At 41.4% G+C, this 144,179-nt stretch overlaps 2 protein-coding genes across 2 annotated transcripts in view; both read right to left on the bottom strand.

The window, feature by feature from the left end:
- Positions 1-59,719: 59,719 nt before the first annotated feature.
- On the bottom strand, positions 59,720-125,725 carry LOC108704922 (programmed cell death protein 6). The gene is made up of 6 exons (XM_018241649.2): positions 124,965-125,725; positions 111,674-111,735; positions 102,087-102,131; positions 63,207-63,365; positions 62,706-62,815; positions 59,720-61,651 (listed from the first exon to the last, which is right to left on the bottom strand). Exons 1-6 carry the CDS (start codon positions 125,048-125,050, stop codon positions 61,553-61,555), a joined length of 561 nt encoding a protein of 186 aa, XP_018097138.1. The 5' UTR covers positions 125,051-125,725; the 3' UTR covers positions 59,720-61,552.
- Positions 125,726-141,255: 15,530 nt separating this feature from the next.
- Positions 141,256-144,179, bottom strand: part of LOC121395070 — an 8,072-nt gene continuing 5,148 nt past the window's right edge. The window contains exon 2 of the mRNA XM_041567611.1: positions 141,256-144,179. This exon is cut by the window's right edge and continues 999 nt beyond it. Coding sequence (XP_041423545.1) covers positions 143,323-144,179 — 857 coding nt within the window. The 3' untranslated portion in view covers positions 141,256-143,322.

The following is a 144,179-nucleotide window of genomic DNA, read 5'->3' as shown; positions in this document are numbered from 1 at the left end:
GTATTCCCTGTACTAAGCACAATTCAGCAGGAACAGTCCCCTAAGTTTGCTCATAGTCTGTACAGAGAGATCCCATAAAACTATGGCAGCATAGGTATTCCCTGTACTAAGCACAATTCAGCAGGAACAGTCCCCTAAGTTTGCTCATAGTCTGTACAGAGAGATCCCATAAAACTATGGCAGCATAGGTATTCCCTGTACTAAGCACAATTCAGCAGGAACAGTCCCCTAAGTTTGCTCATAGTCTGTACAGAGAGATCCCATAAAACTATGGCAGCATAGGTATTCCCTGTACTAAGCACAATTCAGCAGGAACAGTCCCTAAGTTTGCTCATAGTCTGTACAGAGAGATCCCATAAAACTATGGCAGCATAGGTATTCCCTGTACTAAGCACAATTCAGCAGGAACAGTCCCCTAAGTTTGCTCATAGTCTGTACAGAGAGATCCCATAAAACTATGGCAGCATAGGTATTCCCTGTACTAAGCACAATTCAGCAGGAACAGTCCCCTAAGTTTGCTCATAGTCTGTACAGAGAGATCCCATAAAACTATGGCAGCATAGGTATTCCCTGTACTAAGCACAATTCAGCAGGAACAGTCCCCTAAGTTTGCTCATAGTCTGTACAGAGAGATCCCATAAAACTATGGCAGCATAGGTATTCCCTGTACTAAGCACAATTCAGCAGGAACAGTCCCCTAAGTTTGCTCATAGTCTGTACAGAGAGATCCCATAAAACTATGGCAGCATAGGTATTCCCTGTACTAAGCACAATTCAGCAGGAACAGTCCCCTAAGTTTGCTCATAGTCTGTACAGAGAGATCCCATAAAACTATGGCAGCATAGGTATTCCCTGTACTAAGCACAATTCAGCAGGAACAGTCCCTAAGTTTGCTCATAGTCTGTACAGAGAGATCCCATAAAACTATGGCAGCATAGGTATTCCCTGTACTAAGCACAATTCAGCAGGAACAGTCCCCTAAGTTTGCTCATAGTCTGTACAGAGAGATCCCATAAAACTATGGCAGCATAGGTATTCCCTGTACTAAGCACAATTCAGCAGGAACAGTCCCCTAAGTTTGCTCATAGTCTGTACAGAGAGATCCCATAAAACTATGGCAGCATAGGTATTCCCTGTACTAAGCACAATTCAGCAGGAACAGTCCCCTAAGTTTGCTCATAGTCTGTACAGAGAGATCCCATAAAACTATGGCAGCATAGGTATTCCCTGTACTAAGCACAATTCAGCAGGAACAGTCCCCTAAGTTTGCTCATAGTCTGTACAGAGAGATCCCATAAAACTATGGCAGCATAGGTATTCCCTGTACTAAGCACAATTCAGCAGGAACAGTCCCCTAAGTTTGCTCATAGTCTGTACAGAGAGATCCCATAAAACTATGGCAGCATAGGTATTCCCTGTACTAAGCACAATTCAGCAGGAACAGTCCCCTAAGTTTGCTCATAGTCTGTACAGAGAGATCCCATAAAACTATGGCAGCATAGGTATTCCCTGTACTAAGCACAATTCAGCAGGAACAGTCCCCTAAGTTTGCTCATAGTCTGTACAGAGAGATCCCATAAAACTATGGCAGCATAGGTATTCCCTGTACTAAGCACAATTCAGCAGGAACAGTCCCCTAAGTTTGCTCATAGTCTGTACAGAGAGATCCCATAAAACTATGGCAGCATAGGTATTCCCTGTACTAAGCACAATTCAGCAGGAACAGTCCCCTAAGTTTGCTCATAGTCTGTACAGAGAGATCCCATAAAACTATGGCAGCATAGGTATTCCCTGTACTAAGCACAATTCAGCAGGAACAGTCCCCTAAGTTTGCTCATAGTCTGTACAGAGAGATCCCATAAAACTATGGCAGCATAGGTATTCCCTGTACTAAGCACAATTCAGCAGGAACAGTCCCCTAAGTTTGCTCATAGTCTGTACAGAGAGATCCCATAAAACTATGGCAGCATAGGTATTCCCTGTACTAAGCACAATTCAGCAGGAACAGTCCCCTAAGTTTGCTCATAGTCTGTACAGAGAGATCCCATAAAACTATGGCAGCATAGGTATTCCCTGTACTAAGCACAATTCAGCAGGAACAGTCCCCTAAGTTTGCTCATAGTCTGTACAGAGAGATCCCATAAAACTATGGCAGCATAGGTATTCCCTGTACTAAGCACAATTCAGCAGGAACAGTCCCCTAAGTTTGCTCATAGTCTGTACAGAGAGATCCCATAAAACTATGGCAGCATAGGTATTCCCTGTACTAAGCACAATTCAGCAGGAACAGTCCCCTAAGTTTGCTCATAGTCTGTACAGAGAGATCCCATAAAACTATGGCAGCATAGGTATTCCCTGTACTAAGCACAATTCAGCAGGAACAGTCCCCTAAGTTTGCTCATAGTCTGTACAGAGAGATCCCATAAAACTATGGCAGCATAGGTATTCCCTGTACTAAGCACAATTCAGCAGGAACAGTCCCTAAGTTTGCTCATAGTCTGTACAGAGAGATCCCATAAAACTATGGCAGCATAGGTATTCCCTGTACTAAGCACAATTCAGCAGGAACAGTCCCCTAAGTTTGCTCATAGTCTGTACAGAGAGATCCCATAAAACTATGGCAGCATAGGTATTCCCTGTACTAAGCACAATTCAGCAGGAACAGTCCCCTAAGTTTGCTCATAGTCTGTACAGAGAGATCCCATAAAACTATGGCAGCATCAATATTCCCAGTACTAAGCACAATTAAGCAGGAACAGTCCCCTACGTTTGCTCATAGTCTGTACAGAGAGATCCCATAAAACTATGGCAGCATAGGTATTCCCTGTACTAAGCACAATTCAGCAGGAACAGTCCCCTAAGTTTGCTCATAGTCTGTACAGAGAGATCCCATAAAACTATGGCAGCATAGGTATTCCCTGTACTAAGCACAATTCAGCAGGAACAGTCCCTAAGTTTGCTCATAGTCTGTACAGAGAGATCCCATAAAACTATGGCAGCATAGGTATTCCCTGTACTAAGCACAATTCAGCAGGAACAGTCCCTAAGTTTGCTCATAGTCTGTACAGAGAGATCCCATAAAACTATGGCAGCATAGGTATTCCCTGTACTAAGCACAATTCAGCAGGAACAGTCCCCTAAGTTTGCTCATAGTCTGTACAGAGAGATCCCATAAAACTATGGCAGCATAGGTATTCCCTGTACTAAGCACAATTCAGCAGGAACAGTCCCCTAAGTTTGCTCATAGTCTGTACAGAGAGATCCCATAAAACTATGGCAGCATAGGTATTCCCTGTACTAAGCACAATTCAGCAGGAACAGTCCCCTAAGTTTGCTCATAGTCTGTACAGAGAGATCCCATAAAACTATGGCAGCATAGGTATTCCCTGTACTAAGCACAATTCAGCAGGAACAGTCCCCTAAGTTTGCTCATAGTCTGTACAGAGAGATCCCATAAAACTATGGCAGCATAGGTATTCCCTGTACTAAGCACAATTCAGCAGGAACAGTCCCCTAAGTTTGCTCATAGTCTGTACAGAGAGATCCCATAAAACTATGGCAGCATAGGTATTCCCTGTACTAAGCACAATTCAGCAGGAACAGTCCCCTAAGTTTGCTCATAGTCTGTACAGAGAGATCCCATAAAACTATGGCAGCATAGGTATTCCCTGTACTAAGCACAATTCAGCAGGAACAGTCCCCTAAGTTTGCTCATAGTCTGTACAGAGAGATCCCATAAAACTATGGCAGCATAGGTATTCCCTGTACTAAGCACAATTCAGCAGGAACAGTCCCCTAAGTTTGCTCATAGTCTGTACAGAGAGATCCCATAAAACTATGGCAGCATCAATATTCCCAGTACTAAGCACAATTCAGCAGGAACAGTCCCCTACGTTTGCTCATAGTCTGTACAGAGAGATCCCATAAAACTATGGCAGCATCAATATTCCCAGTACTAAGCACAATTAAGCAGGAACAGTCCCCTACGTTTGCTCATAGTCTGTACAAAGAGATCCCATAAAACTATGGCAGCATAGGTATTCCCTGTACTAAGCACAATTCAGCAGGAACAGTCCCCTAAGTTTGCTCATACTCTGTACAGAGAGATCCCATAAAACTATGGCAGCATAGGTATTCCCTGTACTAAGCACAATTCAGCAGGAACAGTCCCTAAGTTTGCTCATAGTCTGTACAGAGAGATCCCATAAAACTATGGCAGCATAGGTATTCCCTGTACTAAGCACAATTCAGCAGGAACAGTCCCCTAAGTTTGCTCATAGTCTGTACAGAGAGATCCCATAAAACTATGGCAGCATAGGTATTCCCTGTACTAAGCACAATTCAGCAGGAACAGTCCCTAAGTTTGCTCATAGTCTGTACAGAGAGATCCCATAAAACTATGGCAGCATAGGTATTCCCTGTACTAAGCACAATTCAGCAGGAACAGTCCCCTAAGTTTGCTCATAGTCTGTACAGAGAGATCCCATAAAACTATGGCAGCATAGGTATTCCCTGTACTAAGCACAATTCAGCAGGAACAGTCCCCTAAGTTTGCTCATAGTCTGTACAGAGAGATCCCATAAAACTATGGCAGCATAGGTATTCCCTGTACTAAGCACAATTCAGCAGGAACAGTCCCCTAAGTTTGCTCATAGTCTGTACAGAGAGATCCCATAAAACTATGGCAGCATCAGTATTCCCTGTACTAAGCACAATTCAGCAGGAACAGTCCCCTAAGTTTGCTCATAGTCTGTACAGAGAGATCCCATAAAACTATGGCAGCATCAATATTCCCAGTACTAAGCACAATTAAGCAGGAACAGTCCCCTACGTTTGCTCATAGTCTGTACAGAGAGATCCCATAAAACTATGGCAGCATAGGTATTCCCTGTACTAAGCACAATTCAGCAGGAACAGTCCCCTAAGTTTGCTCATAGTCTGTACAGAGAGATCCCATAAAACTATGGCAGCATAGGTATTCCCTGTACTAAGCACAATTCAGCAGGAACAGTCCCTAAGTTTGCTCATAGTCTGTACAGAGAGATCCCATAAAACTATGGCAGCATAGGTATTCCCCTGTACTAAGCACAATTCAGCAGGAACAGTCCCTAAGTTTGCTCATAGTCTGTACAGAGAGATCCCATAAAACTATGGCAGCATAGGTATTCCCTGTACTAAGCACAATTCAGCAGGAACAGTCCCCTAAGTTTGCTCATAGTCTGTACAGAGAGATCCCATAAAACTATGGCAGCATAGGTATTCCCTGTACTAAGCACAATTCAGCAGGAACAGTCCCCTAAGTTTGCTCATAGTCTGTACAGAGAGATCCCATAAAACTATGGCAGCATCAATATTCCCAGTACTAAGCACAATTCAGCAGGAACAGTCCCCTACGTTTGCTCATAGTCTGTACAGAGAGATCCCATAAAACTATGGCAGCATAGGTATTCCCTGTACTAAGCACAATTCAGCAGGAACAGTCCCCTAAGTTTGCTCATAGTCTGTACAGAGAGATCCCATAAAACTATGGCAGCATAGGTATTCCCTGTACTAAGCACAATTCAGCAGGAACAGTCCCTAAGTTTGCTCATAGTCTGTACAGAGAGATCCCATAAAACTATGGCAGCATAGGTATTCCCTGTACTAAGCACAATTCAGCAGGAACAGTCCCCTAAGTTTGCTCATAGTCTGTACAGAGAGATCCCATAAAACTATGGCAGCATAGGTATTCCCTGTACTAAGCACAATTCAGCAGGAACAGTCCCCTAAGTTTGCTCATAGTCTGTACAGAGAGATCCCATAAAACTATGGCAGCATAGGTATTCCCTGTACTAAGCACAATTCAGCAGGAACAGTCCCCTAAGTTTGCTCATAGTCTGTACAGAGAGATCCCATAAAACTATGGCAGCATAGTATTCCCTGTACTAAGCACAATTCAGCAGGAACAGTCCCCTAAGTTTGCTCATAGTCTGTACAGAGAGATCCCATAAAACTATGGCAGCATAGGTATTCCCTGTACTAAGCACAATTCAGCAGGAACAGTCCCTAAGTTTGCTCATAGTCTGTACAGAGAGATCCCATAAAACTATGGCAGCATAGGTATTCCCTGTACTAAGCACAATTCAGCAGGAACAGTCCCCTAAGTTTGCTCATAGTCTGTACAGAGAGATCCCATAAAACTATGGCAGCATAGGTATTCCCTGTACTAAGCACAATTCAGCAGGAACAGTCCCCTAAGTTTGCTCATAGTCTGTACAGAGAGATCCCATAAAACTATGGCAGCATAGGTATTCCCTGTACTAAGCACAATTCAGCAGGAACAGTCCCCTAAGTTTGCTCATAGTCTGTACAGAGAGATCCCATAAAACTATGGCAGCATAGGTATTCCCTGTACTAAGCACAATTCAGCAGGAACAGTCCCCTAAGTTTGCTCATAGTCTGTACAGAGAGATCCCATAAAACTATGGCAGCATAGGTATTCCCTGTACTAAGCACAATTCAGCAGGAACAGTCCCCTAAGTTTGCTCATAGTCTGTACAGAGAGATCCCATAAAACTATGGCAGCATAGGTATTCCCTGTACTAAGCACAATTCAGCAGGAACAGTCCCCTAAGTTTGCTCATAGTCTGTACAGAGAGATCCCATAAAACTATGGCAGCATAGGTATTCCCTGTACTAAGCACAATTCAGCAGGAACAGTCCCTAAGTTTGCTCATAGTCTGTACAGAGAGATCCCATAAAACTATGGCAGCATAGGTATTCCCTGTACTAAGCACAATTCAGCAGGAACAGTCCCCTAAGTTTGCTCATAGTCTGTACAGAGAGATCCCATAAAACTATGGCAGCATAGGTATTCCCTGTACTAAGCACAATTCAGCAGGAACAGTCCCCTACGTTTGCTCATAGTCTGTACAGAGAGATCCCATAAAACTATGGCAGCATAGGTATTCCCTGTACTAAGCACAATTCAGCAGGAACAGTCCCCTAAGTTTGCTCATAGTCTGTACAGAGAGATCCCATAAAACTATGGCAGCATAGGTATTCCCTGTACTAAGCACAATTCAGCAGGAACAGTCCCCTAAGTTTGCTCATAGTCTGTACAGAGAGATCCCATAAAACTATGGCAGCATAGGTATTCCCTGTACTAAGCACAATTCAGCAGGAACAGTCCCTAAGTTTGCTCATAGTCTGTACAGAGAGATCCCATAAAACTATGGCAGCATAGGTATTCCCTGTACTAAGCACAATTCAGCAGGAACAGTCCCCTAAGTTTGCTCATAGTCTGTACAGAGAGATCCCATAAAACTATGGCAGCATCAATATTCCCAGTACTAAGCACAATTAAGCAGGAACAGTCCCCTACGTTTGCTCATAGTCTGTACAGAGAGATCCCATAAAACTATGGCAGCATCAATATTCCCAGTACTAAGCACAATTAAGCAGGAACAGTCCCCTACGTTTGCTCATAGTCTGTACAAAGAGATCCCATAAAACTATGGCAGCATAGGTATTCCTCTGTACTAAGCACAAGTGGTTAGCCACTACACACCAATGTATTAGAACAATAAAATGTGTCTCAATATCCAGTGTCACCTGTTATAATGTAGTTGTCAGTGTATCTTGATTTTAGTTCAACAATTACTATTTAACTTTCAGAAAGGTCTTGCCAAAATGTGACTCTGACACAGGCCATTTAGGGTGAAATATGGGGTGAATGCTCATCCGTCACCCTAAATACTCTTAGAAGTATACAATGGGGACTGTACCGTATATATATGGGATGGCTTGCCAAAGTACAGGTTGCTCACAATTACCATGTACCATGATTTCTGATGGCAACACGTAATACAAAAAACAGTAAGCAACACTGAATTACATATAATAAATAAGGTTAAAAAGATACAGGTCCATCAAATTCTAACCTTTTGTCTAAGGTAAACAGTCTAACCATTAGTTGATTCAAAGGAAGGTGAAAAACCCAAGGGAGAGAAAATTCCTTCTCACTCCAAGAGGGAATTTGGACCAATTTCTAGAACAACTATGTACCAATAGTTAAAGGAGAAGGAATGTTATTAACAAAAAGTTAGGCAGTCCCAAATTATTGTATTTACTTATCAGCAAAAACCTGCACCAGCCAGGGGTTCTGCCAGCGAGCACCACAGAGCGATCCTCTTCTACACTTCTTCTCTTTTAAAATTTCCCGGGGAAGACACATGCACAGTAGAAGTAGCTTTTGCGCTAAAGTTCGGCCTTCTGCGCTACTGCGCATGTTCAGCCACAAGAAGACAGAAGACGATTGCTCCATGTTGCTCTGTGGAAGAATCCCGTGCCGGTGCAGGTTTCTGCTGACAGGAGCACCGGGTAGGTAATTATAGTCACTTAGGGGTGCCTAACTTTTGCCACCCCCAAGTGTAACAGCACTTTCCTTCTACTGTCCTTCTAGTCCAGAAACATGATCTGCCAATACAAAAGAATTCCACAACTCAATGTAAAAACACCTTTTTACATTTTAAGATGGAACCTTTTTTGTCATGCGTGCTGGAAGGCTCTACTAGTTTAAAGATGTATTTTCTATCCCAAGTGCATAATCTTTCATTATAATCTTTCTTTCAATCAGCATTGAATCTCATCTGCCACATAGTCACCCAGATTGCCAATGTGTCAAGATTATGCTGCAATGATGTCATATCCTGGATGTAATTAATTGCAAAGTTTTTATGTCATCTGAAAATACAGATACATTACTTACAATGCGCTCCCTTTAGTCACGAGTGAAACACTGCGTAATATTAACTTGTGTATTTTATATAATCTTGTTTCAGGAACAACTTGCATTAGCTTTGTATATATGTTACAGGAGATAAGCAGAAGTTGGTAGTGGTGGACTCTGGACTTTTCAATTATGAATCATACCTCATGCATTTTTTTTAACAGAATAGTTTTATATGTACATATCAGGCAGTCAGACCGTAGAACACTGAGGTAAAAGAAATCATATTATTGTAAGTAGCTATAAACATAGTAAACATAGTAAACTATATTTTAATTCCAGATAAATGAGTATTTATAACAAAACAGAGACAACAGTTGTAGGGACCCATAAGTGTAATGGACCTTATGGCTGCATTCCCTTGCCAGTGCCTCCTTTGCACTGTTGCTGGGTGAAACCTCATGTAACATATTATACATTATTTGCATACCTATGCCATTGATTCTAGGTTGTAACCACTTCCTGTAGTGCTCTAACAAAGTGCTTTGCAAGGTGGGGCACTTCCTCTTTGGCCTGCAGCAGTCGACCTGGGCAGTTGTTCCACTGAGCCTGGAGTCAACAAGACCCCAGAAGTGTCGGGGTACAGGGACCCCGTGAACGAGGTGAGCTAGTGTGTAGTGTAACTCCTGTTAAAGCACTTTATAGAGAGACAGGCAGTGAGGCTAGTGAGAAAGAGCAGCTCAAGCTCCAACTAGGAGAATAGAAGGGAGTAGCTCTCCCCCAGGCTTTGCTTTGCCTGTAGTGAAGGGACCGCAGTAGTGATGAGGGAATTAGGCTATGGTGTAACCCTGTTCCAAGTCTGCTGTGGGGGTCCAAACCACATGAGTTACTGAAATCCTGGAAGGTGATCTCTCAATGCCGTTGGGCTATGCCTAGTGTGGTGGGTCTATATGCGGTGTCTGCTACACCTGTGAATGTACTTGGAGATGTACTGTGGTTACCTCTTGTGTGAGTATCACAATCCCTGTGGCGCTTTGTTTTAAATAAAACCTGTTCTACTGTTTTGCAAAGAACACCTGGCATCCAACTGTATTTTGGCAGTAGTGAGTTGTAATTCAACAACATCAGCACGTTTGTTTCCATTTTTGCGAAAGCCCATCTTGGTAAAAGAGGGTCGTGTGTAGCCCATGCTCACACTAGTTGTAAATCAGCAAAATAGGTGCTACAGAAATGTAACAAACAAATACAGTTTTAAATAACACTGTATTTGTAAAAAATGTTATTCTATTTATAACAGAGGGTGTGACAGTATGTGTATCTTTTGTAAGACTGGGAGGGAAGAAATATGTCTGTACAATCAAAAATTAATAGGGTTGCTCACACATTGGAATGTATTATACAAACCATTCATTTAAACTGTATCTTAATGAATATATAAATAAATTTGGGTAGAGGGACAATTTTAAACAATTCTAAACAGAGTGATATGGGAAAGTATCTGATGTGCAAAGAACGGGGTTGTGAGAGCACTCCAATGATTAATAAAATATATAAATACAATGGAAGTGCTACTGATCTGGTCACATTAATTACAACATACCTCCCAACTGTCCCATTTTTAGAGGGGCAGGCCCTATTTTGACAGCTCAACCTGCAGTCCCTCATTTGTCCTGTTTTTCTCCGCACTGAACAGCCAGAAAAAGAAACAAAGTTTCTAACTTAATTGCTTTTGGCAGAGAGCCCAGAACATCCACAGCAGAAGATGATACTTTTGTAACAAATTCAAGATAAGGAAATAAGTAATTGTAACAATATAAGATAACAGGTTCCTTGGGGAAAGACACGGCTTAAAGGGCAATTCACCTTCATTAGCAAAACTGTAATAACTGAAAAAACACAGAAATATGATCAAACTTTCATAACCTGTCAAATTTTGTAAAATGATCACGGTAATTAGGGGTGTGGCCACAAAAATGGACATGGTCAAAACATTTGCCGTGCTATGCTGCACTATGGGATTGATCAATGCACATTCTCTGGTCCCCTGATGTCACTGCACTCCTTACATTCCTACTCCCGTCTCTTACAGTAGAATTTTGTAGGGCGCCGCGCATGGGCATTAGATCCCCCATCCTGCTGCATGCACAACACCACTTGCATTAATTAACAGTGTCTTAAATATGCCGCCTGCCTGCATGCTGTTATTGTGAATTCCAAGACTGAAGGAAGCAAACTTTAAATAATATATATATATTGCAAGTTTATTTTGCTCAACTAACATTACTGAAATGGATTTTGAATTATTTCTTAGGGTGACAGAAATATATAATGTGCAAAATAATCTTGGGTCAGTACCCTATCAGTCTTTGAAATAGTAAAACATGTAAGTAGGATCTGGTATGAAATTAGCTATTTGATGGAACTCGTTCAAACACCAACATTTCTCAGACAATATTAGTTATGCACAGTGCCACAAAAGATTACTTTGTTTAAATTTACTTTGGCAGGCTACATTTAGCAGAATGTAATGACTGTACCATGCAAACACAAAATTTACATGAAAAATACTGTTCACTAGGATTACAAACTACCAGCTATCCTGATGTTGCCTGTAGTTACCCCAATCACCCTTACCCTGCAGAGTGCCAAGGTACTAACATCCTAAACAGAGCATTGTTGAATTGCTCGTAGTTTTTACTACTACTTGTTTGTTTTGTTCTCAGTACTTTCATCTATGCATGGATGAATGATATAATAATTTCATTGTGTTGCACAACTATGCTATGAATATGAAAATAGGTCAAATATATGTGCCAATATATGTTCAGGGGATTTTGCCAACATTTTGAAAATAGTGTAGATGTAGTGCATTAAAGGGGTGGTTCACCTTTAAGTTTACTTTAGAATTGCCAATTCTGAGCAACTTTTCAATTGGTCTGCATTACTTATTTTGTATAGTTTTTGAACTATTTGCCTTCTTCTTCTGACTTTTTACAGCTTTCAAATGGGGGTCACTGACCCTGTCTAAAAGCAAATGCTCTGTAAGGCTACAAATGTATTTTTATTGCTAATTTGTATTACTCATCTTTCTATTCAGGCCTCTCCTATTAATATTCCATATTCACATTCAAATCAATGCATGGTTGCTAAGGTAATTTGGACCCTAGCAACCAGTTTGCTTACAACTGCTGAATAAAAAGTGAAATAACTCAAAAAACACAAATAATAAAAAATTAAAACTAATTGCACATTGTCTCAGAATATTGTTTTCTACATCATACTAAAAGTTAACTCAAAGGTGAACAACCCCTTTAAACACTCTATTTACCACAACCAGATTGCGCTTTGCACTCACTATTGGACCTGTAATCCAGAATACCCAGGACCTGGGGGTTTTCCGGATAATTGACCTTTCTGTAATTTTAAGAATGCTAGTCTGTATGAGCACAAATATCATGCACCATATACATTTTGCAGTCAGTTGTGCAGTTTAAATAACCGAAAATGCAAATTTTGCATGTGGAGAAAGTAAGCACTCCTCTACAGTCACCACAGGCTTAAATACCTAAAATTAAAATTGACACTTAAAGGGTTGTGTTATAAAAGACAATAATGCATCCAAAGCAAACATATTGGTTGCTATGGGTTACTGTCGCATACTAAATATGGGGATGTGTCTGCTTTGCTCTTTGTTTTTGAAGCGTGTGGTATCACCATGCTTACAATGAAAGAGCTCTCTGAGGCCTTTGACAGAAGGTAATAGATGCTTACGGGTCTGATAAAGTAGCAAAATGCTATATTCCTTGCTATGGGGTAGAATAAAACCACAACACAGGTGTAGTGAAAGAAGGTTGCAACAAAGCTGTATATCCCATATAAAAGAATTATCTGTGCCACAACACAGATACAGATACTGTCATTGAAAATGTTTACTTATTGAATACAGAGTTGACCTTCAGTAAGTTTTTAGGAGTTGAGGGGGTTTGATCAACGTGGAAAGGTAAAATGTTGTTCTTATAATCACTTACCAAATACCTTGGGCTTGTGCTTCAGTGAGCAGAAAACGGCACCAGCCCAGGATACTTTTCAGCAAGCACCATGGACTGAACCTCTTCCTGCTTCATCCTCCTTCTTGCGGGTGTGCATGCGTAGTAGAAAAGCCGAATATTAAAAATGAAGCCGGCTTTTTTTTACTCTACTGTGCATGCATCAGCCCACAGGTTTTGAAGAAAAGAAAAGCAGAAAAAGAGAATCATTCCATGGTGCTGAAAAATACTCCAAGCGGTCCAGTTCTCTAACATGAGCAGTGGCCTGGGGTATCAGGTAAGTGATTACAATCATTGGGGATTGCCGAACATTTAGACCCCCCCCAGTGATTTAGACCTTCCTTCTTCTATTCCTCCTAGTCTTAGAAATATCTACTGGGAAGGCAAAACATAATTTGTACATGTTCCCTTTATAAAGCATAAAGGAATAATATATAACATTTATAAAAATGTTAACTTACATTGGATTCCATCTCTCTTCAAGCCTACGGTGAAGGGAGATTTTATCACTGAGGTAGATATTGATCTGATGTTTATTTATGCTTTCTGTCTCCAATTCTTTCTCCTTCCCGTTCAGGTTGAGTCTCACAGCCCGCCCAAACTCTCCAAGAGCATTGGGGTCCAATGGGGGCTTCTCATATACAGGCTTCCTTAGCTGTTCATAATCATGTGCATCCTCCTCTGGGTCATCTTGTTCTCTGGGTTCAAGATGCTCAACTGCTTCACCATCATCTGCTGAGTTTTTGCCATTTTCTTGTTCACCTCCTCCAATAAACGAGAAACCAAGGAACACCAAGCCTACCACCCCCAATGTTAAATAAAGCCCCTTCTTCCGCCTCCATGTTCCTATAAATAAGCGGCCCCTTTTGCTCATGATATCAAACACTCACCACACACAAACACAGACTGAAGTAGTGCTGCGGCTGCGAGTAAAATGCAAAAACAATTTGTTTCAGGAGTACACTGCTATCCTTGTTGGGTAATGCTTGTTTTCTAGGGTTCCAAAATTAAATGGTTAAATAAACACCTAGCCTTTTCTAGTATACTATAGAAGCAACCTATTTTGAGCAGCTACTAAATACTGGGCATAACAATAATTTAGGTATTCATAGTATGTTACTTCAGGTTTTCAATATCATATACTTCATGTATCAGCATTTACCTACAATGATATTAGTAGCCGTTATTTTTATGTGTATGTCTAGTTTTTAAATCTTTCGAACTTGTGATTATAGGTGAAGGTAAAATTGTAGTTTAAACTTGAAAACACACCTGTAACCGAATGGATATGTTGTATGGTATGTTACTGCGTTATAACAAAGACTAAGGCAGGTGCTCAGCAAACTACTACTTGCTTATAAGTACTTGTTGCTCTTTTTAATTAGAGTGCAAGCGGCCAGCTGTCCAAACAAGATAAAAATGAAATATACAAAATGTTCAAGTGTTCAAGTGCCAGCACTCAAATAATAATCGCTAGTAAACTAATGCAAAGTCAGTCAAATTTGTGCAACACGAAATTCTGCCATTCAAGCATTTTCGTTTCAACTCCAGAATCGCTCACACACACACAATATAGCTACCGTTCATTCAAATTGCATAAAAACAGAAATCGCTTGCTATTTGTCTTCCTTCAGACTCACAGACCTCACATTCACTGCTTCAGCCCGGGTAATGGTTCAAGGGCTCCGCACTTACTGCCTAACTGAACTCCTGTCTCTTCTCTCCTTTTTGCGGCTCCCGTCCCTCTACTCCTGGATTCTATGACCTACTAAATTCCATGAGCTGGAAACAGCCAGTCACGCTTTCCCCTTTAGCTTTGTATATATGTTACAGGAGATAAGCAGAAGTTGGTAGTGGTGGACTCTGGACTTTTCAATTATGAATCATACCTCATGCATTTTTTTTAACAGAATAGTTTTATATGTACATATCAGGCAGTCAGACCGAAGAACACTGAGGTAAAAGAAATCATATTATTGTAAGTAGCTATAAACATAGTAAACTATATTTTAATTCCAGATAAATGAGTATTTATAACAGATACAACAGTTCTGTTTTGTGTGAAATTTTCACAAATGAAATATAGGGACCCATAAGTGTAATGGCCCTTATGGCTTCATTCCCGTGCCAGTGCCTCCTTTGCACTGTTGCTGGGTGAAACCTCATGTTACATATAATACATTATTTGCATACCTATGCCATTGGTTCTAGGTTGTAACCACTTCCTGTAGTGCTATAACAAAGTGCTTTGCAAGGTGGCGCACTTCCTCTTTGGCCTGCAGCAGTCGACCTGGGCAGTTGTTCCACTGAGCCTGGCAGGCCCGGATTTGCGGCAAGGCCGCATAGGCCCGGGCCTAGGGCGGCAAAGAAATAGGGACGGCATGCCCCCCAGCCGCCGTTCAACTGCACCAGCTGCGCCGGCGTTTTTTCGCCGGTGCGCTGGGAAGGCGGGCGCTAGGACCGCACGGCCGCCTGGTCGGACCGCGCGGCCGCCTGGTCGGACCGCGCGGCCTAGGGGCACCCAAAAGTGAAATCCGGCGCTGGAGCCTGGAGTCAACAAGACCCCAGAAGTGTCGGGGTACAGGGACCCCGTGAACGAGGTGAGCTAGTGTGTAGTGTAGCTCCTGTTAAAGCACTTTATAGAGAGAGTGAGGCTAGTGAGATAGAGCAGCTCAAGCTCCAACTAGGAGAATAGAAGGGAGTAGCTCTCCCCCAGGCTTTGCTTTGCCTGTAGTGAAGGGACCGCAGTAGTGATGAGGGAATTAGGCTATGGTGTAACCCTGTTCCAAGTCTGCTGTGGGGGTCCAAGCCACATGAGTTACTGAAACCCTGGAAGGTGATCTCTCAATGACTTTGGGCTATGCCTAGTGTGGTGGGTCTATATGCAGTGTCTGCTACACTTGTGAATGTACTTGGAGATGTACAGTGGCTACCTCTTGTGTGAGTATCACAATCCCTGTGGCGCTTTGTTTTAAATATAACCTGTTCTACTGTTTTGCAAAGAACACCTGGCGTCCAACTGTATTTTTGTGTATTTTAGTGAGTTGTAATTCAACAACATCAGCACGTGTGTTTCCATTATTGCGAAAGCCCATCTTGGTGAAAGAGGGTTGTGTGTAGCCCATGCTCACACTAGTTGTAAATCAGCCAAATAGGTGCTACAGAAATGTAACAAACAAATAAAGTTTTAAATAACACTGTATTTGTGAGAAATGGTATTCTATTTATTAACAGAGGGTGCGACAGTGTGTATCTTTTGTTAGACTGGGAGGGAAGAAATATGTCTGTACAATCAAAAGTTAAAAGGGTTGCTCACACATTGGAAGGTATTATACAAACCATTAATTTAAATCGTATCTTAATGAATATATAAATAAATTTGGGTAGAGGATGCCCATTATTATGAAGCATAATTATTAATGTATATTAATCCCCAAATACAGGTATGGGACCTGTTATCCAGAATTCTAGGGACCTGGAGTTTTCTGGATAACGGATCTCCGTAATTTGGATAGTCATATCTTAAATCTACTAGAAAATCATGTGAACGTTAAATAAACTCAAGCAGTGGTTTTGCTTAAGAATTAACTATATCTTAATTTGGATCAAGTACAAGGTACTGTTTTATTATTATAGAGAAAAAGGAAATACTTTTTAAAAATCTTATGGGAGATGGCCTTACCAAATTCTGAGCTTTCTGGGTAATGGGTTTCCAGATAACGGATCCCATACCTGTACTTGAAAGTTGCTGTCCATTTTATATCCAGGTAGAGGCGAAAGTCAGTTCTGTGACAGCAAGGAGACAAAAAGGAACACCAAGAGCCCCAATAGTGTAATATGTTTTTACAAGGAGTACTGGTAGAGTAAACAAGTTAAAGGAAAACTATACCCCCAAAATGAACACTTAAGCAACAGATAGTTCATATCATATTAAGTGACATATTAAAGAATCTTACCAAACTGGAATATATATTTAAGTAAATATTGCCCTTTTACATCTCTTGCCTTGAGCCACCATTTCGTGATGGTCTCTGTGCTGTCTCAGAGATCACCTGACCAGAAATACTTCAACTCTAACTGTAACAGGAAGAAGTGTGGAAGCAAAAGACACAACTCTGTCTGTTAATTGGCTCATGTGACCTAACATGTAGGGTTTGTTGGTATGTTTGTGAGTACAGTGAATCCTACGATCTCAAGGGGCGGCCCTTATTTTTTAAAATGGCAATTTTCTATTTATGATTACCCAATGGCACATACTACTAGAAAAGTATATTATTATGAAAATGGTTTATTTACATGAAGCAGGGTTTTACACATGAGCTGTTTTATGCAATATCTTTTTATAGAGACCTACATTGTTTGGGGGGTATAGTTTTCCTTTAATACTCACAAACCAGGGTTACCGATAGGCAACCACTGTATAGGCAGGTGGGGAGATTATCCTGACCCCACTCAGGAATAAGACGTCGCTCTCTGTAGAAGAAGAAAACGGGGATGATACCCCTCCACTCGGGGTGGACTCGATATGGTAGTAAGACAAAACAGAGACGCCAAAAGGATAAAAATAGCTAAAAGCACTTAAAAACCCAATGGGTAATTCAGAGGAGGTAGTAATGAACTTCTATACAAAGACACTGTTGTTTTTGTTCCCGTTCCATATTGCCTGATGAAGCAGGAAATGCCTGCGAAACGCGTTGCAATACTGTTTTGTGAATAAACTATTATTGAAAATTACCACTTTCGTTGGTGTCTGCTTGGAGGAGGTAAGTTCATTACTACTTCCTCTGAATTACCCATTGGGTTTTTAAGTGCTTTCAGCTATTTTTATCCTTTTGGCGCCTCTGTTTTGTCTTACTACCAGTTCTGTGACATCGCAGTTGCAAAGAGGAATGATGTCTTCTAGTTAATTTTTAGGCCCAAGAATATTGTGTATTTGTTGGATATGGATGGGGCTGCTTTCAGTTCTGCATTGGGATTGACCATGTCCCATTTTTAGAGGGACAGACCCTCTTTTGACAGCTCAACCTGCAGCCCTCATTTGTCCTGTTTTTCTCTGCACTGAACAGCCAGAAAAAGAAACAAAGTTTCTAACTTAATTGCTTTTGGCAAAGAGCCCAGAACAGCCACAGCAGAAGATAAGATACTTTTGTAACAAATTCAAAATAAATAAGTAATTGTAACAATATAAGATAACAGGTTCCTTGGGAAAGACACAGCTTAAAGGGCAATTCACCTTCATTAGCAAAACTGTAATAACTGAATAAAAAACACAGAAATATGATCCAACTGTGGTCAAAACATTTGCCGTGCTATGCTGCACTATGGGATTGATCAATGCACATTCTCTGGTCCCCTGATGTCACTGCACTCCTTACATTCCCACTCCCGTCTCTTACAGTAGAATTTTGTAGGGTGCCACGCATGGGCATTAGGTCCCCCATCCTGGTGCATGCACAACACCACTTGCATTAATAACAGTGTCTTAAATATGCCGCCTGCCTGCATGCTGTTATTGTGAATTCCAAGACTGAAGGAAGCAAACTTTAAATAATATATATATATATATATATATATATATATATATATATATATATATATATATATATATATATATATACATATACATATACATATACATATATATATATATATATATATATACATATATTGCAAGTTTATTTTGCTCAACTAACATTACTGAAATGGATTTTGAATTATTTCTTAGGGTGACAGAAATATATAATGTGCAAAATAATCTTGGGTCAGTACCCTATCAGTCTTTGAAATAGTAAAACATGTAAGTAGGATCTGGTATGAAATTAGCTATTTGATGAAACTCAAACACCAACATTTCTCAGACAATATTTGTTATGCACAGTGCCACAAAAGATTACTTTGTTTAAATTTACTTTGGCAGGCTACATTTAGCAGAATGTAATGACTGTACCATGCAAACACAAAATTTACATGAAAAATACTGTTTACTAGGATTACAAACTACCAGCTATTCTGATGTTGCCTGTAGTTACCCCAATCACCCTTACCCTGCAGAGTGCCAAAGTACTAACATCCTAAACAGAGCATTGTTGAATTGCTCGTAGAGCACTGGACAATAGTTTTTACTACTACTTGTGTGTTTTGTTCTCAGTACTTTCATCTATGCATGGATGAATGATATAATAATTTCATTATATAGCACAACTGTGCTATGAATATGGAAATAGGTCAAATATATGTGCCAATATATGTTCAGGGGATTTTGCCAACATTTTGAAAATAGTGTAGATTGTAGGGGAAAAGTCTTGCAGGCCTTGCTTGGCCCCCCTTAATGGAGTGAACAGTTTCTAGGTGCCCATGAGGCCCTTCTAGAAACTGTTCAAGGTTATGTGTAACATCTGTGAGAAGGTTCGTATTACTGTTATGTTTTTGTTCTCAGTAACAAGGTGCAATATCTTTGAAGCTTGCACATAGTGGTACTCCCTTTATTTTCACATAACTAGCTAATCACACTGACTTGTACTCCTCCTCACTCCCTATACTCCCTTCCGTACTCCTTTCACATACCATTCCCATGAAGTTCCCCACCAGAGGGTATATAATGTGTGGTCAATCTTTTGTTTCTCAGTTCTGACCTACTTGTGTATCAGAACCCACGGAGCTCGTGTATGTTTATTATATAAATAATAAACTTGGATTATTCCTTTTACCTCGGTGATCTCCGGTCTTTGGATTATTCCCTTTCAAAATGGTGGAGAATGCGGGCAGGCTCGAGACGCTGACTTCACCCATCCACAGTGAGGACCCGGAGAACTAACGGGACAGGAGTGGCCACACAGGGTAAGCATACCTTGTTCTGTCTCCTTTCTTCTCCGGTTCCAAACGGACAGGGTGTTGCTGTGCAAGCAGCCTGACCCAAGGTGATCACTCGAGGTATCTATGTTTGTCTTGACCATGTGTCCTGTATGAATGTGCATGTGATTGGGGACAAATTGCAAAGTGAAAAGAAAAAAAAAAGAGTTCTAACTTTTCTATACTCTTGCTGCTTATAAGAATTGTACTAACTTACCTGGTTAGACCCCAGTATACCCCAAGATAGTATGCGTACTTGAGGGAAGAGGGCATTTTTTTAGTTGAGATGAAATAGGCTCACTAAGGCATTTGGCCAGAATGAGTGTAAGACTCCGTTAGGAGCATCTCTCCCTAGTGGGGAGGATTGTGAACAGAGGCTGATCACCTCTGCGCGTTCACCAAGGAGAGTGAGCGCAAGACAGTCGCTAGGCCGAGTGACTGTAGAGCATTCACCAGGTAGTGTGATTGCTGTTAAATATGGCAAAGATGTAGTGGCTTACTTGCCTAAGTGGAGTACACTTACAGAGAGTAAGTCATTTGCCATTCCTCCCAATGATACATGGGATCACCAGACAAGAGTACAAGCATTTAAATACATACGCAGCACAGCAGTGATATATCAGAAGCTTTAGCCCCACAGACTTGAGTGGTTGTAACTCATAAGGCATACATAGAGCCGTCAGCCTCCCCACTCTATGATGGGTTGTTTTCCCGTAATAGCTAAGAGCAAGAAAGCGGCAGCAAAAGAGGTAAATGGTCAAGTATGTGCCCTAGAAAGTCAGGAAAGTGCCTAAGAATCAAAGGAAGCTAGAAAGCAAAGAGAGGAACAAGAAAAGTTGATAGCAGAAGGGTTAAGTTAGATAATAGAGAACAGTGAAAAAAAAATTGACACCAAAAAGACAAACAGCTCAGAGATAAGTTCTCTGAAAGTTATAGCTCAGATACAGACGAGCAGGCTGTCCCCAGCCCCACAGCTAAGCTCTACCCCGCCCGTACAATACAAAGTAGAGAAAAAGGGGGGCGACGGGGGACGCTGCAGAAGTGCGTCTAACTAAAAACACACAGATCTTAGAAGGATTTTTCAAGATGTTCCACAGCCCCATACTAATCCACACAAATTTGCACAGGAACTCTTGTGTGTCAATGGTGCTCATAAGCCTAATTAGACCAATATATTATTTGTACTCAAAGTGTGTGGTCCAGGGGATTACCAAATGTTAGACAAAATGTATTGAGATACTAACCCTGTTGACCCAGCCCAAGTCGGAGTCTGTTAACATGCTCTGAAAAGTACAGTAAGCACCATTTTTTTTTCTTTCAGAAGCTTCTTGGGAAATAGTTTTCAAATTTAACCAAGATGCCCAAGAGTCTGCTGTCCAGTATGCTATTACCTTTGTGGTAGGACTACTAAATGATCCTCAAAGTAACCTCAGCATACATAGTCTTGCCTGGAAGCATAAGAAGTTAGAAAAGATAATTGCCGTTGCCACAAGTTGAGAACTCCTGTCTTAAGCCCCAGCAGGTGTTACTCGTTCAGCAACAGTCTAACAACTTCCAGGATAATTCCCAAAACTCCATAAACAATAACTAACAGACAGCAGAACAGGTCAGATAACCGTGATAAAAAGACAGTTGTTTGTGTTAATTGTAATAATCAAGGGCATTATGCATAAAAGTGCATATCCCCAAAGAAAGCCCTTTCCCTGCAGGAGATGCAGCCCCTTCACATTCCAATGCATCCTTCACATTCCAATGCATCCCTCATAAATCCTGCTTGAAGGTGCGACGCAGCCCCGGTACCAGTATTTCCAAACACTTGTAATCACCATCCAGACCTCCTAATTGAAGTGTTTATTAATTAAAAGACCCTAACTTTGTTTACTGAATACTGGTGCTGCCCGCTCAGTTTTAAAGACTCACTCAAACCTGCCATTATCTGGTAATGTAGTCACGGCAGTGTGAGTTGGAGGAAATCCTATCCCTATGGCAGAAACAAGCCCATCGGAAGTGTCCATTGGTCCTGTATCCACAAAAGCTGCCTTTCTTTTAAGCGCCTCCATCCCTAACAGTTTCATAGGTAGGGACATCCTTTCTAAACCAGTGTGCACCATATACTGTAATCCGGATGCAGTATTTGTGCCTGTCCTGCCTCCATAAGTGTCTGAGATGACCAATGCACTAGATACTGATAATCTTCTGTCACTAAAGGAAATTTCTGAGGAGGAAGATTCTGTACCTCCTAAATTACAATGTGTTTCAAGTGATTTGTGGGCTTTCTCACCAACAGATGTTGGGTTCATGTCATCCATCCCACCAGTGTCCATACAAGTAGACCCAAGGGCCCCCCCCGCCCAAAATCTCACTCTACCCACTGTCCAGGGCAAAGGTATAGGGGATTTGCCCAGTAATTCAAGGGTTACTTGATAAGGGAGTGTTAAACCATAGGATTAGCCCTGTCAATATGCCCATCTTGCCAATTAAAAAGCCCGGCAAGCATGAGTGGCGTTTTGTTCAGGATCTCAGAGCAGTTAACAAAGTTGTTATTGCAGCCCATCCGGTAGTGCCACATCCGACTACCGAAACAGGTTGCAGTCATTAAGTACTAAGCCCACACTGGGTCCTCTGACCCTGTAGCACAAGATAATGCCTATGCTGATGTAGCTGCAAAGCAAGCAGCATTGTGTTATAAAATGTTTAAAGCATGTGTTGTAAAAGAACCACCTCTACCTGTTCCCTCTAGTGCTGTTTTTATCAGCCCTTCAGGACCAAATGGAACCTGAGGAGAAGGAACATTGGCTTAAAGCCAGATGTACACATACTCCGAATGTTGATGTTTTTTTTTTTTGTTTTTTTTTTTGGCATTTAGGTGATTGCCCTGTTGCACCCCGTGCTCAGTTACCATATTTGGTTGCTGCCTCACATGATCTCACCCACACTTTTTAAGGGGGGATATGTGATGTAGTATTAAAACACCTTTCAAACACTGACCTAAACCAATGTAACAATTTCAGATATTGCAGATAGATTTCCTACAGTTACCTAAATGTTGTACCTATGAATATGTAATTGTTTGTGTTGACCAATTCCCTGGGTCCATTGTAAAAGCTTCAGATGAAGCTATAGCTAAAGAGTTACTTGCAGAGATTGTCTGCAGTTATGGACTGCCTGAGGTATTATCCTCTGATCAAGGTACACGTTTCACGGGACAGGTAATGTAATTAATCTGCACAAAGACATTGAGATTCATCAAATGTTACACACCATATCATCCCCAAGCTAGTGGGAAAGTCTAACGGGTGTTATTAAAAGCAGGCTAAGTAAAGTATGTGCAGAGACTAAACTTGTGTGGCCAGATGCCCTTGATATAGTGCTTATGTCTGTCATGCACACTCCCCAAAGGCTAAGTAAACTCTCCCCATATGAAATATTGTTTGGGAGACAAGCACGCATGGCTCAGTACTTTCCTTCTACTCATCTTCTTTGCATGAACTATGGAAGAATGACAGAATATGTTTCTCAGTTACATAAGGAACTGACCAAATTGTGTTCTCGAGTTTATTCTTCATTACCAGATCCAGCGGATGTTCTGGAACCACATGCTCTCATTCCAGGAGATTGGATCCTCATAAGGAGACACAGTGCCAAAGATCTTCAACCTCGCTGAAAATGACCATTCCAGGTACTCCTAGTCACAGAAACAGCTGTAAAGGTTGAAGGGAAACCGAAATCTCAACTTCCACCTGCGGTGTAAGTGGGGGGGAATTGTAGGACATAATAACGCCTCTTTCCCTCCACCACCTAAGTCCCAGGGACCCTAACGTGCAGTGCAAAAGACGTAGGTCCCCATCGGGTGAAGATCCTCAGCAGCACCATTATGTCTCTGTGTGCGCCAGATGCTTTGGCCCAAAGCCAGATAAAAGACTTATCATCTGTGTCTCCGTACTGCACATCATTATCTTCGTTGCTGTGCTGACGATAGCACTCATAAAGCCTGCAGGCCACGACAACTCACAAGTAAACAAACAGCAGCCTCACCAACTTCGGAGGCTAATATGTCGTCAACCGATCAGGTTAAGGTTGTCAAAAGAGCCTTATATGCATAACTGTTTGAGCCTAATGATAATGCTTTTGTTAAAATGTATGTTATAACAGCATCCACACTACTACTGATTGATGGATATGTACACATTATCCTTTGTCAGCTCGCAGTATGACATACGTAGCAGAATCTCTATCCTGTGAGGATATAGTTAACAGGCCTTGAGGTAATTTGACACTTCTCCAGTTTCATAAAACGGTGTCGCCCAAGGATATTGGTAAGTTGGTACACTTATGTTCTGATGGCCTTTGTATCAACAGTTCCGCTAATCATCTATACCTCCTTACACTTTACCTTCACCTTATTACTTTGTTTGTGGTGAATGTGCCTATCCGTGGCTACCAAAAGGCTCCCATGGTGTATGTATGATTGCTAAATTGCTTCATCCCACCGGGTATATGGAAGCTAAAGATATTAAGATAGCTCAGATTCCAGCACACTTCCTAATGAAGCGTGCATCTTTAAAGGTAAGGCAAGAGCTCTCTTTAACTTCCCCTGAGGTAAATAGATGTTGCATTAAGAAAGCCTTTAGCCTTATGTCTAGTATGTTGTTGCTTGATAACATTACTAATGACTATGACAACAGTTTGAAGATAGTAAGTCATGAACTCCAACAATTGAAGAAGGAAGTTCTGCCGCATTGTTTAGTGTTAGATTATCTTCCAGCTAGTCAAGGAGGGTTAGGTACAGTTGTAATTACATTGATGACAAGCACCTGGTAAAGGTTTAGCAGAGGAAGGACACCTTTTTAACCAATCACAAGGAACAATCCATCTTCCCCTGGTTGGACCCATCCACATGGTTCCAAGATATCAGTGCTAAGATTTTCCATACCATTCTGTATGTCCTCGTTTGTGTTGGTGTCATCCTTCTAGTCATCTATTGTCTACCTAACATCATTTGTTGCTGTTGTTCTTGCTGTACCTCCTTATTGTCTTACTCTTTTATAAAGGCAAGTTCTTCTAAACCTGTTCTGTTCTATCCTAAGAACACTAAAAGGCTAAAATTGACTTCAATGAACCACCACAGTGTATGAACATTATATACCAGATGTATCCTCATATAGGTTGTATGCATAGCATTTATAAGGTATGCTATGTTTAATTGTTTGTTTTCTATTATTGTTGTCAGAAATACTGACAAAAGGGAGGTGTTGTAGGGGAAAAGTCTTGCAGGCCTTGCTTGGCCCCCCTTAATGGAGTGAACAGTTTCTAGGTGCCCATGAGGCCCTTCTAGAAACTGTTCAAGGTTATGTGTAACATCTGTGAGAAGGTTCGTATTACTGTTATGTTTTTGTTCTCAGTAACAAGGTGCAATATCTTTGAAGCTCGCACATAGTGGTACTCCCTTTATTTTCACATAACTAGCTAATCACACTGACTTGTACTCCTCCTCACTCCCTATACTCCCTTCCGTACTCCTTTCACATACCATTCCCATGAAGTTCCCCACCAGAGGGTATATAATGTGTGGTCAATCTTTTGTTTCTCAGTTCTGACCTACTTGTGTATCAGAACTAGCGATGTCGCGGACTGTTCGCCGGCGAACTTGTTCGCGCGAACATCGACTGTTCGCGCTCGCCGAATGTTCGCGAACGTCGCGCGACGTTCGCCATTTTGGGTTCGCCTTACCTGGCGCTTTTTTTTGCCCTCTCACCCCAGACCAGCAGATACATGGCAGCCAATCAGGAAGCTCTCCCTCCTGGACCACCCCCACACCCCCTGGACCACTCCCCTTCCATATATAAACTGAAGCCCTGCAGCGTTTTTTCATTCTGCCTGTGTGTGCTTGGAAGAGCTAGTGTAGGGAGAGAGCTGTTAGTGATTTCACTGATTTGAGGGACAGTTGATAGTAAGTTTGCTGGCTAGTAATCTACTTGATACTGCTCTGTATTGGAGGGACAGAAGTCTGCAGGGATTTGAGGGACATTTTAGGTTAGGTAGCTTTGCTGGCTAGTAATCTACCTTCTACTGCAGTGCTCTGTATGTAGCTGCCTGCTGTGGGCACTGATCTCTTCTGATCTCATCTGCTGACTGCTGTAATAACCCAATAGTCCTTGTAAGGACTGCTTTTATTTTCTTTTTTGTTTTTTTACTTTGCTAGTTGCTACTATAAGAGCCCAGTGCTATTAGTCTAGCAGTGTTGGGGAGTGGGACTGGTGTGCTACTGTGCTGCTCCTAGTAGTTCAGCAGCACCAACCCGATAATTTTTTTTTTATTTTACTTATCTTACTGTTCTTTAACGTGTACAGTGCTGTTTGCTGTTCTTCATAGTAGTGCACCAATAGTAGTGCACTTGTAGGCATTATTTGCCCAGTGTGTTCTTCATTTTCAAACAACTGCCATCTAGCTGTGTAAGCTTGTTCACATTCTGTCTAAATATCAATAATACACAACAGAGATGGACATAATGAGTGATGAGGAGGTCCCCGCTGCTGCTTCCTTCTGTGAGCTGTCAGAAGAAATTGATGCATCTGAGGAGAATGATGATGAGGAGATTGATGTTTTGTGGGTGCCCAGTAGAAGAGAGCAAGAGGAGGATAGTTCAGATGGAGAGACAGAGAGTCAGAGAGGCAGGAGGAGAATACGACTTGGAAGAAGCAGGGAGGACAGCTCGCAGGGAACAGTAGGGCAACAACATGTATCGGCACCTGTGGTCAGCCGGCCAACGCACCCGCCATTGCCGCCAACGCCGCCAACTTCTACTGTTACCGCCAGATTGCCAGCTTCAAAAAGGTCAGCAGTGTGGGATTTTTTTAATGTGTGTGCCTCTGACAAAAGCGTTGTAATTTGCAATGAGTGCAGTCAGAAACTGAGTCTTGGGAAGCCCAACAGCCACATAGGTACAACTTCTATGCGAAGGCACATGAACGGCAAGCACAAAGCACTTTGGGAGCAACACCTCAAAGGCAACAGGCAAACTAAAAGCCACCCTCCTTCTGGTCCAGCATCTTACTGCTCTACCTCTGCTGTCCTTGACCCGTCTGAACCACCCTCCACTCCGCCTTCCACCTTGACCACCAGTTCCCATTCCCAGTCATCTGCCCCCAGCCAAGTTTCTGTGAGGGCCATGTTTGAGCGTAAGAAGCCAATGTCTGCGAGTCACCCCCTTGCCCGGCGTCTGACAGCTGGCTTGTCTGCACTCTTAGCCCGCCAGCTTTTACCATACCAGCTGGTGGACTCTGAGGCCTTCCGCAAATTTGTAGCAATTGGGACACCGCAGTGGAAGGTACCCAGCCGCAATTTTTTTTCAAAAAAGGGAATACCACACCTGTACCACCATGTGCAGAGCCAAGTCACCGCATCTCTGTCACTTAGTGTTGGGCCAAAGGTCCATATGACTACTGACGCATGGTCCTCCAAGCATGGTCAGGGCAGGTATGTCACCTACACTGCCCACTGGGTGAACTTGGTAATGGCTGGGAAGCAGGGAATGTGTGGCTCAACAACGACAGTGGAGTTGGTGTCACCGCCACGGATTGCACGCGGTTCTGCCACCACCTCTACTCCTCCTTCGCTCTCTACCTCGTCTTCTTCCTCTTCTTCCTCCTCTGCTGCTGGGTCCTCCTCCTCCACACCTGTGCACCCCCAGCTCCCCCTAGGCTATGCGACGTGCCAGGTACGCCGTTGTCATGCTGTCTTGGGGATGACGTGCCTGGAAAGCAGAAACCATACCGGATCTGTACTCCTGTCATCTCTGCAGTCACAGGCCGATCAGTGGCTGACCCCACACCAACTGAAGATCGGAAAAGTGGTGTGTGACAATGGAAACAATCTGTTGGCAGCACTGAGACTGGGCAATTTAACACATGTGCCCTGCATGGCACATGTTCTGAATTTAATAGTCCAACGTTTTGTCTCAAAGTACCCAGGATTCCAGGACGTTCTCAGGCAGTCCAGGAAGGTGTCGGCCCATTTCAGACGTTCCTATACAGCCATGGCACGCCTTGCTGACATTCAGCAGCGGTACAACATGCCAGTCAGGCGTTTGATTTGCGACAGCCAGACTCGCTGGAATTCAACGCTCCTCATGTTGGAACGTCTGCTGCAACAACAAAGAGCCGTCAACGAATACCTGTTTGAACTGGGTGGTAGGACTGGATCTGCAGAGCTGGGGATTTTTTTCCCCCGTTACTGGGTGCTTATGCGCGATGCCTGCAGGCTCATGCGCCCTTTTGAAGAGGTTACAAACATGGTCAGTCGCACCGAAGGCACCATCAGCGACCTAATACCCTTTGCTTTCTTCCTGGAGCGTGCCGTGCGACGAGTGACAGATGAGGCTGTAGACCAGCGTGACGAGGAGCAGGAAGCGCACGATTTCTGGTCGGAATCACCAGAACGAACCCAGGCACCTGCTGCAACGCAGGGAGAGGTGTCAGAAGTGGAGTCAGAGGAGGAAGGTGGCTTTGTGGAGGAGGAGGACCAACAGGAGCAGGCTTCACAGGGGGCTAGTGGTGACCTTTTGGGGACCCCTGGTCTTGTACGTGGCTGGGGGGAGGAGACCGTGGATGATGCAGTCCTTGATAACGAGGAAGCGGAGATGGATACCTCTGCATCCAACCTTGCGAGAATGGGGTCTTTCATGCTGTCATGCCTGTTGAAGGACCCCCGTATCAAGAGGCTTAAGGAGAAGGACCTGTAATGGGTCGCGACTCTACTAGACCCTCGGTACAAGCATAAAGTGGCAGAAATGTTACCAACATACCACAAGTCTGAAAGGATGCTGCATTTACAAACCAGCCTGCAAAACATGTTGTACAATGCTTTTAAGGGTGATGTCACTTCAGGAACTCATCAACATTCCAGGGGCAGAGGTGCCAGTAATCCTGCCACGAGCGCACCTGCAAGGACAAAGCACTTTGGCCACTCTGTAACGTCAGACATGCAAATGTTTTTTTGTCCAAGGCAGCGCCAGAACCCTTCTGGATCCACCCTCAAAGAACTACCTGGCATTAACTGCAGATATCGACACTCTGAGGAGCGATGAACCCCTGGACTACTGGGTGCGCAGGCTTGATCTGTGGCCAGAGCTGTCACAATTTGCCATGAACCTCTTGTCTTGCCCCGCCTCAAGTGTCCTCTCAGAAAGGACCTTCAGTGCAGCAGGAGGGATTGTAACTGAGAAGAGAACTCGCCTAGGTCACAAAAGTGTGGATTACCTGACCTTTATTAAAATGAATGAGGGGTGGATCTCGGAGGGTTACTGCACGCCAGAAGACTTGTTCTGAGTTTCTGACTCCCCATGCAGCTGTCCTTCTCTGCACGCCTCATGACTCCACACACAGCTGTCCTTTAGCGTCCTCCTCCCTCCACCACCGTTACAAACTAGGGTGCAAACCCTACTGGTTTAATTTGAATCCAGGTAAATCCTGAGTTTTTCTGGCCTATGTGCTTCAGTGGCTGTGACAAAAAAAATGAATATTTACAGCATTTATATGGCATATTGTTTCTGGCCTCTGTGCTTCAGTGGCTGCGACAAAAATAAATGAATATTTTCATCATTTGTATGGCATATTTTTTCTGGCCTCTGTGCTGCAGTGGCTGTGACAAAAAAAAAATGAATATTTTCAGCATTTATATGGCATATTGTTTCTGGCCTCTGTGCTTCAGTGGCTGCGACAAAAATAAATGAATATTTTCAGCATTTATATGGCATATTGTTTCTGGCCTCTGTGCTTCAGTGGCTGCGACAAAAATAAATGAATATTTTCAGCATTTATATGGCATATTTTTCCTGGCCTCTGTGCTGCAGTGGCTGCGACAAAAATAAATGAATATTTTCAGCATTTATATGGCATATTTTTTCTGGCCTCTGTGCTGCAGTGGCTGCAACAAAAAAAATTAATATTGTTTGCATTTATATGGCATATTTTTCCTGGCCTCTGTGCTGCAGTGGCTGCGACAAAAAAAAAATTAATATTGTTTGCATTTATATGGCATATTTTTTCTGGCCTCTGTGCTGCAGTGGCTGCGACAAAAAAAAATGAATATTTTCAGCATTTATATGGCATATTGTTTCTGGCCTTCTGGTTCAGTGGCTGCGACAAAAAAAACATAATTTTTCAGGAAAGTACACATGCCTAATTTTTCAGGGTTCTGCAACAGTGGCAAAATCGCATCTTTTATGGTCACCGCAGGTGATCAATAAAGTAGACCAAAACTGGGCCCACACTGCAGAATCAGTGTTTTTTGGTTCACTTCACTGTACATTGAATTACCTCTGCCTGACCGTGCACGTGCGCACAAGCACGGTGACTGCTAAACACACCACTACAGAAATATTGCCACCAACAGGACGAACATCCTGGAGGTGACAAGCTCAACTAGTAATTAACAACTATCATTTGCTCACTTGACGGTATCATTCATTAAAGCTCTTTGCGTTTTTTTGCGTTGCAGTAAGCGCCGCGTTTCGTCTTTGCGTGTGAACAGGCTGTAACCTTTACATGTAGACGCCGGACGTTTTAAAGCATTTTATTACACAGGTTTAGAAATGTAGTGTGATTTCTGCCCTTTACAGCACAAAACGCAGCGCTGTGTCAACAATGTATTTTTCCGATACATTTTTGCCCTTGATCCCCCTCTGGCATGCCACTGTCCAGGTCGTTGCACCCTTTAAACAACTTTAAAATCATTTTTCTGGCCAGAAATGTCTTTTCTAGCTTTTAAAATTCGCCTTCCCATTGAAGTCTATGGGGTTCGCGACGTTCACGAACCGTTCGCATTTTTGACGCAAGTTCGCGAATATGTTCGCGAACTTTTCTTCCGACGTTCGCTACATCCCTAATCAGAACCCACGGAGCTCGTGTATGTTTATTATATAAATAATAAACTTGGATTATTCCTTTTACCTCGGTGATCTCCGGTCTTTGGATTATTCCCTATCAAGATGTAGTGCATTAAAGGGGTGGATCACCTTTAGAATTGCCAATTCTGAGCAACTTTTCAATTGGTCTGCATTACTTATTTTGTATAGTTTTTGAACTATTTGCCTTCTTCTTCTGACTTTTTCCAGCTTTCAAATGGGGGTCACTGACCCCGTCTAAAAGCAAATGCTCTGTAAGGCTACAAATGTATTGTTATTGCTAATTTGTATTACTCATCTTTATATTCAGGCCTCTCCTATTAATATTCCATATTCACATTCAAATCAATGCATGGTTGCTAAGGTAATTTGGACCCTAGCAATCAGTTTGCTTACAACTGCTGAATAAAAAGTGAAATAACTCAAAAAACACAAATAATAAAAAATTAAAACTAATTGCACATTGTCTCAGAATATTGTTTTCTACATCATACTAAAAGTTAACTCAAAGGTGAACAACCCCTTTAAACACTCTATTTACCACAACCAGATTGCGCTTTGCACTCACTATTGGACCTGTAATCTAGAATACCCAGGAACTGGGGGTTTCCGGATAATTGACCTTTCTGTAATTTTAAGAATGCTAGTCTGTATGAGCACAAATATCATGCACCATATACATTTTGCAGTGGTTGTGCAGTTTAAATAACCGAAAATGCAAATTTTGCATGTGGAGAAAGTAAGCACTCCTCTACAGCCACCACAGGCTTAAATACCTAAAATTAAAATTGACACTTAAAAGGTTGTGTTATAAAAGACAATAATGCACCCATGGCAAGCATATTGGTTGCTATGGGTTACTGTCGCATACTAAATATGGGGATGTGTCTGCTTTGCTCTTTGTTTTTGAAGCGTGTGGTATCACCATGCTTACAATGAAAGAGCTCTCTGAGGCCTTTGACAGAAGGTTATAGATGCTTACGGGTCTGATAAAGTAGCAAAATGTTATATTCCTTGCTATGGGGTAGAATAAAACCACAACACAGGTGTAGTGAAAGAAGGTTGCAACAAAGCTATATATCCCATATCAAATAATTATCTGTGCCACAACACAGATACTGTCATTGAAAATGTTTACTTATTGAATACAGAGTTGACCTTCAGTAAGTTTTTAGGAGTTGAGGGGGTTTGATCAACGTGGAGAGGTAAAATAATTATTTAGGTATTCATAGTATGTTACTTCAGGTTTTCAATATCATATACTTCATGTATCAGCATTTACCTACAATGATATTAGTAGCCGTTATTTTTATGTGTATGTCTAGTTTTTAAATCTTTCGAACTTATTATAGGTGAAGGTAAAATTGTAGTTTAAACTTGAAAACACACCTGTAACCGAATGGATATGTTGTATGGTATGTTACTGCCTTATAACAAAGACTAAGGCAGGTGCTCAGCAAACTACTAATTGCTTATAAGTACTTGTTGCTCTTTTTAATTAGAGTGCAAGCGGCCAGCTGTCCAAACAAGATAAAAATGAAATATACAAAATGTTCAAGTGTTCAAGTGCCAGCACTCAAATAATAATCGCTAGTAAACTAATGCAAAGTCAATCAAATTTGTGCAACACGAAATTCTGCCATTCAAGCATTTTCGTTTCAACTCCAGAATCGCTCACACACACACACACACACAGTATAGCTACCGTTCAGTGACCCCATTGAAGTCTATGGGGTTCGCGACGTTCGCGAACCGTTCGCATTTTTGACGCAAGTTCGCGAATATGTTCGCGAACTTTTTTTCCGACGTTCGCTACAGAACCCACAGAGCTCGTGTATGTTTATTATATAAATAATAAACTTGGATTATTCCTTTTACCTCGGTGATCTCCGGTCTTTGGATTATTCCCTATCAAGATGTAGTGCATTAAAGGGGTGGATCACCTTTAGAATTGCCAATTCTGAGCAACTTTTCAATTGGTCTGCATTACTTATTTTGTATAGTTTTTGAACTATTTGCCTTCTTCTTCTGACTTTTTCCAGCTTTCAAATGGGGGTCACTGACCCCGTCTAAAAGCAAATGCTCTGTAAGGCTACAAATGTATTGTTATTGCTAATTTGTATTACTCATCTTTATATTCAGGCCTCTCCTATTAATATTCCATATTCACATTCAAATCAATGCATGGTTGCTAAGGTAATTTGGACCCTAGCAATCAGTTTGCTTACAACTGCTGAATAAAAAGTGAAATAACTCAAAAAACACAAATAATAAAAAATTAAAACTAATTGCACATTGTCTCAGAATATTGTTTTCTACATCATACTAAAAGTTAACTCAAAGGTGAACAACCCCTTTAAACACTCTATTTACCACAACCAGATTGCGCTTTGCACTCACTATTGGACCTGTAATCTAGAATACCCAGGAACTGGGGGTTTCCGGATAATTGACCTTTCTGTAATTTTAAGAATGCTAGTCTGTATGAGCACAAATATCATGCACCATATACATTTTGCAGTGGTTGTGCAGTTTAAATAACCGAAAATGCAAATTTTGCATGTGGAGAAAGTAAGCACTCCTCTACAGCCACCACAGGCTTAAATACCTAAAATTAAAATTGACACTTAAAAGGTTGTGTTATAAAAGACAATAATGCACCCATGGCAAGCATATTGGTTGCTATGGGTTACTGTCGCATACTAAATATGGGGATGTGTCTGCTTTGCTCTTTGTTTTTGAAGCGTGTGGTATCACCATGCTTACAATGAAAGAGCTCTCTGAGGCCTTTGACAGAAGGTTATAGATGCTTACGGGTCTGATAAAGTAGCAAAATGTTATATTCCTTGCTATGGGGTAGAATAAAACCACAACACAGGTGTAGTGAAAGAAGGTTGCAACAAAGCTATATATCCCATATCAAATAATTATCTGTGCCACAACACAGATACTGTCATTGAAAATGTTTACTTATTGAATACAGAGTTGACCTTCAGTAAGTTTTTAGGAGTTGAGGGGGTTTGATCAACGTGGAGAGGTAAAATAATTATTTAGGTATTCATAGTATGTTACTTCAGGTTTTCAATATCATATACTTCATGTATCAGCATTTACCTACAATGATATTAGTAGCCGTTATTTTTATGTGTATGTCTAGTTTTTAAATCTTTCGAACTTATTATAGGTGAAGGTAAAATTGTAGTTTAAACTTGAAAACACACCTGTAACCGAATGGATATGTTGTATGGTATGTTACTGCCTTATAACAAAGACTAAGGCAGGTGCTCAGCAAACTACTACTTGCTTATAAGTACTTGTTGCTCTTTTTAATTAGAGTGCAAGCGGCCAGCTGTCCAAACAAGATAAAAATGAAATATACAAAATGTTCAAGTGTTCAAGTGCCAGCACTCAAATAATAATCGCTAGTAAACTAATGCAAAGTCAATCAAATTTGTGCAACACGAAATTCTGCCATTCAAGCATTTTCGTTTCAACTCCAGAATCGCTCACACACACACACACACACAGTATAGCTACCGTTCAGTGACCCCATTGAAGTCTATGGGGTTCGCGACGTTCGCGAACCGTTCGCATTTTTGACGCAAGTTCGCGAATATGTTCGCGAACTTTTTTTCCGACGTTCGCTACAGAACCCACAGAGCTCGTGTATGTTTATTATATAAATAATAAACTTGGATTATTCCTTTTACCTCGGTGATCTCCGGTCTTTGGATTATTCCCTATCAAGATGTAGTGCATTAAAGGGGTGGATCACCTTTAGAATTGCCAATTCTGAGCAACTTTTCAATTGGTCTGCATTACTTATTTTGTATAGTTTTTGAACTATTTGCCTTCTTCTTCTGACTTTTTCCAGCTTTCAAATGGGGGTCACTGACCCCGTCTAAAAGCAAATGCTCTGTAAGGCTACAAATGTATTGTTATTGCTAATTTGTATTACTCATCTTTATATTCAGGCCTCTCCTATTAATATTCCATATTCACATTCAAATCAATGCATGGTTGCTAAGGTAATTTGGACCCTAGCAATCAGTTTGCTTACAACTGCTGAATAAAAAGTGAAATAACTCAAAAAACACAAATAATAAAAAATTAAAACTAATTGCACATTGTCTCAGAATATTGTTTTCTACATCATACTAAAAGTTAACTCAAAGGTGAACAACCCCTTTAAACACTCTATTTACCACAACCAGATTGCGCTTTGCACTCACTATTGGACCTGTAATCTAGAATACCCAGGAACTGGGGGTTTCCGGATAATTGACCTTTCTGTAATTTTAAGAATGCTAGTCTGTATGAGCACAAATATCATGCACCATATACATTTTGCAGTGGTTGTGCAGTTTAAATAACCGAAAATGCAAATTTTGCATGTGGAGAAAGTAAGCACTCCTCTACAGCCACCACAGGCTTAAATACCTAAAATTAAAATTGACACTTAAAAGGTTGTGTTATAAAAGACAATAATGCACCCATGGCAAGCATATTGGTTGCTATGGGTTACTGTCGCATACTAAATATGGGGATGTGTCTGCTTTGCTCTTTGTTTTTGAAGCGTGTGGTATCACCATGCTTACAATGAAAGAGCTCTCTGAGGCCTTTGACAGAAGGTTATAGATGCTTACGGCTTCTGATAAAGTAGCAAAATGTTATATTCCTTGCTATGGGGTAGAATAAAACCACAACACAGGTGTAGTGAAAGAAGGTTGCAACAAAGCTATATATCCCATATCAAATAATTATCTGTGCCACAACACAGATACTGTCATTGAAAATGTTTACTTATTGAATACAGAGTTGACCTTCAGTAAGTTTTTAGGAGTTGAGGGGGTTTGATCAACGTGGAGAGGTAAAATAATTATTTAGGTATTCATAGTATGTTACTTCAGGTTTTCAATATCATATACTTCATGTATCAGCATTTACCTACAATGATATTAGTAGCCGTTATTTTTATGTGTATGTCTAGTTTTTAAATCTTTCGAACTTATTATAGGTGAAGGTAAAATTGTAGTTTAAACTTGAAAACACACCTGTAACCGAATGGATATGTTGTATGGTATGTTACTGCCTTATAACAAAGACTAAGGCAGGTGCTCAGCAAACTACTACTTGCTTATAAGTACTTGTTGCTCTTTTTAATTAGAGTGCAAGCGGCCAGCTGTCCAAACAAGATAAAAATGAAATATACAAAATGTTCAAGTGTTCAAGTGCCAGCACTCAAATAATAATCGCTAGTAAACTAATGCAAAGTCAATCAAATTTGTGCAACACGAAATTCTGCCATTCAAGCATTTTCGTTTCAACTCCAGAATCGCTCACACACACACACACACACAGTATAGCTACCGTTCAGTGACCCCATTGAAGTCTATGGGGTTCGCGACGTTCGCGAACCGTTCGCATTTTTGACGCAAGTTCGCGAATATGTTCGCGAACTTTTTTTCCGACGTTCGCTACAGAACCCACAGAGCTCGTGTATGTTTATTATATAAATAATAAACTTGGATTATTCCTTTTACCTCGGTGATCTCCGGTCTTTGGATTATTCCCTATCAAGATGTAGTGCATTAAAGGGGTGGATCACCTTTAGAATTGCCAATTCTGAGCAACTTTTCAATTGGTCTGCATTACTTATTTTGTATAGTTTTTGAACTATTTGCCTTCTTCTTCTGACTTTTTCCAGCTTTCAAATGGGGGTCACTGACCCCGTCTAAAAGCAAATGCTCTGTAAGGCTACAAATGTATTGTTATTGCTAATTTGTATTACTCATCTTTATATTCAGGCCTCTCCTATTAATATTCCATATTCACATTCAAATCAATGCATGGTTGCTAAGGTAATTTGGACCCTAGCAATCAGTTTGCTTACAACTGCTGAATAAAAAGTGAAATAACTCAAAAAACACAAATAATAAAAAATTAAAACTAATTGCACATTGTCTCAGAATATTGTTTTCTACATCATACTAAAAGTTAACTCAAAGGTGAACAACCCCTTTAAACACTCTATTTACCACAACCAGATTGCGCTTTGCACTCACTATTGGACCTGTAATCTAGAATACCCAGGAACTGGGGGTTTCCGGATAATTGACCTTTCTGTAATTTTAAGAATGCTAGTCTGTATGAGCACAAATATCATGCACCATATACATTTTGCAGTGGTTGTGCAGTTTAAATAACCGAAAATGCAAATTTTGCATGTGGAGAAAGTAAGCACTCCTCTACAGCCACCACAGGCTTAAATACCTAAAATTAAAATTGACACTTAAAAGGTTGTGTTATAAAAGACAATAATGCACCCATGGCAAGCATATTGGTTGCTATGGGTTACTGTCGCATACTAAATATGGGGATGTGTCTGCTTTGCTCTTTGTTTTTGAAGCGTGTGGTATCACCATGCTTACAATGAAAGAGCTCTCTGAGGCCTTTGACAGAAGGTTATAGATGCTTACGGCTTCTGATAAAGTAGCAAAATGTTATATTCCTTGCTATGGGGTAGAATAAAACCACAACACAGGTGTAGTGAAAGAAGGTTGCAACAAAGCTATATATCCCATATCAAATAATTATCTGTGCCACAACACAGATACTGTCATTGAAAATGTTTACTTATTGAATACAGAGTTGACCTTCAGTAAGTTTTTAGGAGTTGAGGGGGTTTGATCAACGTGGAGAGGTAAAATAATTATTTAGGTATTCATAGTATGTTACTTCAGGTTTTCAATATCATATACTTCATGTATCAGCATTTACCTACAATGATATTAGTAGCCGTTATTTTTATGTGTATGTCTAGTTTTTAAATCTTTCGAACTTATTATAGGTGAAGGTAAAATTGTAGTTTAAACTTGAAAACACACCTGTAACCGAATGGATATGTTGTATGGTATGTTACTGCCTTATAACAAAGACTAAGGCAGGTGCTCAGCAAACTACTACTTGCTTATAAGTACTTGTTGCTCTTTTTAATTAGAGTGCAAGCGGCCAGCTGTCCAAACAAGATAAAAATGAAATATACAAAATGTTCAAGTGTTCAAGTGCCAGCACTCAAATAATAATCGCTAGTAAACTAATGCAAAGTCAATCAAATTTGTGCAACACGAAATTCTGCCATTCAAGCATTTTCGTTTCAACTCCAGAATCGCTCACACACACACACACACAGTATAGCTACCGTTCATTCTAATTGCATAAAAACAGAAATCGCTTGCTATTTGTCTTCCTTCAGACTCACAGACCTCACATTCACTGCTTCAGCCCGGGTAATGGTTCAAGGGCTCCGCACTTACTGCCTAACTGAACTCCTGTCTCTTGTTCTCCTTGTTACGGCTCCCGTCCCTCTACTCCCGGATTCTATGTCCTACTAAATTCCATGAGCTGGAACCAGCCAGTCACACTTTCCCCTCTTTTGCCCTCCAATACTTTCTGCCCCTTTGCACACCTCCACTTCCTACTCTTCCTACTGTCACCTAAGCACTTTCCGAGAGGACCCACCCCTCTCTAAATTGTCCATCCCCATGAACACGCCGCTTTGTTCTACTGCTGGCCTTTGTGCGTCGGTTTGGGTGTGAATGACACGTCTGCTTCTAACAAACTGCTAAATGTTTGTCAGACCTGTTGGTATGGCCCACTAAGCTGTTGTACCCAATATAAAGTCACATATATTAAAGTTAAAAAATTTTTTATTTCCTGCAGTCAGGAAACTGGAAACAGAACAAGATTCCCAATATGGCAATCAGATTGTTAGCCTCTATAGGGGTGATTCACTAAGCAGCGAAAATGCGCCAGCGACGCCTTTGCCGCACTTCGCCAGGTGTATTTTCGCCAGCACTACGCAAATTCACTAAAATCCGAAGTTGCGCTCAGGGGTAGCGAAAGCTTGCGAAGTTGCGCTAGCGTTAAATGGCGAAGTTACGCTAGCGATGGTTAATTTGCATACGCCACCAAATTCAAATAATAAAGGAGGTATATGTAGAATCACTACACAAGCCTGGGAAACCTTAAAAACAGCAAATAACATTTTTATTTTGCCCTACACATGTCCCCACTGTATAGTTAAGTTGCCATGAGTTAGGAAATGTACGGGGGAAGGAGGTTTTTTTCAGCCTATCACTATGCCAGCGTTTTTTGGGACTTAGAAAAATTTTTAACTTTTTTTGAAGCAATCCCTATCTACTCTATTGCACTTCGCCTGGTCTGAGGTGGCGAAGGCAAGTCTGGCGTAAGAGGTAACGTTCAGTAAAATGCGCAAGTTAGTGAATTAGTGTAGTTACGTCCCATTCGGCAGGCGCAACTTCGCCTGGCGTAAGCGTGCAAATTAGCGCTAGAGTAAGTTTAGCAAATTTACGCCAGCGGCTGGTAGCAAATTTGCGCCAGCTTCTCCCTTTAGTGAATCTGACCTAGCTTTTCCATGCTAAATATATGCTGCACAAGTGAATGTGGTTATCTCATTAGAACATTTAATTGGTCTTTAGAAAGTGTATTTTTTCAAACTCTTTTCTATGTAGTTGCTACAATACATGTGCCATAGCAACCAAACTATTTGGCAAGTGATTTTTTTTATGTAGTTGATACAATACATGTGCCATAGCAACCGATTTGGCAAGTGATTCTTTTTGATGTAGTTGCTACAATACATGTGCCATAGCAACCGAACTATTTGCAAAGTTATTTTGATCTAGTTGCTACAATACATGTGCCATAGCAACCTAACTATTTGCCAAGGGTTTTTTTATATTATATATATATATATATATATATAATTTTTTTATTTTTTTTAAACATTGCTCTTATCACTTTTTCATTTAAACTATTGTATAGGGCTTTATAATGTACCATAACATATTTGTGTAACTGTTTCTCACTGTTGCAGCTCCTAAAAGCATAATTTATTTATGGTATTTATAGTTTAACAAACCATGCTTTTGACAGTTATGTAGTTGCTACAGTATGTGTGCCATAGCAACAAGTGTTTGTTATGTAGTTGCTACAGTATGTGTGCCATAGCAACAAGTGTTTGTTATGTAGTTGCTACAGTACATGTGCCATATGTAAACAAGTGTCCCTTTCAAATGTTTTTTTTCCCCTTCACTATAAAAATGGCAGTATATTCACAAATGTTGGTATGTTGAATAAAATGAAAACATATATGCATCTCCTAAGAGCTGTTACATGTGTAAATTTAAACACAAACTTATGTTTTTTCAGACAAGTGAAAAAGAAACTTGCCGACCATAAAAGGCATATGATGGGTACTGGAGGAGGACCACCTTCACAACTTGATTTAAGGGATTATGAAGCTGACATTGCAAAATATATAGGTCCAGATACCATAAGTGGTATGGAAGGATCTTTTGACACAGATGCAACAGGTAAAACTAATGTATGCTAATTGTATGGATCTTGCTTCTCTTGTCTCCCCTTTAAATGTGCCACTTAAAGGCAAACACACTACAATGGAGTCTTGTATGTTAAATATTTTTCAAGTGTTTGGATCAAAAATATTAAACTACAACTTTCAGATATTTTAATAAAGGTGTTTATAGCACTACTAATAGTGACTTTTGTTTACTTTACCCTGTTTTTTTTAACAGTTGCGGATGAGTCATTCTGCCTGGAAGACCTTGAAACACAGCCAGCTGAGCCACATGAAACCCACTGAAGGTGAAGTAGATGAGCCCCAGGAGGAGGATGAACTTATCCCCAATGAGGAAGATCTATTTAACCAATCTATTCAACAGCTGACTGTGAGGCTTTCCTCAAGTAGTGTTGAAAATCAAAAAAGGCAGAAACAGCTAAAAAGAACATTAAATATGATAGAAGATAAATAATAACTTGCAGCAGACGGCAGATGCTTCATTGAGTTTAAAAAGACAACACATAGATCTCATACTAAATCAAAATCAGCTAATGAAGCAACAAAATCAACTCTTGATGGAACAGAACCAGCTACTCAAGCAACAGGTAATTGAGCAACGAAAACAGCGGTTACCCTCTACACAAACTATGGAGTGTACTGAAGATCAACCTGCCACTGCTTCAATCAGTGGTGCCTCAGCGCCTTCTCAAAGGGTTTGCCGTCCAGTTAGGTCTAAGGCCACAAGGGGTTGCAAAAAATAATAGTGTTTAGATTGGTGGCAGCTAGATGCAATCTCAATTAAATTATTGTATCATTTTTTTTTCTTTAGCAAAGGGCTAGCAAAATTGAGTGCAATGTCTAAAAGCTGTGGATATGTTTAAATAAAAACTTATCTAATGTTTGTATGGTTGTATTGTTTTGATGTTGTACAAAGCACCACATTCTACTTAGTAATATAAACTCTTATGATCAGCTCAAACTTATGGGAATAGTCTGTGGAAAAAATAGTTATTGCTTACATGGCCTAACAAATGTTATAGCTAGAGCATTTGTTAGGCCATATAAGTTATTGAACTGCCACATGTTTTACTTAAAATCTAAATTTAAGGGAAAATATAATTATCTGAAAGTTATTAATCAAGAGAGTTTAATCTCAATTTTTTTTTTGAAGTTGTAACATTAATCAAACTCCATATTTATATACTGTTAAAGGGGTTGTCCACCTGATGGTATTTCTGATGGTGATTGATTTATATTTTTTATAGATTTTACATTATGGGCAGGACTTGGAATCTAGACTCTATTCAGTTCTAATATTAGCACATGACAAAGTTCTATTATTATGGGGTTTATCATTTTGTTTATGTCAGTGCCGTTTACACACAACCAGCTACATATAGAGCTGAGGACCTGGGGCAATAATACAATTAAGTAATTACAGGAAACTTTCCTTCTAAAACCTTTTTAAACAGATACAATTTTACCTTTGTTGTTTTCATAACTAATTTAAAACTAAACATATAGAGAAAATGTTACATTATCACATTCCCATTGTTCTTATAAATTGCACACAATTTAACTATATCACATTCAATACTGTATGAATCTAAAACTTAAAATTAACCCGTTTCAATATCAGTCCATCAGTTCATTATAGGGAAAGTCCAATCAAAGAGACATCATGGCTGTGGATAGATATATGAAGAAATATTCAACAGTCACTTGTATTCAGTCAATGCAGCAGTCTCTGTACAGTTCTTAAGAGTTCATAATCAGTCCATAGATCCGATATTAGGATAGGCAAAAATGTAAAGGCATCACAGATATGAATGGCAAACTTTGAAATGGCTCTTTGTATGCATGTAGAGTTTCTTTCAATGAGTGGTGTGATCAATGATAGCTGTTCTATTTGGAATGGATTGGAATATAGTGAATAATCTCAACAGCTACTGATGGAATTTTGCTCAGATCACCAACCTGGAAACAAAGAGACAATGTGACAATATCTGGTGTTCTGGTAATACTGACTTATCTAATGTACTAGCTAAAGAACTCTAATGAAACTGTATGAACTGTTTATGAAAAGTGGTTGTACATTTATGATATGAGTGAAGTACTTTTGTTTTCTTGTTGTTAATTCAAATGAAGAAAGTCCACAACGCCTGATAGGATTGTTGCGGAGAATTAACAGGACAGCTGGGAATAAATCCAACCAAATGCTGCCAGTAATTGTGTTGTTGGAAGTGGGATGGTACAAAGACACAACTCCACTTAATATCAGTGTAATTTGCACATTTGTAACAGAATTGAAAATGTAATTGTGTAAACTATCAAATACAACCTTTACTGTTTCCTTCTTATAACAAAATAATATTGATTAATCATAACCAGGAAAAACATTTAACAAGTTCTCTCTTGTAACTATATATATATTTATATTTTTAGTCTAAATGAGAATGACATAGACCCATTTTAGTAGCATCATTTATTTCTACAAATTTGGTAGTGAAATTACTGGTTATCAGATAAAATCAACAATAAATCGAAGTCACTTCTGCATTCTCTTACACTTGCAGACATGTGAAACAAGATACACAAGTGCAAAGATTACGGGAGAATTTTTTATATAGCAGCGGCACAAGCACATAAGCTGCATTTTTATGAACTGAAGCTTATTTAATTAGAAAAAAATAGTAACATCAACAGAACCCACAATATAATACTCCCCTCTTGTTGTACTGCAAATGCAGTACAATAATATGAAATAATAGATTCACATATGTCTAGAGAATAATAAAAAGAGTTTAACCTGTACCAATGAGTGAATCGGGTATGGGTCCAAACTGCATCAAGTTCACCTTCATGTTGGTGAAAAAGATCCAGACGCAGGAGATACAGAAAAAAATGCAGATGAGTATGAAATGGTAAAGTTAAAAATATGTGCTGTGGTTAAAAGTTCCTGAGCCAGCGGGCTGACAAAAGAGGAAGTTACAAAACAGTGAGAGAAGTTAAGCATCTGAAATATTGTGCAACGGAGGATTCTGAGAAGTGTAGTTTTTATGACAGTACCAGCAAATAGAATCCTTCTTGTTATTAATTGGACTATGAACTAGATTTCCGCTAAAGAGTGCTGTAAATCTAATGCATTGTTAAGTACTTCAGTGTGAGTGTGCCCTGGCTTTGAAACAAATGACCTTGATTTATTTGGTCACCAGGAAGTTTGTCTTCAGAATATGCAGGGGAAGTACTACTGTTAATAAGCTTAAAACATTCTGAACCATTAGCTCAATAAGAATCTTCATTACTGGGGGCTGCACCGTCTGTGGAACCAAAAGTTCTGAGATTGTGTAACCCGGTGTCACTCTAAGGTTGCCAATAGGCATATTTAAATGGCATTTAATTGCTCCTGAGTATCCATATTAAGGACTGGATCTAAGTTTGATGAGCAAGGAGCAGAGAATAGGTGTAATGTCTTTGTAGAAGCATATGTGAGAAATATAATTTTCCATTGGTTGGCATAAGCCTGCTAGATCTAATGGCATGCAATGTGTATAGTAAAATATTTACTCTTACACGTATCCTTTATCTGTCTCAGTAGAATTTCAAGTTGTGAGGGAAGAATACTATCGCCTTCTGGCCAGGAATACGCAGTCTTGTCCCCTCCACTGTGACACTTAACAAAGGCTTTGAAACTTAAAATGTTTTGGGCACTCAACTAGCATATCTAGGAGGATTGTTAGATACTCTAAACGTATGGAACATGTTTTTTCTCAGATCACAAGTCAAGCATAATACACTTAGAAAAAGAGTTATCAATCTGACCCAGAAAGACAAAAAATAGAAGTAAAGTTAGTTTGAGACAAAAAACTATAACAGAGAACATTTAAAGAGACAACACTAATATGTCTGTTAACACTATAAAGACAAGTGGAGTGTATTAACCTTATTCACGAGTAACCCATTCAAACAGAAATACACAAGAGAACTAATGTTACTATGAGAATAATAACAAAGAAGACAATGTTAGGATAAGATAAGAATAGTGACATGATAGTCAAAGACAAAATGACAATATTTAGTGACAGACACATAGAACAAATTTTACATTACAAGAGGTACCTATGAAAACATATAAACATTAAAGAGAACCAAAAACAGTAAGGCAAACATATGCATTACCGACACATCAAAGTCATATAACCGTCAAGTCAAGTCAAGTCCTTTTCTTTCTAACATACACACAAGCATTACATTCAAAATATGCTCTAACAGACCTGTAGGATGCAAAAAAGCTTAGCAGCGAGCTATTAACATTGGTTTATAAAACAAACAGGAAAAACAAACATACATATAAACTGGAGTGAACTGCAGGAAAAAATTATGTTATACTTTTCTCTGTAATTTAGAACAGGCTTACAATTGAGTGGAAAGGGAGAAAATAGGTTTGAAGTTGCAGATGGACAACACTTAGATGTTTGTATGGCTCTCGTTTTTCATCTGACAATTCAAACGGACAGGAATGTGATTCACACTTCACACTCTAAAGAATTTCCTTCAGAAAACCTAGTTTTCCGTATTTCTGGCCTGCTAGGTCGCCCCATAAACAGGAAATGCAGAAAAACTCCTAAACAGCAAGCAGACTCTGAGATAGAGCCACAAATTCTCTCATGTACACCATCACACAGATGACAGTTACACTAAAGTTATTCACGCACTCGGCTAGGCAAACCTTCAACATTCATGGATCCTTTTGCAACCATCAAACAACATACACGTGTAATTTCTATTTCAAGATGTTTTAGACTACACTTCATGATAAGGAATAAGAGACGTACAAAATACAAAAACAGGAAGGAAACTAAGGATTCCTATCATGAATGGCAGATAATATCAGCTGATTAACACAACAATTAACAAAACAATAGGCAAAAAGAAGAAGTTAGAAAAAACATATATGCCCACCCCAGGGGGCACTTACGCGCATGTATCAACCATCCGGGAGTAAAGCTCCCAGGAAAACCTTCCGGGAGCAGAGAGCTCCACGGGTACACTCCAGTTGCACACAGCCTGGAGCCCTCCATTGCCTGAAGAAATGACTGGAAAAAAACTGGATCACGTCGGGGTCACCATATGATGGTATTTCTAGTAGTACCATTTTGACCTCGTGTAAGACAAAACTCAGTAAAGGAAAACCTTTAGTAATAGTCAGGCAATTTATTCATACATAATACAACATAACAGTTTTGTCTGGGTAAGCTGTTGGAGTAACACACAGAATGTCACCCAAGGACTTACCAAAGACACACCTCTAGGTCCAAGTGTTATATAGCTTTCAGAAGGCATTTACAGTAATTGTGACAAGGGGTACAAGGAAATACCATACATGGTCTGTCGAGGAGACTTACTGGCATATACATTTATAGATTCCTGCAAGATGTGCAGTTTTGCAACATAAGAGATTTCTGGTTCCAACTGTCCACAGCCTCGTAGACGTCTGTTGGCTAAACATAGCCATTGTGGTACAGACAGCTATTGAGCAACACTTCTGCAAAAGGGCAAACGAGACATGCTGACACTATGCTGACACTCTTCTAAGTAACAGAGTGGAGATCATTTATTTGTATATTTGTATTTGCCTAGTATAAGTTATATGAGTGACCATTGTCCACAGTTGACCATTAGCCCTTATAGTCCATCCTGCCTTGGGCCCTATAGCATTATGGCGTCATAGAGGGCGGGGGTAACAAATATCGACCCTCTGACACTAGCCATTCGTCCGTTTTAGGAATTAGACCGTTCCAGATATATTTTATATAAACACACCTTTCCTCACTGCTACACATAAATCATAGATTATGTTCCCCTGAATATGATAATGTGTGTTATACATAGCCTGTGTACCTATGTTGGTGAGTTTGCTGTTTCAAACTTACTGGAAAGCTGCAATTCACACAGAGGCATCAGAAAGTTTTCAGGGGAAGAGCATTTCTTCTCTCTGGTGACATCAGCAGGCCTTTTCTCTTACTACTCACAGATTGGCTAGCAGCAGAAGCATTTTCATTGGTTGTGTTTCTCTTAGGCCACCATAGTAAATGATCTGTACAGCTGCCATCTTCACAGTGTACAGAGCTAGTACATTACAATCCGCAGTAATCCTTCCACATCCAGCCTCATGGTAGCATCATTGGTAGGTATTACGTGTTCCCCAAAGCCTGATGATAAAGGCAGACTGTTATTTGCATGTTTGGTACGTTTAGGGTTGCCACCTTTCAATACAATAATTACGGGGGGTGGGAGCAAATGGGTGGGCCTTGATGTAAAAGTAGGTGGGGTGTGCTGTAAAGGGGGCATGTCATGACATAAAGGGGTGGGGCCTACGCACTCGATGGGCCTGGAGAGAGCAAAAAAAAGGGTAACTTTTGAGCGGGTTTGGATGGCTGAGGGCTTTTGTTAGGAGTATTACAAATTTACCGGCTGCTACATTGCCGGTATATTTGTAAGACCGGTCCCGGCCTTGCCAGGTGTCTTACTGGCCGGGTGGCAATCCTAGGTACGTTAGATGCCAGTTGACAGTTTATACATACAGCTACCTTCATGGCCCTGCTATACTGCATGTACTCTCCCCGGTTTCTAGGTCCTGTCCTGTTATATGCAGATGCCTCTCACCCCTCAGTTTGATATGCATTTATACAGTGTTTGTTTTTATACATTTTGCTATATTTCCTACTTTTACACCTTGCCCTTAAAGGTAAGCTCAATACCCTTTGTCAGTGGCTTAATGAAGCAAGGAGTTTAGCTGCATGTGGTGAGGACACAACACTGGAGAGGGTCCAAGAAGAGCAGTATCTCCTTCTCCTCTAGTGCCCCTTCATAGGGCTCTTGCTTTTTTATTTGCAGAGAACACCGTATTGGTGAATCATGTAGTGGGCCACCGGGCCAAGTTGTTTGCCAAAGACTGTCAGCGCACCTCCATGGCTCCAAAATATGTCCCATGGACACAAATTGTCTATGCAGTGAATGCCATGGGGTGCCACAATCAAAGCAGCAAGAATTGCCCAAAGTGTTTGGCTGTATTAGATATGTTTTTGTCATATTTAAAAAAGAACGCATAACAATTGTTAGAATTGCTAGCAGGGCCGTCATCAGGGGGTACTCCTGTAACGGGCCCAGGCCTTAAGGGGGCCCGGCTATGCACCCAGGCCCGCCAGAGCCGTGTTAACATATCGCAGGTGGCTGGCCAATGAGAGGGGAGGAGCGGGTTGTGATGTCCCAGAGCTGGGAGAGAGAGGTGGAGCCAATGGCAGAGGGAGGGGCAGCAAACAAGCAGGGAGAGAGCCACACACACAGCTCCTACAATAACCTAACTCCAGTCCTTCCCCCGCTGCCTGGACTACAGTGGAGGTAACCGGAGCCGAAATGAAATTCAATAGGAAAAGGGGCAGTGCGATGCGAGTCTGTGTTGTACTGAATTTGCAGTGTTGCCAACTTAAAAGTGGAGGGGGCTGGCCCAGGGGTATCAAGGTCAGGGGGCTGGCCCAGGGGTATCAAGGTCAGGGGGCAGTGTGTGTGATGTACCTGGGAAAGCCTGTGCCAGTACTGGGAAACCAATGGGCCCCAAGACTCAGGGCTGAGCCTCGTGGTGCCAGTGGGGTTACCTGGAAGCATGGAGCTGGACAGGTACCTCTAATATGTGTATACCCTGTGTATGGAAATGGCAGCTTCCCAGGGGGCAGTGAGTTTGTCTTGGGCCCCTCAGCCTTCCATTAAATACATCAATGATATCTAGCTGGGTGGACTACAACTCCCAGCATCCCCTGAAACACTTCTGTCCCATCTCCAGCAATTCAGCAGCAGTTCTTAATAGTTTTCCTACAACCAGGCAGTGTGTGTGTATACGGGGGTGTCTGTATGGGGGGGGTGTGTATAGTGGTGTGTATGTGTAGTTGAGTTGTTCCGAAGTAGGAGCCGAGTTGGGCTGAAGTTAGAGGCAAGCCATGCCAAACACAATTTTTTTGTCCTAATTGGTTGGGCCCTGGCCACAAATATATATATTTTTTTAACTTGGGGTGGGGGCTGGCCACCAAGGTATTTTTTTGACTTGTGTTGGTCCCTGGCTAGTTTTTTAACCTGTAGGGGGCCCACACCACCGTTATTGTTTTTTTTGTAGGGGGTCCCAGAAAATGTTGTTGTATGGGGCCCTGCGAATTCTGATAGTGGCCCTGATTGCTAGGGCCACATATAAGTGGTCCTAGCAATCAGCTTTGACACTGATGCAACAGCTAAAAACAATATATGTTAATTGTATGGATCTTGCAGCTTTTGTCTCCCATTTACCTAAAAGTGCAACTTTAATTAAGGAAAAAACACTTCAATGGAGTATTTTTGATTTTATAAAAAATGTAAGCGCTTGGATCAAATGTTGAACTGCTACATTCAAATATTTTAATCAAGCCATTTCTAGACCTACTTTTTTGCCTTTACCTTGCTCCTATGTGTCATATTTGCTCATGGTTAAAATATCACTTGTGTTATTAGGAGCAGATAACACACTGTACTCCAACCAGCAACAACGAACGAACGAACGAACGAATGGAGGATGAAGAATCACACCAAACATTACAAAGTGAATATTTTTGATAAAAAATTTAATGGCAAAGATACAAACTGACATTTCAAGTTTAAATTAGAGAGTCAGCATTTTCTTTAATAAAAAAGAAATGTGCAGAAAGAGCAAGCTGTGCATGCTGGATATAAGCCTTATTATCTTTTTTGAGTAATAACAATTGTATTTTTTTTTTCACAGTTGTCGATGATGATGGTGATGGTCACATTCTGCCTGGAACCCATTACTTCACAACCAGCTAAACAAACTGCAACCCTGGAAGCGTTGAAGTGAAGTAGCTAAACCATACGACCAGGAACAAAATATCCACTCTGAGGATGAAGAAAAACAATCCGTTAAACAGCTGACTGCAACTCTGTTGTCAAGTAGCGATGAAACCCAAAAAAAACCACCACAATATTTAGAGTATTACAGCTGATTCATGAGTACTTTGTGGTTAAATGAGCATTTTCAGATGACTGCAGATACATCTTTGCGGTTGAAATTACTATATGTATATGTGATACTACATCAGAATAGGCCTATTAAAGAGCCAAATCAATTGTTGTTGACTCAAAACCAGTTCATAAAGCGGTAGCTAAAAACAGCAGTCAAATGTGGAGACTACTGGAGGTGAAGTTGACACTGGTTCAAACACAACTCCTGGTGGCTCAGATACTTCTAAAAGGGGTGGCCATCAAGTTAGGGGCAAGGCTGCAAGGGGGAGAAACAACTAACTTTGTATGTATTTCTGCAAAGGGGCAACCAAACACAAATTTTGCACCTTTGTTTGCCAAATGCCATAGAAATGTAATGATGAATGTCATGTTTTGTTTTGTTTTTTTTACTTGATATGTAATGTTTTTATTTTTAATTGGATGAAGACATTTCTTTGGTAAATGTAAAAACCACCACATGATGCTTAGTCATATGAACTCAATTATCAGGTCTTGTTAATTAGTAAAAATATTTTATCTTAATAGTGTGTATGTATATGTGGAAATATAGATGGATAGATATTTTTTTTGTAGATGGCTTCAGCCCATACAAGTAATTGAATTGCCACATATTTTACTTACAATCTAATATCATTGTTAGTAAAAAAAAATATGAAAATGTTTTATTATGGAACAAATGAAAGTTTACTTTCCTAAAAACAAAACAAAATACTTTTAACATTGATTCAAATGATTATATCCTGTTTAAAGTGCAGTTAATGAATAGCTTACTAGTAAAAACTGTGGCAATGAGTTGTGCTCGAACTCGCCTTCCAGCCTCTATGGCTATGGTTTGGTTGGGAAACTCAGGCATTAGATCATCCGCAACCTCCATTGCCATTCGATGTTTCAGTGCCATGTTGTGCAGGATGCAACACACTATAATCATGTTGGCTACTTTTTTGGGGTTGTATAGTAGCCACCCCCAGACTTGTCCAGGCAGCGGAATCTGGACTTGAGCATGCCAAATGTCCGTTCAATAACACAACCTCTTTTTACGGTGTGCAGTGTTGTAGAGCATCTCGGCCTGGGTTTCTGGATTTAACAAAGGGGTCAGCATCCATGGCTGACACCCATATCCTGAATCCCCTAAAACACACACAAGGTAAATGTCCTGTTTAGTGCAAACAGAAAAGGATAAGTGACATACAAATGTTATTATTTCCTAACTTGTTCATTTAAAATATCAACTACTTTTTACACCCAAAACTATATTTTTTAAACATTTTTTCATTTGTGTACATTAAGCATTAAAGGTCTGCTTGACCTTTAAATTAACTATTTATGTCATTGAATGTTCAATATGAACTAAATTTGCAGCTTTTTTATATATATTTTTTTTTTTAACCCTACAGCTTTGAAATGTGCATCAGTGAGGTAAATAAAAATCAAATGTTCGGTAAGGCTTTTTTTTTATAACGGCTTTCTATTGAGGGTTATTATATGTATTGATATTCCAGTATCTTGATCAAATCACTGCATGCATGGTTGATAGATTAACTTGGACCCTAGCAACATGCTGAAAACATAAGCTGCAAAGCTAAAGACCAAAAAAAGCATGAACCAAAAAACACAAATCTAATGAAAGGCAATTGCACATTGTCTGTGAAAATCAATATGTATTTCATACCGAATTAACTGAAAGCACAACAAGCCCTTTCGGGTACCTGTTTCACATATTTACAAACTTGATTGTTGTTCAAAATGTAATAGAAGTACTTACCCAAAAGCCATCCATCTGGCATGTTTCCCGAAAAATTTTTTCCCTTAGGGCAGATTGCTGTAATATGAAGGAATTGTGGCAGCTACATGGAAAGCCTGAGCAGACACTCAGCATTTGCATTTTGGAGTCGCACACGACTTGAACATTTAAGGAATGTGTATTTTTCTTTAAAACTTTTTTATTTGACAACATTACAGCATTCATTTTCGTCATAGCTGTTTTTTGTACATTTTTACTTTCAGATAATGGATACTCTCCTACGCAGAGGAGAACATTCCCAGCAGATTCAAATACCCTGAGGGTGAAGAAAGAAAAAACTTTTCCCCATCATTTGTCACAGTTATACAGCATAAATCAGAACATTCTAGTATTGGAAATTGCTTATTAACAAAAATTAAACCAATGAACTTAAACAACCGTTTCCGTGTCCATGTTTAATATGAAGTTACAGTATTGCTCCTAATGCAGTATATAAAACCACGCAAAGTATCATCCCATAGGTGTCAACTCCATCCAATCAGGAATGTGTATTTTTACGATTCTCGAAACTGTTCCTCGGTTGCCCTGGGTGGTACAATCATGACATGTGTGCAATCTATTGCCCCCAGCACATTGGGCATTCCCCCAAACTGATAAAAGCCTACCTTAAGTGCTTGCCACGCTTCATTATTAGATGGAAAATATATATAATTGTGTGTTAACTTAAAGGGAATCTGTCCTTTTAAACTTTTTTTTTTTTTGCATTTTTATAAAAAACACACATCCATAAACACTGTCTGGCAAATAAAATGTTAATCCACAAATCCATGCATAAGTTATTGTAGTTTGTATTTTGTCATGGGGGCTTACATTTCTGCTCATTACACATTCATCCTGTGCTGCTCTAACAGCTGGCACAGTATCACCTGTGTGCTTGCACTACGACATGAAAATCTAGCTGTACACTCCCCCTCCCCTCTCTGCCCATGCGTGTGATGTTTGGAGGAGAGAGGTCACATGGTTTGCAGGGAAGCAAATTACTTTCACTTTCCTACGTTCTGCCTGCTCTACAGCGTGTACTAGCAGCCCCTCCTCCCACAGACACTATCAAAGCTCCTGCTGTTCTGTAAGTTTGTTCTCTGCATTCCTTTGGAGGGGGGAGCTTTCTCTCCTTGCTGCCTTCCTAGTTTGTTTTACTGGTTACTAGATGAGGTAAAGGAGCTGTGAGTTCTCTCTGCTATCCACCTCACACAGACCTTGCTCCTTTCCTGCCTGCAATACTTCTATTTTCATTAACTACTTACTGCCTCCTTTCTCCTGAGCTATTTTAACCCTTCCTAGACTTCCTCTTAAGTTTCCCTGGTTTTCAAGTATGTCCTCCTTATTTTATCCTTTTTTTCTATTCCCTGTCATCAGTCCTGGGACTAGTTTATCATTGTGTGTAATTAAACATTTACATATGTTTAGATTTGCCCAGCCAATGCCTTCACAACTGGACCACCAGTTTTTGTAAAGTGTTGTACTGTTGTATTTCAGCTATAACAATCATGTTGGTTTTCACCTTCCCACGTTTTGCTTTTTCATATAGGTGAAAAGGCAAGATTGTTCTATATGTATGCTGTTTATGTTTATCAATGTTTAAGGCCTATGCATTCCAACAATATCCAATGATGGACATTTTTTACTACATATATTTAGAATCAACACACATTTTCACAATCAAGAACAGGCCATTTTGAATTTGTACAAATTCTTTTAATAAGAAATTTGGGTAAAATTTGTTTTAAATATAAAAAATAATCAAATCAGGCGTCAGCCTGAGCAGCCTGTTCCAGGAGGTCCATCCTTGTCTCAAGGGTGTTGAGCCTTTTCTCGATGGCGTCCATGCGCTGCAACACCCCTGAAAGCAGGATGGCCTCCTGGCTGGGTCCCTGTGTGCTCCCCTCTTCTGCCTCTTCCTGTGATGGGCCTGGTTGTGGCTCAGGTGTGTGGATTTGGCAGGAAAAAAAAAATTTATTGTTCCCTTCATTTCATTGCTTCGCATTTTTTACAGGCTTTAACATCATTAACACGTGAAGAGAGTGATTCAAAAACAAGCATCAAGGAACACATTCATAATAGAAATTACCTTCAGTTGGGGGGGATCCAACCACAAATCTACAATAAAAATATAGAAAAATGGTATGTAGACAAATCAAATTAAGCAATGTTAAGAAATATACAGAAATACTAGGGCATCACACATGTTCTGATTTTTGCACAACATAACTTAATATGGACTCTCAATGTAGGCCATTTCTCATTACAATATAGGTACAGGGATAGTCATATTCATTCATGTTGTTGAAAATGTACCTTCTTCCACTAACTCCTCCTCCTCCACAATTTGAGGCTCCTCTGCCTCCTCCTCCCTCTGTTCCTCCTGTGGAGGTAAATGTTAGGGGTGTTGGCCCTCCTCCGGTTCCGCCTCCTGCTGCGCTGCCTGTGCAAGCCCTCTTCCTGAAGTCAAAAAATTAATTATTAGAGTCAATTCCTTACATTAAAGGGGGACATTCGCCTTCAGGTTCAGTTACTATGTAATAGAATAGGCAATTCTAAGCAAGTTTTCAATTGGTCTTCATTATTTGTTTTTTCAGAATTATTTCCATTATTCTCCTGAGTCTTTCTGTCTTTCAAAAGGGGAGCACTGACCCTGTGTTAAAAGAAATGCTCAGTAAAGCAAAGCATTTATTGTTTTTGTCACTTTTTACTACTCATCTTTCTGTTGTGACTGAGGCATGGTTGCTAGGGTAATTTTGGCACTAGCAACCCAAATCATTAACTTGCAAAATGGATAGCTGCAGAATTAGCAAATAAAGAACTGCAAAAACACAAAACAATGACAACCAATAGCAAATTGCCTCAGAATAGCACTCTCCATTATACTAACTTCACTCAAAGGTGACCAACTACTTTAAAGCATTAACCCTTTCTGAATAAACATGTAACTACTTACTCGGTAGGTGGTGAAGCGCCACTTGAGCGACGAACTCCGGCTCCCTGCGCTTGATATCACTCCACATCCTTTGCAGGATGTGGAGCTCAAAAGACAGGCCACAGAGGCGCCGGAGTCGCTGCTGCAGCCTCACCATAATGTGCCTTTTGTGGGCCCTTTTATGGGGGACCCATAAAGGCACGTTATCATACGAGTTGGTCAGCAAATAGCTGACCAACTCATATGCATCCTCTTCTGTCAGTGCTCCTAGGCCTGGCATGTTTCTTCACTTGTAAAAGTAAGACAAACAATAACTTTCAGAGATTGACATGTGACCAGTGAAGGGAGTTTCCCAATGTGACATGAAAGAAAGGAGTATATTTTTAATTTATTTAGATGTTTATTATGTTCAATCTTGAAAATCTAAGGGAAGATTTCTTTTAATAAGAAATTTGGGTAAAATTTGTTTTAAATATAAAAAATAATCCAATCAGGCGTCAGCCTGAGCAGCCTGTTCCAGGAGGTCCATCCTTGTCTCAAGGGTGTTGAGCCTTTTCTCGATGGCATCCATGCGCTGCAACACCCCTGAAAGCAGGATGGCCTCCTGGCTGGGTCCCGGTGTGCTCCCCTCTTCTGCCTCTTCCTGCGATGGGCCTGGTTGTGGCTCAGGTGTGTGGATTTGGCCGGAAAAAAAAAATTATTGTTCCCTTCATTTCATTGCTTCGCATTTTTTACAGGCTTTAACATCATTAACACGTGAAGAGAGTGATTCAAAAACAAGCATCAAGGAACACATTCATAATAGAAATTACCTTCAGTTGGGGGGGATCCAACCACAAATCTACAATAAAAATATAGAAAAATGGTATGTAGACAAATCAAATTAAGCAATGTTAAGAAATATACAGAAATACTAGGGCATCACACATGTTCTGATTTTTGCACAACATAACTTAATATGGACTCTCAATGTAGGCCATTTCTCATTACAATATAGGTACAGGGATAGTCATATACATTCATGTTGTTGAAAATGTACCTTCTTCCACTAACTCCTCCTCCTCCACAATTTGAGGCTCCTCTGCCTCCTCCTCCCTCTGTTCCTCCTGTGGAGGTAAATGTTAGGGGTGTTGGCCCTCCTCCGGTTCCGCCTCCTGCTGCGCTGCCTGTGCAAGCCCTCTTCCTGAAGTCAAAAAATGAATTGTTAGAGTCAATTCCTTACATTAAAGGGGGACGTTCACCTTCAGGTTCAGTTACTATGTAATAGAATAGGCAATTCTAAGCAAGTTTTCAATTGGTCTTCATTATTTGTTTTTTCAGAATTATTTCCATTATTCTCCTGAGTCTTTCTGTCTTTCAAAAGGGGAGCACTGACCCTGTGTTAAAAGAAATGCTCAGTAAAGCAAAGCATTTATTGTTTTTGTCACTTTTTACTACTCATCTTTCTGTTGTGACTGAGGCATGGTTGCTAGGGTAATTTTGGCACTAGCAACCCAAATCATTAACTTTCAAAATGGATAGCTGCAGAATTAGCAAATAAAGAACTGCAAAAACAGCAAATTGCCTCAGAATAGCACTCTCCATCATACTAACTTCACTCAAAGGTGACCAACTACTTTAAAGCATTAACCCTTTCTGAATAAACATGTAACTACTTACTCGGTAGGTGGTGAAGCGGCACTTGAGCGACGAACTCCGGCTCCCTGCGCTTGATATCACTCCACATCCTTTGCAGGATGTGGAGCTCAAAAGACAGGCCACAGAGGCGCCGGAGTCGCTGCTGCAGCCTCACCATAATGTGCCTTTTGTGGGCCCTTTTATGGGGGACCCATAAAGGCACGTTATCATACGAGTTGGTCAGCAAATAGCTGACCAACTCATATGCATCCTCTTCTGTCAGTGCTCCTAGGCCTGGCATGTTTCTTCACTTGTAAAAGTAAGACAAACAATAACTTTCAGAGATTGACATGTGACCAGTGAAGGGAGTTTCCCAATGTGACATGAAAGAAAGGAGTATATTTTTAATTTATTTAGATGTTTATTATGTTCAATCTTGAAAATCTAATGTTAATGTAGAATGATAGCATGAAATATTGCCTATCTGTGTAGTGATGTTTTTATCTGGCGTAATTGCGCAGGCGCATTATGTTACGCGCAGGCGCACAATGTTACGCGCAGGTGCACAATGTAACGCGCTGGCGAAAATTTGATGCGCCGGCGCGTGACTTCAGACGCCTGCGTCCAAGCATTTGAAAAGGCTGCCAAAGTTCCTTTTTGCTGGGTTAGTGGATTTGGTCAAAAGATGAATGCATTTCAGGAGGAGATTTTGGTTGCTGCTCTTGGAATTATAATTTTGAGAAGGAGGCATCGTGTGGGGCAAAGGAGAAATGTCAGATTGGCACCTATTGAGCCCATCAGAAGGCCAAGAATGTTTCGTGAAAGACTGGCAAAACTTGATCATTTTTCTGATGCTAAAATTGTCTCAATGTACCGCTTAAAACGTGAGGCAATTCTGAAGCTATATGCTCAGATAAGTGAAGACATTGAACCTTTGATGGGTAGAAGTCATGCAGTGCCAGGGATGTGTAAAGTTCTCACAGTATTGTATTTCAGTGCTGTCCAAGTTCTGTGGTACCGAGGGCCAAAATTTTACTGGCCTATGTGGAGGAGGGCCGATAATGGAAGTCAGTGTTGGCCACTCCCCCTTTTAAATCACACCCACTGTAAACCACACCCATATTACCACAAGAACTATATCCACATTAACAGTGGTAGCACACCAAAAAAACAAATGGTTGGTGCTCACTGCAGGGAAATCCCTCATCACTCATATGTTAAAAATTGAAGTCATGTTAAAAACATACCCTTAAATCCATATGCCTCATCATAATACAATGATACAACAACCCCCCCAACACATGATTAAACACCTTAGGGGCCCTTAACAACAATTTCCAAATGCTAACAAACCCTTAACAGGCTTACACCCCACAGGTAGGGTAGGGCAAGCAGCACTGGGCAAGCAGAGAATGGCACACACAGGGAGGCAGGACCAAGGTTTTTGCACCCTAGGCAAAGGCTTCAATCAGTGCCCCCCACCCAGTCCTGCATTACCATTTCCCACCTTACCAGTCATATTGCCCCCTGTACCTGTGCCAGCACCTATCATATTGCATCCATTTGTACCTATACCAATGGCAGTCAATCCCTCTCAGATTGCCCCCAGGCCCCAATCTGTACCTGTGCCAGCATAAGCCAAAACATCCATTATATTTTTACCCCCAATCTGTACCTATGCCAGCGGCAACCAAAAGAATCCATCATATTGCCCCAATTTGTATCTGTTCCAGCAGTAGCCAAAAATCCATAATATTGCCCTCAAACATCTGTGTACCTGTGCCAGTAGCCACCATATTGCCCCATGTATCTGAGCCAGCAGCAGCCAATCCCTTATATTGCCCCCAATCTGTACCTGTGCCAGCATCAGCCAAAAAATACACACTATTGCCTCCATATATGTACTTGTGCCAGCAGCCAAATATCCATCAGGACCAAATATCCATCATATCATCTGTTTACCTGTGCAAGCAGCAGCCAAGATATTGCCCACAAATATGTACCTGTGCCAGCAGCTGCCAAAAGGGAGCTGGGGAGTGATTCTGTCTGGAACAGGGGGTTTATAAAGTTGAGAAACGATTAAAGGCCAAGCAAATCAGGGTTTAAATAAAGAAAGAAAGGAAATTCCCCTTAAAAGTGTGCCCTGCCCATGATTGCGCCCTAGGCGGGTGCCTACTCTGCCTGCCCCTAGTTCCAGCCCTGCAGGGATGGAAGACAGAACAGAGCAGGAGACAAGTAAAGCTATGAGTCTAATATGTACTACATACAGTGACACAGTGCTGGTGCCCCATTAGCATTTTGAATAAAGTGTGAACAGGTGAACAATGTGGGCAGTTTCAGTCTGGGTCTCAGGTGTGAACAGTACAGGCCTTTAGGATGTAAACAATAGAGGTGTCACAAGTGTGAACAATACAGGGGGATCACATGTGTGATACAGGGGATTAGAGTCTGAATTTGAGGTTTAAACAATGCAGGGTGCAGTTTATCGCTACATGATACCTTTTAAAGTTTACATATGGTAAACAGACATAGCATCTGGGGGGCCAAAGAAGGGGGGGTCGAGGGCCGCATGCGGCCCGTGGGCCGCCAGTTGGACAGCCCTGTTGTATTTGGTTGCTAATGGCAGCTTCCAGCATGTGATTATATATAGACTATATTGAGAACCCATAGCATTTATCATATGGAGTATCAGACTATATTTAGAGCCCACTGCATTTATATTTTTGATGTCTCTACCCAAGATCACGTGACTAAAAACATAGGGTACATTGCTTTTGAGTGTTGATTTTTGGTAATTTTGTAGAAGTTGTTAAAAATATATGGTTTTATGGGGATAAGCTACTATTAGGGGTTTTGAAAGCAGATAAAATGTAGAGTTATCCATAAAACATTTTACTGCAATTCATATTTACATTCCATGTTCTTAATGCCTATTGCGTATCAAATTATTAGATTTGTGGCATTAATATTTTACTGGTACCCAAGAAGATATAGGGCATAACCTACAAGCCTTTAATTGATTTTTTTGTTAATCATGTAAAAATAAAACCTAACTAAAATTTTCATTTTGGTACTTTAGAGTAGACTGACATATTTCCCCATTTCAATTCAGCTTAATGTGTAATTTACAAAAGTATATCCTTTTCTGCCATAAAAAGAAAGCTACTGTTTAGTTTTCTCCCCACCCCAGGAAATGTCCCCAAAATGAAAAAAGTATAAAATGTTAAAAATAAGTTTGCATTCAAGACACTATGGGAACTGGCATTGTATTTTGGAGCTTTTTGAATAACGTGTTTTTGGAGAATACATTCCATACCTGTCCATGAAGATGGGGGCCTTTCTCCACTGAGTACATGAACATTAACAAGTCTTTCACCACAAACGAAGCACAGAGACTTTTTTTTTTTTTTTTTTTTTTTTTTTACAAATATTTATTAAGCTTTATGGTAATGTAAAATGTAATAGTTGGTTCTAAAATATCACAGTTTAACATTGTTATAAGACATTATACATGCTGATAGCAGATATCCATGCTGCTTAGGGCTGTGAATGATTATTTAAATTAACTTTTTTTTAGGACAAAGGATGTTGTTTCTGCAGCAAGTGCAGATGTGCATAAAAAATTATGTATCTAACAAACAGTAGCCAAGTCAGTTTAGCTACCTAATGTGATTCTACCCCCACAAAATATTAACATTGGCACTAATGTAACTGAGCAGTATAGTATCAGGTCAAGGTTATATTGGCAACAGTCACATGATACAGGCAGCAGGTGCATTGTACTTATACTGTGACCTGCAAAATGCAATACTTTCCTGGAGCAGGATCAGAAACATGCTGTAGAGGTTTCTAATGGTGAGGTATCCCAAATTGCCTGGCTAGAAGTAATGTATTTTTGTGTGATAAGGACAATTATCAGCACAGCTTATCAAACTTTCCTTTTATCCCACCACTTCAAGGAAATCTGTTGCTAACCCCAAGCAGTAAAACCCAGCACATGCTTTACAAAAAATAAGGGTAACAGAAGAGGAGTTATGTCATCAACACCCAAGAGTTGTTCAAGTCATTATATACAGTGTAATAAGTCTAATTACATTCCATTTATTTGCCATGGATGCTAATTTCATTATGATCCATTCTTATAGAGTCAAATGCCTGTGTAAAACAGCCCTAAAGCAGGAGTTGTTAACCTTTGGGTTTACCTTTTGGCCACCCTTTAAAAAAAATATGTAAGCATTTAGGTTAGGTCATCACTACAATATATAGTAAACGTAGATCTAATCCAGAAATTGGTATTAAAAGTAAACACCTAGACATTTGGGCCTAACCCTAAAAGGTATACAAAAGGAGTAAGTGTACCTGGCAGAAAATACCAGTAAAAATTGGGTAGTACTTATAAGAGACTTACAAGACATTTTAAATTACGTGTGCTTTATTAGATGAAGTATAAAAACATGAAAATTTATTTTTTATACATTGGATTATAAAAAGAGAGCCCTCTGGAACCCTATTTATTTTTTCGACTTGTACCTATGGAGAATTAGTTTTACCTTAAGCATCACAAAAAGCAAACAAGTTGGCTTTGTTTCATATACAGCTGCATTTAACATATACTACTGTTTCTATTCCACCCAGTAGTTTATTTACACCAAATACGTGATCCCAATTCTCTGGTTCTGCACATGTTGATAAGAAAACTCTGCACTACATTAAAGAGGGCAAAACCAGTTTGTAACTGGGATCTCATTAGCTACTAATATAAATATAATATAATATAAAACCAATTGGAGAGCTTCAGCCCTTAGAATATTTCATGAACATTTCCTAGTTTCTGTCCCACGATTCCTTCTGTAGTTTGAGTTGGGATCATTCTAATACTGTCCCTGAAGGTTGATTGTTCGATTGCTGAAGATAAACAAACAGTGCAAAGTAGGTGCCCAGATTCCAGTTGAAACATACAAGAAACATATGGGGCATGTGAGATACTGAGGCAGATTTAGCAATGTATAACATTAGAGCTCACCACAGTAAAAATCCACCACTTGGCTCATTCCTATGGGATTTTAGAGGCATATTTATTGAATTCCATGGGAATGAATCAAGTGAGTGATAAATCTGCCCCTAAATGTCCTTTCAAGTCATTTTTCCTGGTTAGCCAATTTCAGTCATAGTTTAGGCACTACAAATTAACTTGTTAACAAGGCCATGTTAGGAACCTGTTATTGGAAAACACTATATTTAGGCTACCGGTTTATACTGTATATTGATGTAAAAACAATAAAGGTGTATTTCTTGTAAGGGATTGGGGAGGTAGCAGCTCTTTTGTGTGTATGAACAAAACATTTATTATAAAGAGGAGCTACTATGAAAGAATGTGCAATACAGGGTTTCATTGTTTATCAGTATGCATCATGCTGGATGGAATTTAACAGGTTTACTAGCATATCTGGTCTGTTGGAAAGTTCCTTCTCAAAATCACAGCAGTCAGTGGCTCCTGGCTGATAAAAATGGTGTCTCACAAACAAAGTTACTTAATGTCGGAAGACTTTTTTCCACACGATACGAAAAGCCCATGATGTCGGTCTGGTCCCCTGCATCAGGGGGTATGTGACATTCCACTTGTTTACAAAGATAATATGTTCCTGTTTAAAACCTAAACACTAAGCCATATTGAGAGATAAGTAAAACAACTTATATCATGAGATGCAATTCCTGCAATACCTTCAGCTTTCCCAGGTAAGCCTTTGTCAGGACATATCTGCTTTAGCTTGTTTGGAAGACCTACCATATCCTAAAAATTAAAAAAGAAAATCCTCAAAACAAATTAAATTGTTTTGGAAGTGGAAACTGTTTTATTTTATAGCTGCTGTTAAACAGTATACAGTACATTTTAGGGTAGCTTGTATGAAGTTACTGTGCAAATTTAGGTACGTGTGATCATATCCAGCCTAGCTGAGATTAAGTACAAGGATTTACTGTATGGCATTTAATTCAGTTTAAAAAGCTAAATAAAACTATTAGAACGAAAAGTATATTGCGTCTCCTGGCACATTGAGAAAACTTGCTATAATAAGGAGTTTCCTGTAAATAATATGTCAATGTTAATATTCTATTTATACAATGTTAAGTTATCCCTATATACAGTTTTTAATTTATCCAAAAATGGAGAGGGGGGATGGTAATAGCAGATGATTCCAGAAAGGTGCTGTAATCTGATAAAAATTGGAAAGCCCAGTCTCTTTACTGGCAAGGGTCAGTGTTATGGCATCATACAACACTAAAGATCATTGTAAGATATTGCTCATAAGATACTTGTATCCAGCCATCTTGATCACTGTCATAACGCCTGAAAACATCAGTCAGTCTCTATACAGAGAAGAAATATCAGAATGAAAATTATTACAGAACAAATGATTATGAAACTCTTATTACATAGAAGTGTGGTTTTATTAATTTATAATTTACATATACTAATCTGTTACAGAAAAGAGGCATAGCTTACTACCACTAAATTTGCAAATGTCTTATCCATAGCCAGGAATCCTGGCAGATCAACTGTGATCCCATGGGATAGTTTGTTGGAACAGCCCAAAAAGTGCCTGTCCCAGAGAGCTTCTTCTACTGATTAGCTCAATGAGTCTATAAGTCACAGCTTGCTGGTGTGCCATGCTCTGTCCGTAATCCGTTCAAACCTGTGACAGCATGAACAGGACAGCAACACTATTGGGCAGATTTATCAAGGGTTATATTAAAAAATCTAATTTGGAATTTGACTTTTCGAGTTTTTTTATGGCCAAAACTGTCAAATTCGACTAGGGAATTGTTAAAATTCAATTTGAGTTTTTTAATGCATTAAACTTTGGCCCTTTAAGAACTCGAATTCAACTATACGTCACCTAAAACCCACCAAATTTATGTTTTAGTCAATGGGAGAAGTCCTGGGATCAATTTGGAGTTGTTTGTTACCATCCCGACATTCGAGATTTTTCAGAGAAATAACTCCAATTCAATTTGAATTTGGTCAGAATTTCTGGGTCAATCCTATTCACCCAAGTTTTGAAAATTCGATTTTTTAAAGATATTTCAATTGGTCGAATTTCGAGTTCATGGGAGTTTTAAAAAAATCCCTTCAATGCGAAATTTGACCCTTGATAAATCTGCCCTTATGTGACCCGCAATGTGGTGATGATAATTGGGCCCGAACTGGGTTTCAAAATAGACCTTGGCATTTGAAGTACACAGAGGACCAAACAGCCCCAAGGGCCCAATAAATACAACAGTTCCTCTGGCATTTGCCAGTCCAGGACTGGATATATTGCTAATCAAACATACAGCAGGAAACTTTGATGTACTGAATGGTTTCCTCAAGCCTGTGAGATTTGATGGATAACATGGTATAAAACAACATGGAAATATTTACCTGCAGGACAATGCAGCACTGAATGAAGTCATCAAAGGCTACTTGCCCTCTCCTTTGCCTGTCAAATTTTCTAATGAGGACATCATTAAACTGATCTGAAAGACGATAACCTGTACAAACACAAAGGAAGGTGTTATACCCAATTCCAGTTTCGGGGACATACACCAAGTCAGAAAAGAAGCAGAAATTACATATTCAAGGACCCAGATTTGTGTTAACAAGCCAGAAAAGAAGCAGAAATTACATATACAAGGACCCAGTTAACAAGCCATTAATAAACCATATACTAAGTCAGTAGCATCCAGGTTTTAAAGATTATGCACAGAAGGAATCTGCCATCTACAGAGGCTAAATGTTCAGCAGACTGGTAGGCCACATTTTATGTAGTAACAGTAGTTGTATGTAAATATATTTTTTAAACCCACTTAGCCTTGACAGTTCAGAAAGATAATGTGATAGAACATGCAAATAGTGATTTCAAAGTAGAAAGACAAAAATTACCAAAACCTGACAGAGCTTGCTTTAGTTCACTTTTATCAATCAGCCCGGAATTGTCTCGGTCATATGTTCGGAATATGTTCTGCCAGTCTGTAACATATTTCCAGACGCCTGAAAATTCATTAAAGTTCACACCGTCCTTGTGGTCCCTGTCAAACATGGCTGGAAAGGAAAACACAACATTAAAATAACCAGTGGATTTACAGTCAGATAATTATTTGTCCTTAAGCTGTTAAATTGCTCTGGAAATACAGTTGTGTTCAGAATAATAGCAGTATGTTGAAAAAAAGTGAATAAAGCTCAGAATCCTTATATTTACTTTTATTTCCATACACACAAATGCATTGGGAACACTGCACATTATATTCCAAATCACAATATGAAGAAAAATGTATCAGATTCATGTTATTCCTTTACAGAAAGTGAAGAAGAGAATATTAGGCTGTATACATTCACTGTATAAACTAAAACATTTTTCAAGGTTTTACTTTCCTTTGTATCACTGAATTAATATCACTGAATTAATATTTAATTGTATAACCACTGTTTCTGAGAACTGCTGCACATCTGTGGAGTCGACCAACTTCTGGCACCTGTTACATTCCACAATTCTTCTGCATTTCTTGATTTTGCCTCAGAAACATTTTTGATGTTACCCCACAAGTTTTCTATCGTATTAAAGGTCAGGGGATTGGGCTGGCCACTCCATAATGTCAATCTTGTTAGTCTGGAACCAAGATGTTGTTCATTTACTGGTGTGTTTGGGATCATTGCCTTGTTGAAACACCCATTTCAAGAGCATTTCCTATTCAGTATAAGGCAACATGACCTCCAAGTAATTTAATGTATAGAAAGTATTCCATGATCTCTGGTATGCATTAAATACGCCCAACTCCATATTACAGGTATGTGATCTCTTATCTGGAAACTTCTGAATTACGGAAAGGGCATATCCCATAGACTTCATTCTATCCAAATAATCCAAATTTTCAAAAATGATTACCTTTTTCTCTGCAACAATTAAATGGTAAATTGTACTTAATCCAAACTAAAATAGAATTAATTAGGGATGCACCGTATCCAGGATTCGGTTCGGGATTCGGCCTTTTTCAGCAGGATTCGGATTTGGCCGAATCCTTCTGCCCAGCCGAACCAAATACGAAACCTAATTTGCATATGCAAATTAGGGGCGGGAGGGAAATCACGTGACTTTTTGTCACAAAATAAGGAAGTAAAAAATGTTTTCCCCCTTCCCACCCCTAATTAGCATATGCAAATTAGGGTTTGGATTCGGTTCGGTATTCAGCCGAATCTTTCACAAAGGATTCGTGGGTTCGGGCGAATCCAAAATAGTGGATTTGGTGCATCCCTAGAATTAATCCTTGTTGGAAACAGAACCAGCCTATTGGGTTTTACATTATCTTTCCAAATTATGTAAAGGTCTAAGCAGTCTGGATAACAGGTCCCATACCTGTATGAGAAACATCCCTATATCATTATGCATGCGCCACCATGCTTCACAGTGTACTGTGGCTTGAATTTAGTATTTGGGGGGGGGGGAGCATATGACAAACTGTCTGGGGCCCCTAGACCCAAAAAGAACAATCTTGCTTTCATCAGTCCACAAAATGTTGCACCATTTGGCAAATTGTAACCTCTTCAGCATGCCTTTTTTTTTCTTGCTGATAGCGTCTTCTAATGTTAACAGTACTCACAGGTAACTTTAGACCTTCTTTGAGTTTCCTGGAGCTGATCATTGGCAGAGTCTTTGCCATTTTGGTTATTCTTTTATCCATTTAAATGGTAGCTTTCTGTTTTATTCCACGTTTTTAAGGTTGTGGTTGCCATTTGAAAGCATTTGAGATCATTTTACCTGAGCAGCCTATCCTTTTTATGCACTTCTTTATATATTTTCCCCTCGCCAATCAACTTTTTAATCTAATTATGCTGTTCTGAACAATGTCTGCAACAACCCATTTATACCGATTTTCAGAGAGAAATGCACTATGACCAGTGTAGGGACCCAGAGGGTTAATGTGCCCCTATGGCTTTAAATCCCTACACTTCCAGGTCTCCCTAGTTGCCCATATAGCTACTTGTAATTTACATATCCCAGTTAATTGGCCAAGACGTTGCTGATCCAGCTGTATTTTTCCAGGGAGCCTAGGTACACCAAGTCCCAGTAAAGCCAGTTTGCCCTGGAGGGACCTGAACCTCTAGTGTTTAAAGGAACAGTTTAGTCGAAAATAAAAACTGTGTAAATAGATAGGCTGAGATAAATAAAACATGTTTCTAATATAGTTAGTAAGGCAAAAATGTAATGTATAAAGACTGGAATGACTGGATGTGTAACATAATAGCCAGAACACTACTTCCTGCTTTTCAGCTCTCTAACTCTGAGCTACAGATGGAGCCAGAATGGATGGTACATCTGGTGCGCTGTAATGTTAGATAAGCAGCAGCAAGTGCGTTGTGCTGCATTTCCACATCGCATTCATTGCGTTTACCAGCATGTAATACAAGTTATGTGGCCACTAGATGTCGCCAAGCACTAGCTAATGCAATCCATACCTGTACACAGTATATGTGGTGACTTAGTGGATTAAGTCCCTGCCTTTGACCAGTGGGTTTAGTGTTCAATCCCCAAAGTATGTTTTTTTTTTTGTTCCCTCTAATTTATGTTCAAAAGTAAAATTTTCAATGTAACAGAACCTTAACTGAATCCTATTAAAACACACAAGGATTGATAAGACATAGTGGCACCCTCAATTTACACTATCAGGGTATAGATGGAGCCAGAATGGATTGTCCGTCTGGCGCGCTGTAACAGATCAAGCTAAATTCTCTCATCACGTTGAGTGCAGGGAACCGCAATGTCCCTATGTTAAGAAAAGCTAGAATCTAAATAACTAATAAATGAATGGGCATTGTGGTCATTGTTCTAGGCTTTGGTAATCTGCAAAGTACTGCATTAAAATACTTGGTTGAGTACTTTCCCCCCAATAAAAACAAATAAATAATTATAAAGAAAAAAAAAAATGCATACATCTATTTAAGTTTGTATAGAACCCCTGGCAATATCCTGAACACAGCAGTGATTTTTTTTTTTTACTTATTACAACTATGTATATTCCCCTTAAATAAATATTTTCAGCACTTCTAACAGGTAAGAGGTTTCATAGCCTTGTGGTTAAGTGAATGAACTTTGAAGCTGAAGGTCATGGGTTCAAATCCTGTATTTTCTTTCCCCCTTATAAATCACAATCATGATTTTTTTTGGGTGGGACACTGCCAAATAAATTGACATAAATAAATGGGCATTGTGATCATAATTCTGGGCTTTAGTAATCTGTAAAGTATTGCATTAAAATACTTGGTTGAGTACTTTCCCCCCATAAAAACAAATAAATAATTATTTTAAAAAAATGCATACATCTATGTAAGGTTTTATAGAACTCCTGGCATCAGCCTAAATATAGCAATGATTTTTTATTTTATTTTACTATTAGCCTTACAGAAAAGTTTTCAGCAGGTCCCAACACCAAAAGGCTTCATATCATTGTGGTTAGGTGAATGACCTATGAAGGACAAGGTCATGGGTTCAAGTTCTGAATTTTTTTTTTTTATAATTTTTAAACTTCATACTGTTAAACGTTGCACAGTGTTTGCATGAAAGATTCTAACGGTTGATTTATTCATATTAAAAATAATAGTATTTAGTCGGATCGCGGCCGCATCTGTTCGTTGATGCGGTTCCGCGATCCGACCCGCATTCCCATTTGTTAGGATCCGATCGTGGGCCACCTCAGGGTGGGCATATCGGGGAGAGATCCGCTCGTTTGGCGACATCGCCAAACGAGCAGATCTCTCTGTGTATGGCCACCTTAACATGTGCCTGACTGAAAGCACTCAGACCAAAGCTGCTGGGGCCACCTATTGTTGGACTCAGTACACCCTGGTTGATAAATATCCTGACACCTGGGTCTGTGTTAAGAGGGGGGTTTCTCTGCAGCTCTACATAAGCCCCTGACTGCTGGTTTATGTTTTTGATATTTTCACCGCCTTTGCCAATCACCAGATTGCATTTGCCGGCCGGCACAGTGTATGTAATCTCTTGCTTCCCGGTGTACTGTTTTATTATTACACAGAAAAAGGAAATCATTCATTAAAAATTTGGATTATTTGGAGTCTATGGGAGACAGGTTTTCTGTAATTCAGAGCTCCATTGCTGAGACTCCTCACATGCTTGTCTGAAGCTGTAACTTGAGATCACCTTGCTCTAAACCATCCCCCACTCCTCTCCGCTCTGAATTACAGAAAACATGTCTCCCATAGACTCCAAATAATCCAAATTTTTAATGAATGATTTCCTTTTTCTGTGTAATAATAAAACAGTAGCTTGTACTTCATCCCAACTAAGATATAAAGAATCCTTGGGGTAGGGGCACACGGCAGATTCAGGGAAATTTAGTCGCCATTTGAATTTGTAAGTTCGAGTGCATAGGATAGACTTGCAAATTTTAATCGAATTCAAATTGAATATGATTCAAATCTTTCACAAAAAAATGAAATCCTTTTTTTTTTTTTTTTAATTAAATTTTTTTTTTCAAAAGTCCACCAAACTACTCCAAATTGATTGTAGGAGGTCACCCATAGGCTAGAACACAAATTTGTCAGGGCAGGACTGCTGCTTACAATGGGGATCAGATAGGATTTTTTTTTATTTACATAGATTATAAAAACCCTTTTACAAAATAATGCACACCTTCAAATTACTAGCATGATGCAAACTCTAATTAATGAGAGTCCATTTGTGGCAGTTCATGTAGTATGTGACACCAAACCACCCAATCCACCCTCCAGAGGATAGTCAGAATCCATTGTCCAAACTCTGTCCATACTGACATCCTCCCCTCCCTATAATAAAGGACATTCATATTCAAGTCCAGAGTCTGCTTGAAATGTCCTCGTAACACACTCCCTCCACCCTAACCCCGTCCCCCACCCAAAACAAAGGACCCCCAAGGACAAAACAAAGCAGACAGTAATTCTCCTCCAAGGTGTACATAATAAAATAATAAACATTGAACAAAACGGCAGGTTTAAACTAAACATTAGAATATGAAATCCCTCCATGAAGAAATATTGGATGAGGATTTCGATCTTTCCATCTGTCTTATAAAACATAACTCTCTGAGTATAAAGGACACTATCCTCTCTGCACTCATATCCATCCCAAAAGTGTATTTGCAACGACCCTGCCAAAGGTGATATTTGTAGGCAGTAATGATGAGGTACACTGTCTCCCTTTGATATGAAAGGTCTCTTGCCAAAACACCATATGCAAGTTCAGCATAGTTAAGGGAACTTAAAGATGGGGCAGATATGGCCTGGGAAACTTGATGAAGGACGTTGCTTGCCATGGGACACTGCAAAAGAAAATGCTCCTGGGTCTCCTCCACACCACACCCCCAGGGACAATTTTTATCTACTGCAGACAGGTATTTCACATTCCCCCTAACAAAGAGCCTTCCCTGAAGAGAGAGCCATGCCAGATCAAAAAACTTTGGGGGTAATCTCTTACTGTTTAGGTAACGCAGGCTCTCCACAAGAGTTCCCCCTACACAGTCCTTTAAGGCCATTGGAACAGCAAAATAGACACTCAACACCCTCTTATAAAGATCATGTCTGGAGGCTGTGCCAAGTTCGCCTATCCTAATGTCCCAAACTCTTAAAAGCTTCAGTGCGGCAACAAAGTGCAGTGGGAGTTGACCATGTCGCACCCGCACCAACTTCACCCTATCGCCTTGTAACCATTGCCCTATAAAAGGGGATGCCCAGGCCCTGACACTGTTTTCCCACGGAACATCAGTTCTTTGGCCCAGATTCCCAAAATTTAATTTCAAGAAAATTGTGCCAAAGAAGGCCACAGGACATAACATGCCCAGCCCACCCTCTTTAGTCCGCAGGTAAGTGATCCCTCTTTTGACATGATTCAGCTTGTTCCCCCAAAGGAGCTGAAAGAACAAGCTGTGGATCCTTACATAGAAAGCTTTTGGCAAGGGGTAAACATAAGACACATACAGGAGGATAGGAACCAGGTAAGCTTTGATGAGCTTCACTCTTTCTCTATAGGACAGCTTCCAGTTTTTCCATCGCTGTATCCTTAAGTCGACAGCATCCAGTTTTGACTCCCAATTTAACCTGGCATTATCACCCCTCCCGAATTTGACCCCTAGAATCTTTATTTCACCGGAGGCATGCTGGAAATCAGGGAGCGGAAAATCCGGCTCACCATCCAAGGTCCAGAAAGCTTCCGACTTATCAGCGTTGACCAGAGAGCCTGAGGCCTCTGAGTAACTTTCGATAACCCCGGCCAACAACCCAACTTCTTCAGGACGAGAGATGACAACCGAGACATCGTCCGCGTAGGCTACCGACTTCAGGGGCAGGTAACAGGGGACCTGGAAGCCCTCCAAATCCAAAGCCTGAACTCCACGAAGAAATGGGTCAATCGCAAAGACATATAGCAGTGGACTAAGAGGGCAACCCTGGCGTACCCCAGCCTCAACCCCGAAGGTTTCACCACACCACCCATTGACAAGTGGGAAGCTTTCCCCCTCCTTATACAAAACAGAAAGCCAATCAACAAATTGGTCCGGGGTGCCATACTTACGCAAGGTCGCCCACAGATAATCATGATCCACCCTATCAAAAGCCTTAGCTTGGTCAAGACCTACCACATACTTCCCCTTATTTTGGGCTTTACATGTTTCGAGCACTTCTCGTACAGACAAGACTGCCCCAAAGATGCTCCGCCCTTTCACCGTGCAGAACTGCTCACGGGACAATAAGGTGCCTGAAAATAAAACAAGCCTAGAAAAAAAAACCTTTGCCAAAAGCTTCCTATCGGTGTTCAAGAGGGCAATTGGCCTCCAGTTCTTGACATCTGTAGGATCCCTGCCCTTGGATAATAACACCAAAGAGGAGATTCTCATGGAGGGAGGCAAAATGCCTCTTCCCAGGCAGTCTTTAAAGACCTCCACAAGAATCGGGGTCAAAAGGTTCTTAAAAGTTCTATAGAATTCAGCTGTTAGGCCATCTGGACCTGGGGCTTTCTTTAATTTTAGCTGCTCAATTGCCTTTTTGACCTCTTCCTCTGTGATGTCCTCAATCAAGGGTGAAAAATCCAAATTTTTCAGGTCTGGACCTGGGGTTCCCTCCAGAAAAGCTTTCATCCTTCCCCTATCCAAAACCTTACTTCCGAACAAACTAGCATAGTAGGTTTGAACAACTCGCAGGATCCCACCCTTAGATTTCTGAACTATACCCTGAGAGTCCTTCAAACCAACAATCAACTTCCTCGTCACAGCTTCCCTGCAATTCCGAAAGGGATCTGGGCAATGAAATCCCCCATAATCCCTCTCCAGAACCAAGGACCTGTAACGACTATACTGATGCCGTTTGATCTGAAACTTTAGTCTGGAAACTTTCTCCCCAACCACCCTGTCCGAAATTAAGGATTCAAGCTTTCTTCGTAGGGCAAGGTACTTTTTATACTTGTTTCCCTCCCTTATAACAGATAGTCTGCGGAAGAAGGTGCGGAATGACTTCTTGGCCTCCTCCCACCACTGCGACATTGAGTCGAAAAACACAATCTTTGTTAACTCACACTGAAGGAGTGCCTCAAAGGAGTGCTGCACTGACTCGCTCTCCAGGTTATCTGAACTCAATCTCCATAACCCCCTACCTTTGGTTGGAACTGAGGAGACACCCAGCAAAAAAGATAAGGCAAGGTGGTCAGAGTAATCAACCAAGATTTCCTCAGTCTGTGTAAAGATCTCCTCCTTTCGAACAAAAGCCATGTCAATCCTGCTGCTTCGACCTGCACAATGGTAAGTATGCTTTGACATCCGACCACCATGGGTAAAGACATCAACCAAGTCTGCTTGCTCAAGTATGTTTTTAAGAAAATTACTTTCATATTTGTCAAAGGAAAGCCTTGATCTATCTTCTGCTCTAAGGACCTGGTTGAAGTCACCAGCCATGATGACTGAAGTGGAGGTATGGAGATATGGCTGAATTTCCCTCAAAAGGTTTTTTCTCCCATGCCCAGACTGAGGCCCATAAACATTAATAAGTCTCAGTCTGCGTCCTGCAACAGAGACGTCTAATAGAAGACACCTGCCTACTTCCACCTCTATAAGGCGGTGCACAAATATTCCAGAAAAGCCTTTAAACAAAATACCAACACCACCCCCAGGTTCTGCAGCAATTGAAAAAAAAAGCTGGACCCCAAAGCCAATCTTTTGATGCTTTCTTGATATCTGCAGTGGTGGTCAGTCTGGTCTCTTGCAAGAAGATGATGTCCGCTGAGGTGTGGCTTAAGGCTTCAAAGGCTTGATATCTTGTACTGGCCACTTTAATGCTTGCAACATTTGTTGAAATAAACCTGAGGGGGCAAGAAGCCATAGTTAAGTGTTATAAATTTTTTTGTGCCTCCTCCTCCTTCTACTCCTTCTCTCATCCTGACTATCATCTTGATCACCAAATCTTTTAATCTGTGTACCAGATGGGATTGGATCATCATCTCCTAACGATATCATCTCACTTGCATCATCAGATAAAGCCTTATCACCTTCCCTGAACTCAACCGAGACAATTTTCCTGCGGACTTGCAATTTGTTACATTCCATTTCAGACCCTGAAACAACTTCCTCCTTTCCCTTACTGTCAGTATCGCCTTCAGCACCACTATCTGTACCCACATCAGCCTGACCAGGACACTGTTTCACACTTTGTTTGTCTTCCATATCTATCCTTTCCAGTTCATCTTGCTCTTCCATAGCATCTGCCCAAGATTTTTTCTCTGCCAAAAGTTCAAATTTGTTTTCTAGGCTGATTTGCATAGGTGGAATGTATTTTGGAGGGGACTGCTTTCCTGAAAGGTCTTTGTTCTTTATTACTGTCCAATCTTGTGAGAAAGGGGACTTACTTAGTCTTACTGGTGGAATTGCCTTATCTGCTGGTTCACTATTTCCCTTTCCAGACTGTGCAAGAGGTTTCTGTCTCTGGGGAAGAGGCTGTATTCCCAAAGGCTGAATGATGGGGGCCTCTGTTATAGAAACTGGCAACTCATTTTTTGCTCCCTGAGACAAAAAGGAAACAGTCAGGGGAACAGAATCTCCTGCATCTCTTGCCACAGCTGACTGATCTTTTACCGTATCATGAGGCTGAGAAGGGGGAATGACCGATGGTTGTGAATCAGACTGGAAATAATCCATCTCATCCCTTATCTCTTCCAACAAATCCTTTGCCATCTCTTCCTCTAACTGAGGGCAACTCTCCATTATGTTATGAAGAGCCTCTGGACAAGCCCTATGTGAGTGGCCATAGCTTCCACACAAGTTACATTTCACATCATTGCAATCTTTCCCGGTGTGTCCTACATCACCACATAGTGAACACTTGACCACTGCACAGGCACTTGCCCGATGTCGGTAAGAACCACATTTGAAACAGGCCCTTGGCTGACCCGGATAAAAAACCACCCCTCGCTCACTACCAATGAAGACAGAGTTTGGAAGATGCTGCGGCACATTATACCTCATGTACAATTCCACATTAGTACACCACCCACCTGACCAATATCCATTATTATCAATGTCTTTCTTCAAAGGGGTAAGCACCTTACAATGACGTCTAAGCCATATTAGAATATCCTCGGGTGGGACACAATCATTCTTAAACAAAATGGTGACTTTCTTTGTCTCAGGTTTAGTGATTGAGATGACTCTAAAGCTTTCCCACAGGCCTGAATGTTTAAAGCTGTCATAATCCTGCCAAAAAAATTCCAGGGCTTGTGATGTTTTGAACACAATGTCATATTCGGTGTCAGAAAACTTTATATAAACCCTGACGCCTGCAGGTGTTAAAGTACTTTGCTTAAGCAGCATCTCCTTGGCTATCACATCCCTAGAAGGCATTTGTTCCTTATCACCCTGCCACCTGAGTCTAATCACATTCTTCTGCTTGAAAACCGGCCCAGTGATATTGTTTTGCACCCCAGGCACCCTCACCCTATTCAGTGGCCTATTCCAAGCATTTGGTGGAGGTGGTGGGGGCACATTTCTGCTGCCTGCACTTTCTGAAGGAATTGACTGCTGACCATTTGGTCTTCTTACAGAGGAAGAAACAGGTGCAGAGACAGAACTTGGCTGTGCGGAGGGCACTGTAGGCAGAGGATTCTGAGAAACAGCTGGAGTAGTTAAAGGGGAAGTTGTTATTGGAGAAACTGTAAGGGCTGGGGAAAAGGTTGAGGCTATAGAAGAAGTGGTGAGTACAGCAGAAGAAGATGGAATAGAAATTAAAGCGGCAGTACTTAAAGGGGTCGTACAAGGAACAGGTTGTATCACATCGCCCAATGAATTAGCATCTTTGTTTACTTCATTAACATCACTCAGCACAGATTCCACACACTGCCTTGCAACACTTTCACTGATGTCTCCACCTCCACACTCCATAACATCACTTGCATTCACAATATGGCTGCTGGAGTTTGTTCCCACTGCCTCCCCTGACTCCACACCAGCTCCAGACACCACCCGCACCCCTGCACATGAGGCAGTTTTTGTTACCAGAGCATGGGGTGCTTGATGCCTTTCAGGGGAAGTTTTAGAAGCAGCCATTCCTCCCCCACAATCAGCCACTGGAGACTGCATGTCGGCCGCATGGTGCAAAGCAGCTGCTGCATATTCAGCCCCTGATTGTTTGCTGGGTTTGCTCTGTGCTGCCTCTCCACCCGCAAACTCACAGTCTTCCCCTGACACAGATTTCATAGAGGCAAAGAGATCAGGAGAAATAAAAAGCTGACTGTTTTCCATTTTATGTTTAACAACACATGTCTCAGAGCTTTTACTCTGCACACAAACCTCCATATTTGCAACATATACAATATCTGCTTTACTTTCCACTTGTCTTTCTTTTCTAACAATCTCCTTCCTTCCCTCCCTCTCACTCATCACACACTTTACTTCCCTGTCAGGTGTTTTCACAGCACTGGCAGCTGCCTTTCCCAAATCCTCCATGTCTGTGGAAGAAATCCTTCCCAAGGAAACCGATCTCGACCTTCTTGTTGCTCCTTTCCTTTCACTCCCTGCTGCTTTACTCCTTGTCTGCACCGTCCTGGTGGATCTCACACCTTCCAGTGTAGGCCCCAAGGCCTGGGCCTCACGCTGGGGGTTTGCCCGCCCAGGCCTTGCATGGCCTGGGCTGACACTCTCCATTCCTCTGGTTCTCTGAGAGCTCTCTGATGCACGACTGCTTTCACTGGGGATCAGATAGGATCTGTGCAGCCACTGGGACAGAATGCTCTGTTATACAGATAGCTAGAATCTCAGCTGCCATAAAGCAGGGCAGGACTGCTGCTTACAATGGGGATCAGATAGGATCTGTGCAGCCACTGGGACAGAATGTTCTGTTATACAGATAGCTAGAACTTGCTTGTCTATATGAGCCCTTAGTGATCTTAGATGAATCTCTGCTCAAAGAATTGAAGGCCTTGTAAATTAATTTGAATGGTCTGACACTTCCGTACTTAGCACATGGTATAGTATAGCACACACAACCCCCACTCCTTCCTTGTTGTTTGGACCCTATTGTGCATTCCTGTGTCTAGGAGTTTGGTACTAATCCACTTTTGCTCTTTCAAGTAGTACTTAAATGTCACCAAAATCACAAAATTTAGGAAAGGCTTGTGACTTGGTGCTTTGGAGTACAAAGACATGTGTTTTTTTGGGGTGAACTCACTTTTTTCTACTTTTGCCCCCCCAGTGATGTAAATGTTTTGATTTTGCAGTACTTGAAAAGACCAACCATATGGGGGGTCTTCATTTTGGGGTCTGTATATGCCACGTGCTTGAGTTACACTTATATGTATTGGGCATCCCACAAATCCAAACCTATGTGCTGCTGCCCTTAGTGCCTACTATTGACACAAAACAGAACAGCAGGAATTGGGCTGTTGATGTTACCTGCCCACCCCCTCTCCACCATGTCTCAGTGTCCTGCTGGGAAGTGTAAACTGTAATTAGCATATGTTAAGAAGGAAACAAATAGTAGCAGCTAGCTTTCTGATTGTTGGGATTGGTTGCCCTTTAAAAAGTGGGATGTCAGATATTGGGCTTAGTTCCCCTACAAAAAATTGTGATTTTGTATATTGGGCTTAGTTGCCCTTTAAAATGTGGGATGTCAGATATTGGGTTTAGTTGCCCTTTAAAAAGTGGGATTTCATATATTGGGCTTAGTTCCCCTTTAAAAAGTGTGATCTTGTATATTGGGCTTAGTTGCCCTTTAAAATGTGGGATGTCAGATATTGGGTTTAGTTGCCCTTTAAAAAGTGGAATTTCATATATTGGGTTTAGTTCCCCTTTAAAAAGTGGGATGTCATATATTAGGCTTAGTTGCCCTTTAAAAAGTGGAATGTCATATATTGGGTTTAGTTCCCCTTTAAAAAGTGTGATCTCATATATTGGGCTTTGTTGCCCTTTAAAAAGTGGGATGTCATATATTGGGCTTAGTTCCCCTTTAAAAAGTGTGATCTCGTATATTGGGCTTAGTTGCCCTTTAAAAAGTGGGATGTCATATATTGGGCTTAGTTCCCCTTTAAAAAGTGTGATCTTGTATATTGGGCTTAGTTGCCCTTTAAAATGTGGAATGTCAGATATTGGGTTTAGTTGCCCTTTAAAAAGTGGGATTTCATATATTGGGTTTAGTTCCCCTTTAAAAAGTGGGATGTCATATATTGGGCTTAGTTGCCCTTTAAAAAGTGGAATGTCATATATTGGGTTTAATTCCCCTTTAAAAAGTGTGATCTCGTATATTGGGCTTTGTTGCCCTTTAAAAAGTGGGATGTCATATTGGGCTTAGTTCCCCTTTAAAAAGTGTGATCTTGTATATTGGGCTTAGTTGCCCTTTAAAAAGTGGGATGTCATATATTGGGCTTAGTTCCCCTTTAAAAAGTGTGATCTTGTATATTGGGTTTAGTTCCCCTTTAAAATGTGGGATGTCAGATATTGGGTTTAGTTGCCCTTTAAAAAGTGGGATTTCATATATTGGGTTTAGATCCCCTTTAAAAAGTGGGATGTCATATATTGGGCTTAGTTGCCCTTCAAAAAGTGGAATGTCATATATTGGGTTTAGTTCCCCTTTAAAAAGTGTGATCTTGTATATTGGGCTTAGTTGCCCTTTAAAAAGTGGGATGTGCTGTATTTGGCTTAGTTCCCCTACAAAAAGTGGATTGTCCTATATTGGGTTTAGTTCCCCTTTAAAAAGTGGGATGTCCTATATTGGGTTTAGTTCCCCTTTAAAAAGTGGGATGTCCTATATTGGGTTTAGTTCCCCTTTAAAAAGTGGCTTGTCATATATTGGGCTTAGTTGCCCTTTACAAAACATTAATTAAAAAAAAGGAGATTTTACAGGTTTTGAACTCAAGAGCTGCAGCTTTCAAGTCACGTACCTTAACCATTAGGCTACAATAGAGCTCAGTGCTAGATGTGAGAAGTTTGCACACCAGAAGGATCTCTCTCTGCAATACGTTCTTTCCTATGACGTAAGTGTTCCATGCGCCACCTGGTGTGTTTAAAGAATTGCAGTTCAAGGAAACGAAGTGGAAATCTTTCTGCTTCGTCAAGGCAGCGCGAGGATCTTCATTCAGCGCGAATAGCGCGCCTATCCAGCTTAGTTACAGCGCGCCAAACGTACAAACCAGGCTGGCTGCATCTGTAGTCTGTTCATATTTGTTCAGTGAGTTTGCAATTGATCCTCAGCATTCAGCTCAGATTCAGAAGCAACAGATATGACCCATGTGGCCTCCCCTCAAGTCTCTGATTGGTTACTGCCTGGTAACCAGTCAGTGTAAACCAAGAGAGCTGAAAAGCAGTAAGTAGTGTTCTGGCTATTATGTTAGACTTCCAGTCACTCCAGCCTTTATACATTACATTTTTGCCTAACTATATTAGAAACATAATTTATTTAGCACAGCCTATCTATTTACCTAGTTTTTATTTTTACACTGAACAATTCTTTTTAGTCAGGGATGAAGGGCCCCTATGAATGAGGCCAGCTAGAGAAAGGATACTACCTGTAATAGTACTCTCTAGGAGAGTAAGACAGTGAGGGAAGATAGAAAGTGCAGCTTTGTGCTCCATCAAGGAGGTGTAGCAGGGAGTAGCTTCCCAGACTGTAAGATCTGCCTACAGTGAAGGGACCACAGTGAATAGGGTGTCAGGCTTTAGGTTCTCCTCCCTGACCACTCTACTGGGTAAGATCCACACCACGTGTAAGGTATTTCTGCCTGGAGGGATGATGTACTGCCTTGACTACATCCTCAGGGAATGCACCTGCATCTGCCTCTGATATACTGTCTGAGCTGTATGCCTTTTTACTGATGTAAATAGCCTGTGGATCATTTGTCTCTGACAAATAAAGTTATTTTGTTCTGTTTGATGGCAAGAACCTCCTGGTGCCCATTTCTTTATTGGTTAAAGCTGTCAGGTGGCAAAAGATCCAAAATGGCGGTGGCCATGCCGCCCACGTGGGTTCAGCGCCGGCGCGGTGACGCAGGCGCGATATCATCACCCGGCGCCAAATTCAAATAAAAGGCGTCTGAAACTTTGTATCCTTGCCTAAGTATAGGTTTATGTTACTTATTGAACCTGGGTGTTATTTCCTGTGTATATTCCTGCTTTCTGACTCCTGCCTGTTCTTGATTTTTGACCCTTCGCTGCCTGCCTTGTGATCCCTTGCCTGTGACTCTTCTACGACTCCTGGTTGAAAGGGGGGAACTGAAAGGGTTAACTTCTATCCCTGAAACTTCTGTCCTTGCTCAAACTTCATTATGCAAAACATGCTTATATGGCACGTACTCCCCAGCTGGCCTGAGCAGCCCCCAATGCCCTTGGGCAAATATGTTTCTTATCTCTTCTTATCACGCATACCAGCACACCCCACTACAAAGTTTCTTTTTGGAGACACACAGAATAATACTTTTTTGTTTTCCCTCAGGCTAAGGCATATCTTTGTTACACGTCATATTGGCTATATAAACAACTGCTGTAACCCTAATAAATCGGAACTTGCTTTGCAACACACGTGCCTTCTGTGTCGTTCTTTGTAAGACCCCTGCGCAGTGTATCTGGGCTGGTGTAATCAGATGGTTTTTGCCGTGCCAAGACGAACCGGTTCGCCTAGGGATAGCACAAGGATAGCACAGTGAAAGTCCGGGATTTCCCCTGTTCCTTTCAGCTGGTGTCAGAAGTGGGATCGGTTGGATATCCGGAGGTAAGTAGAATTGCTGTCTGAACTGACGGTTTTTTTTTCTCTTACCTTTGGCTCTTTCCAATAACCGATTTCTTGATATATATAAAAAAAAAAAAAAAAGAGGAAACAATAATACAACAAAAAAGAATAAAAATAGGTTTTGGCCTCTTGTATGGCGGTTTGAGGCTGGTTGTTATATATAAAAAATTTAAAAAAAAAAAAAAACCATAAAAACGAAAAGAATAAAAATAGGTTTTGCCTCGTGTATGGCGGTTTTTGAGGCTAGTTGTTAATTGTCTCGCGAGGCTGTTTTGCAAAGGTTCGCCTCCTGTGATGGTCGAGACTGAGGCTGTTTTGCAAAGGTTCGCCTCATGTAACGGTCGATACTGTTAGTACAGTAAAGATAGGGATATTTAGATTGCACGCAGAAACCTTTTCTTACTGACTGATTCACCTCTCCATATACAATATTGTCTCGTTTTGTCTTTGTACGTGTATGTACCCCCCATGTTTGTATAGAGATTAAGGTATATATGTCACATTGTATTCAATTTTCTTGACGTGTAACTTCTTACTTAAAAAAATTCTATCATTCTTTCGCTGTGCGTGTGTGTATATGCCATCCAGGGACACATAATTGTTTGTTTGTATATTGATAACTGTTACTAATACATCCTGTTGGTGTTGCTACTACTTGTAAATTGTACTAATCATATATATATATGGTGATGGAAATTGCTACGTGAGGGCAGTGATTCTGTCAACAGAATTTCCCAAAGCCGGCAGGTAAGCCACTTGTTGCTTACCAACAGGGAACTTCTTTTGATAGTGATCACAAGTCACACACTTTGTTATAAGTGATTACAAGCTATATATATATATATATATATGTAAGGCATGTAGGCATATGTTTTGTTGTTTTGCCGTCTAAGTGTTGGGTATTGTATGTTGGTATAGTTGTGTTAACAATTATTTCTACTGCTAACTGTCTGTGACTACAATTGTGTATTGCCTCCTATCTTTGTACTACCACCTTTATTCCTTTTACTTTTTACTAGAGACATAAACTCTGGATTTGATCCAGAGGCAGGCTGTCTTTCCTAAATCAGATTTATGAATCCAGGAAATAGGTAAATTAGCCTGGAATAGGGAGTAATAGGGTCTAGAAAACAAATAAGCAGTATTCGCTAGGAAGAACTGCAAGTCTCATCCAACACTACACTACTTGAAAGAATAGAAAGCTGCTATTCTACTATTTTTCTTCTATATTTTCCTCTATGTGTGTGTGTGATTGGTAAGGATCCCTGACTGGCTGTGTGAATGTGACTGTCCGAGTGCCTGGACTGAGTCTGCAGTGTGATAGTGTCCATAAGGGGATCCGTGGCTCTATTTCAGAGTCTGCTAGTTGATCAGGAGAATTCTGCGGTTCCTGTTTACGGGGCGACCCGACAGGCCAGAAACACAGAAAACCAGGTTTTCTGCAGAGAACTGTTAGTGCGTAATTTATATATCTACATTGTGTGTGACCTGCTATATTTACTTTGTCTATTCTCCCCTTACACATTTGTCAATTTGTTTTGCAATGGGGGGTAAGTCTTCTAAAATCCTGCCACCTCCTCTTCCCAACGAAACCTGTAAGCAGTATGTCTATAGGTGCAGCCCCACAGGGGGATTTTATGTTGATCCGTGGGTAGACAACCTTGCAGGATGGTGTGAGAATTTACAGCTTGATAATCCTTTCCCACGAAATGGTGCTAATGATTTGTATCACATGAATATTGTTTACCAAATGTGTCTACAAAAGAAAGATGGGGACCCCAATTGGGATTACACATATATGACTCTGGGAGGGGAGAATTGGCTTAAAATTGCCCCAGGGTGGCACTCTACTCCCTCCATCCCTAAAGCCCATAAGACCCATGGCGTATCAAAATTATTTAAGTGCTCAAAATCCGACGGCCAGATTACCCACACTACCCCACCTCCGTACACAGACATTCACCCCAATTTGGCGCACAAATCATGCGCCACAGAGGACGAAGCCATTTGCATTGCTGTCGCTTCTGCCCCAATGCCACAAGCTCAGGCAGCACAAGTTGTCCCATTAGTTCAACCACCCACATCCACCCCCCAACGACCAACCCTCATAACACCATCTGCACCTACACATACACCCCCACCACCCATACTTACCCCACAGCTATTTCCCATTACTTCATCCGCACTCACCACCACGTGTGACGAACCTATTGAAATACCTCTTATGCCCAATTTGGAGGAAGGTATGAGCCTCCTCACTAAAGCGGGATACGATATAGTCGACATTTCTCCCGAACGTTCTAAAATGGCGGTGAGAAAGAGAGACACCCCTAAAAAGGAAGATAATTGCCACGCAGCCACAAAACAATATCCCTTTCTCACTGTTGGTGAACAGCTCATAATGAAACCCCTAAACCCCACAGAACTACAAAACATACTCTCTAACTCCCCTGATCCCCGGAAGAATCCTGGTGCATGTCTCGTTTATCTAAAAAGAATGTGTCAGGGACAATGCATGCATCAGGCAGACATTCGACTTATTATCGATGGCATCCTAGGCTATGACTTAGAGTCAGGATGGGATTGGGCTAGAGTCCCTTCCATTTCCGTACCCGTTAATATTAACGCCATGAACGCTGCCCAATACCCACTAAATACACAGGCAGGCGTAGAAACTATGTGGCAAGAAGTAGAACAAGAGATGAAACGCTTATGGACCGATCGACAGTCTATGTCGATAGCTCTAGGATGTAAACAAAAATCACATGAGACAGCAAGTGACTTTGTTAAAAGGTTTTATAAAGTGTGGAAAGAGGAAGCAGCCCTTTCCTCTGAAGGGAACATGTCACAACTCAAAATCCAGACATGTTTAGTAAACAACTCATTTCTGAGTGGCCAACACTCACTTCAGGAGACTTTCTAAAAAGAGTAATTGAAAAGGAAGCAGCAAGTTGTTATGACAATCCAGTCAAAAATGACAAGAAAGTACAGGGCACGTACATGGAGGTGAGCCCAGAAGACCCCACCCAAAACGAAACCACCTCCTGTCCAAATAGTACCATACAAATGTATTCTAATAACCAAAGGTCTAATAACCAAAATTCCAACAGAGACAGATACAGCAGAGGCCGTTGGAATAATGGACGAGAAAGGGGGAGAGGTAGTCAAAACTGGGGTAACCAGGACAGTAAAAAACAGGATCAATGTTTTAACTGTTACGAATTTGGCCACTGGCGCAATCGATGCCCCTGGCCACCTCAGCCTGCCTTCCACAATAACCAACAAATGACCCCTAATGGCCCAGCCCCAACATTCCAACAACGAGCACCCCAATCACAACCTCAGATACAGCCCCGAAACCCAGCAAACCCGCTCCCAGACACACCATCAATTGGCCGGGATCCGCCTAGGGCTGCCCTGAAGGTTGTACCCCACATTTCCCTGTCATCTCATCCTCCTCTGATGCAGATCCATACCTCACTTTAAACGTTGCAGGGATGGATTTATTGTTCCTAGTGGATACTGGGGCTACCACATCCTGTATTAACACAAAATACTACGAGGGAGATAGACACGGATCCATACCTTCAGTTGGGATTAACGGGGTACTCACACCCACTTTCCAAACCCCACCCCTGCCCGTCAAGTGCCCAGGCTCCAATCGCACCATTTCACACCCATTCACACTCATTCCAGGGTGCCCCGAGAATCTCCTGGGTAGAGATCTGTTCCACAAATTGGGTTTCCTATCTATCAGTATTTCTTCTACTGGAGGCCTTTCTGCAAATATTTTTGTCCCTGAAACGAACTCTATTTTCTTCAATTCTAACAACCTTTTTACTGATCCTTCCATTCTGTCTGTCTGGTCTACTGATAAATTTGATGTGGGCTTTGTTAACTGTACCCCTTATAAAGCCTTACTCAAACCACACTCACAACCAATATACATTAAACAGTATCCACTTTCACAAGACAAGCTGAATGGTATCCGCCCATTAATACAGAAATTCCTTGAACAAGACATCCTCGCGGGTGTTGTCTCTCCTTACAACACCCCCATTAACCCAGTTCCAAAAAAGAACAAAGAATTTCGATTTGTACAGGATTTACGAGCAATCAATTCATTAATTGTGCCGATTGCTCCTATTGTGCCTGACATTACAGTTATACTAACCTCCATTCCGTGTGATGCTTCGGTGTTCACGGTTTTGGACTTAAGTAATGCATTTTTTTCGGTCCCAGTGGACCCTGAGACACAGTTGCTTTTGGCTTTTACTTTTGAGGGGTTCCAACTTACCTGGAAACGCCTCCCCCAAGGCCTAGTGGATTCACCAGCGGCCTACTCCCTGGTGCTCCAGCATACCCTTAAGTCCTGGACCTCCAGCCATGGTTCCGTCCTACTTCAATATGTTGATGATTTGTTGTTGTGTAGCCCAAGCCAGAATGCTAACCACCATGATACCACCTCCTTGCTACGACACCTTGCAATGGAGGGTCATAAGGTTGCCAAACACAAGGCTCAGATGGGGGCTGAGACTGTTGAATACTTAGGATTCATTCTTTCCCACGGACAGAGGCAAATCAATCCTAAAAGGGTACAGGCGCTGACAAAGATAAAGAAACCAGAGACTCCAAAGGAAATGTTATCCTTTCTTGGCATTGTCAACTATTGCCGCCAATGGATATCGCACTGTTCTTACTTTGACAATATCCTGAGACAAAGTACTAAAAAGGATGCACCACCTTACGTACAATGGACTAGAGAAATGACTAATGCTTTTAATTCTCTCCTACAGACACTGGTTACAGCACCTGCGCTGGGTCTACCTAACTATGCTAAACCTTTTCATTTGTATGTGAAGGACACCTGTAAAACCATGGCTGCAGTCTGTGCTCAAGAATCTGGGGGAAGCTTTCGTCCTGTGGCCTATTTTTCCAAAGTAATGCCGTTGCCGGTACAGGGGATGCCGGCGTGTCTCAGAGCCTTGGCAGCTAGTGCTATGGCCGTGGAACTGTCTCAGTCTGTCACAATTGGTCACGATACCATCCTACACACCTCACACCAAGTCACACACCTGTTGAAAAACGTCACCACACAACATATGACATCCCAACGTTTAAGTGGCTATGAAGTCATCCTGTTGGGAACTGCTAATTTACACATTAAATATGCATCTAACACGCAGGGTCCTGCCGCAATCCTACACGCTCTTTTACATCTTTCTGACCCCACTAACTCTTTCATACTCGATCCTCATGACTGTGTTGAGTCTATCCATTACTCCACCTCACCTCGCTTTGACCTAACTGACACTCCTTTACTACATGCCACCAATGTCTTTGTTGATGGTTCTTGTTCTAGACCCTCTGACGACACCTACAAGGCAGCCTATTCAGTAGTACAACTCCCTGACATTATTCTCGAAACTGACTCCATCCCTGTCAATTCTGCTCAAGCGGCAGAACTTATAGCACTCACCAGGGCCTGTCACTTGTTTGCGAACCGTCCCGTTAATATATTCAGTGACAGTAGATACGCCTTTGGGGTGGTTCACGATTTTGGCAAAATTTGGCAACAAAGAGGTTACGTCACTGCAGATGGTAAATCCATCTCACATCCTACCCTCATTGATAACCTTTTAAAAGCCATTCAACTTCCCTCTGAAATTGCAATTATCCACTGCAGGGCCCACACTAACAGAACGGACGACATCTCCCTAGGGAATGCTCTAGCAGATAGGGTTGCCAAATCCACTGCATCCTCTGCCACTCCCACCGTCATACCCATTTTTCTCCACTCTCCTCCCACCTGTCCAGACAGTCAAATCCTACAGCATTTGCAAGCCTTTGCTACACAGACCGACTTGCAATTTTGGAAACAACAAAATCTGACCCTTGACCAGTTTGGTCTTTACTCCCACCTGGGCAAAGTAGGCATCCCCGAAAGCAGCCTACCCCTACTCATTTCTCATGCTCACGGTGTTGGTCATAAGAGTGCCAAACTCACTTTGTCTGAGATGCAAAAACATTTCATCGCAAACAATCTCAGACAACATTGTTCAACCTTTGTTAAAACCTGCCTAACCTGCCTCAGGGCCAACACCACAGGCACACGCAACGTACATCAAAACTTACCCCCACCAGTAGCACCTTTTTCTCACTGGCAAGTCGATTTCACGCACATCCCTAAAACAGGCAAATTGCAGGACTACTTGCTAGTTTTCACTGACCATTTCTCCCGCTGGGTGGAGGCTTTCCCTTGCCGCCATGAGGACGCCAGAACAGTTGTTAAATTCCTAGTCACGGACATCATTCCACGATTTGGTTGCCCACTCCAGATTAATTCTGACAATGGCCCAGCCTTTGTCAGTAAAGTCCTCCAACTCCTAGTCTCTACCCTACGCATCTCATGGAAATTTCACATCCCCTACCATCCACAGAGTGCAGGTATCGTTGAGCGCATGAATCGCACCATCAAGGATAAGCTCCTCAAAGCTACCTCTGCCACATGGACTAACTGGAAGTCCTTTTTACCTGCAATACTTGCAGAAATACGCATGACACCACATTCTGTCACCAAACTCTCTCCTTTTGAAATAGTTATGGGGCGTCCCTTTCCCACCCCCTGGGTTAAAGGTCCCTTAATTACTCATCACACTGATCTCAATTTAATTCAGGAAGAGTATGTATGTAACCTTATTTCTACATTGAATGGCATCTACGGTGATGTATCTTTGTCTTTTCCTTTGCCTCCACAGGAGCCGACCCATCCGTTTCGCCCAGGTGATCCAGTTGTTGTTCGACAGCTTCATCGCTATCGAAAAGGGGGATTCCCATTCGGTCCACGTGTAACAGTGATCGCCATCACACGGACAGCTGTCCTCACCGATGCCGGTGACCATTGGATCCACGCTTCACGGGTGAAACACGCTCCACCAGTTCCAACTCCAGGATTCAACAAAGACGAGGCCAACAGAGACAAAGATATCACTCCAGGACGAGATGTCATCAGCCACACCGTCACAGGAAGACCCACAGATGTCTCCGCCACAACAGGTCCCGAAGATGTCATCCCAGAAACCTGCACCACTACCACCACTGATGATGAGAAAGTCCACAAAGTATGCACTATGGTGCATAATTGGTACTTTCCTTTCTCTGTTTTTCCCCATCATGATCCTCCTTAATTGCATATTTTATCCAAATCCTGATAGCCCTCTAGGATCAGTTTGTTATCAGATTTTCAAAGCCAACATCACCACCCTCCACCACCACAAACGGAGGTCTAACCCAACTATCACTTTGGGGACACGTTCTACTGACGAACAACATGTTGCAATCCGGACAAAGCATGGTATTACCACCTTCTGGTATAACTCCTCTAACACACACGTTGCCACTTTTATTTTTGATTATTGTAATATTGTACACTGTCCGCCTCAACCTTGGCAAACTTATGTGTATCACCAAACATATGCACAGCGGTCTTTTTATATTTGTGTAACTGATGACAATTGGGGTCCAACCTGTGATTATTGGGGTGCTGTTGGGTGGAATACAGGGTATGACTGGGGCTATAGACCTGCATCTGCCATAGCAAAAACAGACAACAATGGGAAGTCCTTAATCAGCCGAATGACTTTATCTAAAAAAGGGAATTCTGGTCTAAATATGCCACTTACTCTCAATCTTGAAAATCCTAGCCCTGGGGACTCCGGCACCTTAAAGACATGTACAACTCGTCAGAATGGGCTACTACCACTCCAGTCTCCAATCCACTAGCACCTCAAATAATCTCATTTAGTTCTATGATCGCCATTGCCAACCCCACCTTTGAGGACACCTTTTCTGTCGAGACTGGCTTCACTGATGTTAATGTTTGGTTAGAATGGATGAGGTATAGCGCAATACAGCATAATAAGAGCGATTGCTATGTATGTGGAGGAGCCAGACCTCATTTAGGCACTGTCCCCTTGCATATCCCAGCTGATCAAGAAGATTGTTTCCTAAGTCTTTATACTAACACCTCTTCTAACTCCTCTGTTTGCGAGACATGGAAGTCTACTTACCCTATCCTATCTACATCTCCCAGATCTCCCGATGGTATCACCATTTATCCCGGTAACTATACCTGTTTCAGCAATTACCGAACTACTGGCCGAAACCTTCACAATTTTACTAAAGGATATTGTGCCTCGTATAGTAATACATCCTATGACAAACTGCTAAATCACTCCCAATCCTTAGGTGACATTTTTTGGCTATGTGGAGACCTCAAATTACGTTCCCGGCTTCCTCCATCTTGGAAGGGTGAGTGTACCCTTTGTAAGGCCATTATGCCTCTACATGTTTTCTCCAAAAGTAACCAGCCGACACTCTCCATTTATAACACCCTCCATATCTCTAAAAGGGATCTCACTCCAGGAGGCAGTTTCGATCCCCATGTGTACATTGACGCAATAGGCGTTCCAAGGGGGGTCCCTGATGAATTTAAGGCCCGTGACCAAGTTGCTGCCGGCTTTGAATCTATCATTCCCATCATCACAGTAAACAAAAACGTTGATTGGATCAATTATATTTACTATAATCAACAACGCTTTGTTAATTACACTAGAGATGCCTTGCAGGGTATTGCAGATCAACTAACTTCCACCTCTCAAATGACATTCCAGAATAGGGTAGCCCTGGATATGATTTTGGCTGAGAAAGGTGGTGTTTGCAAAATGCTTGCTGATACTGGTACTTGCTGCACTTATATTCCTGATAACACCGGCCCTAATGGTAAGGTCACTGTTGCTATTCAAAAACTTGGCGATCTGTCTGTTGAACTCAAAAAGAACTCGGGTCTTACCCATCCATGGGATGAATATTTTGGATGGATGACGGGTTGGCAAAAGGTCTTAGCCCAGATCAGTGTTACCTTATTGATTGTTTTGATTTTTATTTCATTTATTTTCTGCTGTGTAATCCCTTACATTAGGAAGTTGATTTCTTCACTTATTGCTTCTTCAGAAGGTTCACAACTCAAACTTATTCATGCTGCTCGTGTGTAGTCACTTGCGTGACTAAAGGGGGGATTGAAAGGGGGGGAACTGAAAGGGTTAACTTCTATCCCTGAAACTTCTGTCCTTGCTCAAACTTCATTATGCAAAACATGCTTATATGGCACGTACTCCCCAGCTGGCCTGAGCAGCCCCCAATGCCCTTGGGCAAATATGTTTCTTATCTCTTCTTATCACGCATACCAGCACACCCCACTACAAAGTTTCTTTTTGGAGACACACAGAATAATACTTTTTTGTTTTCCCTCAGGCTAAGGCATATCTTTGTTACACGTCATATTGGCTATATAAACAACTGCTGTAACCCTAATAAATCGGAACTTGCTTTGCAACACACGTGCCTTCTGTGTCGTTCTTTGTAAGACCCCTGCGCAGTGTATCTGGGCTGGTGTAATCAGATGGTTTTTGCCGTGCCAAGACGAACCGGTTCGCCTAGGGATAGCACAAGGATAGCACAGTGAAAGTCCGGGATTTCCCCTGTTCCTTTCACTGGTTAACCCTTCGGCTACCACGACTTGGACTTCTGCTCCTGGGCTTCCTCCTTGGTCCCGACTACTCCCTTTGGAAGCCGCTAGGCCCCCTGACATTTTACTTGGGCCATGGACCCCACTGAGGAAGCCACGCCTGATGTCGGACGAGCACTTCAGGGATTGGCCTCCCGCATGGAAGATTATGAAGTTCAACAGTTCCGCATTGGGCAAGTACTCGATACTCTCCTTTCTCGTATGCCTCCTGTGTCTCCAGTTGCCGGCAATCCTCCCCCGGCCGCTGTTCCTCCAGCAGCTGTTTCTCCGGCTGGGGAGCCACGCATTCCGCCTCCACCTCGTTATAATGGGGATCCACACACCTGTAGAGGTTTCGCTACACAGTGCCAGATCCAATTCGAGTTTCAACCTTCTCACTACCCCAGTGAACGTGCCAAGATGGGATATGTGATGTCTCGTTTGGAGGGCAAACCGCTTGAGTGGGCAACATCTCTCTGGGAGGAGAATTCTCCATTAACTTTTCATATCAAAGCATTCCTGCAAGCCTTCCGCACTGTGTTTGATGCGCCAGGACAGGTCACTAATGCCTCGTCTCGGCTCCTGCAGCTTCGACAGGGAAACCATGGTGCTAGTGATTACACTATTGACTTTAGAACTTTAATGGTGGAGACCCCCTGGAATGAAGAGGCATACAAGGCTGTATTTTACCAAGGGCTGTCAATGAGACTTAAAGATGGCCTGGTTTCCAGGGAACTTCCTGATTCTCTTGAGGATTTAATTACTCTTACTGTTAAAGCGGATACTCGTCTGACGGAGCATCAAGTTGAAAGAGAACGTAGTAAGTGATTTTAACCTACACTTGCTCCACGCTTTCAAAGACCTCTGTTGCCTGCACCATCCTAGCAGTCTTCCACTACTCGCCCGGAGGAGCCAATGCAAGTTGGAAGGGCTCGTCTCTCCGAGCAAGAAAGACTTCGTAGACGGATGGCAGGTCTATGTCTATACTGTGGTGGACATTCACACTTTGCCAATACCTGTCATGTGAGGCCTAAGGGTTCTTTTCCCCCCAAGGTAAAGCCAGGGTAACGCGAGTTGGGGGCATTACTTCTCAATCACAAGAGAACTCTCACAGGTTTCTTCTGCCTTTTCAGATTCAGCTGGCCACTAAGACGATTTTCGGCTCTGCTTTCATCGACTCTGGGGCTGCCGGGAATTTCATGGATGCTTTCTTTGCCAAGTATATGGATGTTCCCTTATCTTCTCTCAAAGGAGTTACTGCCATTGACGACAAACCTCTAACGTCCGAGTTTATCCCCATGACGACCGGGGAGTTACCTGTGCAGTTTGGGACTTTGCATAAAGAAAAGTTATCATTCCTGATTATTTCCTGCCCTTCTGTTCCAGTCGTCTTGGGTCTTCCCTGGCTGCGCTTGCATAACCCCATCATTGATTGGTCTTCTGGACAGATCTCTCGTTGGAGTCCATTCTGCCACCAGCACTGTCTTCCTGCTAAACCTCTCCAGAAGGTGAATATCTCAACTACAGATTTGAAGACGCTGCCCCCCTTCAACAAGGAATTCTCGGATGTCTTCTGTAAAAAGTCAGCAGAGTTCCTTCCCCCACACCGTAGTTATGACTGCCCAGTCGACCTCCTTCCAGGAACCATGCCCCCTAGAGGTCGCACTTATCCTCTCCTGCAGAGACTACCGCCATGAAAGACTATATCCAAGAAAATCTCCAGCTGGGATTTATTCGTCCCTCTACCTCTCCCACAGGGGCTGGTTCCTTTTTCGTGGAGAAGAAGGATGGTGGTCTACGTCCCTGTATTGACTACTGAGGACTTAATAAAATTACTGTTAAAAATCGATATCTTTTGCCTTTGGTCGCAGAACTTTTTGACCAACTGAAAGGGGCTAAGATCTTCACGAAGTTAGATCTACGCAGGGCATACAACCTCATCCGCATTCGTGAGGGTGACGAATGGAAGACGGCCTTCAACACTCGAGATGGGCACTATGAATATCTCGTAATGCCCTTTGGCCTCTGTAATGCCGCCGTCTTTCAGGAATTTGTGAACGACATCTTCTGGGATCTCTTGGGGAAATTTGTGGTTGTGTACCTAGATGACATTCTGATCTTCTCCAAGGACCTAGAAAACCATCGCTCCCAGGTTAAGGAGGTACTCTCTCGTCTGAGGAAGAACTCTCTCTTTGCCAAGATGGAGAAATGTGTCTTTGAGGTTTCCAAGATCCCTTTCCTAGGTTACATCATCTCCCCAGAAGGTTTTGAGATGGATCCCGCCAAGGTGTCCGCAATCCAGGAGTGGCCCCTTCCACTGAGTACCAAGGTGATTCAGAGATTAATTGGATTTGCCAATTATTATCGACAGTTTATTAAGGGATTCTCCACCCGCATTGCACCTATTCTTGCCCTTATCCGTAAAGGAGGTAAACCCAACTCATGGCCCCCCATCAGCTGTTGAAGCATTTCAGTCCCTGAAGGATGCCTTCACTTCTGCCTCGGTCCTTCGTTATCCTGATCCAGAATTACCCTTTTTCATTGAGGTGGATGCCTCTGAGCTTGGAGCTGGTGCTATCCTGTCCCAAAGACATTCTGCTGACAGGAAGCTTCACCCTTGTGCCTATTTCTCCAAAAAGTTCTCTCCAGCAAAGCAGAATTATGATGTGGGGAATCGTGAACTTTTGGCAGTCAAGCTTGCTCTCGAGGAGTGGCATCACCTCCTTGAAGGTTCTTTGATCCCGGTCATGATCTATACTGACCATAAGAATTTAGAATTCATACAAGCTCTCAAGAGACTGAATCCTCAACAGGCAAGGTGAACTCTCTTCTTTTCCCGCTTCAACTTTATCCTGACTTACTGCCCTGGCTCCAAGAATCGTAAGGCTGATGCTCTTTCCGAAAGCTTTTCCCCAGCTGATCGTTGTTTTGAAAAGCAAGAGCCAATACTTCCTCCTATCAAGATCATTGCTTCCCTGTTTCCTCGATTTGCTGAACAGATCGTGGCTTGCCAGTCTTCTGCTCCTGCCGATACTCCCATTTGGATGGCATTTGTACCTCCTGAGCTTCGTCTGCCCATCCTGCAACAGACTCATTGTTCCCGGAAGGCTGGACATCCTGGTCCAGAAAAGACTCGAGTTATTACGACGCCTTGTTTGGTGGCCGACTATTCGTAAAGATGTTAAAGACTTTGTGGCTGCCTGCACCATTTGTGCCACTTCCAAGGTTAGCCATTCTCACCCTTGTGGATTATTACATCCTCTTCCCATCCCCTCTCGCCCATGGACTCACTTAGCAATGGACTTTATTTTTGTGTTACCACCCTCAAGAGGGAATACCGTGATCTGGGTGGTTATTGATCGCTTTAGTAAAATGACGCATTTCATTTCCCTGCAAAAACTTCCCTCTGCAATGGAATTATCCCAGCTCTTCATCAAGTATATTTTCCGGCTACATGGCTTTCCAGCAGAAATAGTCTCTGACAGAGGATCCCAGTTTGTATCCAGATTCTGGCGCTCCTTATGCAAAGCTTTGGGTATCTCTCTCCAATTCTCTTCTGCCTATCACCCTCAAACGAATGGGGCTGCGGAAAGAGTGAACCAAGCTCTTGAGCAGTTTCTAAGGAATCATGTCTCCCTCTGTCAAGATGATTGGTCCGAGCTCCTCCCGTGGGCGAAATTCGCCAATAACAATGCTAGTCACATTTCCACCGGAAGATCTTCTTTCTTGTCGGTGTATAGTCAACATCCGCAAGCATTTCCACAGGACTTTCTACTATCTGAAGTCCCAGCCGCAGATGATCACGCGGCTCATATGTCTGCCATTTGGGCGGCAACCAAATCTAATTTGGAAAAAAGTGCTCTGGTGCATAAGACTTTTGCTGATCGCAGAAGGAGATCTTCTCCACCGTATAAAGTTGGAGATAAAGTGTGGCTCTCTTCTAAAAACATCCGTTTAAAGATTGCTTCTCCCAAGTTGGGTCCCAAGTTCAGTGGTCCTTTTACCATCTCTGAGATTATCAACCCTGTGGCCATTCGTCTTCAACTTCCCCCGGAGATGCGAGTTCCTAATGTATTTCATGTATCCCTGGTGCAACCAGTTGTTTCCAACCGCTTCTCTTCTGGTCAAGTTCCGCCTTCTGCCATCCCCATACACGGCCAGCTTGAGTATGAAGTAGAAAAGATCCTAAATTCCAGACTCTCCAGGGGATCTCTCCAATTCCTCATCAAGTGGAAGGGCTTTGGCCCTGAAGAATGCTCGTGGGAGAAACACTCATATGTACATGCCCCTCGCATAGTAAAGGAATTCTACAGGCAATTTCCCCTGAAACCCAGACTTGGTGGTCCAGTGGCCCCTCCGCGGGGGGGGTACTGTCAGGACCCCTGTCAGGGTTCCCGCCGATGCCGCAGCCGGGAGCGCTCAGAATCGCGTCTTCTCCCGGCGGCGCAAGATCCAAAATGGCGGTGCCCATGCCGCCCACGTGGGTTCAGCGCCAGCGCGGTGACGCAGACACGATGACGTCATCACCCGGCGCCAAATTCAAATAAAAGGCGCCTGAAACTTTGTATCCTTGCCCAAGTATAGGTTTATGATGCTTATTGAACCTGGGTGTTATTTCCTGTGTATATACCTGCTTTCTGACTCCTGCCTGTTCTGGATTTTTGACCCTTCGCTGCCTGCCTTGTGATCCCTTGCCTGTGACTCTTCTACGACTCCTGATTAACCCTTCGGCTACCACGACTTGTACTTTTGCTCCTGGGCTTCCTCCTTGGTCCCGACTACACCCTTTGGGAGCCGCTAGGCCCCCTGACAAAAGCACAGTAGCCTATGAGAGTTTTAGTTTCACTACACCGCACCTTCATTTCTTCCACTTTGCGAAGGCCCTGCCTTAAGTGTTAGAGTCCAGTGTAACCCATGCTGTAGTTTACTAGCTGGTGATTAACCCTGTTGGCCTGTATAGCTCGAAAACGTGTTACACCAGCATGCACAACATTTGTTGCCTTCCTTAAATAAGGGCAAGGCCATACATGGCGTTTTTACGTTGAAACCACATGCGACCGAAACCACATGCGAGCCTCAAAATGCGTTTTTCAGCACATAGGTTTCTTTTCCGAACATGCACTTCTCATTGTTCTCATACCCCATAATTCCGCTGGATGGAAATAAAAAAGCTATTTAGAAATAGAAAAACTATTTATATGCAAAATGGAGAAGGGATGATAGTCAATACACAACGTAATTACATCCACGGAAGTAAAAACGTATATGCGCATTTATCTCAGGAGAATTTGGACGCTGCATATTTACGTAAAATGTGGTTTCAAACTTGCAGATCCCATATTAATTTGGTAGTTTCTTGACGTATTTGCGTTTCTGCTAAAAAACGCCAATACTGGTATCCCGTGGTGGATTTCAGCTTGCAAGCACCCTTTGAGAATTGCCATAGTGCATTTTCCATTAGTTTCTGTGGTAGAGTGCAGTTTATGCGTATTTTCGTCAGATGGAGCTTTTTTTTTTAAAAAACACAACGTAAAAACGCCACGTCTGGCCTTGCCCTAAGGGCCATAAATGACACCTGTTTTTTCACAGAATGAACAACCTCACTAAATGAACTCCACACTGCTATTATATGGAACAAGCTATTATAATTTTAAACACGACTCAATTAATTATTCTATTACACATATAATTTCTACTGAAAACAGTGATCATGTTAGTGATGTTTATACTGCTATTATTATAATGAACACAACTGTACCTCTTTTAAAGGAGAACTAAACCCTTAATTAAAAAAAACCTACCCTACATAGACACCCCCCCTCCCTGCTGCCCCTCAGCATAGCTGTTACCCCAGGTAAATGCCCCTAACTCTTTATTTACCCCTCAGTGCTGATACAGGGCATCGGAGTTCACAGGCGCCTTCAGCGATTCGGCAATTAACGTGACTTTCTGCGCATGCGCAGTTGTCGCAAAACAGAAGATTGCTCCAACTGCGCATGCTGCCGATATGCCGATCTCTTCACGAAGATTACCGAAGCGAAGAAGATGGTGCCCGTGAACTCCGATGCCCTGAATCTGCACAGAGGGGTAAATAAAGAGTTAGGGGCATTTACCAGGAGTAACAGCTAGGCTGGGGACAGCAGGGAGAGGGAGCTATGTAGAGCAGGGGGGGTTGTTGTTGTTTTTTTTAATTAAGGGTTTAGTTCTCCTTTAAAAGAAACTGTTACTTGCAATGTACTTTCCAGTAAACTATTAACAGAGATTACTCTGTGACCAGTAAATTCCAGGTCAGCATACCTGCATTTATTCATATGTATGGAGGCTGCCATATTGACTACCTAAGGCAAAACATTTTAGCAGAAATGTATCCAGGGAGTCTGAGCTAGTGACGCTCAAGTAAAAAGTCACCTGGATAAATGTCAAGAGGACAAAGCACAGGTGGTTCACTTAAAAGTTATGGTACAAGCAGATATAAACAAATCAATATGGAGCTGCCTTGTGCAATCATACATTACATATAAGGAGCTGTGCCATTTATTTATGGTCAATAGAGATGTTTGTTGAGCTTTCTATGGATAGGATTCAGCGACAGAAGTAGTATGAGATTGTTGAGCAGGCGTTACAACTAATTAAAAAAACATTATAAGTAGATAAGAATGGATTTATTGTCCAGATACAACCAACATGGAATGCACTTGGTCTTGTAGAAGTAAGTTTAGATGTCCTGTCTGCTGCTGAGGTTACAGTGACTGACAAAGTATGGTGTGATATCATATGACTCATATTTAACCATAAAGATAAAACCCACGTTTACTTATTTTATAAGGGAACAACCAAACACTACATTAGATAAATTGCTTATTGTTACTTAAAATGGGAATTCAGGTACAGGTATAGAACCGGCTATGCAGGATGATCAGGACCTGGGGTTTTCCGGATAAGGGTCTTTCTGTAATTTGGGTTCTACCTTATGTCTACTAAATAATAGATGTATTAAAATATAATATAATCAAACAGAATGGAATGCACAACCATTAGTATGCAGAAACCTGGGTGCTAGTCTGAGAGGTATGTAGACAAAATGTAGGGATTGACAGCACTCCAAGGAAATACATCAAGTCAATAATTCAAATGAAAGTGGAGATTTATTGGTGATCCAACGTTTTGGCTCCGCACAGAAGCCTTCGTCAGGGAAAGAAAAGCAGTGCACAAGTGTTTGGGGGTTTAAATAGGGTAAAAAATGGCTCCAAGACACCTGTATACGATGCTTGTCACTCAGCGTTTGTTATGCAAAGCAGTATATACATGTGGATACAAAGGCAAATGTTGTTATCCATGTTAGGTATGCCCCTTTGTATGGGAGAGTTCTGCTTATACAACCCATGTCCGTCGCCGAGCACTCAACTGCTAGCAACCGCAAAGGGGAGCCAGCAGAGACAGCGCTTGTGGGCGAATGTTAGCGGAGGGTTTTGCGGAGTGTGCAGTCACTGAAACCAGCGGCTGCCTACTGCCAGCGGTTCTACACAGCCGCATCATTAGGGTTACATGGGTGCCACCGGCCTTCGTACTGCTTGTGCTCAGCTCACCTTGGTATAGGGACCCACATGCAGGGCAAGGTAGTACAAACACGTTAGGGCCATGCAGAGTTATGTTAGGGGAACTGACTAAAGCACCACCGCATCCTTAAGCCAATTAACCTCCCAGTGGTCATCAGTGGGACAGACAGACAGGGCAAATATGGATACATAACAGATGCATATAGTCAGAGTGAACTGCGCTGTGTTTACATAAGAAGGGGAGGACAAATGGGTAAACCAAAATGACAATAAACATAATTGGACAAAAAAGCAACATTTGTAGCAAGCTATATGGCAACAAAACAGGATACAAGGTAGTAAAAGTCAATATTGTTTCACAAAAAGCAACCCAAAGGCAGGGTCTCATTGAGACCTCGGGGAGCAACTGTGTCCAGTTTCAAAATCCAGCAGGACTCCATTCTCAGTAGGGCCTGGTCCCTATCACCCCCTCTTACCAAGGGGGGTTGATGGTCAATTGCCATGCACCTGAATGTAGGGAGAGAGTGTCCTTTGTTGAGAAAATGTTTTGCCACTGGTTGTAGAGCCTTACCCTCTTTAAGAGCCCTGCTGATGGCAGACCGATGGTTTGCTATTCTCTCCCTTAAAGTTGTACAAGTTTTTCCCGCATAATATAGTCCACATGGGCAAGTAAAGGATGTATATAAGATAAGATGAGGTACAGGTAAGTCTGTGATGGATTTTGAACCTTTTGCCAGTATGGGGGTGTGGAAAATCAGGTCCAATTAACAGGCATCTACACGTCACACAATTCGGGCATTTATAACATCCCAGCTTTTTATTCTGTGTTAGCCAATTGGTTTCTTTATGATAATGTCCCTTGAAATCTGTGCGGACCAATAAGTTCCTTAAGCTTTTGTCTCTCTTATATCCCATCATGGGCCTTGGGGCTAAATGGAGAGACAGCGAATCGTCCATACTCAGCATGGGCCAATGTTCTCTGATGCTGGATGAAAGTTGTCGTGAGGCTGAAGAAAATGTTGTAGTGAATATCAAGGGGTTAGCTGATGATTTTTTTCTGTGTACACTTGTCAGGAGGTCGGATTGTGAGTTCTGACGCGCTCTGTTTAATTGCCCCTGAAGGAGGTCATCTGAATATCCCCTCTCCTTGAACCGAATAAACATTTCCTGTAATTGTGTCTCTGTTGTGTTCTTTGTACTGTTGTTACGGATCACCCTGAGGAACTGCGAGTAAGGGATGCCTCTTATTGTTGACGGTGGATGGTTGCTGGCAGCGTGCAGTATTGAATTCCGATCCGTGGGTTTCCTGTATAGTCTAGTCTCCAGTTTGGAGTCCAGGATAAAAATGTTTAGGTCAAGAAAATCGATATTTGTCATATCATAATTCAAGGTGAGTTTGATTGGTGTGTGCAAACTGTTCAAGTGCTGATGATATGCCAACAGTGCTGGTTCTGTATCTGTCCAAATGAAGAACAGATCGTCAATATAACGAAAGTATATCAATATGGAGTTCCCCAGTCGTGGAATTATGTGGGTGTTCTCAAAGTCCAACATAAACAAGTTGGCATATGAGGGTGCGAGGGCACTGCCCATTGCGGTCCCAGCCACTTGTAGATAAAAAGAGTTTTCAAATCTAAAAAAGTTCCTGGTGAGGGTGAGTTCTAACAGATGCAGTAAGAATTCAATGGGTACTGTTCCAGGTGGTGTAGATAGCAATGCCTTCCTGCAGGATACAATTCCTTGGTCATATGGTATCACTGTATAGAGACTTTTTACGTCCATTGTGGCAAGTATGCATTTGGTGGGTATATCCCCCAGTTCCTTTAGTCTCCTGATGACGTGACTAGAATCTTGTGTATAGGAGGGCATTGCGTGGACCAATGGTTGCAGGTGGTGGTCAAGAAAGTGGAAATTGGTTGGTATAGAGAGCCAACTGCTGATATTATGGGTCTGCCAGGTGGGGAGGATAAGGACTTGTGTACTTTTGGTAATGTATAAATAATGGGCGTATGGGGGTAGTCTGTGGTCAAGTAGCTATACGTATCATTGTCAATCCATCCAGCATTTCTCCCCAGTGTCAGAAACTCATCAATTTCCCTTTTAAAAGTATGAGTGGGGTCATTTGGCAATAGTTTATATGTGCTGGTGTCCCCCAGCTGTCCAAGTAATTCCTCCCTGTAATAGGAGTAGTCCAATAACACAATGGACCCCATTGTCAGCGGGCCTTACAACTAAATTGTTGTCAGCTTTGAGTGATTTAATGGGAGAGCGTTCTGCCGAATTAAGGTTGTTATGTGTATTGACCTTACCCCATCCCTTTTTTATGTCGGAAGTAAGGATGCTCCCAAAGGTTTTGATGGGTGCGGGTGTATTTGTGGGTTCAAAGGAGCTTCTACTTTTAAATAGTGGCCTCACCTGGGCAGGGGCATCTTTAAAGTGTTCCTTTAGTTTAAGCTTGCGTTGGAATCTATGCACGTCCACCAATAGTTCCATAGTGTCAGGGGTATTGGTGGGGACAAAAGACAGACCTTTAGAGAGAAGAGATATTTCACCTGGGGTTAAAATGTGTTTACTCAAATTAAATATTACACTCTCTTGCCCCTGGGGGGTTTTCCCTTTGGATTTATGGCCACCGCGTCTAGTACTTCGTCTCCTCCTCCCTCTGCCGTATTCCCTTTTCTGGATCGTGTTTTTACCCCTAAAAAAGGTTTGGCAGAACTAGTGTTGTTTGCGGTATCAGAGTCAGTGTATTGGTCAGAACTGTCCACTGTGTGTAGGGATTTAGGGAGATGTCGTCGTCTGGGAAATCTAGCTCTAGAGTTGTCAGATCTGAGTCCCATTAACCAACCATAAACCCGTTTCATCTTATAGTCGTCTGAGACTTTTGTTAGCTTGTTTTGCTTAAATATTGTCAGGTCTCTCTTATATTTGTTCACTGTATTGGATAGTTTATTTAACCAGTCATTGGTATTGTCTGACTTAAGGGTCTCTAGGTACTGTTCTTCTAGTCGACCTATATCTGTTTTAATAGCCGAGAGCTCCTTCCCCACCTGTTCAACCACCAAAAGTATTAGGTCAAATGAGCATCTGTTAAAAATCCCACACCATTTCCCACAAAAATCAGGATTGTTCCGGCCGATGGTAGGTATATTGGCAACCCTGAAGCCTCTAGGAATAAGTCTCTGCCTATGGTAGTTCGATAGATATATGCCATGTAGTTGCAAGTCAATTTCTTTTTTCTTTAAGTGCATTAATTCATGGTAAATGTCATTATTTGGTTTACTCACAGCAATGTCCAATAGTGTCTCAGAGAATAGTATCCTGTCCACATCTTGGGGAGTAAATGCAAAGTCCAAGCTTGTTTCGATCTCCAGTGTCAGTTGTGAGAGATCCTCAGCCATGTCCACAGGTCCGAATGCTGGAACTAGTGGATATTACAGGTGACCGTGCAGGCCCAGTGGACAGAGAACAGGGACACTCAATAAGTCCTTATTATGTAAACAGCAGTATTCCCACAATCTCCAATATAGGGTATAAATCGTTGTACAAAAGCCGCAACAAAAAAGAATAGGTCAGCTAGAGCAGACCCCAAATGAGAGTGCTGCCTGTATGCTGAAGCAGGCTGGGTGCAATTCGAGAAAGGAATTCCTGCAGTGAGGAGGCTCCGTATGCAATCAAACAGAATGGAATGCACAACCATTAGTATGTTTATTCGGTTCAAGGAGAGGGGATATTCGGATGACCTCCTTCAGGGGCAATTAAACAGAGCGCGTCAGAACTCACAATCCGACCTCCTGACAAGTGTACACAGAAAAAAATCATCAGCTAACCCCTTGATATTCACTACAACATTTTCTTCAGCCTCACGACAACTTTTATCCAGCATCAGAGAACATTGGCCCATGCTGAGTATGGACGATTCGCTGTCTCTCCATTTAGCCCCAAGGCCCATGATGGGATACAAGAGAGACAAAAGCTTAAGGGACTTATTGGTCCGCACAGATTTCAAGGGACATGATCATAAAGAAACCAATTGGCTAACACAGAATAAAAAGCTGGGATGTTATAAATGCCCGAATTGTGTGACGTGTAGATGCCTGTTAATTGGACCTGATTTTCCACACCCCCATACTGGCAAAAGGTTCAAAATCCATCACAGACTTACCTGTACCTCATCTTATCTTATATACATCCTTTACTTGCCCATGTGGACTATATTACGTGGGAAAAACTTGTACGACTTTAAGGGAGAGAATAGCAAACCATCGGTCTGCCATCAGCAGGGCTCTTAAAGAGGGTAAGGCTCTACAACCAGTGGCAAAACATTTTCTCAACAAAGGACACTCTCTCCCTACATTCAGGTGCATGGCAATTGACCATCAACCCCCCTTGGTAAGAGGGGGTGATAGGGACCAGGCCCTACTGAGAATGGAGTCCCGCTGGATTTTGAAACTGGACACAGTTGCTCCCCGAGGTCTCAATGAGATCCTGCCTTTGGGTTGCTTTTTGTGAAACAATATTGACTTTTACTACCTTGTATCCTGTTTTGTTGCCATATAGCTTGCTACAAATGTTGCTTTTTTGTCCAATTATGTTTATTGTCATTTTGGTTTACCCATTTGTCCTCCCCTTCTTATGTAAACACAGCGCAGTTCACTCTGACTATATGCATCTGTTATGTATCCATATTTGCCCTGTCTGTCTGTCCCACTGATGACCACTTAAGGACGCGGTGGTGCTTTAGTCAGTTCCCCTAACATAACTCTGCATGGCCCTAAGGTGTTTGTACTACCCTGCCCTGCATGTGGGTCCCTATAACAAGGTGAGCTGAGCACAAGCAGTACGAAGGCCGGTGGCACCCATGTAACCCTAATGATGCGGCTGTGTAGAACCGCTGGCAGTAGGCAGCCGCTGGTTTCAGTGACTGCACACTCCGCAAAACCCTCCGCTAGCATTCGCCCACAAGCGCTGGCTCCCCTTTGCGGTTGCTAGCAGTTGAGTGCTCGGCGACGGACATGGGTTGTATAAGCAGAACTCTCCCATACAAAGGGGCATACCTAACATGGATAACAACATTTGCCTTTGTATCCACATGTATATACTGCTTTGCATAACAAACGCTGAGTGACAAGCATCGTATACAGGTGTCTTGGAGCCATTTTTTACCCTATTTAAACCCCCAAACACTTGTGCACTGCTTTTCTTTCCCTGACGAAGGCTTCTGTGCCGAGCCAAAACGTTGGATCACCAATAAATCTCCACTTTCATTTGAATTATTGACTTGATGTATTTCCTTGGAGTGCTGTCAATCCCTGCATTTTGTCTACATAATATAATATAATATATAATAATCATGAATTAAACCTAATAGGAATGTTTTACCTCCATTAAGGATTAATTATATCTTAGTTGGGATCAAGAACAAGGTACGGTTTTATTATTACAGAGAAAAATATAAACATTTTTGATTAAAATGGTGTCTATGGGAGATGGCTATTCCGTAATTCAGAGGTTTCTGGATAATGTGTTTCTGGATAACAGATCCCATAACTGTACAGGATGTTCAGTAATTCTAGTATATGCATTTTCGATATTATTGACACACTAGAACTGCTGTGTTGGTGCCCAGAGACAATTCCCATAAACCAGTTCAGAACCCATTGCTACAGTTAAAGGGATACTGTCATGGGAAAAAAAAAAATTCAAAATGAATCAGTTAATAGTGCTGCTCCAGCAGAATACTGCACTGAAATCAATTTCTCAAAAAAGCAAACTGATTTTTTTATATTCAAATTTGAAATCTGACATGGGGCTAGACATATTGTCCATTTCCCAGCTGCCCCAAGTCATGTGACTTGTGCTCTGATAAACTTCAATCACTCTTTACTGCTCTACTGCAAAGTCTAGCCCCATGTCAGATTTCAAAATTGAATATAAAAAAATCTGTTTGCTCTTTTGAGAAATGGATTTCAGTGCAGAACTCTGCTGGAGTAGCACTATTAACTGATGCGTTTTGGAAAAAAAACATGTTTTCCGATGTTCCCTCGAAGGGAAAAACATTGCTACAGTTAATGTTACCCTTGTGCTCTCAGCCAGTGCACATAAATTGTGGTGAGCACAAATAATTTTGTGTGAAAACACAAACATTTTGTATTAATTCTGACCTGAGCACACACAAATTTAAAATGTGCGCACAAAATTTTTTTTGTGCGAACATAAGGAGACAGAATTAGGAAACATTGGCTACAGGTATACAGCAGACAATTTAGTAGGTTGTAAAAAAAAATGAACAAGCTATTCTCGGGGGAAGGCTGTAGAAGGCTTTGTCTAGTTGCCAGGAAACCTGTTGTTGTGCCTCTAAGACTTCATGGCAAATAGGCTACAGTTCCAGTAAGCAGAACTTACATATGATAGAATTCACAGTTGCAGGATTAAATGGTGTCCATGTTCCTAAAATAAAATAAACACTGTCATTAGTACTTTGTTTTCATATTGGACAAATGTCAAGTTATATTTATGTTAGGCAAAAGTAATACAGGACCAACAGTGAAACCTCCATTTTACAACCCCCTGAATTTAAAGGGATTCTTCCATGATTTTTATGGCTTACTTTTTATTTCTAAATTACATGCTAGCTGTAATTGGTGTGGGAGCAGCCATATCAATTGCATTTTGAAAAAAAACATGTTTTCCCTTGACGGTATTCCTTTAAGTTTTCCCCAATTTTACATTTTACGCTGAAAGATGCAACACTAAGGGGTTGATTTATTTAGGTGTGAATAAAACTAAATTTTTTCATGGTTTTTGGGTGTTTTGGGTCGCGACAATCTGAAAAAGTGACGTTTTTCCCAAATTGAGTTTTTCAAGTTTTATTGATAAATAACAGCAAACCATGGATTCTAGTTTGGTTGGACTTTTTTTATTTAAAAAAAAAAAATCAGATTTTGATAAATAACCCCCTAAGTCTGTTTATTTAGTAGTTTTGTTGGTATCCTGTTTCTGAAAACCCATTAACCAGAAAGCTCTAAATTATGGGAAGAGTAAATGTTTAAACAAATAATTTTGAAAAAATTCCTTTTTCTTTGTAATGAAGGAACAGTACCTTGTACGAGATTCTAACGAAGCTGCATGAATCTATATTGATGGCAAATCAAACCTATTGGGTTTATTTAATATTGAAAAGCTTTTTTAGCAGAGTTAAAGGGCACCTGTTGGCAAAATATATTAACCTCAATCAAAGGTGTGGGCTAATAGAGCCCGTGCTCTGTTTGGGGGTAACTAGTTTTTTTTAATTGCCCCCCCACCATCATTAGGACACTGGAGCTCCTGGTAGGAGCGGCCATGTCAGTCAGAACGCATGAGCAAATGTGCTTCTAGTGTCATGCACATGAGCATAATGAGCAAGTTGCGCCATTTACTCAACATGGCTGCTCGCACTGGAAGCTCCACCGGGTGGCCTATCGCTGGTGGGGGGCGATTTTTAACCAAAAAACTAATGCTACCCACAACCGGAGTGCGGGCTCTATTAGCCCGCACCTTTGGTTGGGGATAATATATGTAGCCAACAGGTGCCCTTTAAGGTCCCAAGCATTCTGGATAAAAGTTTAAATCAGAACTTGCACAAAACATAAAAGAGTTTGTCAGGCTTCACCTAAATCAGTTTTACCAATAATCTAAATGCAACAACAGCATTCTACTGGATCAAATGTTAATTTGTATGAATACATTTTGATTTATTCTTATTGCAGGTAAACCAAACTGGAGCTATAAACATTTTATGGGTGTTTCCTTATCTATGAGCCTTGGATCCTTTTGTACTTACTATTACAGTTAGGGGATCCATTAACCGGAAACTTGCTATCCGGAAAGCTCGGAATTACGGAAAGGCTGTCTCATATAGACTCCATTTTATCCAAATAATACAAATTTTTAAATAATTCCTTTTTCTCTGTAATAATAAAACAGTACCTTGGTTCTTGATCCTTGGTTAATTAGTCCTTATTGGAAGCCAACCCAGCCTATTAGGGTTATTTAATACCAAATAATAGACAATGTTCCAAGAATACGGAGAGGTGGTAATAGAGTAAAAATGTTACTAAAAAAAGAAGCGAGATGGATTCGAAAATTAGAAACGTTGACCCCCATGGCCTCAACAGGGAATACGATTTAAGTAAATATTATCTTTAGATATATCTTTTTGAGTAACGGGCTTTTAAATGTAAATTATGGAAAATAATTTTTACTGATGTGTTTATTGTATATCTTTTTTACAGCTATATTGTTCTCACAAGGAAACTTATGGACACTAAAGGAATAATGGTAATGCCCCAGGACCAATAAAGGCAGTTTTTATTGAAAACTGTGGGTGCTGGACTAATTTTTGCGCCAGTATTGCCAGTGGATAGTGGCCATTGGAGGACGTGCACCCAGCCAAAGAAGGGAGTGGAAGTCGTGCTGACTACTAGTCTGCTAATTCACTAAAGGAATAAGGACATTTTATTGCACAAAGTTCGAGAGAAACATTTATGTATTATACAGCGAAATTGAAACTGATACAAATATGGTGGTTTGTAAATGTGAAACATTGTATTCTGAAAAGGAATCACTAGGGTCACTGTGATATTATGTATAAATAACTGAGCACAGTTGTTGTCGAGGTGGCTTGATAAAACGTTGCTAAGTGTATCGGGGTCTGAGCCCATGTCTCAATAAAGGCATTTTAAGCAAAGAAATCCAAGAAATCCAAGACTTAATGTTTACATGGTTTTCTAGTAGACTTATAGGAGAACTAAATCCCCCCAGCCAAAAGCCCCACTGGCCCGCCTCACCCTGCACAGTGCCACACCAGAACAAGTGTCCTCCCTAGCAACATAGACTCACATGAAGAACAGCGCTGAGGAGCACAGGGGCACCAAGTTATTGCGCGGCAACACTTTAGCTTAGAAAATCATTTGGATAAAATGAAGTCTATGGGAGACAGACTTTCTGTAATTCAGAGATTTCTGAATAATGGGTTTCCAGATTCCATACCTGTGCCACAATATTAGATACAGTACACAGGTACAATGCAGAGGCAAGCAAAGACAAATAAAACCTTGATTCTGTACACTGGTGTATCAAAACTATTTACGCTAAAACATTGGTATTTGCTGTTCCTACATGAAATTAGTTTCAGGCCTTTCTTAAACAATCCAAAAACATGGCATGTATTTTTCCTTCTCATGGCAAATTACTACATTTAAATTGTTTTTAAAAAAATGATCTGGATAAACAATTACAAGTGTGGGACCTCTTATCCAGAAAACCCCAGGTCCTGATCATTCTGGATAACGGATATTTCCATAATTTGGATCTACATTACATTAAATAAACTCAATAGGCTGATCCTGCTTCCAACAAGGATTAATTATATCTTAGTTGGGATCAAGTACAAGGTACTGTTTTATTCTTACAAAGAAAAAGGAAATAATTTTTAAACATGTGGATTATTTGGATAAAATGGAGTCTATGATAGACAGCCTTTCCGTAAATTCAGAGCTTTCGGGATAACAAGTTTCCAGATAACAGGTCCCATACCTGTACTATTAAACATTCATGTTAATATTTGTGATATGAAATATTTATATGCCACTGAAATTCTTAATAAGTAAACAGAATTGAGTTGTTAAAACAACCCCCTGCTTTCTTGTCCTTCAGCACACAGACAGTAGTGCCTCACACACAAACCATTGTCTGGCTAGATGGGTGTGTTTGTGCAGCTTTGGTTTCTAACAGAGACTGGTTGTGGTAATACAGAATAATTTCACTAGAAAAAGTTTTAAAAAATACACCTTGCAATGTTGGTACAAGCATAGAATATTTTGTAGGTTGAAATTGGACAGGATTGTGGGATTTAGGAAGTATAGGACAAATGGCCTAAATGCAACACTTTCTATTTGTGTATAGCACATTTACTTTATTTATCTAGATTGATAATCTATTTTTAATTTTAAAATAATTTCAAAATAAACCCAGTTTTAGATAACACCTGTATATCCAAAACAATAAGATAAGGATAATAAGGTCCTCCTTTTTCCAGTTTACTTTACTAAACACTATTACACAATAATTATTTGATGGTTCTTTAAAATATCAAAATACAAAATTACATATTTAAGACTTTAATGGGGTTATGTAATAAAAGTCAATACGTTTGCCTAGGGGCAGTAACACATAGCAACCAACCGGCAGGTAGAATTTACTGATCACCTATTTAAATGGAGGCATCTAATTGGTTGCTGTGGGTTACTGCTCCTGGGCAAACTGAGTGCCTTTTATGACTTTTGAGTCAGATAGGGCCTCTGCCTTTTTTTCTGCACTGCAAAAACAATACAGTATCTGTCAGGTACTTTGCTCTTTAGTTTATGCCACTTTGTTGCCACATTAAATTATATTTGCCTTGTGCCTAAAAGTAAGAGATTATAATTACAAAAGTGTGCCTAACAAAATGGCATCCTTGGAGATTTACCTTTTACTTGTTCTTTTAAGGAATTGTTCAGTGTAAAAATAAAAACTGGGTAAATAGATAGGCTGTGCAAAATAAAAAATGTTTCTAATATAGTTAGTTAGCCGAAAATGTAATGTATAAAGGCTGGAGTGACTGAATGTGTAACATAATAGCCAGAACACTACTTCCTGCTTTTCAGCTCTCTTGGTTTAGCCCCTGCTGACTGGTTACCCTGGTTACCAGGCAGTAACCAATCAGAGACTTGGGGGGGGGAGGGGGGCCACATGGTTCATATCTGTTGCTTTTGAATCTGAGCTGAATGCTGAGGATCAATTGCAAACTCACTGAACAGAAATGTACCATGTGGCCCCCCTTCAAGTCACTGACTAACTCAGATTTATAGAGTTGAAAAGCAGGAAGTTGGATTCTGGCTGTTTTATTAGACATCTGTTCACTCCAACCTTTATACATTAAATTTTTGCCTAACTAACTATATTAGAAACATTTTTTATTTTGCACAGCCTATCTAATTATCCAGTTTTTCTTTTCACATTGAACTATTCCTTTAACATTTGCACACAAACTAAAATCTCCATATGCTCTCCAGTTGCTGGGTATTTGTATTTAATAACCCTTACACATAAAAATACCAATAAAGTTGGGCATAGACGCAAAAGATAAGTTGTACCAATCGAAGGTTCGGACCGTGTGTTGATCGTCCTGATGTTTTTTGTACCATGGCGATTGGTTGATCGGACAGGTTTGAAGATTTCTGTCAGCTAATTTTTATGACCACACCCCTTTCTGTGGCCACACCCCAATTACCATGTTTGTTTTACAAAATTTGGCAGGTTATGAAAGTTTGAAAATATTTCTCCTTATCTAAACTGTGTTTTTGTGTCTCAAAATTGTTACAAAGTATCTTATTTGCACCTGTTAGCTGTTCTGGGCTCTCTGCTAAAAGCCAATTAAGTGAGAAACTTTGTTTCTTTTTCTGGCTGTTCAGTGCAGAGAAAAGAGGGACTTTCCAGTACAAATGAGGGACTGCGGTTTGAGCTGTCAAAAGAGGGACTGTCCCTCCGAAAAAGGGACAGTTGGGAGGTATGAAATAACTTCGAAAAAATCTCCAAAGCATGCTTGTAAATTTAAAAAGGTACAAATTTATTACATCTTAGGCCCCTCCTGGCGCCTAAAGCGTTTCAAGCTTACCTAGCACTGTCATTCTGTAGACATAACCGGTACTGTATGATTTATATGAGCTGTCAGAGAACTGCACTTTAAGGTGGGGAATCGGGTATAGTAAAGTCACACTGGGCTGCTTTTGTCCTTTCTCAAACAAACTGCATGAGGTAGAGGAAAAGTGTATTCCATGTCACAGGCAAATACAGTACTTTATTGTAGAAGGCTACAGCTTGTTTCCGCCACCAAAACTGATCAAATGCTGAAAAGCACGGCAACATACATGGGAATCCCAACTGCTTACCCTATGCAAGTCTTATCAGGGGTGCACTTTTATAAAGGTGTTTTGTAAAAGGGCATAGATACCCAATACAAAATTCAATTTGGTTTAGTATCAGCCATAAGAGAGACAGCAAGGTTTTACTTACATTAAAAATTGGCTTTAAATTTAACCAACACCACATCTCACATATATTTGGTAACTGTTAAATTCACTCTTGTAATCGATATTTATACTAGTGACTCCTTATAAACTCGTACTATAGCTTTTTTGTTCCTTTAACCATTTTCTAGTTGTATCTCAATAGAGAGTAAACCGGTAAAATCCACCCACCACAATATGGGAGAGTATGGCACACCCAAGGACCATAGGACAGGCAGAGTATGGCACACCCAAGGAGAATAGGGCAGGCATAGTATGGGGCGGGCAGAGTACGCCACACACAAGGAGCATAGGGCAGGCAGAGTATGACACTCACAGGGATCATAGGGCAGGCAGTGTACGGCACACAAGGAGCATAGGGCGGGCAGAGTATATCAACATAGGGAGCATAGGCGAGGTAGAGTATGGCACACACAGGGAGCATAGGGAAGGCAGAACAGAGCAGGAGACAGGGAAACCTATGCATGAGTTTGAACAGGTGAACAATGTGGGAAGTTTCAGTCTGGGACTCAGGTGTGAACAGTACAGGGCTTTAGGGGTGTATACAATAGAGGTGTTACAAGTGTGAACAATGCAGGGGGGATTACGGTCTGAATTTAAGGTTTAAACAATGCAGGGGCCAGTTAATTTCGGTAGTGATACCTTTTAGTTTTTACACATAGTTACATAGTTAAATTGGGTTGAAAAAAGACAAAGTGCATCAAGTTCAACCCTTCCAAATGAAAACCCAGCATCCATACACACACCCCTCCCTACTTTTAATTAAATTCTATATACCCATACCTATACTAACTATAGAGCTTACTATCACAATAGCCTTTGATATTATGTCTGTCCAAAAGGCATTAACTGAATCAGCCATCACAAAATCACCCGGCAGTGCATTCCACAACCTCACTGTCCTGACTGTGAAGAACCCCCTACGTTGCTTCAAATGAAAGTTCTTTTCTTCTAGTCTAAAGGGATGGTCTCTGGTACGGTGATCCACTTTATGGGTAAAATGGTCCCCTGCTATTTGTCTATAATGTCCTCTAATGTACTTGTAAAGTGTAATCATGTCCCCTCGCAAGCGCCTTTTTTCCAGAGAAAACAACCCCAACCTTGACAGTCTACCCTCATAATTTAAGTCTTTCATCCCTCTAACCAATTTAGTTGCACGTCTCTGCACTCTCTCCAGCTCATTTATATCCCTCTTAAGGAATCCAAAACTGCACTGCATACTTCAGATGAGGCCTTACCAGGGACCTATAAAGAGGCATAATTATGTTTTCATCCCTTGAGTTAATGCCCTTTTTTATGCAAGACAGAACTTTATTTGCTTTAGTAGCCACAGAATGACACTGCCCAGAATTAGACAACTTGTTATCTACAAAAACCCCTAGATCCTTCTCATTTAAGGAAACTCCCAACACACTGCCATTTAGTGTATAACTTGCATTTATATTATTTTTGCCAAAGTGCATAACCTTGCATTTATCAACAAACCTCCAGTTTGCTACCCAGTTTTCCAACTTAGACAAATCACTTTGCAAAGTGGCAGCATCCTGCATGGAACCTATAGTACTGCACAATTTAGTATCATCTGCAAAAATAGAAGCAGTACTTTCAATGCCCACCTCCAGGTCATTAATAAACAAGTTGAAAAGCAAGGGACCTAGTACAGATGAAGCCACTTGGATTTGTGAGATAAATGCGTCATGACTCATGGTTAATTGAAGAAACTGCGTTATCTAAAGTCATCTTAACTCATTTAATGCATTTAACCTTTCCATTAGCATACCAAAGCACCATTGTGAACAATGGTGAATGCCTTAATTAGATGGGATGTTGTGACGCAGTTTTCTGTGTTAAATGAGATAAATGGGATATCTGTGTTTAGTTATTCTGTGTCAAACAGACAAACCAAAGTGGCTGCATCTGTACAGAGCCCTGCGGTACTCCACTAACAACACTGGTCCAATTAGAAATGTTCCATTTACCACCACTCTTTGTAGTCTACCTTTTAGCCAGTTCCATTTACCACCACTCTTTGTAGTCTACCTTTTAGCCAGTTCTCTATCCAAGTACAAATACTATGTTCCAGACCAACATTCCTTAATTTAATGCTTTAGCAAAGTCTAAGTAAATCACATCCACTGCCATCCCAGAATCATGGTCTCTGCTTACCTTCTCATAAAAAGAAATTAAGTTAGTCTGGCAAGATCTATTACGCATAAAACCATGCTGGCACAAACTCATAGTATTATGATTTGCTATGATGTCCAGTATCTTATCCTTTATTAACCCTTCAAAAAGCTTTCCTACCACTGACGTCAGACTAACTGGCCTATAGTTTTGAGGCTGAGAACGGGATCCTTTTTTGAATAGAGGCACCACATTAGCAATTCGCCAGTCTCTCGGCACTATGTCAGATCTCAATAAATCCTGAAAAATTAAGTAAAGAGGTTTGGCAATCACAGAGCTAAGCTCGCTAAGTACCCTGGGATGACCATCTGTCCCCGGACCTTTGTTAATCTTAACATGTTCTAGTCTCTTTTGAATTTCATCATGTGTGAACCATGCATCATTAGTTGTATTACTAGAATTGGGACTATTAAGAAGGAAACCTTCATTTATTGGTTCCTCATTTGTGTAGACAGATGAAAAAAAATTATGAGTTCAGAATCAGCGCTTTTATTTTGTTTTCATCAACCAGCTGACCCCCCTCTGATAGTAAGGGTCCCACCCCTTCCTGCTAAGCAGACACAGCAGGCAGGCCATAAAGGGGGCCACCAATTGGAAAAGCCCTGAGTTAGACAATATAAAAAATGGGGCCAAAGTACAGATGAGCTGCCTAGCCAGTAAAATACCAATAGCATGAGAATCTGCAATAGAATAACAAAGATTGTTAATATAGTATATGATGAGTATATGAACTAGAATAAAGGAACACCAAAAAATTAAAGTAATGAAAATATCATGTACTGTTACCCTGCACTGGTAAAACTACTTTAGTTCATATAAACAAGTTGCCGAGTAGCATTGGCAGAAATTGAAAAAAGGCTTTATGGCACAGATAATTTGTTGATAACAGATTATAGTATGTTCTACACATCTTATCTGCTATCTGCTGTGTAACTTGAGCCTTTTATCCTTTGAATAGCTGCCCCTATGGCTACACAGCACCTTATTTATATAAACAATAGTTGTGTTTCTGAAGCAAACAAAGCAGTTTTACCAGTGCAGGGCAACACTGCATTATATTTTTATTACTTTAAAACAATTTTATTTTTTGATGTTACTGTTCCTTTAAGGAAGTCACTAGATGCCCTAAATATTCCCCTTCTACGTGTCCTCAAAAAAGTGGTTATTCCCCAGACATTCCTGGTTTTTAATAAAGAAAACAAATGAAGGTACATGCTAGTGGATGATCTGCAGCAAATTTGAATATGACCTAGAGATGTTTCTGAGTAAAACCTGATTAGGGGCATAAGCTAAAATGCTCAGATATTTTAATATGACAATATAATATTTTAACATATGAAATAGTAAAACAAATACAGGTATGGGATCCGTTGTCAGGAAAACCGTTATCCAGAAAGTTCAGAAATTATGGAAAGGCAGATTTTATTTTTTGATTATCCAAATAATCCACAATTTTAAAAGTGATTTCCTTTTTCTCTGTAATAATAAAATAGTACCATGTACTTGATCCAAACTAAGATATAATTAATCCTTATTGGAAGCAGAACCAGCCTATTGGGATTATTTAATATTTACAAGATTTTCTAGTAGACTTAAGGTCTGAAGATCCAAATTACGGAAAGATCCGTTATCGGGAAAACCCCAGGAGCATTCTAGGTAACAGTACCCTTACCTGAATAGAGAAAAAAATATTTTTCTCACCATTTGACAGGGCTTGCTGAAGTTCTGTGTCAGATATAACACCACTTCTGTCTCTGTCCACTCTGCAAATATTAAAAAAAAACATTTTATTAAAAATAACTGTTAAAATTTAAATGATTAGCATAGATGTAAAGACAGTAAAATTACTTCTCCTGTCCTGCTTTTTTAATATAAACACATATAAAGCAAAGTTGTCAAACATGTGGTAATTTAACAGTCTTATTTCAATCCCCCTTATATGAGTGCCCCACCATGAGCATAATTCTTCTTTGTTAAAAGGCCATGGACTGCAAATAACATAAGACCCCCATATACTCTTAAGTTAATGTCACACAGGAGATATGTATGTGCGTGCAAGAGATATCTGTCTGAAATTGTCGGATGCTCGAAATAAGCACATAGAAGTAAATGGACTTAAAAGAGAAGGAAAGTCATTTACACTTGGGGATGCCAAGAGTTATTGTTGTAGTTGTATTTACTTATTTACTTACCTGACACCCTGGGCCAGTGCTTGTATTAGCAGAAAACTGCACCAGTCCGGGGTTCTGCCAATGAGCACCATGGAGCGATCTTCTTCTTCACTTCTTTGCTTTTCAAATTTCCAGGGGCAGATGCATGTGCAGTTTTCTCTCTACTGCACATGCACAGCCATGAGCTGAAAGAAGAAGCAGGAAAGGATCGCTCTGTGGTGCTCGCTGGAATAACTCTGGAGCAGTGCAGTTTTCAAGAACAACATGTTGCTCTCCAACCCCTTGGATGTTGTTCCCAGTGGCCTCAACATAACAACAAGTGAAGGAAGGTGAGGCAGAGCCCACTCCTGAAACTTATTGTAATGAGAACACCTGGTGCACAGTGTTAGGAGTACGGCATCCTCCAGTAAATCATCGAATAGAACTACACTGGCACTCAAGGCAACTTCAATGCAGGGTTACCCCTTGCTGGTTTATTAGGTGCGAACGTGCAACGTTTCAGGCCGAACCCCTTTATCAAGCATAGCTAGCTTGATAAAGGGGTTCGCCCCGAAACGTTGCACGTTCGCACCTAATAAACCAGTAAGGGGTAAGCCTGCACTGAAGTTGCCTTGAGTGCCAGTGTAGTTCTACTCAACATAACAACCTTGTAGGGGTTACTAAATGGCCAATCACAACACTTATTTGGCACCTTAGGAACATTTTTCATGCTAGTGTTGCTCCCCAACTCCTTTTACTTCTGAATGTTGCTCACGGGTTCAAAAGGTTGGGGATCCCTGATATAGGGCATATGTGTAGTTTTGTATTCAATCTGGGGATAAGTCCATACTTTTCTATGTGCTAATTTCGAATAACTATCAATGAAGGACACACAGTTACTGTAGATATTATTTAATATTATGATTATGTCACACAGGGCAACTTTTATATGGCAATTAAATGCACAACTTAACGTCTGCCATATTTTCCAAAAGTCATCTTCTATTTAAACATGGTTCTTTTTTGAATTTTCACTTTGTATAACTGAATCACAAAAAATAATAAAAGCCACCAAAGCAAAACACTCGAAACGGATATAAAGCAACACATACTTCTGCAGAGGTAAGGTTATTAAGGACAAGTAACATACAGACAAATAAAGACAAGGAAACCAACTAATCATTTCCAATTATAATCAGAAACCAAATGCTCTGTTAAATTCTACTGTTCAGCTTTTTTGTAGCATTTGACAGGAAAAAAGACATCAAACAGCCAGAGAGTTGTGGGTAGAACATGGTGCATACAACTGCATGTTTGGAAACAAACAAAAGGGCTTTGGCTTCTAGCATTACTACCGTAGTTAAACCAATGTTTACAAATCATCTTAAAATACAACTATAAAGATAGGCCTCTCTGTAACCACCACCGGCACCAAGGCCCTACTGGGCGTTAAAGGGGATGTAAAGGCAAAAAAATAAAATCCCATTTTTGCTTTCTTTAATGAAAAAGAAATCCATTTCCAAAATACTTTAATTAAAATAATGTGTTCCGTTTTTATAATAAACCTGACTGTATGCAGTGAAATTTCCCCTTCATTTTACTTGCTCTGACAGCTGCAGATAGGAAACTTCAGATGGTCGCTAACTGCTCTGCAGGAAATCAATCAGACTGTGTAGAGATTTGTATCCACAGACCCAGTGCAGTCTGCATACTCTGATTATTAATCAGTCTTGCTGTATCTGCTTCTATGGCAGATATTATTTGACTAAGCTTAACCTCCCAACTGAAAACATAAATCATTTGTTTAATTAGGCTTCTGGTGAAGTAAATTCATGTTGTTGTTTAGTATACAAAATACAGCATTTCTAGCAGTATTCTATTTTAGACTATAGTTCCCCTTTAACGGAACAGTAACACCAAAAAATTAGTATTTTAAAGGAAAGACAATATAATGTAGGGTTTCCCTGAACTGTCAAAAACTGGCGTGTTTGCTTCAGAAAAACAATTATAGTTTACATAAACAAGCTGCTGTGTAGCCATGAGAGCAAGCACAGGACACACAGTAGATAACACATAAGTTATATCCCATTGTAAACTACAGAGCTTTTCTGTTATATCCAGTGCCTTTTCTCCTTTTTCTGCTTTGAATGGCTGCCCCAAGGCTACACAGCAGCTTACTTATATAAACTATAGTTGTGTTTCTGAAGCAGGCACATTAGTTTTACCAGTGCAACACAACAGTATATTATATTTTCATTACTTTAGAGCTCGGATGAGTAGTGAAACGTCTTCATTGATTACTCAGCAAGTCCAGTTGTTTTTAGATTGACCTATACTAGATATTACTTTAGAACATTTATTTTTTTGGTGTTACTGTTCCTTAAAAGCAGACATAGCTTTCAACATTCCCTCCCCCAAACTTGCCAGACCTGTACATAATTATACTTCAGTATACCATGACTGTAGCTATTGATAAAGGAACTGACAGAAGATCCATTGCTAAAATCGTTTTGGATGACACCTTCGCTTAAGGCTGTCTTGACTAAACCTGGTGATGGTGATGAACACAAATTTAGTCAAGAGAAAGGGTCAGCAGAAAATATAATTTATGAATGGCTCTGCACACCTTGATATCAACCAAAAATGTGGAAGCTTCCAAAAAGTACATACTTTGGCCACCTTATAAGCCTTGGTCAGAAACTAAATGCCATATACTTGGCATACAGAAATATATAGACTACTTTTTTGCTAAAATGTGCACATCCATGAAGTTCCATTCTAATAGGTCAAAAAAAAAAAACGAACGATCCAAACTAAGATATAAGTAATCCTTACTGGAAATAACCCACTGGGGTTTTTTTTACATTCAAATAATTTTCCACTATGAAGGTAGAAAGAGCTAAAACTACAGAAAGATCCAATATCTGGAAAACCCCAGGTTTCGAGCATTCTGGATAACAGGTCGCATACCTGTAGATATCTTGTTATATGTAAGAAGATAGAATGAAGGAGATTAATGTTTCAGCTACCACACTAGCCTTTTTCAATGTTAAAAATCTGAATATAACAGCTTGTAAGTGTTCATAGTGGTAGGGGAAAAGTCCTAATACTTAAAAGAACAGTTCAGTGTGAAAATAAAACCTGTGTAAATAGATAGGCTGTGCAAAATAAAAAATGTTTCTAATACAGTTAGTTAGGCAAAAATGTAATGTATAAAGGCTGGAGTGACTAGATGTCTAACATAATAGCCAGAACACTACTTAGTGCTTTTCAGCTCCCTAACTCTGAGCTAGTCAGCGACTTGAAGGGAGGCCACATGGTACATATGTGTTCAGTGAGTTGGCAATTGATCCTTAGCATTCAGCTCAGATTCAAAAGCAACAGATATGACCCATGTGCCCCCCCTTAAGTCTCTGATTGGTTACTGCCTGGTAACCAGGGTAACCAGTCAGTGTAAACCAAGAGAGCTGAAAAGCAGTAAGTAGTGTTCTGGCTATTATGTTAGACTTCCAGTCACTCCAGCCTTTATACATAACATTTTTGCCTAACTAACCATATTAGAAACATAATTTATTTAGCACAGCCTATTTACCCAGTTTTTATTTTTACACTGAGCAATTCCTTTAAAGGGGTTGTTCAACGTATGATGATGTAGAGCGTGATATTCTGAAACAATCTGAAAGGGATTTTCAATTTTTATTATGTGTGGTTTTAGAGTTATTTAGCTTCAGCAGCTCTCTAGTTTGCAATTTCAACTATCTGGTTGCTAGGGTGCAAATTACCCTAGCAACCATGCGTTGATACCCTTCCACACATCATCTCTAAACACACAGCTAAGTTGTGTGTGTCCTTTTAGCAATAGTTTTGCCTCATACTGAGTTTGGTTCTGTTCCCTTTCAACACCGTGCAATTTTCAGTTCAGTACAGGGACCATTTATGCCAGTATCATAAGATAATATAATATTCTGATATTCAGAGCATTTGTTTTTTTAGATGGGGTCAGTGACTCAGATTTGAAAGCTGGAAAGAGTCAGAAGAAAAGGGCAAATAATTAAACTATAACATCATAAAAAATAAAATTTTGAAGACACTGCAAAGTTGCTTAGAATTGGCCAATCTATAACATACTAAACGTTAACCACCCCTTTAATTGCATCTTAGCAAGTAACAAAATAGAAGGTTTAATTACACAAAGTTTATATAGGGGCTGCTAAGATTGCCATCTTGGGTCAGTAAGGAATTTAACACTCTTGAGGCAAGTTAAAAAATGCTTTAGGATGGATTTTTTTGCCTTCCTATGTATGAGCTAGCAGTTGGGTAGGTTTCATTTAGACCAGGGGTGTCCAACCTGCAGCCCGAGAGCCGCATGCGGTCCAGGATGGATATGCGGCCTAGCTTGAACTTCTGCCAATCCAGGAAACGTCATTGTTCTGCCTCTCCAGTCTAAGCACTACAATGTGATCTCGTCTTAACTCACGGTTGTGTTGAGATGTCTATAACTGCAGTCTTAGGTAGATTGGCGGACAGTGACTCGATCCAATGACACCTTGAAGATCATGAAGAAGTTTATTTAAAACTGTGTAGATCAAATACCGATGAACAAATGGATAGGTCAAAAAATCATAGTGTGAACAGCTAACAGAGCATGTAACTGAATGCAGGTTGAAGCTGGAATGAGCTAGAGTGAGAAGTAGGGGAGGAGACAAGAGATGAGATGAGGCTAAGGGAAGAGAGATGAGACACACATAAGAAAAAGGCAAACAATGCATGTGTAACATGACACTCCCCGTCGGAATCTATGATTTCTAATAACAATAATAACTTTAGTTCAAGTCCGGGTATAATAGATATTTTTTCTGCTTGGAAGACCTAAAACAGAAGAAACGACAAGAGCAACAGGAAACATTACTACAATACTTGTAGAAGTACTTTTTCAAGTGTGGACACCGGACTTCAGAGGGGAAGGCAGCAACAGCACCAATCCTTCTTACCTCCCTTTGCATCAGGTCGATGTTGGGAGTCTATCTTCCTGTTTGGGCAGAAGCAGTACCAGTTCTGATATGGGTCTGAAGTAGTGTCTTGCAGAACCTTCTTTTATTACTTTGACTTCTGCTTTCTGCACCTTGCCATCGTTACTTGGAACAGTCTTTGTGATAAGACCGATAGGCCAATTGTTACGATGAGCGTCTTTTTCTTTGAGGAGAACAACGTCCCCAACTTGCAGGTCGGGTTTACTGACTTGCCATTTTCTGCGACTTTGAAGGTTGCAAAGGTACTTCATCTTCCAACGGCTCCAAAATACATTGGCAAGATGTTGAACCCGTTTCCATTGTTGTTTGTAAACACTGGTACAATCGAAAGCCTGAGGCGGAATAGTATCTACCCCAATCTTTTGAGTTAGAAGGGTGGCTGGAGTTAACTTAGTTTTGCCCATGACGAATCCTGCATCTATTTCACCGTTGGAGTGTACAACTCGGAGATAAGCTACTGCAGCTATGGCTTCCATGGATGCATCCGAAAAGACATGGATCTCTAGTTTGGTAGCATTCTTCAAGGAAGCAGGAATATAAGAGCGTGGTATCTTAAACTGTTGCAACGCCTGGAGGGACTGCTTCCAGGATTCCCACCTTTGTTGTTTTTCTTTGGATAAAGGGGTATCCCAGTCAGTGTTCTCTGTAGTGAGTTGTCTGAGTAATATCTTACCCTGAATGGTAAAGGGTGCTATGAATCCCAAGGGATCGTAGATGCTGTTCACTGCAGACAGTACTCCTCTTTTTGTGAAGGGCTTCTCGCAGGCTGATGTTTGAAATGTGAACATGTCCTGTTTCACATCCCACAGCAACCCAAGGCTGTGTTGTGTGAGGGAAAGGTCAGATTCTAGTCGGAACTCCTTAGCACTGACAGCATGATCATCAAGGGGAAATGCTCCCATTACCTCATTGCTGTTGGAGATGATTTTGTGTAGTCTGAGATTGGCAGTAGCGAGCATGTTCTGAGTTCTGGTGAGAAGGTCAATGGCCTCTTCTTCCGTTGGCAGAGACTTAAGACCGTCATCCACGTAGAAATTCCTTTCGACAAACTGACGTGCATCCGTCCCAAACTCTTGTTCACCCTCTTGAGCTGTTTTTCTCAGTCCGTAAATGGCAACTGCGTGGAAAGGGCTATTCCCGAAAACGTGAACCTTCATTCGATAGTCAATGACCTCATTGTTGACATCATTGTTGCGATACCATCGGAATCTGAGGAAGTTTCTGTTATCTTCACGGACGATGAAACAATGGAACATTTGTTGAATGTCGGCCATAATGGCAACTGGCTCTTGTCTAAAGCGGAGTAGGACTCCTAGGAGGTTGTTGTTCAGGTTAGGTCCAGAGAGAAGATTGTCATTGAGAGAAACACCTTCTTGACGAGCACTTGAGTCAAAGACCACTCTAATCTGGTCAGGCTTGCGAGGATGGTAGACACCAAAACATGGAAGGTACCAGCATTCTTCTCCATGTGAAAGAGGGGGTGCTGGTTCAGCATGATCTCTCTCGAACACCTTCTGCATAAATTCAACAAAATGTTTCTTCATTTCCGGTTTCCGGTTCAGGGTGCGCTCTAAGGAGATGAACCGCGAATCTGCCTGTTGTCTATTATTTGGCATTCTCTTCCTTGGAGTGCGGAATGGTAGCGGTGCCACCCAGCTGTTGGAATCATCTTGATAGAACTCTTTACTCATGGTTCTCAAGAATTCTTTGTCTTCCATTGTGGCCGCTAACTCATTGTCTTTTGTGGTTACCTCAAACACTGTGTTACCAATGTTGTCATCCCGAAAGATGAATGCTTTCCTATCCTCTAGTATGATGCTCTCTTGTGTACCATTGCTACACAGCTTTTCTTTCACACTATAGTAATGTTGTTGTCGTGGAAAGCAAGTGGTACGTCCATTGGGAAGGATGTGTGTTTTGAAGGAAGAAACAAGAGAGAGGTTTCCCGGCATTGCTAAGACAGACGTTGCCTATAATGACCCAGCCAAGATCCAGACGCTGGGCGTAAGGTGCATCGTGTGGGCCGCTGATTTGACGGCGCACCTTGTGCACCCTTAGAATGTCTCTCCCGAGTAGCAACAGGATATCAGCATTTTCATCAAAGGCTGGTATTTGTTCAGCTATGTCCTTCAAGTGAGCATGGTGCAAGGCAGATTCAGGAGTGGGAATCTCATCCTTGTTGGTTGGGATCTGATTACACTCGATGATAGTAGGCAAGGGTATTTCCAAGTTGCTATTGAGAGGAGTAACTACAAGGCCACTGGCTCTTCTACCCAAGACTTCTGTAATGCCTGCACAAGTACCTAGGGTATAAGGTAGAGCATCTCCTGCGATGCCTAAGAGATCAAAGAACCTTGTACTTGCGAGAGATCGATTGCTCTGATCGTCCAGAATGGTGTACAGTCTTATGGCCTTTTCAGGTTGGCCCTTTGTGTATACATGAACCAAGCATATCTTAGCGCAGGATTTCTCACAAAGTCCTTCTCCACAGACTTCAGTGCATGTTGAGGACACTAGTGTGGAGGTAGTTATTTGTTCGACATGCTCCCCGCCAAGCTTTCCCCTGGGGAAAATGTCTGTGAATGGAGTAGTGTTGTTTTGGTACAGATGAAGGGCTTGTACGTGGTTGTCACTCCCGCAATCCTTGCATTTAATGATGGCCTTACAGTCCTTTGCAAGGTGTTCTGTGGAGGCACAGCATCTGAAACAAACTCCAAATTCCTTTAAAAGTTCCTTACGTTCCTGTAGAGGTTTCTTTCTGAAGCCGATGCACTTATTAAGTGGATGTGGCTTTTTATGTATGGGGCATTGACGATTTGGATCCTCTAGTTTCTTGTTTTGTCCAGTCCCTTGAAGAACTGTAGCAGGAGCAGGTTGAACATCTGTCCTTTTTACTGATACTGGGCCCCTGCGGTCTCTGTGTGTTGTGCGTGTGTTTGCAAGTCCTGGAGATGGTGGACTGAGAGGATTGCAGTCACCGTAGAAGAAACTTGGGTCATTCTTAGAATCCGCAATTTCTTTTATGAAGTTACAGAAATAGGAAAAGGGAGGAAAGGCAACTCCGTACTTTTTCTTGTAAGTAGATCCCTGACTAACCCATTTTTCTTGGATGCCATAAGGTAGCTTAAGGACAATAGGGTTGATGCCACGAGGGGTGTCAAGGTAACTAAGCCCCGGTAGGCGGGTGTCTGCTTTAGCTAGTTGGAGCTCTAGTAGAAGATCACTGAGTTCTTGAAGCTTTAGATTGTCTTTAGCTGTAATCCTCGGAAAACCTTGCAACCTTTTGAGTAGGGCATCTTCGATGGCTTCAGAACTGCCAAAACTACGTTCAAGTCTGTCCCAAGCAGCGTCGAGACCTGTAGCAGGATTGGAAGTATAAACTGTTTTAAGTCTCTTGATGCATTCAGCAGACTGGGGACCTAGCCACCTGATGAGTAGATCCAGTTCCTCTGCAGGAGTAATATCTAACTCGCTGCTAGTGGCCTTAAAGGTGTATTTCCAGCCTCTGTAATTTTCCGGTTTGTCATCAAAAATGGTGAGGCCCGTCCTGGTGAGTTCTCTGCGAAGGATATACTTAGCAAACTGTGACATGTCTGTGTTTTCAGACTTTGGGTATTCGATCGCAGGTGGAACAGAGTTGATTGTAGTGGCAGGTACATTGATGTTGAGTGGCTTGGGAACATAAGATGGTGCCAAGGCGTTTAACACCGGAGCTGGGGTACAGTCCAAGGGTGTGTGGGTTTGTAGCTGTAAATTAGTGGGTTGGTTAGTAGGTGGCAGGTTACTGTGATATTGAGGTAGACGGTCTTTTCGACCCGTACTTGTTTCTGTGGCTTGTGAAGGAGCAGTAAATGGAAAGAGAACACCTTGGTTAAGTGCTTTGGCTGCTATGACAGTGTGATGGAGTTTCGATGAGGTCTGTGATGAAACTGATGCATAGGATTTAACAGAGTGATTGCTACTGATGCCTCTTTCATTGTCACTTACAGCTTGTTCCAAGACTCTTAATCTTGCCATGTCTTTGGCGTGCTCACATTGTTTCTCCAAAACTTCCATCTGTGCGTTTTTCCACGCAGCCTCAGCTTCCATCTCTGCCTTCTTTTGGGCAGCCTCAGCTTCCATCTCTGCCTTCTTTTGGGCAGCCTCAGCTTCCATCTCTGCCTTCTTTTGGGCAGCAACAGCTTCCATCTCTGCCTTCTTTTGGGCAGCAACAGCTTCCATCTCTGCCTTCTTCTGTGCTTTCTCTTGGGCGAAGGCTGCCTGGATTTTAGAAGCTTCGGCATCAGCTCGGGCTTTGATGAGTTGTTGACTGAGAGTAGAAGATGTTGATCTTAAGGATTTGGAAGATCATGTGGAGCGCTTAGAAGTTGTGGAGAGATGGGATCTGAAGTCATAGAGATGTGTGATTTTTACATCTGTTTTTGCCCTTGTTTGTATTACTAAATCATCTCTTTCAAGATTGAGTTCATTCAATTCCTTTAGTTCTTGTAAGGAATTTTCTGTGTTGTGCCGCTTTAAAAGATCAGCATATTTGTCAGACAGTCTTTGATAGTTCTCATAAGCAGCATTCAATTGCTTAACAGCGCCCTCTAGGTGCAATACCTCATGAGTTGGTTGTGACAGTGCTGACATGCATTCAATAGTCTTAGACCATAAGTGGCTGATGTTTCTCAGCAGCTCCTCCTTGTCAGCCTCATAGTTCTCTTGAACATTCCAAGTTGGTTTCGTCAAACGTTTTTGTTTTATGGGGCTTTGAGGATCTGACTCCTGAGTTGTAAGAAGTTCAGGTTCTTGCTGTGTATTAGGTTCTTCAGGTTGTACATTGTCTTGCTGGTGCATTGTGTCAGGCAGAGGGTAGAATCACAAGCAAGGAGTGTTTACATAGAAATGTATCAATCTTCTGCCTCAGGGAGATGGTTTCCTAGGCAACCAGTGGGAGGGGGAGCGAGGGACTAGCTTAGCAATGGCAGTGCAAGTTAACTTTGAATGCACAGAGATTTTAGATTCACTTGCAGACAGACTGAATATGGTGTATTCTAGGAGCACATTAAATGACCGTTGCATGAAGTTTCTTCATTAATCTGTGCAGAAAACTGATGAATCTTATGCTGAGGTTTGCTTGCTGCCTGGAGTATGCAGACTTGCACATATATTCTGCTATAATCCAGTGTCTATATGCATCTCACTACACGTGCAAGCTGGTAAGGATCCTTTGAAAGATATTAGCTGATCTTTTAAGATCCTTTCACAGATTTTTTGACTGTTCTGCCTCTCCAGTCTAAGCACTACAATGTGATCTCGTCTTAACTCACGGTTGTGTTGAGATGTCTATAACTGCAGTCTTAGGTAGATTGGCGGACAGTGACTCGATCCAATGACACCTTGAAGATCATGAAGAAGTTTATTTAAAACTGTGTAGATCAAATACCGATGAACAAATGGATAGGTCAAAAAATCATAGTGTGAACAGCTAACAGAGCATGTAACTGAATGCAGGTTGAAGCTGGAATGAGTTAGAGTGAGAAGTAGGGGAGGAGACAAGAGATGAGATGAGGCTAAGGGAAGAGAGATGAGACACACATAAGAAAAAGGCAAACAATGCATGTGTAACATGACAGTCATGCTGCAATGTCACGCTGCAATGTCACGCACAGAGAGCGTGTATGTATGTATGTATGCTCTGTAACGCTAAAAATGTATTCTTGTTGTGATTTTTTATGACTCATCTTTCTATCCAGTCCTCTCCTAATTAAATTCCAGTCTCTTTATCAAAACAATGCAATGGTTGCTAAGGTAATTTGGACCCTAGCAACCAGATTGCTGAAATTGCAAACTGGAAAGCTCCTGAATAAAAAGCAAAATAAATCGTTTACAAATAAATGAAAACTAATTGCAAATTGTCTCAGAATATAATCCCTATAAATAAATAAATATATATAAATAATATAAACCCTCTTCATCATACTAAAAGTTACTTTCACAGAATAATCTGCTATCTTCCTCAATGCAGTCAGGGGTGTTCTACACATTCCTGAGCAGGAACGCCATCAAGAGGGCACATCTGTACCGGGCCTAAAGGGGGGCCCGGCTATGCTGCACTTTTCGAATTAGTCGGGCCCTCCTTGACAGTGTCGCACCACGAAACAGCTGAAGACCCAAAGCCACAAAAAGAGCCGAAGCTGAATCCCCGAAAAGAACCGGAGCCACAAAAGGAGCCTAAGGTAAGTTCCACTGAGCACCAATGTGTTTTTTGTTTTTAAACCCCTGGCCACCAATGTATTATTTTAACACTATATAGGCCCCTGATCACCAATGTTTTTTAAAAAACTTTTATGGGGGGCCCTGGCGTCAGTTTTTTATTCAAATTTATAGGGGGGCCCTGGCCACCAATGATTTTTTTCTTTAACTTGTAGGGGGGCCCTTGCAACCAATGTTTTTTTTAAAAAAAATGATGGGGGGGCCTTGGCTCCAATTTTTTGTTCAACTTATACGTTTTTTATTAAAATTTATAGGGAGGGCCCTGACCACCATTTTTTTTTTTAGTAGTAAAAAGTAAGTCACCCTTTGGAGCATATGTGCAATCACTGCCCTTCTCATAGTGAGTATACCACATTGTTCAGAAGGTAACTGAGTACAAACACATTGTGAAGTAGGAGGCATGAATGACTAACATGTATGTTTTAAAGGAGAAGGAAAGTCTTCTTCCACTTGGGGGTGCCAAACGTTAGGCACCCCCAAGTGATTGTATATACTTACCTGAAACTCCCGGGCTGGTGCTCCTATCAGCAGAAAACTGCACCGGTCCGGGGTTCTTCCAGAGAGCACCACAAAAGAAAGAGCCAGCACTTCAGGTTGGAACTGCTTTCAGGCAAGCTATTGCTTCTCCTACTCAATGTAACTGAAGGTGTCTCAGTGGGACATGGATTTTTACTATTGAGTGCTGTTCTTATATCTACCATGGAGCAGTTATCTGTTGTGCTAAAAGGCTGCTGTGGGGGAGAAGGAAGGGGGTGATTTTACAACTTACAGTCCAGCAGTAAAGAGTGAAGGTTGTTAGAACACAAGTCACATGACTGGGAGCACCTGGGAAACGGACAATATGTCTAGCTCCATATCAGATTTCAAAATTAATTAAAAAAATCAGTTTTAAAAAAACTGATTTTAGTGCATAAAGCTGGCCATAGATGTTGAGATTTTTAAAAGATCCGATCCTCATCGTGAGACCACGATTTTCTCGGAACGATCGTACAATCGTACGAATTGACCATCAACTAAAAAGACAAATTTGCCAGGAAAACAAAGCGGAGCTGCCTGCTTAGCCCTGCAAACATAGATAAATTGCACTGGGACCGACACAGATTTTTTGACCTGGCCGATCAATTTCCTGACAGATGTCGGCTAAACAATAATTTCGAAGGATTGGTCGGACTTCCCTAAAATCGGTCGTTCGGCAAGAAGAATCGTCGCGTCTATGGCGAGATTAAGTCTGAAGGAGCAGCACTATTAACTGATACATTTTGGGAAAAAATAAGTTTCCCCATGAAAGTATCCCTATAATCAAGATAACGAAGGTAATTTGACATAAAGGCAGCCAAACACAAATACACTGAAGAATTCTTGTTATTCGCAATATATATATATATATATATATATATATATATATATATATATAAGTAAAGGAGTAAGCAGCAGCATAGCAAAGTTGCTGTTTTGTTGCAGATGTTGCCGAACTACAGTTCCCAGGATGCTTGGTGATCAACAACTGGAGGGGCGTTGTCAGACATTCAAAAGAAACAGAGAATCAACTCTTACCTTTGGAAGACGTTCCATAAGAATGACTGGTCAGGCATGGTGTTCCCTGGGGGCCGGTGCTGGTGCTGCTGCTGATAGTAAGACATGGCGCTAGCTAGTTGTATGGGATTGCTGGATAAGCGACGCTACTGCTCTTACACTTTCACGAGTGGAAGAAGACACGCACACATATAGCTGCGCTCCTCTCACTGACTAGATGAGCTGCCTTGCTGACACCTTCCTCTCCCCACTACTACTCGGATCCTCCTCTTCCTCCTTGCCCTACACAGGATCTCATCAGATTCCTGCCTTTCGCTTTCTCCTACCTAGTCGCTCGGCACCCACACAGGACCTGTATTCCCGATCTATCACCAAGGAAGGTGTCACGCCCTTCAGTGTATGGTGTACGTTTTAGGACATCTGTCTGAAAATCAAAAGTGCACCCTGCTTTCACCCCTTCTAAAATCTATGTGTTACTAAGAAATCCTTATTGTGCCTCTAGTATTACTTGTAGCAGTTTTGTGAATGTGATCCCCTTTTATTTTTTGCCGCCCCGACAGGTCCCACCTTCCCCATTCATCCTCTTCCCTGCGATGTCAGTTATGCTAGCGCCTCTAACATTCTGAAGCCCTTGCAAAAAATGGAGGGAAGCTGAGGCATGATGTTACATGGCGGCAAGCCCCTGAATGTCATTGCAGGCAGGAGGATACAGGGTTGCCAAGTTGGCTGGTTTCCAGCCAAATTAGCCAAGGTATGGATTTGGGCTACTTTTTGGGCCTTTGGCTGGTTTTTAATTTGGAAACCAGCCAAAGTTTTTTCTTGCGCTAATGTGCCAAGCCTGCGTCTCCCAATGCATGTTGGGTAATGTAGTTTTTGTATAACAATTTGCAGACTGCCAAGTTTAATGTAAAGACTACAATATCCAGCATGCAATGGGACTGACTTGTGTAAAAGTTGGGAGTTACCAGATTTTGGACTCCGTATTCTCGCATTTTCCGGTGACTTTCCTCAATTTCAGACAATTTTGAGGTAAAAATCTGCTGGCCACCAAAATGTCTAGAGGTTGAATTGTTTTACCAATATTTATTGAAATTGTATATGTATTTGGGCCTCATGGGGCCCCATACCTCTTAGGCCCCCCTCTGTAGTTATGCCTCTGGTGAAAGGGACACCTGGCAAATCTTTCCCATTTTGCTTCACGGAAAAATGTGCAAATCAGTGAAAGTTGAAAAAGGTGTATTTTCACATATATTCATTTATTTTTTAGGCATTTTTCATTGCACATGTTATTTTGGGCTACATTTGAAGTGGCTCTTGCTTAGTTTGGGGCTGGTTTTGAAAATAAGACCTTTTAACCCTGAGAATGAATGAGGAAGCTGGGGCATGTAAGGAAAGAAAGGTAAGAGGTTTTATATAAACAAACTGAAATGGAAAGCAGGAGGGAGGAGAAAGAATGGGACAGATGGGACCCATCAGCACAAAGTAAAAGGAGATTGCAGATCTGTTTGTTGCCAGCAGTTGGAAAGGGTGCAATAAGGATTTCTTAGGAATACGGAAATTTTAGGTAGGAAAGGTCATGAAGTACTTGAATTTGGTGCATAGACGTCAGAATAGCAACACAGTAGTCACTACCCCCTGCAAGCGTACACGCACATGTATGGAATGCATTTTAGGACATCAGGAGAACACACGCTCCTGCATGCGCTCTCATAAAGAAGAAGTATGCAGACTTGTCTCTTATTTTACTCACTTATCCGAAGAAACTGCAGTCACACCTCCATGCTGCCCACATTTGCTGTTGCAATCTCCCCCCTCGTATCTCATTCCTCAGCCCTCCCTCCTCGGATCTCATTACAAAAGCTCACAGCCCTCCCTCCTCAGCCCTCCGTGCTCAGACCTCAGCTCGTAAGTCAGGCTGATAGCTGAGGAGGGAGGGCTGAGGACGAAGGGCTTTTGTAATGAGGGCTGAGGACCGAGGAGGGAGGGCTGAGGAATTAGCCACGAGGGGGGAGAGTGCAACAGCAAATGTGGGCAGCACGGAGGTGTGAGTCTACTCACCTATCTTTGGATAAGTGATATATACAGTACATATCAGGGCCGGAAATAGGGGTAGGCAGAGTAGGCACGTGCCTAGGGCGCAAAGCTGGAGAGGCACCTTCTCTGCCTCTCCTACCCCCGCTCCAGCCGGCGTGTGTGATATTTTTCGCACAGGCGAGCTGTGCCTTCCATCCTCTTCTTTTGTTTAGCACATGCACATGCAAAATTCTTCACGTATGCGCTAGCATTTTGTGCACATTATGTGCTCACCCCACTGGGGCGCTACAACTGGCCAGGCAGCCTAGGGCGCCTGGCCACTGATCCATACAGTCATATAAAAAAGTTTGGGAACCCCTATTAATTCTTTGGAGTTTTGTTTATCAACGGCTGAGATTTCAATGTAGCAACTTCCTTTTAATATATAACATGCCTTATGGAATAATCATGACAAAATTAGACAGGTGCATAAATTTGGGCACCCCAACAGAGATATTACATCAATTAGTTGAGCCTCCTTTTGCAAAAGTAACAGCCTCTAGACGCCTCTTATAGCCTTTGAAGAATGTCTGGATGGCGATATTTTTGACCAATCGGCCATACAAAATATCTCCAGTTCAGTTAAATTTGATGGCTGCCAAGCATGGACAGCATGCTTAAAACCATCCCATAGATTTTCGATGATATTCAAGTTGGGGGACTGTGACAGCCATTCCAAAATATTGTCCTTCTCCCTCTGCATAAATCCCTTAGTAGATTTCGAAATGTGTTTAGGGTCATTGTCTTGTTGGAATATCCAACCCCTGCGTAACTTCAACTTTGTGACTGGTGCTTGAACATTATCCTGAATTTGTTGATATTGGGTTGAATTCATTCAACCCTCAACTTTAACAAGGGCCCCAGTCCCTGAACTAGCCACACAGCCCCACAGTATGATGCAACCTCCACCAAATTTGACAGTAGGTAGAAGGTGTTTTTCTTGGAATGCGGTGTTCTTCCACCATGCAAAGCGCTTTTTGTTATGACCAAATAACTAAATTTTTGTCTCATCAGTCCAAAGCACTTTGTTCCAAAATACCAGAGGCTTGTCTAAATGAGCTTTTGCATATAACAAGCATCTCTGTTTGTGGCGTGAGTGCAGATTGGGCCTCTTTCTCATCACCCTGACATACAGAAGTTCTTTGTGCAAATTGCACTGAATTGTAGAACAATGTATAGATACACCATCTGCAACAAGATGTTCTTGCAGGTCTTTGGAGGTGATCTTGTGGTCTGTAACCCTCTGCATATGCCGCTCCTGTATTTTTCTTGGCCTGCCAGACCTGGGTTTTACAGCAACTGTGCCTGTGGCCTTCCATTTCCTGATTACATTCCTTACAGTTGAAACTAACATCTTAAACCTCTGTTATAGCTTTTTGTAGCTTTCCCCGGCCTAAACCATGATACTGAACAAGCTTTGTTTTCAGATCTTTTGAGAGTTGCTTTGAGGATCCCATGCTGTCACTCTTCAGAGGAGAGTCAAACAGAAGTACAACTTACAATTGGCCACCTTAAATACCTTTTCTCATGATTGGATACACCTTCTTATGAAGTTCAAGACTTCATAATAGAATAGTAGATTATATATGTAAAGAAAAGACTAGCAGAATAGAGGCTGGGTGAGGAGAGGAATTATAATAGTACTGAGAGTGGGCCCCTGCTCTAAGGTTTTTAGGTGGGCCCCTGGTGTCCCAGTCTGACACTGCACGTCATTATCAAGTACGTGTTGCACCCGGAATAGTTCCCCTGAAAGCCCCCCTGAAAGCCGTCCCCAGCCCCGCGAACCTGCATGAACCTGACCCTCTAAAACTGCTAAAAGATCTTCGATGCAGCTTCAGTCATGCTGGGCTGGGGGCAGCGTAATCCTTCAATAGGCTGATTACGAATGAAAACAGGACTTCAGCCTATGAAAGGATCGCCCCGCCTCCAGCCCAGTGTCACTGAAGCAATACGGAAGATCTGTTTGTAGTGTCAGCCGGTCTGCTGCACCAAGGTTCACTGGGCTGGGGGGGGGGGCTTTGCAGGGAACTATTGCGGGTGCAGCACATACTTGATACTGACACGTTCCTATGATTTTTATAGGAACGTGTCGGTACCGATATAAGTACATTTGTTGTAAGACAATTGTTTTTGTAAAATAAATCTCTAAATAGTAGATCTCTAAAGCAGCACAGAGAATATCATATAATGGGGGCCCAAGACAAAAGATGTAAAAAGGCAATATTTATTTAAAAATATATTCGAGTTTCTTTAATATGCTACTTAATATGATGTAAACTATTTGTTGCTTAAGTGTAATAATAATAATTGGGAGGTGGCGGAGACACTCTTGTGCACCACTTCCCTAATTTTTTATTTACTATTCTTGACCTTTGCCTGTTCTTGACCATTGCTGTTTTGCTGCCTGAACCAACCTTTGCATGATTACTGATACCCCTCCGGATTCTGATTCGGTACTGTGCTGACTGACTGGTCGACCCTGGCCTGTTTTCCACCACTATGCTTACTCTTTCCCCATACCTCCTGTCATGCGTTCTGGTTTCCTTGCCTGCCAAGAACCCTTGCCTTTGATCTCAATGCAATCCAGCAAGCCTCCTCCAGCGTCTTGGGGAACAAGAGGCTAAGCAAGATCATCAAATGTCTCCAGGTAAGACTACCAACACCGGATAACATTGCAGTGGAACCTAAGGTCCCATTCCCTGAAAAGTTCAATGGGGACAGTAGTAGATTTCTCACCTTTCAGGAGGTCTATAAGCTCCTTGTGAGAAAGGAGTGGCTCCATTCTCATGAGGAGTTCAGAGTTAACTTTGTTATCAACCTACTCCAAGGAGATCCTCAATTATGGACATTTAGCTTATCCCCTTCTGACCCAGCCAGTCTCTCTCGAGTCTTATTTCAAGACCATGGCTATTATCTATGACATGTCGAAAATTCAGCGGCACACAGGAATTCAGTTAGCAAGGCAAGCCCTTGCAATTTTATTAATGCAGTGCATTTTATTAATTATTTATTAATTGCACTGCATTAATAAAATTGCAAAGAGTTGCCCTGCTAACTGAATTCCTGTCTGCCGGTGAATTTTCTACGTACCTTGGTTGGGGTTGCCGATTCCCCTGCCACTGGGCACCAGGACACCCTGCTTTGGTTTTGTGAGGTGTGCGGTCTCTCCAAATGGCTATTATCTATGACAACCATAATCATTCTGCCTCAGCTGATTCAGCAATCCGTAATCTCAGACAGGGTAAGTGGTGAGTCGAAGAGTATTGAACTGAACTCCACCATTGGGCGGTAGATATGGGCTGGAATTATTCTGCCTTACATAGTCAGTTCAGGGTGGGGGTTTCTGATGTTATCAAAGATAGCCTAGTTAATTTTCCTGCTCTGTCCTCCCTTGATACTTTAATACACCTTGCTATACAAATTTTTGGAAGCATAGGGAGGGGTGTCAGGAAAGAACCCCTACTGCCATCTCTCATTATATTCCTTCAGAGTCGGCACCCAAACCTGGAGTCTCAGCCCCTAGGCCTACAGAGGAACCCATGCAGTTGGGCTCTACTCGTTTGCACTCTGAAGAAAAGGGGCGTAGGTGTGCTAATAGGTTGTGACTGTATTGTGGGGATAAAGGGCATTGCTGTGACATCTTTCCCAAGAGGCCAGGAAATGGCAAAACCTTAACAGATCTGGGGAGTTCTGTTTAGGTCTTGCGGTTACTACTCCCTAACAATTTTCTTCCCAAGTACTCATAAATTGGGATAAGGGTTGCATAGAAAGTTCTGCCTTCTTAGATTCAGGGGCAGCAGGGAACTTATATTAGTTTATAAATATAAATTTTGTTCACAGACACAGCATATCCATACAACTCCTTGTCTCAACAGTTGAACTATTGGCTTCGATTGAAGCTCTTTAGGATGTGGGTTAGTGTCTCCCAAATCTTAAAAAAAAATTCATCATGTCCATGGGTACTAATCACTCAAAAAAATATTCTTCTTCGTCATTAGTTGTCCTCATACTCCAGTGATGATTCTATGCCTCCCTTGGTTAGAGATACACAATTCCCAAGTGGATGGGGTTATTAACAAGATACTTCAATGAAAATAAGCTGTAAGGTTTCATGTCGTAAACTTTCCCACGTTCTTGCTGCAATGTGTTTTAAAGGGTTAACCTCTTGCTATTCCTCATTTGCAGATGTCTTCTCTAAAATAGCTGCCAAGATCCTTCCTCAGCACAGGCCTTATGACTGTGCTATTGATTTAATTCTAGGCCCCTCTCCTCCTAGAGGTAGGACATGCCCTCTCTCTCACCCTGGCCATGGAGGGGTTTCAATAGCCTTCCTCCTCTCCTGTGGGTGCCGACTTCTTTTTGTACTGGAAAAAGATGCATTGATCACAGAGCTCTGAATAAAATCACTGTCACAAATCTTTACCCCCTTCCATTGATTTCTGCACTCTTAAGGACACAATGATCTTTCCTAAGCTATATCTGAGAAGTGCATATAATTTAATTTGAATCGGGGAAAGGGGACAAATGGAAGATGGCATTGTGATGGGCATAATGAATATTTAGCAATGCCCAATGCCCTTTGCTTTAGGTAACGCTCCAGTCCTTATATTTTTTGTGATCATCTGGGTCCCTATGTAGTAATTATTATATGATATTCTTCTAAATTAAAGGACCAGTAACATAAAAAAAAACCACCAACACAAATTATACTTTAAAATCACAAAGCCTTTATTAAGAAATAACTTACAGAAACTGCACTTCCTGTCCTGTTCAGAAAGGGCGACCATCGATCCTGCTGGGCTCGATTTCTCCTCCTGGCTACTCTACTGCGTGTGAAGGAGCAACATGGATGTGATGCAGTGACTGCCTGGCCCCCTCCTCCTCCTGCACTATAGCTGGTGTCGCTGGTGATGAGAAACGGTCGCTGCTGCTGCTCCTGCAGCTGACATTGTTCTGCTGTTCCCTCCACCGCTTCTTCCTGGGTTCTTCCGCTTCGTCGCTTCCATCTAGTTGAGCAGGAGAATGGAGTGTGCTCGCTGCTCCCCCCAGCCAGCCCGCTTTACATTTCACAGCCAAAGGAACTATTCTGGGCAGTCTTGTTCTGAAGCTGCAGCCCCCAGTGAGCCGGGAGAGAGAGGCTGTGCGGCTGTGAAATGCACAGCCGATCATCCAGCATTCCGGTCAGGGGATCTGGCTGGGGGGAGCAGCGAGGAGGAGGGTTAGGACAGAATTGACTATATGCTTAGACTGAAAAATGCATTTTTGAAGTACCCTCTATTCATTTTCTAGGATATATTCTTTCACAAGCTTAGAGCTTAGAGATGGAGCCAGCCAAAGTTCAGGCCATTTTAGATTGGGCACAATCCCTTTCTTTGCGAGCCATTTAAAAGTTCTTTCTGCTCCAGCATTCAGATTCTAATCTTCATTTCCTGGTAGAAGTGGATGCCTCTTAGATTGGTGCAGGAGCAGTTTTGTCACAGCGACACCCTGTTACCAGTAAAATTCATCAGTGCTTTCTTTTCAAGGAAGTTTTCTCCTACAGAAATTAATTGTGATGTTGATAAGAGGGAATTATTGACCACTAAATGGGTGGAGACATCGTTTGGAAGGCACTAAACATGTGGTTACAGTGTTTACCGACCATAAAAATATTTTGTATATTAAGTCAGCTAAGAGCTTAAATCCTAGATAGGCCAGGTGGGCATTATTTTTTACCCACTTCAATTTTATCATAACCTACGGGCCTGGGGACAGTAATGCTAAGCAGTTTTGTCTCCAAGAGAGATCAGAACCCAATTCTATTGTCTCTAAGGAAATGGTTGTGGCAGCAGCTGAGTCCAAACCTGTATTCCTTCTTGCCTGAAGCCCAGGTTAATTTACCGTCTCATAAACCTCCGGGCAAATGTTTTGTTCTGGACAACCTTCATATCTGGGCCATAGTAGAACCTGTTCTCTACTGTCCCGCAACCTCTGGTGGCCAACATTAAGGCAGGATGTTGGTAATTATATTGATTCTTGTCCACTCAATCTACGTCCTTATCTCAGGGTCTTTTACAATCGCCTCCTATTCCCTAAAGGCCATGGACTCATATTTCCAAGGATTTCATAGTGGTATTACCTCCCTCTAAAAGGAATATTGTTATCTGGGTGGTAGTGAAACAGTTACTGTATGGGCATTGATTTGTCTTTTTTTTCTCAGAGTATCAATTATTGGAGCAATATCTTAGGTGTTATGTCTTCAGCAATCAATCACAATAGGCAGATTTCCTTCTGTAGGCTGAGTTTGAATTCAATAATGCTACTCACTCGTCCACTGGGAAATCTCCGTTCTTTACGTTTTTTGGTTACCATCCTAGAACCTTTTCATTTTCTGGTCATTCCTCAGATGTTTCTGCCATCAACTTCAGTTGACTACTTTTTGAAGATTTGGAAAAAGTTTCAAAACTGATTATCTTCAGCAGTAGCTGCCCAAAAGAGAGTCTCTGATAAACATTGTAAAGTGTCACCCAAGTATCAGATTGGTGATAGGGTCTGGATATCTTCCAAGAATATTTTATTGAAAGTTCCTTCTGCCAAGCTAGGACTTAAATTCATTGGTCCATTTTCTGTGTCGGAAATTATTAATCTCAGCACTGTCTGGTTAGAACTTCCTCCTGAACTCAAAATTGCTCAAAAAACTCTTTTCATGTTTCTTTGTTAAAGGAAAAGTCAAGTCGCTTTGTCATTTCAGTATCACTGTGTAGCCTACCGTAGTCCAATGTGAAAAGCATTAGTTGCGCTTTGAAAAGTGCTCCAGTTTCCCTGCACCGTCGCATTGTATTCACCATTGCGCACTGATTAACCCGGCAGCCATGTTTTCCTATATGCGCGCTTCCTTGTTCCAATGCGCATGCGCCAATTGCCCCATCCTCCTGACCTCTACACTGAGGTTTCTTATTTGAAAAAACTTTATTAGCAAGCACAATTTCTACAAAGAAACGCAGGAACGCTATTTGCCAGTAGTAAGTTGGCTCTTCTAATAAACGATTGTTTTACTGGATGTTTTATTATTTATTTATTAAATCAAATATAATTAAAGTAAATGAGTATTTGTCTGTGTGTGTGAGTGTGTCTCTGTGTTTGAGTGTGTGTATGAGTGTGTGTGTATGAGTGTGTGTGTATGAGTGTGTGTGTATGAGTGTGTCTGTGTATGAGTGTGTCTGTGTATGAGTGTGTCTGTGTATGAGTGTGTCTGTGTATGAGTGTGTCTGTGTATGAGTGTGTCTGTGTATGAGTGTGTCTGTGTATGAGTGTGTGTGTGTATATGAGTATGTGTGTGTGTGTGTGTGTGTGTATGAGTCTGTGTGTATGAGTGTGTGTTTGTGTGTGTGAGTGTGTGTGTATGAGTGTGTGTGTATGAGTGTGTGTGTGTGTGTGTGTGTGTGTGTGTGTATGTATGAGTGTGTGTCTGTGTGTGTGCATGAGTGTGTGTGTATGTATGAGAGTGTCTGTGTGTATGTATGAGTGTGTGTGTGTATGTATGAGTGTGTGTATGTGTATGTGTGTGTCTGTCATATCTTCTGTCCAGTCCATGAGATAATGCAAAATCCTCCGGATATCATGGTAATTCTCTGCCTCCAGCTCATCAGCCACTGCATTCACTGCTTGCACTCTCTCACTGTAAGCCAATATATCTGTTTCGATAGTTTCATGTTTCCGAAGCACTGCCTCCACTGCAGCTAAGTCCACTCCAAAGTTATCCTGAGCGATCACAGAGACTATTTAACGACTGACCTTTTAAAAGACATCTGCTACAGTAAGTTTAAACCTTGCAATGGACTACTAAATGGACTGACGTATCATTCCTTCACTATAGAGAAAATTTCTGCCGAAAAGGGGCAAAAAATGAAATGGGTAAATAGAGAATTTTACTTACCTACTTGACGTAAATTCCTTTTCTTCTAGTCCCGACATGTCAGTACACATGGGCATTGCCCCTCCCAGACCTGGAGGTAGGACCTATAACATAGCCAATCAAAATGAATCATGACCTATAAGACCACATGACTTCCTCCTCACCACAGTTATACTTTTGCCATAGCAGTACAGTAACCAAAATAAATAATTGGGATGGGAAACCCTGTACTGACATGTCGGGACTAGAAGAAAAGGAATTTACGTCAAGTAGGTAAGTAAAATTCTCTATTTCTTCTACGTCCCTCCATGTCAGTACACATGGGATCTACCAAGCCATGCACCGAAAACAAGGGGTGGGAATAACCAACATAATGCAAAAACCAAACTGATGCTAAGGAGGCCCTGAGAAAAGGCCAGCATCACATCCATCCAACAGGGGAGCTGATAAAATGTATATCTCCTGAAAAGGGTAGATAAAAGGCACAAGAACAACATGTCCTAGGACATGGTAAACGATTAACAAGAGCTACAAAATCAACCACAAAATTACAGAGACCAGTACTTGAGGATCAAGCATTGCAGATTAAGAATAAACATATTCTGTTTAAAAAGGTTCCCTCAGTGACTAGAGGGATACCTGCAATATGGTTATCTGACACAACTCCACCTGGGGAAGAACAAAAATCTGTTAAAACAAAAAAGTGCCCTAGGACAAAACCAGAATGATGGCAATAGCCATCTTAGAACTAAAACACCCTAGAAACCACCAGGAAATCAATCAGATCAGAAACTAAACACAACTTGAATGCATCTATCACCAGTGCTGGAGAAATACACGATCCTCAGCAATAGCAAGTGGCCCTAAAAAGACTTGGCCCACATTAGCCTGGTCCTGCATCTTAATGGAAGCAGCTCAAACCAGTGTTGACCGGAGTCACCTCTACACCAGAGATCAGTCCAAGATCCACTAACTCCATTCTAATAATACCTAATGAAGACTTAACTAAATGAACACCAACTCTGGGTTATCATAAATCAGCATATCATTAACCATTGTAGAGCCATGCTGGTACAGCCCAGTAGCTCCACCAACCACCAAATCTAAACTGGGTATACAACAGCACAAGGATAAGCTGCTGCACCAACCAATGTGACTTAAAGCCATCTACCAGTAAGCTATGCTGTTGCCCCAGCCAACTGCTACATAAGCAAGCAATTGGACCCAAGCCAATTACAGTTCTAGAAAACACCCACAAAAGCCGAGGCCACTACAGCTCAAGCTGCACAATGATACAGTTTATGCAAAAACTGAACCAAATCTGTGACCATACATAGAAGCTACTGAACCAGCCAACAGCTGGGATCACAATCCAAAATCAGGCATGCCAGAAGCTTATAGCTTACAAAAACTGGTACCAACCAGCAATGATGCACAATACACTGGCAGAGAGCCAGCCACCATACTGTACATGCAACCAGTGGTGGACCAGCCAGCTATTATGTATTCCAACATAGATGTGCAAGGCCATTGTCACACTAGCAGGCCAAGATGCAAAAAACCAGAGTGGAATTCGAATACACAAGCAATAGTAAATAAGCCAGCTATTGTGAATGCCACCCTTAGGGACAAGGTAACCAACTGCACTAGCACCTGACACAAAAGTCAATTTCCATACATGCAACAACGGAGCACGTCAGTTGTTGAACTTGCAAAACCCTGGTCCATAAGCCAGCCTTATTGATAATAAGCAGTGGCATACAAGACGAAAAACAATGCATGTAAGGCAGAAGAAAAGGTTAGCTGTAAGCCAACAACATATGACCAACCACAGCTGCTGAATACCAATCAGCAACAAAATTAGCTATGGGCTGTGAAACTCAGAGCAAACACCAGCTGATGGTACAACCCATGCTAGATCCATCCTAATAGTCAATCATGCCTACTGCTGGTGTAACCAGAACCATACCTGCAAGGATTGCAGACAAGACAAAACCGATGGCTGTTGTCCTGCCAAGGATTGCCGCAAGGCAAACAGACATGCCCACCAAGGGCCACAGCAAGAATAGTAACCATGCCTATCAGCCGCCACAGCCTGGCGACCTATGCACCATAGGTCACAGCCAAGACTGGCAGCCACAAGCCCACAAGGACTATAATAAAAACTAGCGGCTACCTTAGCCAGGGGCCACAGAAAAGGCCAACAGCCCAAGAACCCTGGTAAAAGGCAAGCAAGCACCTAAGTTAAGGGCCATGAAAACAGGCCCGCAGCCATAATAACCCAGGTAAAAGGACAACCAAACAAATGTGCCAAGGGTAAAAGACCACATGAGCCAAAGGCTCATGCAACAGGCCAGCAGAACAAGGGCCCTTGTAAAAGGCCAGCAGACCCAGGAGCCGAGGACCATGGTAAAAAGCCATGGACCAAAACAAGGGCTCTAACCCAAGCCAAGGGCCAAAATGAAAGCCAGAGGCCACACAAACCCAGCTCCCTGGCGAGATGCCCAAGGCCACACAAAGGGCCATAGAGTACAAGCTGGCTTCAAGCATGTTAAGGTGCCAATAGACATAACAGTAAGTGCCCTTTAATCCACCAACAATTAAAGAAGGGAAACCTACAGTCACAAAAACTCAGTAGATGTAGTATAACTACAACTGAGCTCCCAACAAAAGCCACCAGATGGGAATAGAATATCTAAGAGAAGGCCTACATCACACAAAAAGACACCATTATAACTCGGAACACTGCCTGTTAAGTGTGGAAACATCATAGGAAAAAATGGGGCACAATGCTGCTACAGCAGAACAAACCCCTAGCCGGTCCTGGAAATACCAGGTGTAATAAGAGCACACTTACCTACTGTGTCTGCGCAGAGAACTCGGGCTCACAAACCTAAGACCTCAGATGACAACTATACAAGAAGTCAGAGGAATACAGGCACCAAACCAGATAATATGCGCTAGACAGTAGGAATAATCCAGACAGATCCTTGGTGGCAGACTGCTTCTAAGGAGCAGACTCAGGGGCGTAACTAAAGAGGAAGCAGACCCTGCGGCTGCAGGTGGGCCCAAAATGTATAGGGACCCATGAGGCCCAAATAAAGAGCAATTTCAATAAGTATTGGTAAAAAAGCACAACCTCTGGATCTGTTAGGGGCCCTAAAATGAATTTGCTGTGGGGCCCAATGACATCTGGTTACAGCACTGAGCAGACTCAATGTAAGGAAGGAAGGGGCTACCATACTGCTTCAGCAGTGCAAGCCTCCAGCCAACCCTGCAAGCACCCAGTGTAATAAAAAGGCAAATATAACCTGTGTCTGCACAGAGGACAATAGAAACAACAGTAGCAAACTGAGGAGTATCTGCACATTACCTGATAGCAATGAAAAGTCTGCAGGTTGGAAACTTCAGCTAGAACTCGGATAGGTTTCAGTGGAGGGACATAATTAGCTTATTAACATGCAGACTTAGTACCTTGTGTAACTGCATTATGCACAGAGGACTCCAGCTCACAACATACGACTTCATATAATATAAGAAGGAACACAGGCAGCTTACCAGATAGCTCAGACTTGTCAGCAGGAATATCCAGTCCAGTGGAACAATGCTTGTTAAGAGCAGACTCATAAGAAAGGAAGGAGGTGCCATACTGCTTGAGCACATGAGCCAATATAACCACTGTGTCAGCCAAGAGGATGCAGGTTCACCCATACAAAACTTAAAATATTAAACAGCAATAGCAAAGGGGCCAAAGGAACACCTGCACCTTACCAGATAGTGACTAGTTAGCTTGATGGAAACTCCAGCCAAAGCCCTGATAGCTTTCAGCTGAGGGACATATTAAGCATATTAACATGCAGACTTCCCAGTGAAATTAATGTTTCAAATACACAATGGATACTGAGAAATCAAAATCTCTGGATTCAGGTACCACACTGCTTAGGCAGAGGGATTCACCAGCCAGTACTTAAAGTGTAGCAAGAGCCAATACTGTATTTTGCACAGAGGATGCCAGCTCACAACATAAGACTTCAGATAATACAAGAAGTCAAGGGAACACAGGCACCTTACCAGATAGCTCAGGCTTGTCAGCAGGAATATCCAGGTGGAACACTGCTTGTTAAGAGCAGACTCATAAGAAGGAGGTGCCATATTGCTTGATCAGTGCAACCTCTAGCCCTTCCTGGAGGTGCCTTAGTAACATGAGCCAATATAACTTCTGTGTCTGCATAAAGGATGCAGGTTCACCCATACAAGGCTTAAAATATTAAACAGCAATAGCAACGGGGCGAAGGCACACCTGCACCTTATCAGAGTGGCTAATTAGCTGGATGGAAACTCCAGCCAAAGCCCCAATAGCTCTCAGCTGGGGACATAATTACCTAATTAGCATGCAGACTTCCCAGTGCACTACACACAGTAGATAATGAAGCATCTTACTCACCAGCTTCAGGCAGTTATAACTAGCCCATATGCATATCCACGGCCCTTTTGCAGAAGTTCTGTAGAGTTCTGTAAAGTCTCACATAACTCAAAAGAAAAGGGGAGTCCAAAAATCTCACAGGTAACAATGTGGAAGCCCACACCTGTGTCTGTTCCCAAAAAAGCACTAGATTGAATCTTGTGCCTCGCTGGGCATATAGCAGGGGGGCTGTTTTAGCACAGGGCTAGGACCATGGTATGCCCACACCTGCACTTCTTCCCAATCAGCGTTAATTTACAGATTATGCGTCTTGAGGCATCAGGTAAATTCTTCTCCATTACCTGGGAATCATCCCTCTGTGTCCACACAGAGGTAAAAAATAAGCAAAAATAAATAAATAAATAAAAATGCAGAAGAAAAAACAAAAGGCTCACAGGTAATAATGTGGGAAGCCCACAACTGTGTCTCTTCCCAAAAAGCACTAGATTGAATCTTGTGCCTCGCTGGGCATATAGCAGGGGGGCTATTTTAGCACAGGGCTAGGACCATGGATATGTCCACACCTGCACTTCTTCCCAATAAGCGATAATTTACAGATTATGCGTCTTGAGGCATCAGGTAAAATCTTCTCCATTACCTGGGAATCATCCCTCTGTGTCTACACAGAGGTAAAAAATAAATAAATAAACAAAAAGAAAATACAAAAGAAAAACAAAAACTGTGTTTGATTTCTCTCAAAATTCAACAAAAAATAAAAAGTGAGGAGGGAGATCCTACCTCCCTGTCCAGTAGGACAAAAAATAACTGTGGTGAGGAGGAAGTCATGTGGTCTTATAGGTCATGATTCATTTTGATTGGCTATGTTATAGGTCCTACCTCCAGGTCTGGGAGGGGCAATGCCCATGTGTACTGACATGGAGGGACGTAGAAGAAATTATAAATATCAATTATCACCTGAGCTACAAGTCTCTGGTTTTCACTTAGCCACGTTTCCCTCATGGCTGCTTTACGGTCAAATCTTGCAGCTAACTGCTCTAACTTCTCCTGGCGGATAAGTTCATTATGAAGGGCGAGCTCGCGTTCATACTCATGTGTGTGTCTGTGTGTGTGTGTCGTATGTGTGTGTGTGTATGAGTGTGTGTCTGTGTGTGTGTATGAGTGTGTGTGTATGAGTGTGTGTGTGTATGTGTGTGTGTATGTGTGTGTGTATGTATGTGTGTGTCAAATCTTGCAGCTAACTGCTCTAACTGAATGAACTGACGTATCATTCCTTCACTATAGAGAAAATTTCTGCCGAAAAGGGGCAAAAAATGAAATGGGTAAATTATAAATATCAATTATCACCTGAGCTACAAGTCTCTGGTTTTCACACTTTCACGCGTTCATACTCATGTGTGTGTCTGTGTGTCGTATGTGTGTGTGTGTATGAGTGTGTGTCTGTGTGTGTGTGTATGAGTGTGTCTGTGTGTGTGTATGAGTGTGTCTGTGTGTGTGTGTCGTTTGTGTATGAGTGTGTCTGTGTGTGTGTGTATGTATGTGTGTGTGTCCGTGTGTGACAAATCTTGCAGCTAACTGCTCTAACTTCTCCTGGCGGATAAGTTCATTACGAAGGGCGAGCTCGCGTTCATACTCATGTGTGTGTATGAGTGTGTGTGTATGAGCGTGTGTGTGACGGTCTGTGTGTGTTTGTCGTTTGTGTATGTGTGTGTCTGTGTGTGTATGTATGAGTGTGTCTGTGTGTGTGTATGTATGTGTGTGTGTCTGTGTGAGTGTATGAGTGTGTGTATGTGTATGAGTGTGTGTCTGAGTGTGTCTGAGTGTGTTTGTGTGTATGTGTGTCGGTTTGTGTGTGTGTGTATGAGTGTGTGTGTGTCGTTTGTGTGTGTATGAGTGTGTGTGTGTCGGTCTGTGTGTGTGTATATGAGTGTGTCTGTGTGTGTATGAGTGTGTGTGTCGGTCTGTGTGTCTGTGTATGTAAAAATTTTTAAGTGCACAATTCATTTCTTAAGTGTTAACGTAAGGCATCTAATTATTGCATAGAAGATTTTCTGATTGTTCTGAAGTCCCCAACTTACGCAAATATGAAGTCCTGAGGTTGAAGAAAAACCCGAAGCAAAGAATATACCCAAAGTTATAGTCCTAAAGTGGGGAAAGTTTCCTGTAGGGCAGCATAAATAAAACTGTATGGGGGACCGGGCATAATAATGTTATTTAAATTATAATTAGACACTGACCATCAATGTTAACTTGCATTTGGCGTTGTTTACAGTATTTCGCGCTGATGTCTGTGTGGTATTTTTAACTGTGGTGTGGAATGGGCAGAATTTTTTTCTTTATAATTGGTGGCTGAGGTGGATGTGGCACATTGGTACACAAAGATATTGTAATGACGGTCCACATAATGTTGGCCCTGTATTGTAGAATACATTACAAGAACTTAATAATAATCATCTGATGAAGAAGCTGTTCCTTCAACCTCCAGAGCCGCTGATTAAAAGGTAATTTTTTTTTTTCTACGTAATTTTATAAACTGTTTTCTAATTCTAAATATTACTATATCCTTAGTTTCAAGAACTTCTGTTAAAAATGCGAAGGAGACCAGAGGTTAAAAAAACAGTAGAAAGCTTTCCGTACAATCCTGAATTGACTGAAAAAAAAAGATACAATTCCGGTTCAAGTTGTTTCGGAACCAAGTGGTCAAGGTTCACCAGGGACCGATGACAGCAGCAACGAAAGTAACGAAACTTTCAACACTCAGGAAAGAATTGGAAACACCAAATGGTGTAAATGTGGAAACTGCGTTCCAATGCCAACTGCACTAGAGTGTGTATGTTGCACAGAAGAGCCTGCAATAGAGGTTAAAATTCCCGAAGGAAGCCATTGCATAACACAGTCTCAACAGTTTGAGACACATTTTACCAACATAGAGCAGGTGGATTTGAACTTTAAGATGCTGGAATCTAATTTGACAAAACAACCGAAACAAGCACAATATCTAAGGTAAAATGTTTATATCTTGTCTGCTCACCAAAGTATTACATGATATTAAAATTTTTCCCCTTTTTTTAAAGACGCCTACGCAAGGCGTCCTACAAATGTTTCACAGCATGGGTCTACGGCTATCTGGGCACTGGTGTGCGGAAACCAATACCTTCATGTGCAGTGAGAGCAATACGGTTGGCATTCCCGGATCCAAAGGGGAAATATGTTGGCTTCTTACGGGTTTGCGATTATGCCGCAGAACAGATGATATTCGAGTAGTATCAATCCTTTAATATATATGTTAACTTATTTATTTATATTTAAATCTTTATTGCCTTTATTTTCTAGTTAAATGTTTAATTAAAAAAGTTTTGTGATATTACATTAAAAATAATGTAATTTTTGGTTAAATAAACTGTTAATGTTAAAAAAAAGTCTTTTTTTTATTTTTGAGTTAGACATTCAAGTTAGATATTTAAGAATTCTATTTACTTAAGTAAAATACAACATTTTTTAAGATATATTAAAAATACTTGTCAACAAAATCTTGACAAGTGTTTCTGGATTACTGCACTTTTCTCTGGCCTTTCTGCCGATGCAATATTTGCAGGGTATTGCGAACTTCGTGACTTCCAGCGATGGACCAGCACCCCTTCCACAATCTTGGCAGAGTCAGACATTATTTCAAATAAATGATCATCAGAGACTTTGTCATAAATTGGTTTCGCCACCCAGTCTTTCTTCTGTTTCAGGTACACAATTTTAAATCTTTTTTGTCCAATGTTGAGGAGACTTTTTTTAGGATCTTTGATTGTTGCCTGTGCTCTTCCAACATTTTTGTTGTGCGACAAAATTGCAAGCATTGTGCGTGCATGCATGGAATCCATTCTGAAAGATATTCTTTTTGGTCGGTATTTCAATACTTTGCTATGAAAATTTTCCACGTCCCCAGTATGGCAAAATTTTTCTATATGCCTTATATCTTTGATCAGTCTGGGATCGTTAAATTATTTTAGCCAGTACAGTATGGGCTGGGTGTGTGGCAGTGATCCATTTTTTCTTTCTGCGATAGACATTTTTTTGTGTTGACATTTTTTGAAGTGTTTTAGACTACGAAAAGAGTGCTTGTCGGCAATGTGATATAACAAAGACTTCCATTTGTCGACTAAAATATCATCATTCTGGTCGCATGTTTGAGCGCACCACCACAGATGATTGGTTATTGCACCAATCCATGATGCAATGTCCCTTCCATTTTTCTTTTTACTGGCAGCTGACAATTTTTTGGCAATATTTTTACAAAGATGCCAGACATCAAATTGGTGATCAATGTTTTCGAATTCTTTTAAAATCAAGTTTCGTATACCAGGATGACGATCTGTGGCGACAATTTTCACATCTATTCCCTTGTTTAGAATTCCACGTAGACAAGTTTCAAAAGCTAATGTTTCCATCTGACCGGATGATTTTTTGGGGATCACCTGATCAACTGTAAAATCTAAAAAAATTTTGGATAATAGGTCCATCATCGTATATGTGCAGAACTTTGCACTATAGCCTGGACTATCAAACTGTCCGTCACCAGCAAGCACTACTGCATCATCCGAGATCTCATTATATAAAGATTCCTGCTCTTTCTGCCATGCCAATTCTATAGCCGGGAAAACATATTGAGTTTGGTATTTGTAGTAGGTGGTTGCTGAAAAAAATGGAATTGAAAGTAGAGCAAAAAATTCTTTAATTTTAGTGAATGATGATCCTGTTAAAATTATAGCATTAGCGACAGAAACATTTCCTAGTGAAATCTGGCCAGACAATGGTTGTGACTTCCAAATTAGCGACTTGTGTCCATCTAGACATGTGA

Source organism: Xenopus laevis, chromosome 6S (genome assembly GCF_017654675.1).
Source record: "Xenopus laevis strain J_2021 chromosome 6S, Xenopus_laevis_v10.1, whole genome shotgun sequence".
Classification (NCBI taxonomy): domain Eukaryota; kingdom Metazoa; phylum Chordata; class Amphibia; order Anura; family Pipidae; genus Xenopus; species Xenopus laevis.
This window is presented reverse-complemented; position numbering and strand designations above follow the sequence as displayed.

Coding starts and splice junctions, on each gene's coding strand:
- LOC108704922 (XM_018241649.2), bottom strand. CDS start 125,050: ATGTCTTACTATCAGCAGCAGCACCAGCACCGGCCCCCAGGGAACACC. Junction 111,736..124,964: donor TTATGGAACGTCTTCCAAAG/GTAAGAGTTGAT, acceptor TAATATTTGCAG/AGTGGACAGAGACAGAAGTG. Junction 63,366..102,086: donor AACTGTGAATTCTATCATAT/GTAAGTTCTGCT, acceptor TTTCCTTTCCAG/CCATGTTTGACAGGGACCAC.